General features: G+C 44.2%; 1 protein-coding gene and 1 non-coding gene across 3 annotated transcripts; one reads left to right on the top strand and one right to left on the bottom strand.

The window, feature by feature from the left end:
• The first annotated feature begins 50241 nt into the window (after nucleotides 1–50241).
• LOC106565754 (semaphorin-3F) lies at nucleotides 50242–140125 on the top strand. Of its 2 annotated transcripts, XM_014133235.3 has the most exons (19): nucleotides 50242–50636; nucleotides 54335–54490; nucleotides 108158–108318; nucleotides 108754–108816; nucleotides 109315–109434; nucleotides 111005–111094; nucleotides 113133–113226; nucleotides 115406–115522; nucleotides 115689–115828; nucleotides 119634–119748; nucleotides 127233–127302; nucleotides 127452–127596; nucleotides 127860–128082; nucleotides 129188–129276; nucleotides 129817–129858; nucleotides 130464–130621; nucleotides 132925–132992; nucleotides 133659–133792; nucleotides 137483–140125. In XM_014133235.3, exons 2-19 carry the CDS (start codon nucleotides 54373–54375, stop codon nucleotides 137888–137890), a joined length of 2355 nt encoding a protein of 784 aa, XP_013988710.1. In that variant the 5' UTR covers nucleotides 50242–50636; nucleotides 54335–54372; the 3' UTR covers nucleotides 137891–140125. The 2 variants fall into 2 exon arrangements, with proteins under 2 accessions (XP_013988710.1, XP_013988712.1); XM_014133237.3 differs by lacking the exon at nucleotides 111005–111094.
• Nucleotides 69979–70051, bottom strand: trnar-acg (transfer RNA arginine (anticodon ACG)). Its single transcript has one exon. It is a non-coding gene; the product is annotated as a tRNA-Arg (tRNA).
• Nucleotides 140126–144179: the final 4054 nt, after the last annotated feature.

The raw sequence follows: 144179 nt of genomic DNA, 5'->3' as shown, positions 1-144179 counted from the left end.
AATCTGGGTTTGTCGGATACCAGAAGAACGCTACCTGCCCGAATACATAATGCCATCTGTAAAGTCTGCTGGAGGAGGAATAATGGTCTGGGGCTATTTTTCATGGTTCGTTCTAGGCCCCTTAGTTCCAGTGAAGGAAAATCTTAACGCTACAGCAAACAATGACATTCTAGACAATTCTGTGCTTCCAACTTTGTGGCAACAGTTTGAGAAGGACCTTTCCTGTTTCAGCATGACAAACCAAAAACGGTTTGCCGAGATCGGTCTGTAAGAACTTGACAGGCCTGCACAGAGCCCTGACCTCAACCCCATCGAACACCTTTGGAATGAATTGGAACACCGACTGTGAGCCTAATTGCCCAACATCAGTGCCAAACCTCAACCTCAGAATAAATCTTGTGGCTGAATGGAAGCAAGTCCCAGCAGCAATGTTCCAACATCTAGAGGAAAGCCTTCCCAGAAGAGTGGAGGCTGTTATAGCATTAAAGAGGGGACCTACTCCATATTAATGCCCATGATTTTGGAGTTAGATTTTTTGAAAAGTAGATGGCCATGTAGTGTATTTGTTTTGTCAGCATAGGCCTATACTTTGTCTCCACTAAATGCCTTGTAAAGTTATGAACTGATAAACATAACATTCTGCTCCAACCTCTTCACATGTGCAGCTTTCACACGCTATAAATTGGCCAATGATACACACTTAGAGAGGACTCCTGGATCATGGCCCCTGCTGTCCCTGTGCCAGGGAAAGGTCATGTGTCAACACTGCTGCATCTCTATATCCTCTCTTTAATGACAACTTCCAATACTCAATAAGTCATGGACAAACATGTCCTTTAGCCCTTCTCCCCGTTGTGGACTGGAGAGAGTTGTGGGAAGGATGGAAGTGGGGCCAGGGGTACTGGGGGTGCTGCTCAGCTGTCAAAGAGAGGGAAACTGGCTTTGAAGAGATTATGACTGGACCCTGCTGTGCCTCATCTAAACTTATCCTGAAATGTTGTCACACAGAGAAGCAGAATAAACACAGCACTGAGTGCTAGAGTAGAAACACTCCCTTTCCCCAACACTGCTTGACGTTATCCTCCTCTCCTCAACAACTGTAGTGTTGATACTTGAGTATCTCTCTTTGGATATCTATTTTGCACTTTCTTTGCTTGATGAATGTGATTTCATTGTGACAGCATACTGTCCCCGTAACACTACTCATTAACATTCCAAGGTGTAAATTCTCTTTGTCTACACATCAGTGACATCAATTACTTTTGTTAATTTGAATAGAACCACAAATTCCCCCAAATAAACACTCACAAATCAATCCATCTTTGAGAAAAATGTGTGAGTAAACTCAGAGTTTTACCTGAAATGGCTCTGTCGAGTGCAAAAATGGTTTAGTAGTTATGACCAACATACCTCCAGTAGGGGCAGACCTAAAGAAAATAACATTACTCACCAATGTGCGGAAGAGATTTTGATAGATGTAGATTTGACTTTATCTTGCCTTCTTAAAAGGTTGAGACCCTGAGAGGGCCAAATTGCTTGGTGAAACCGAAAAAAATCTTTAAATCTAACAATGGAGTGCACACATTCTCGTGTCTCCAGAGGACATTGGGTATGTATTGCAGCACAGAATGGCACAAACCAATCAAATGAGTGCATTGTGTTCTTCCGGTAGAGCTAGCACAATGTTTAATTGCAGCCAGGAATACGGGTAAGCAGGATTAAGAGCTAGATTCAGCCTGTACCCACCATGCCGCCACACAAAGAGTTGAGATGACATCAGCTTGATCATTTTAATTATCCTGTAATCCGCTTTTCCTTGAATGAGTTTCTCATTAAGCCATGCTGTAATGTGCCTGTCATAAGAGAAAGCACTGTAGGTTTAGGATTGTTTTGGAATCAAGGATCTGATGAAATGCTAAGTATGGCTGAACTTTTTGGGGAAAGATGGGTGGTCGAAGCAGTAAGTGGTTTTCCACTCATAGTGCCTCTTATAATTCTGGCTGAGAGTTTTTGGTGTGATGTCACAGACGGCATGACCTCCACTACGCCTGCACCTGGAACATTTCCTACTCAGATATATCGCAAGTCATGTTTAACTACCTCTGTAACGGTCTGGGTGTAGCTGGTGCAGAGGAATCAGGCGCAGGACAGCAGTGATGAGTAATAAAAGTAACTTTACTCAATAATATACATTCCATGTAGTAAATACCAAGCCCACACAAAAGGACCGAAATACATAAAACAAACACGCACAAAAACCATGGGGAAAACAGAGGGTTAAATAATGAACATGTAATTGGGGAATTGAAATCAGGTGTGTAAAACAAAGACAAAACAAATGGAAAATGAAAAGTGGATCGGCGATGGCTAGAAAGCCGGTGACGTCGACCGCCGAATGCCGCCCGAACAAGGAGAGGGACCGACTTCGGAGGAAGTCGTGACAACCTCCCGTTCATTGTGCAGTAGTACTATTTTACTACAGTTGTGTGTGAGAGGGTAACGATAGAAGTATATCTTAGCGTGACGCAACTTTAATTAATGAGAATTTATAGGGCCTTGTAGTGACCACAGTTTCCAGTGGAGGCCTGACCCACTTTGCTTCCACTAACATAAACATGCAGGGGCATAACAATCTTGGCCTAAGACCATAGCCCCCATACCAATAGGCCTACACGTACCACCATCCACTGTATGAATCAACCTTCTACTGTTTCAAAACTTCTCTCTCCCATTCTCCAACCTGGCAGTTGCTCTGTTCCAACAGTAAAGTATGTTATGACCAGTCACAGCATCTCTATACTTTAAACTGCATTGGCCACAGTGCTGCCTGGAAACGGACATTGATGCCAACTAGGGCACATTCACCCAATGGCTTACAACTTAGAATGTGGATTTAGCTAATCGCTCCACTGCTGCAGTAGAGCCAGTTGAAAAGCACAGTTTAGTGGTATATAATTACTGCTTTGATTAAAGAGACAGTAGCGTGATGATCCTTAGCATTCCAAACATGATTAATGGCTGTTTGGATTTAGTTGACTGACTTAAAATGTCTGTTTAACCTCCAAGAGGTCTGATGTGAAAATGAACCAGTCATATTTAATGAAAAACCAGGAGAAACAAGTTACATCCCCATGAACCCTCGGTCCTTCAGGAATTTGACCCTTTTTCGAGGGGTTTAGTTCAAGTGATATTGCAACAGCTGTACTTCTCTTTCTAGTTGGGAAAATGGTATAAACTTGAGAAGGGTGCTTTCCTTTGAAGTATGAAGGGCAGGGCCTGTCAGTCAATCTGTGGAAGACTAAGTAATTACAGAGAGGCCAAGTGAGAAAGGCCAGAGGGTGCGGGGTGGGGCCGAGCTGTGTGTCTTTGGACTTTTGAGAAATATTGTCAAACCATGGTCCAAAGGATTGTTTACACTTGCAAAACACTTTGAGTTAAACAGTTGAAGAAAGTCTTCCACAAAGCTTTCCAAGGCTTTGACATTCTACAATAACCAAAACAACCAAGCGATACCGTGCTCCAGGAAAACAAATCCTTCAGTATGCAAAATAATAAACAATTCTTTAATCAGATAAGGGCAAAGATATATGGAGGCCCCAGTGAGCCAGCTAGTGATGCATTTATACAAATAATGAGTTTCCATTTAGGCTGTTTTGAAAATCTTCATGCCCCTCGGGTGATTCATGAAGTTTTGTGCCGATTTGTATCACGTTGTCAGAGTCAGTCATTCATAATGTGACAAATCTGGGACAACGTCAACTTGAAAATGGGTCATGATGCGGGATACCTCGCTAAAGGCAAATTATGTCATATATTTTGTTTATTAGTGCATGTTATGCTTTCATTATAGATTATGTGCCTACAGTGGTTTGAATGAATTGATGGATGTATGAATGAATAACCCCTATTTGCATTGATCAATGTCACTCTTGCTATGTGTTGTGTAAGCCTGTCAATACTGGAGTCACTCTAGAGGTAGAAATATGGCGCTCAGGTCGATGGACAGCTAAAGGCCATTGTTAAGAGCAGTTCATAAATGAGGAGCGCTCAACACCCAGACCCGGGTTGGGAGGTCACATCCTCTCTGGTGGTTTGGTTTGATGCCATTGACTGACAGAGCCAGACTGATATTTCACTGCCTGCCTGCCCAGAGTGTTTGGGCTCAGGGACCTTGGATCCAGTGGCTGACAGGGAGAAATGCAATTACATCAATTAATACCTTCACATCCAAACACAGCTTAGAGACATCTTAAAGACAAGATGGTTTAGAGTCCACTTGTTGATAATTACGTCCATTTTTTATGCAGTCGTTGAAGGTATAAATGTTTTGTATGTTCCTGTTTCTTTCAATGTAATCCTTAGTACTGTACTTCACCACAAAAGGAATGAAACTGAAAATTGAGTAGCCTAAATGAAATGTAAATCAGTCAGGCTTGATTGAGAGGTGGAGGTGTAAGTTCATTTCCGCCTGGCCCTGGTGTTATTTATGGTCAGCTCATTGGTGTGTAGGGGCTGGTGATTTGTCATGTAGCTGGGTTAGGGCTGGGCCATTCTGAGTGTGACTGAGATGCTGGCCCACAGCTGTCCTCTGGCTTCAAGTGACTCTGACAAAGCACTGTAATGAATGTGCCCAGTGTAGAACCAGGGCGTGGGAAAACATGTCACGGTGTGCGTGTGTGGCATGCTCTTAGAGCGACAAGACTTTGCAGCAGGGGCTAACCCCCTGTGCCATGATGGCTGTGTGTGTGCTCCCTTTGATTGATACTTTTCCATAGAGCAGCAGAAGAAGGCATCCCACCCCTACCCTCTTAGAAAGAATAGGTGCTATCTAGAACCTAAAAGGGTTATTCAGCTGTCCTTATTAGAGAACACTTTGAAGAACCCTTTTGCGTTCCATGTAGAACCCTTTTTGGTTCCAGGTAGAACTATTTTGGTTCCAGGTAGAACTATTTTGGTTCCAGGTAGAACTTCACTGCTCAAAAAAATAAAGGGAACACTTAAACAACACAATGAAACTCCAAGTCAATCACACTTCTGTGAAATCAAACTGTCCACTTAGGAAGCAACACTGATTGACAATAAATGTCACATGCTGTTGTGCAAATGCAATAGACAACAGGTGGAAATTATAGGCAATTGGCAAGACACCCCCAATAAAGGAGTGGTTCTACAGGTGGTGACCACAGACCACTTCTCAGTTCCTATGCTTCCTGGCTGATGTTTTGGTCACTTTTGAATGCTGGCGGTGCTTTCACTCTAGTGGTAGCATGAGACGGAGTCTACAACCCACACAAGTGGCTCAGGTAGTGCAGCTCATCCAGGATGGCACATCAATGCGAGCTGTGGCAAGAAGGTTTGCTGTGTCTGTCAGCGTAGTCTCCAGAGCATGGAGGCGCTACCAGGAGACAGGCCAGTACATCAGGAGACGTGGAGGAGGCCGTAGGAGGGCAACAACCCAGCAGCAGGACCGCTACCTCCGCCTTTGTGCAAGGAGGAGCAGGAGGAACACTGCCAGAGCCCTGCAAAATGACCTCCAGCAGGCCACAAATGTGCATGTGTCTGCTCAAACGGTCAGAAACAGACTCCATGAGGGTGGTATGAGGGCCCGACGTCCACAGGTGGGGGTTGTGCTTACAGCCCAACACCGTGCAGGGCGTTTGGCATTTGCCAGAGAACACCAAGATTGGCAAATTCGCCACTGGCGCCCTGTGCTCTTCACAGATGAAAGCAGGTTCACACTGAGCACATGTGACACACGTGACAGAGTCTGGAGACGCCGTGGAGAACGTTCTGCTGCCTGCAACATCCTCCAGCATGACTGGTTTGGCGGTGGGTCAGTCATGGTGTGGGGTGGCATTTCTTTGGGGGGCCGCACAGCCCTCCATGTGCTCGCCAGAGGTAGCCTGACTGCCATTAGGTACCGAGATGAGATCCTCAGACCCCTTGTGAGACCATATGCTGGTGTGGTTGGCCCTGGGTTCCTCCTAATGCAAGACAATGCTAGACCTCATGTGGCTGGAGTGTGTCAGCAGTTCCTGCAAGAGGAAGACATTGATGCTATGGACTGGCCCGCCCGTTCCCCAGACCTGAATCCAATTGAGCACATCTGGGACATCATGTCTCGCTCCATCCACCAACGCCACGTTGCACCACAGACTGTCCAGGAGTTGGCGGATGCTTTAGTCCAGGTCTGGGAGGAGATCCCTCAGGAGACCATCCGCCACCTCATCAGGAGCATGCCCAGGCGTTGTAGGGAGGTCATACAGGCACGTGGAGTCAACACACACTACTGAGCCTCATTCTGACTTGTTTTAAGGACATTACATCAAAGTTGGATCAGCCTGTAGTATGGTTTTCCACTTTAATTTTGAGTGTGACTCCAAATCCAGACCTCCATGGGTTGATAAATTTGATTTCCATTGATTATTTTTGTGTGATTTTGTTGTCAGCACATTCAACTATGTAAAGAAAAAAGTATTTAATAAGATTATTTCTTTCATTCAGATCTAGGATGTGTTGTTTAAGTGTTCCCTTTATTTTTTGGAGCAGTATATTTTGGGTTCCATGTAGGGTTCTACCTGGAACCAAAAAGGGTTCTTCCTGGAAGCAAAAAGGTTTATCCTATGGGGATAGCCAAAGAACCCTTTGGAACCCTTTTTTCTAAGAGCATAACACAGAGATGGAGGCTATGCCTCTTTTGTGGGCAGGCCACTCAGGCTTGTGAGGAAACAAATGTTTTATATATTTTTTGCCTTCCACAGCCATCTTGGAACTGGTGTCTCTGGTTTTATGTACTGTAACTCTACCAGGTAAGAGAAGAAATGTGAGGAGTGACATATTTCGTGTGAGGGGATACTTATTTGATCAAGATGGGGAAACAAAACACCCTAGTATTAATAGAGACATATTCCTGTCAGGGACTTCTTTAATGGAGTCTTCTTCTCTCAACATCCATCAGATCATTAGACCATCAACACAGATTACATTTCCCAATGATATCACATACAGACATATCCCCAGGGACAAGCGGAGGTGAAATCATGGCACCTCGCAAAATGTACTTGAGAGAAGTGAAAAGGTGACTGATACTTTTTAATCCAGGTTGCCATGCAGCTCAGATACCTCATATCATAAGAAAGCATTGCAAACACAGGAGGAATCCACATCAATTGTGTTGTTTCTAAGAAGGTATTTTTTCCAATAGCCCCGCCAATGATACACTGTGGTAGAACAACATCTGTCATCTCAGACTGGGCGAGGCAGGTAGGACAGAAAGACGACATATGTTGTCACTGGTGCCTTGCTGATCAATCTCTCATTTTTTGGAGCCCTTTTTCACATGTGACCTGGTCACATGAAAGGGAGCGGCCTTCACAGATGAAGAGGGACGTCACTCACCTTCCCCAACAAGCCTGCCCAGCTGTAGCTGCCCTGAATACCTTCTAACCAGATAGCTAATGAGATATCATGTCAGAGTAGCTAGATTAGGAGCCGCTAAGGGGTACAGATACAGTACCAGACCCTAGCTCTCTGTTCTGTTATCTTCTGCTATAGAGCAGTGGCCAGGTCATTGATACAGGACAATGACGGGATTATCTGTCACCCTCTAATGCTGCCAAATACCAGCACTGTGTTGTTGATTGACCTCCTATCTACTTTCATGCTCCATTGCTCTGGGGAACAGGTGGTCATTTCTAATGAGTGCCCAGAGGTCCTAGTGCCCAGTCCTTTATATACTGTTGTTTGTCTCAGATACTGTAGATCTTTAGATACTCGCTTTCCACATCTGTTCTTATTTTTGTATCCTTTCTCTTGCAACTAACATTGTTAGTCTTTAAAACTAAACTTGCACTTGGCTTAAAAAAAATAATATATATATATATATATCTATCTATATATCATTATCCATTCAAGTCTTTGTTAGCATTTTAAAATGTCTTCCGAGCTGATGATTCTCCAAAACAAATGTTATATAACACATTCTTATGTAATGGGCTCCTGAGTGGAGCAGTGGTCTAAGGCACTGTATCTCAGTGATAGAGGTGTCACTACAGACCCTGGTTTGAATCCAGGCTGTATCACAACTGCTGTGATTGGGAGTCCCATAGGTCAGCACACAATTGGCCCAGTGTTGTTAGGGTTTGGCTGGGGTAGGCTGTCACTGTAAATAAGAATTTGTTCTAAACTGGCTTGCCTAGTTTAATAAAATAACATGTAAATGATGTAACAACAGTTTCATGTCAACATTTAAAATGATTTAAAATTACCCCAACTGGTCTGAACTGTGCTCCATATACTCAGTGGACCTTCTCTTCAACACTATATGCAGTACATTCAGATCAGAATCACCTTTATTCGCCAAGTACATTTAAACATACCAAGAATTTGTCTTAGTGTGATATCATGTTTCCTCTGCTGTATGGGAATCTATGTCAGCATATACCATGGTGCCTGAACACAAACACACAGACTAAAACACACACTTTTGGACATGTCCGCTCATGGTCAGGGGAGTGTTAGGCAGCTCCTAAGATGACAGAACCATGAATAATGGCAGTTATTCAGCAGAAAAAAATCACCTCCAACTCAAGAGGCTGTAAATTTGAAAGATTTGAAGTGAGGAAAGCCACAGCGGAACTCCGCTGGGTTGTGATGAGGTGCTAAGAGTGTGATTTTATTTTATTTTTATTGGACAAGTAAAAAAGAATTCTGTATAGTGAAAATATAATTTCACATTAATAAGGAACCATTAACTTTTATTTAAAGTTCAATTGCGTGTAAATGATTTACTTGAGAGCATCTGTTGGCATGCTTTATCACAGACATCTGCAATGAACAGGTTTATTTACACAATATGAATCCTCTCTCTAACCGTATCAATTAACATTTAGTGAGAGATGCTAGCTATGCTTGTACCTTGTCAGTCCAGAGTTTCCAAAATAAGAATGTAATTCTCACATCAGGCATTGCATTGACTCTCCAGGCATTTTGCTGCTGTGGCTTCTGGCATCAGGTGATAGAGACTGAATGTAGTGGCTTCTGTAGTGACTCGGCATCCCAAGCTCCCAAGGTCCTTAGGGACAACACGTTTCCCATTTTGGTGGCAGGTAATAATTCAAAGCAGCTGCTCTCTAATTGGAGCTCAGTGGTCTAATAGGTTGGACACGCAGAACAAGCATTCCAAATCAATCATTCCCTCATTTGCTCCTGTAATTTTGTTCCTTCTAAAGATAAAAACAAAAACATCAGCAGGTTTATGGCTCTGCTCCATGAAGCACTATTCTCTGTTGCTGTACTGTAGATAGCCAACAGTGTTTTACTGTATCACCAGGTTGCTATGGATACTTCTGTTAGAGCTGGGCTAAGCTGGGCAGTGCTAATACTGGTGTCAGAAATGTTAGCATGCTCCTAGTCAAGCGCATGAAGGGGACAACCCCAAAGCCTTGCCTTGGATTTCACCCAGAACTAGATGCTTACTTAGTCTAGACAAACAACTCTCACTGAGGTTCCCTCTCTCCCACATGGTATGGTCTCCATGGAGATAGACCCCTATGCCCTGCCTTCCTCTTACTCCCATAATGTTGTCTGTCATGCCTTACAGATGTAGAATCTTAATTTGATCACCATGTTGCATGAGAACTTAAAACTGTAAGGTTTAAAAAGGCTGCGTAAGTTTCTAATTTCCACTTGGAAATTTCTGACTTGATTTTCCCTTATGAAAAATGGATCAACCCCTACAACAATTTCCATTAAATATAATCCACATAATAATTCAAATGTCCTGTTGCTGCAGGATTTTCCTGCAGTAGCAAACTGGCTCAAATTAAGATCTTTATGAGAGTCCACTGGCCAGTCCCTTGATGGGCACTCAGTAGTTCAACCAGGATGAGGTTGGGATCTTTTACTGGTTTGATATTCCAAAGTGTTTTGTTTATTCTTACTGTGTGTTGTTAGCAGGAGGGATATTCTGACTGGCAGCATAGGGGAGTTGAAGGGGTCATCAGTGGTGTGTTCATAATCACAACATTCTAGGACCACTTTCATGTGTACTAGCATTCTGGAGAGAAGGAGCATTCAAGGTTAACATTCAACACACAAGCAAACGCACAGACATAAAGTACATACATACATACACCATACACACATGCACACACACACTGGCATACACCACACACACAACCCGAAACAGACTGAAATCACACCAAAGCCTTAATAATTTACACCCTGTTTCTCTCTGTTTTAACATTTTATCAACTATTATTTTGCTGGCCCATTCTCAAGAGAGAGACAGAGAAAGACTTAAGAGCCTTATGTGTTTTATTCATTTTTTCCTCAAGCTCCTTGTCAGTTTGGATCAAATGATGGCTTCTCCTCAGCTCACACTCTCAAAGCATGACATGTCCAAAGTTCAAGTAATTCAAGGAGTTTGTAGTTCATTTTGGAAAGTGGGAAGTAAGATTGTAGCTTGGACTTTGAAAATATGTCAGGTATTTGTTGGCAATTGAGCTTATCCAAACAATGGCTCCTCTGTGCAAAACTGCCAACATTATTTCCATTCCCCTACTAATTTATTTCCAAGAAAGAGGCCTGCATGTCTTATTAGTGTCAATCCATTATTAGTGCTGGAGATAACATAACTTGGTCACAATGAAGAGGGCTTTGTATGTCAACAGGGAAAAGGAGGAGAAGGCTCTTTATGATGTTCCATAAAGGTGAGTGGAGTAGCAGGCCCACTGTAATAGTAGCACAGAGGGGCAGTCTGTATGTTAGCAGGTCACAGGGTCATTGTAGACAACACAATAGATTTGATGTGGACAACCATTACATTCCATTCTCAGTGTAAGCTGTCAGATCCCCAGGGCTCTGCTGGATGACATGCCCTCAAGGCTGGCTGACTATATGATGATACACTCCTCATAAAGACAAACTTTAAAAGATCTCTGTGTGAAGGTGTCAATGATACACCATCTCCTGGTGACTTGTGTTGCCTACATTTCCCCGTCAATAGACCACCTGTGTTCTCAAGGTGCTTGTGATGCAAATACCAACAACACTGGGATATGATACCTTTAGTTTTTTAAGGGCCTATAGAAGTCTGTTATTTTATGCTAAGAATATGACTCTCTGTTATGTGTGTGTTTGGGCTCTATTTTAATCAACATAACGTAGTGACAGTAGCGCTATAGGTTCCGGGGGGTGTCAGAAATATTTTTGCTATTTTCACAACCAACATGTTTTGGGCGCAGTGCTGACAGTGGCTTTTGATGAATAAACCAGTTGTGGGTGTGTTGAGACTTGGCCCCTCAGTGGCCAATCAGAACGTGCACCATGGCGAAATATGTGGTTGCTTCAAATTATGTATTTACAGTCGTTTATGTATTACCTTGGAATCAACTCCAAATCCAATGTTAGTCAGATTCCAATGTTAGTCCATTATAGTTTGTTAATAAACAGCTTACAGAAACAGAATAGCAAAATGTAGACCTAATCCATCTTTGCTAAATATGTTAACTTGAACCTGTTAGCAGTCAACATTGGTCAAAGTAAAAGCATGGCTTCGATGTGGAAATATATACATAGCATTCACACTGACATAGGCCTACTGTAAATTGCATTATGGTTGAGCATGGACATGCCAAACGTTGTTGATAAACAAGACAAAATGCATAATTGCTAAGGCCTAAAAAGAGAGTGAATAATTCTAATCAAATTGTAAACAACTAAACAAGTTGTTTTAAACAGGCTATCTCTAAATACACTTACAAGCACCATAATTGCTCCCCTTGGGTATATAATATAAAAACAAAATAGACAATGGAGGGGTTTCACGCACATCCAAACTTTTCACAGTAGCTGGACAAAGATCCAATATAAAGAAAAAGGGAGAATGTCCACTCCGTTAAACTGCTCCCAAATATAATGTTTATATACAGTTGAATTCGGAAGTTTACATACACTTAGGTTGGAGTCATTAAAACTCGTTTTTCAACCACTCCAGAAATTATTTTTAACAAACTATAGTTTTGGCAAGTCGGTTAGGACATCTACTTTGTGCATAACACAAGTCATTTTTCCAACAATTGTTTACAGACAGATTATTTAACATATAATTGTAACGGGCGTCGTAATGATTGGACCAAGGTGCAGCGGAAACGTGTATACTCATCTTCTTTAATTGGTTAAAAGAAGGAAAAACAAACAAAACATGTACACAAACACAACGAATGACACTAACAGTCCTGTCAGGTGCTCAGACACTAAACAAGGAGACAACTACCCACAAATCCCATGACAAAACACCCCTCTTAAATAAGACCCTCAATTAGAAGCAATGAAGAGCAGTTGCTTCCAATTGAAGGTCAACCCCATCAACTAAACATAGAAATAGAAAGACTAAACTAAAACATAGAAATATACTAACATAGAACATTAACCAAACCCCGGAACACTCTAAACAAACACCCCTCTACAAAAACACATAGCCCAACAAACCCCGAACCACATAAAACAAACACCCCCTGCCACGTCCTGACCCAACGACAATAACAAATAACCCCTTTACTGGTCAGAACGTGACAATAATTCACTTCATCACAATTCCAGTGGGTCAGAAGTTTACATACACTAAGTTGACTGTGCCTATAAACATCTTGGAAAATTCCAGAAAATTATGTCATGGCTTTAAAAGCTTCTGATAGGCTAATTGACATCATTTGAGTCAATTGGAGTTGTACCTGTGGATGTATTTCAAGGCCTACCTTTAAACTCAGTGCCTCTTTGCTTGACATCATGGGAAAATCTAAAGAAATCAGCCAAGACCTCAGAAAAAAATTGTAGACCTCCACAAGCCTGATTCATCCTTGGGAGCAATTTCCACACGCCTGCAGGTACCACATTCATCTGTACAAACAATAGTAGGCAAGTATAAACACCATGGGACCACGCAGCCGTCATACCACACAGGAAGGATATGTGTTCTGTCTCCTAGAGATGAACGTACTTTGGTGCGAAAAGTGCAAATCAATCCCAGAACAACAGCAAAGGACCTTGTGAAGATGCTGGGGGAAACAGGTACAAAAGTATCTATATCCACAGTAAAACGAGTCCTATATCGACATAACCTCAAAGGCCGCTCAGCAACGAAGAAGCCACTGCACCAAAACCGCCATAAAAAAGCCCGACTACGGTTTGCAACTGCACATGGGGACAAAGATCGTACTTTTTGGAGAAATGTCCTCTGGTCTGATGAAACAAAAATAGAACGGTTTGGCAATAATGACCATCTTTATGTTTGGAGGAAAAAGGGGGAGGCTTGCAAGCCAAAGAACACTATCCCAAACGTGAAGTACGGGGGTGGCAGCATCATGTTGTGGGGGTGCTTTGCTGCAGGAGGGACTGGTGCACTTCACAAAATAGATGGAACCATGAGGTAGGAAAATGATGTGTATATATTGAAGCAACACCTCAAGACATCAGTCAGGAAGTTAAAACTTGGTCGCAAATGGGTCTTCCAAATTAACAATGACCCCAAGCATACTTCCAAAATTGTGGCAAAATGGCTTAAGGACAAAAAAGTCAAGGTATTGGAGTGGCCATCACAAAGCCCTGACCTCAATACATTAGAACATTTGTGGGCAGAACTGAAAAAGCATGTGCTAGCAAGGAGGCCTACAAACCTGACTCAGTTACACCAGCTCTGTCAGGAGGAATGGGCCAAAATTCACCCAACTTATTGTGGGAAGCTTGTGGAAGGCTACCCGAAACGTTTGACAACAAGATAAACAATTTAAAGGCAATGCTACCAAATACTAATTGAGTGTATGTAAACTTCTGACCCACTGGGAATGTGATGAAAGAAATAAAAGCTGAAATAAATCATTCTCTCTACCATTATTCTGATGTTTCACATTCTTAAAATAAAGTTGTGATCCTAACTGACCTAAGACAGGGAATTTTTACTCGGATTAAATGTCAGGAATTGTGAAAAACTGAGTTTAAATGTATTTGGCTAAGGTGATATATAAACTTCCGACTTCAACTGTACATATTTGAACTATCTTACAGCTCGCATTCACACTTCTCCAGAAGTTGCATGTGCACCAAGGATGTTCACACCATAAACCCAGGACAGGACTCCTAGAAACAGTAATTGATGTTGCTTATCCTGCTTCACTGCACATAACTGTAAGCAGTATCAGGTAGGCCGTCATTGTAAATAAGAATTTGTTCTTAACTGAATTGCCTAGTTAAATGAAGGTTACATTTTTTTAAATATGTAACAACATCTGCAGTTAGTTTTTCTGGTATCATACCAGGAAGCAGGTTATAATGATGTCATACTAGAGTGTGTGTGTGTGTGTGGGGGGGGGTGTGTATGTGTGGGGGGTGTATGTGTGTGGGTGGGGGGGTGTATGTGTGTGGGTGGGGTGTGTGTATGTGTGTGGGGGGGAGGTTGACACACCAGCCTACTTGGGGGGGGGGGGTGTATGTGTGTGGGTGGGGGGGTGTATGTGTGTGGGTGGGGTGTGTGTATGTGTGTGGGGGGGAGGGTGACACACCAGCCTACTTGGGGGGGGGGGGGGGGTGTATGTGTGTGGGGGGTGTATGTGTGTGGGTGGGGGGGTGTATGTGTGTGGGTGGGGGGGTGTGTGTATGTGTGGGGGGGGAGGGTGACACACCAGCCTACTTGGGGGAGAGGGCGAGGTCTAGTAAATAACAAATAATTCAGCCACCATGCCTCTCCCTCTCACAGTACCAACACAGAGAACATCTCAAAGGCGTGCTTAACATGCCAAACTAAGGCCCGTGTCTCTCTCTCAACCTTTTGTTATGAGACATTATCGTGTCTCTCGGTGTTATCTCCGGCTCACTTATCTGCTCTGAGTGGGCTCTATGTCACTGTCCAGACCTCCATCTTCTAATGCCTGAGTACTGGGCTCTGGGCTGTATGGCTGCTGTGTGGGATAGTGGATTTAACACCAATATTCTGGCTCCAGGAGAATGGGGCGACAGACAGCTACAGGTGGTGTTGATCAGTTGCCTCCCTCGTTCCGTCTTTACCCTCTCTCGCCTAAAATCACTCTTTCTCACCTCCTCTTTACCCTCTCTTACCTAAAATCACTCTTTCTCACCTCCTCTTAATTGAGATGTCCCTCCAATTAAAAAATCTCATCAAATTCAAATAAAATTGTATTTGTCACATGCTTTGTAAACAACACGTGTAGACTAACAGTGAAACGCTTACTTACAGGCCCTTCCCAACAATGCAGAGAGAAAATTATATAAATATAATGACACAAGGATAAATGCACATTGAGTAAAGATAACATGGATATTTACACGGGGTACCAGTACCAAGTCTATGTGCAGGGGTACGAGGTAATTGAGGTAGATACTGTATGTGCATATAGGTGGGGGTAAAGTCACTAGGCAACAGGATAGATAAGCAGCAGCGTATGTGATGAGTCAAAACATTTAGAGCAAAGAGGGTCAATGCAGATTGTCCAGGTAGCTATTTGGTTAACTATTTAGTAGTCTTATGGCTTGGGGTAGAAGGTGTTCAAGGTCCTGTTGGTTCCAAAGTTCGATAACACTTGCCGTGCGGTAGCAGAGAGAACAGTCTATGACTTGGGTGGCTGGAGTCTTTTCCCATTTTTAGGGCCTTCCTCTGTCACTGCCTGGTATATACGTCCTGGATGGCAGGGAGCTCGGCACCAGTGATGTACTGGGCTGTACGCACCTCCCTCTGTAGCATCTTGCTGTCGGATGCCAAGCAGTTGCCATAACATGCGGTGATGCAGCCAGTCAAGATGCTCTCAATGGTGCAGCTGTATAACTTTTTGATGATCTGAGGGCCCATGCTAAATCTTTTCAGGCTCCTGAGGGGGAAGAGGCATTGTTGTGCCTTCTGCATGATTGTTTTGGTGTGTGTGGACCATGTTAATTCCTTAGTGAAGTGGACCGAGGGACTTGAAACTCTTGACCCACTCCACTACAGCCCCATCGATGTGGATGGGGGCGTGCTCAGCCCTCTGTTTCCTGTAGTTCACGATCAGCTCCTTTGTCTTGCTGATGTTGAGGGAGAGGTTGTTGAGTCATGTCACCACACTGCCTACCACCGTCGTGTCGTCAGCAAACTTAATGATGGTGTTGGAGTCATGCCTGGCTACGCAATTCCCAGGCTATTGAAGGTCATTTAGGTCCAGTGAGTCAATACTAAGACCTCGATATTGTACTTGTCCCTCCAGGTGCTTTGTTTTTATGGAGGACAGTTCTGTGGAAGGACCTATTACTAAGTGAGCAGCAATAAATAGTAGTTAGCCAATCAGAATTGTTACCTATGTTTCCCCCTTCAATAATGATGACAAAGGGCCCTTTCATCTTTTCTTATTGGGAAGGAAACAGTCTGTGCACCGCAGGCGTTAACATACCCCCACATACCTGTGGTGAGGCCTTTCCTATTGCTGCACCTTTACGAGCTAACCAATAAACTCTGGTGGGTTCTCAGAGAGTTGGAAGGTCAGGTGACTGTAGTTACTGTTACTGTAGGACATTTACAGTGGTGGAGTCCCCTGTTATACTGAAGTTTCACTGGTGAAGTCAAGTGTCTCTGTTTGACATGCAATGCCAACACACCACTGCCAATTACAACATTTTAAATAAATCACAGCGGGATGAAATAACAAGTTCATGTCAATTATAGGAAGGTATCATTACTGCACAGTTTAGTTATTGCCACACTGTGCTCTTCGTCTGGCAGAGGTATAGCCCGGGCTTGCCGTTTGCCAGAAAACAAATATGAATCCCAGGATAAATCACATCCAAATGACCTGTCTGTGTTGGTTGGACACTTGTGTGTGATTCCTCTAAGCTGTATAAAGATACAACATGTTAGATGTTCTAATCCTAGAGAATCAGCTAATGTTTATTTGAATTAGAACCAGAAACCAACACAGAGGCCTCTACTGTCTGTGGGTGACCAGTGATTGGCCAATGAGTCAAAGTCCTGGGATGATGATAATAAATCAAAATTATGCATTTATTTTATATACTGCGTTTCATTACAAACAAAAATCTCTAAGTCGCTTTGAAAACAAAAACAAATGTATGGATCTGTCAGTTCATGGTTGAAGGTCTTCCACAGCTTCAGAGATCTAGGCAGTTGGGATAGGCAGTCAGTTGGGATAGGCAGTCATTTGGAATAGGCAGTCAGTTGAGATAGGCAGTCAGTTGGGATAGGCAGTTGGGATAGGCAGTCAGTTGCAGTAGCTTGATCGGAGACAGAAACTGGTAGACAGGCCCTGAGTCCAGTCCTGAGATAGGTGCTCTGCGAGGAAGGACCAATCCTTCAGCCATGGAGCACAAAGCACTCAAACAAACATGATCATCTACTTCTGAAAACCAGGCCAAAATACTTAACCATTGGCTCTGGTCAGCACTGTGTACTGTAAGCCTACTCTCCGTCAGTCACATAATTAGTCAAACCTGGGATGATGACACATCTCTCTCTAGAGCAAAGGCAATGTTTCCAAAATGAAAGGCTTTCTTCTCCTGTCATGCAGAGTTTCTCGATACAGAAATATCGCCTGAGGAGAACAAATAGAAATGGATCCGCCCTTGGAAGTGAGAGAAAGTCGTGTTTATGGGTGCATTCCATCTGTGGCCTATTTAATGATTTGGCATGTGCACGATTGCACAAAATATAAATGCAACATGTAAAGTGTTGGCCCGTGTTTCATGAGCTGAAATAAAAGATCCCAGAAAATGTCCATGAACACAAAAAGTTTATTTCTCTAAAATGTTGTGCACAAATGTGACCGACCGGCTTGATTCGGTCTTATGTAGCAACATTTGAAGTGGTGCTTTTTACATTGGATAAAAGTTAAGAAAATGGTATATAATACACTACAGTTGAGGAACAATGGGAAAGTAATTCTGCTTTGAAAGTTGATCAACTTTTGAGAAAATGGCCCTTGAATGTTTTGGTTAACCAACTGGAGAGCTCTTCTTTGTCTACAGCCATTCAGAATTGTTCACACCTTCTTAACCTGTTGGGGGTAGGGGGCAGTATTTACACGGCCGGATAAAAAACGTACCCGATTTAATCTGGTTATTACTACTGCCCAGAAACTAGAATATGCATATAATTATTGGCTTTGGATAGAAAACACCCCAAAGTTTCTAAAACTGTTTGAACGGTGTCTGTGAGTATAACAGAACTCATATGGCAGGCAAAAACCTGAGAAGATTCTGTACAGGAAGTGCCCTCTCTGACCATTCCTTGAGCTTCTTGACTCTGTTTATTGAAGACTGAGGATGTTTGCTGTAACGTGACACTTCCTACGGCTCCCATAGGCTCTCAGAAGGCGGAAAAAGCTGAATGATGTAATTCCAGCCCCAGGCTGAAACACATTAGCGCTTTTGGCAAGTGCTCTATCAGAGGACAATGGGCTGAGGCGCGTGCACGAGTCGACCCCATGTTTTTATTTTCTTTCGTCTTTGAACCTAAACACAGATTCCCGGTCGGAATATTATCGCTTTTTTACGAGAAAAATGGCATAAAAATTTATTTTAAACAGCGGTTGACATGCTTCGAAGTACGGTAATGGAATATTTAGAATTTTTTTGTCACGAAATGCGTTGTGCGCGTCACCCTTCTTTACCATTCGGATAGTGTCTTGAACGCACAAACAAAACAGAGGATATTTGAACATAACTATGGATTATTTTGAACCAAACCAACATTTGTTATTGAAGTAGAAGTCCTGGGAGTGCATTCTGACGAAGACAGCAAAGGTAATAACATTTTTCTTATAGTAAATCTGATTTTGGTGAGTGCTAAACTTGGTGGGTGTCTAAATAGTTAGCCCTGTGATGCCGGGCTATCTACTGAGAATATTGCAAAATGTGCTTTCACCGAAAAGCTATTTTAAAATCGGACATAGTGAGTGCATAGAGGAGTTCTGTATCTATAATTCTTAAAATAATTATGTTTTTTGTGAACGTTTATCGTGAGTAATTTAGTAAATTCACCGGAAGTTTGCGGGGGGTATGCTAGTTCTGAACGTCACATGCTAATGTAAAAAGCTGTTTTTTGATATAAATATGAACTTGATTGAACAAAACATGCATGTATTGTATAACATAATGTCCTAGGGTTGTCATCTGATGAAGATCATCAAAGGTTAGTGCTGCATTTAGCTGTGGTTTGGGTTTATGTGACATTATATGCTAGCTTGAAAAATGGGTGTCTGATTATTTCTGGCTGGGTACTCTCCTGACATAATCTAATGTTTTGCTTTCGTTGTAAAGCCGTTTTGAAATCGGACAGTGTGGTTAGATTAACGAGAGTCTTGTCTTTAAAATGGTGTAAAATAGTCATATGTTTGAGAAATTGAAGTAATAGCATTTCTAAGGTATTTGAATAACGCGCCACGGGATTCAACTGGCTGTTGAGTAGGTGGGACAATTTCGTCCCGCCGACCCTAGAGAGGTTAAGCCTCAGCCCCACCCATCTCTTAAATTATTCACATGTGAGGCCATGTGCTAAACAAACAACGATTTCTGGACTAAAGGCTGGATTATACTACCGTCAGTTGTCGTAGTGACATCATGAACATTCTATTGTCATCCGACATCAAACTTGTCATTGTCATTATGAAAAAGTATAAACACAAAAACAACAGGTTTCATGGCATCAGCAGCCTGGTGGTCCAAAATAGCATAACTAGTGTATTTTAACACCAAAAAACACACCCGTTTAAACATTTATTTAGTATATGTCAATCTATAGTAGCAAACCAGGCAACTAAAATCTACTTTCTAAATAACATTTTGGTTAGTTTCTAGCTTGTTAGCTGGCTAGTCAGTTCAAATAATGACCATATCATACAGCTGACAATGTCTGCACTTTAGCTAATTTGTCTTCATTATTACAGGAAAATAAACTCACAACAAGATCATTATTTACAAGGTAATGGTGAGCCAATTACAGAAAATGGTTTAGCTAGCTAGCTAGCATTACTACCCAGCATGCATCTGCAGGTGGCTAACCAACCAGTTTCACTGTTAGCTAGCTAACATTAGGCTATAACTAGCCATGCAAATGGCTCTGAGATACAAATAATATTACTACACAGATCATACACGTAATGTTAGCTTGCGAGCCAGCCAGCTAATGTTAGCTAGCTCGCTTAGAGTACACTTTAACTTGAAATGAAAATGACTTTCTGACAAAATTAGACATGTATAATATTTGAAAATGTAGCTAGGTAGATTATCTTACCTGTATACAAGGATGGACGGTTCTCCCTCTCTGTCATGGATGCTATCGTTGCCCTTAGTTTGAAGATGTAATCCGGAGACAGGTGTTTATACAACAGCCTTCTGTGTGTTCTCTTTTCGACTGCCTCTGCATATTTGCAATCAAATGCCAGAATTTTCTCCATTACCTTAGCTACCATACTCTAATTCCACCGGGCATTCCACTGATTTCAAAACTCGGTCCTACAGAAAGTGGAACGCAACACTTTTGCATTTCTACTGTGTGATATCTTTTTTTTTAAAGCAGCGTTGGAAAGGATTGCCTACACAAACTGACCAGCTCCTGTTATAGACCATTCCGAACTCATCTCTCGGCATGTCCAGCCCAAACATTATCTCAGCCAATCATGATAGCGGGAAGGTTCCTGGCTTTTTCCATGGCTAAACCAACTAGGCTCGTAAGTTAACAATTGTATTAGCATTTACAGATGGCATACAAATGTGTTATTAAGGCACATGAAAGTTCACAGGTTCCAGATGGCATTTCTGCCAAAATACACATTTTGATCCTAAAAAAAAGTTTACATTCAAATGTCTCTCCTGTGAAGAAGTGAATCGCGACATACGCATAGCTTCCTGAAACGAGGCATGCATTTGTTTACATCTCTGCTATTGAGCATTTCTGCTTTGCTAAGATAATCCATCCACCAGTCAGTATCTAGTGTCAGTCAATTGAAATAAATTCATTAGGCCATAGGTGGGCCTTGGAGGTTATAGCCCCACGCACTTGGCAGCCAGGCCCACCCACTGGGGAGCAAGGCTCAGCAAATCAGAATGATCACACACACACACACGCAGGTGAAGAAGCCAGATGTGTAGGTGCTGGGGCTGGCGTGGTCACACGTGGTCCCTCATCTGTGGTATTGTGTTGTGGGACAAAACTGCACATTTTAAAGTGTCTTTTCATTGTCCCTAGCACAAGGTGCCCCTGTGTAATGATCATGCTGTTTAATCAGCTTCCTGATATGCCACACCTGTCAGGTTGATGGATTATCTTGGCAAAGGAGAAATTCTCACTAACAGGAATTTAAACAAATTTCAGCACAACATTTTAGAGAAATAAGCTTTTTGTGCGTATGGAACACTTCTGGGATTTTTTTGTTTCAGTTCATGAAACATGGGACCAACACTTTACGTTTATGTTTTTGTTCAGTGTATATAATGTATATGTACTGTCACGGCTGTTCAAAAGATCGGACCAACGCGCAGCATGGTTGTAGTTCCACATATTTATTTATTCCGTGAAACGTTTGCAACACACCAAAATACTTGTAACAACAAAACAACAAACCGTGACGCAGAGAAAATAACACTACTCAAAAATTAACAACCCACAAACACAAGTGGAAAAACCCCCTACATAAATATGATCTCCAATTAGTAACAACGAGAACCGGCTGCCTCTAATTGGAGATCATCCCAACAACCCCAACATAGAAATAGAAACCTAGAAAAACAACATAGAAACAGATAACAAGAAAAAAAAACACCCCCTGTCACGCCCTGACCTACTCTACTATAGAAAATTACATCTTACAAGGGTCAGGATGTGACAGGTACCCTCAGCAGCCAGTTAATTAGGTACACCCATGTAGTACCGGGTCGAACCCCCTTTGGCTCCAGAACAGCCTGAATTGTTCAGGGCATTCTACAAGATTTCAGAAATGTTCCACCGGGATGTTGGTCCATGCTGACTTGATGGTGTCACGCAGTTGCTACAGATTGGATGGTAGTACATTCATGCTGCAAACAGCCCGATCCATCTCATTCCAAAGATCCTCTATTGCCAACTCGCTATCATGTTCCAGGTAATGTTTTTCCACTCATCAATTGTGCTGTGTTGGTGATCGGTTGCCCACTGGAGCCGCTTCATCTTGTATTTAGCTGAAGTAGAACCTGGTGTGGTCGTAAACAATATATACTGCTCAAAAAAATAAAGGGAACACTTAAACAACACAATGTAACTCCAAGTTAATCACACTTCTGTGAAATCAAACTGTCCACTTAGGAAGCAACACTGATTGCCAAGAAATGTCACATGCTGTTGTGCAAATGGAATAGACAACAGGTGGAAATTATAGGCAATAAGCAAGACACCCCCAATAAAGGAGTGGTTCTGCAGGTGGAGACCACAGACCACTTCTCAGTTCCTATGCTTCCTGGCTGATGTTTTGGTCACTTTTGAATGCTGGCGGTGCTTTCACTCTAGTGGTAGCATGAGACGGAGTCTACAACCCACACAAGTGGCTCAGGTAGTGCAGCTCATCCAGGATGGCACATCAATGCGAGCTGTGGCAAGAAGGTTTGCTGTGTCTGTCAGCGTAGTGTCCAGAGCATGGAGGCGCTACCAGGAGACAGGCCAGTACATCAGGAGACGTGGAGGAGGCCGTAGGAGGGCAACAACCTAGCAGCAGGACCGCTACCTCCGCCTTTGTGCAAGGAGGAGCAGGAGGAGCACTGCCAGAGTCCTGCAAAATGACCTCCAGCAGGCCACAAATGTGCATGTGTCTGCTCAAACGGTCAGAAACAGACTCCATGAGGGTGGTATGAGGGCCCGACGTCCACAGGTGGGGGTTGTGCTTACAGTCCAACACCGTGCAGGACGTTTGGCATTTGCCAGAGAACACCAAGATTGGCAAATTCGCCACTGGCGCCCTGTGCTCTTCACAGATGAAAGCAGGTTCACATTGAGCACGTGACAGACGTGACAGAGTCTGGAGACGCCGTGGAGAACGTTCTGCTGCCTGCAACATCCTCCAGCATGACCGGTTTGGCGGTGGGTCAGTCATGGTGTTGGGTGGCATTTCTTTGGGGGGCCGCACAGCCCTCCATGTGCTCACCAGAGGTAGCCTGACTGCCATTAGGTACCGAGATGAGATCCTTAGACCCCTTGTGAGACCATATGCTGGTGCGGTTGGCCTGGGTTCCTCCTAATGCAAGACAATGCTAGACCTCATGTGGCTGGAGTGTGTCAGCAGTTCCTGCAAGAGGAAGGCATTGATGCTATGGACTGGCCCGCCCGTTCCCCAGACCTGAATCCAATTGAGCACATCTGGGACATCATGTCTCGCTCCATCCACCAACGCCACGTTGCACCACAGACTGTCCAGGAGTTGGCGGATGCTTTAGTCCAGGTCTGGGAGGAGATCCCTCAGGAGACCATCCGCCACCTCATCAGGAGCATGCCCAGGCATTGTAGGGAGGTCATACAGGCACGTGGAGGCCACACACACTACTGAGCCTCATTTTGACTTGTTTTAAGGACATTACATCAAAGTTGGATCAGCCTGTAGTGTGGTTTTCCACTTTAATTTTGAGTGTGACTCCAAATCCAGACCTCCATGGGTTGATAAATTGGATTTCCATTGATTATTTTTGTGTGATTTTGTTGTCAGCACATTCAACTATGTAAAGAAAAAAGTATTTAATAAGATTATTTCTTTCATTCAAATCTAGGATGTGTTGTTTAAGTGTTCCCTTTATTTTTTTTAGCAGTGTATATTGTTTGTAGTTTTTCTGGGGGGGGGGGTGTTTTGGGCTTCGACCCCTGGTATCATATAAACAAACAGATGACATATCATATAAACAAACAGATGAAATAGCAGGAAATGTGCTTTAAAACAGAAAAAAAAGTATCTCCCCCATGCAAAATGTGTAGATTTGCGAGAAATTAGCATTAAAACGTAAAGAACGTCAAGAAAAGGGGTGTGAACAGTTTGGTGTTGCATGGATTGCGAGGTGGGGGTTTGTTACTACGCTGATAAATGACAATATCCATCTGGACCTTTGCCATCTAGGAAATTAGTGTGACCAGACCTTTTCAAATATTACTTGAGTACCCCTGCAATAGGGCATAATGGAGAAAACATGAGGGTTCAGGGTAGGCCATAAATCCAGCTGGAGCTAAAATCAAGCTGTGAAATCTATGTTTTAATAGTTTGATGGTAGCTGAATTGATACTCAGTTCAAACATATCATTGGACTTTAGCGACAGTCTCAGGGGAATTGTACAGGGTCCAGTTGGCAAACATCTATACTTAAACAGGTCATAAATCGTCTGAGTTTAAAGGGTGTCGGCCATGGCACTCAGCACTCCTAGTCATTAGCCGTACATGAGACCTAATGAGTTTGTCACCTGGAGTCTAGAGCCCTGGAGCTCTAGAGAGAACCTATGGTTTAACACCTCTACTGGGTGAGCTGGGATGGGTAGAACCTGTGGTTTACACCTCTACTGGGTGAGCTGGGCTGGGTAGAACCTCTGGTTTAACACCTCTACTGGGTGAGCTGGGCTGGGTAGAACCTCTGGTTTAACACCTCTACTGGGTGAGCTGGGCTGAGTAGAACCTGTGGTTTAACCATCTCTACTGGGTGAGCTGGGCTGGGTAGAACCTGTGGTTTAACACCTCTACTGGGTGAGCTGGGCTGGGTAGAACCTGTGGTTTAACACCTCTACTGTGTGAGCTGGGCTGGGTAGAACCTGTGGTTTAACCATCTCTACTGGGTGAGCTGGGCTGAGTAGAACCTGTGGTTTAACCATCTCTACTGGGTGAGCTGGGCTGAGTAGAACCTGTGGTTTAACACTTCTACTGGGTGAGCTGGGCTGGGTAGAACCTGTGGTTTAACCATCTCTACTGGGTGAGCTGGGCTGAGTAGAACCTGTGGTTTAACACTTCTACTGGGTGAGCTGGGCTGGGTAGAACCTGTGGTTTAACACCTCTACTGTGTGAGCTGGGCTGAGTAGAACCTGTGATTTAACACCTCTACTGGGTGAGCTGGGCTGAGTAGAACCTGTGGTTTAACACCTCTGCTGGGTGAGCTGGGCTGAGTAGAACCTGTGGTTTAACACCTCTACTGTGTGAGCTGGGCTGAGTAGAACCTGTGGTTTAACCATCTCTACTGGGTGGGCTGGGCTGAGTAGAACCTGTGGTTTAACCATCTCTACTGGGTGAGCTGGGCTGAGTAGAACCTGTGGTTTAACACCTCTACTGGGTGAGCTGGGCTGAGTACAACCTGTGGTTTAACACCTCTACTGTGTGAGCTGGGCTGAGTAGAACCTGTGGTTTAACCATCTCTACTGGGTGGGCTGGGCTGAGTAGAACCTGTGGTTTAACCATCTCTACTGGGTGAGCTGGGCTGGGTAGAACCTGTGATTTAACACCTCTACTGGGTGAGCTTGGCTGGCCAGAACCTGTGGTTTAACCACCTTTACTGGGTGAACTTGGCTGGGTAGAACCTGTGGTTTAACCACCTTTACTGGGTGAACTTGGCTGGGTAGAACCTGTGGTTTACACCTCTACTGGGTGAGCTTGGCTGGGTAGAACCTGTGGTTTAACACCTCTACTGGGTGAGCTGGGATGGGTAGAACCTGTGGTTTACACCTCTACTGGGTGTGCTGGGCTGGGTAGAACCTGTGGTTTAACCATCTCTACTGGGTGAGCTGAGCTGGGTAGAACCTGTGATTTACACCTCTACTGGGTGAGCTGGGCTGGGTAGAACCTGTGGTTTAACACCTCTACTGGGTGAGCTGGGCTGAGTAGAACCTGTGGTTTAACCATTTCTACTGGGTGAGCTGGGCTGAGTAGAACCTGTGGTTTAACACCTCTATTGGGTGAGCTGGGCTGAGTAGAACCTGTGGTTTAACACCTCTACTGGGTGAGCTGGGCTGAGTAGAACCTGTGGTTTAACCATCTCTACTGGGTGAGCTGGGCTGAGTAGAACCTGTGGTTTAACCATCTCTACTGGGTGAGCTGGGCTGAGTAGAACCTGTGGTTTAACACCTCTACTGGGTGAGCTGGGATGGGTAGAACCTGTGGTTTAACCATCTCTACTGGGTGAGCTGGGCTGGGTAGAACCTGTGGTTTAACCACCTTTACTGGGTGAACTTGGCTGGGTAGAACCTGTGGTTTAACCACCTTTACTGGGTGAACTTGGCTGGGTAGAGCCTGTTGTTTAACCACCTCTACTGGGTGAGCTGTGCTGACCCTCCTGGGATCTCTGCCTGTCTGGGATGACATTAAACATTACAACCTATTCAGTCTGTCTACACACAGGCTCTCAAAGTGCTTGATAGGAAGCCCAATAGCCATCATCACTGTTACATCCTCAGAAAGCATGAGCTCCTGAGTTGGGAAAATCTTGTGCAATACACCAACGCATGTCTTGTATTCAAGATCCTAAATGGTCTGGCTCCCACTCCAGTCAGTATTTTTGTTAAACAGAATACCCAAACATATGGCAGCAGATCCACAAGGTCTGCCATGAGAGGTGACTGGATAGTTCCCTTAAGGAAAAGCACCTTTAGTAAATCCACTTTCTCTGTGAGAGCTTCCCATATCTGGAATACACTGCCACCAGACACACATAACTGCACCACCTATCACACTTTCACAAAAAACATGAAGACATGGCTAAAGGTCAATTAGATTTGTGAACATAATCCCTAGCTGTGTATTGCCGCTTTCCATGTTGTCTGTTGTCTGTAGCTTGTGAGGTGTGGAAACACTTTGTTGCTTTTATGGATTTTCTCTTGTTGCTTTTTGTTCTATGTTGTTCTGTCTGTATGCTATGTCTTGCTTGTCCTATGTTGCTCTGCGTGTGCTCACTGCTGAATTATTGTCTATATTGTAATTGTTTTTAATAACCTGCCCAGGGACTGCGGTTGAAAATTAGCCGGCTGGCTAAAACTGACACTTTTACTGAAACGTTGATTAATGTGCACTGTCCCTGTAAAAATAAAATAAACTCAAACTCAAACATTTGAGCTGGATGTGTTTTCCACCTGTGAGGTTTAAAGGCACCAGGGTTCCAAACAATCCTTAATCAGTTATGTCATCGACACAAGATCACAGGATGACCTCTCAACCTCTGTTTGGTAGACTGATCAACAGCCTGACAAGTTAAGAGGTGTGCCACACCTGTGATTTACTAAGGAGAGTCTCATCCAAAGAACATGCTCTGCTGGGGATTTGTCTGTTTGTTTCCACCCAACAGGAAATACAGTGCCGGGTTCTAGTGGCATAGAGAGGGTGGCAGAGTGGTCTGGTCTGCTCTGGTCTCCTATCGCCGCATCATGTCAATTCGGCGCTGTGTTCTGTAGGTATGAGAATGATTTATTGCGTCAGACATGGTCTTGATTTCACTGGAATTAGAGTTTAAAGCACATAAATCATTCAGCAATCCCATGACTGACTTCCTGGCACTGCGTGGCATCAGTGTGTGTTTATAGCAGGGAGTGAGGGAGTTATTGAAAACATCCAGCACTGAGCCTAGAAATGAAGTTTATGTTAGGAACCCCTCCCTTGACATAATTCACTCGCTCAAACGTGATCCTGGCAAAAGACGACAAAATAATAAAACAATTTTAACATCTGATTTCTGTCAGTGAGGATTTAGAAACAAAGAGATAGCTTGGCAAGGCATTTAAGTTACGTATAGCAACCAATGCCGCACTGTGTTTTAAGAAAACCTTTTCAGTGACCGGCAGAAAAAATGGCTAAAGCGTTAGAGGTGTTCTATGGGGTTTGCGTAGTAGTCTACACAGAGAAGCAGAGGAGCCCAGACGTGCAGGTCCCTCAGCCCCTCCAGCTCTATGGCAGACAAGACAAGTGCCTCTAATAGCATCAAAGGCTTCTCCCCTTCCTAAACACACCTAAACACAATTTCACTAAGTGTCTAGCTGTCTGTCACCTAGAGAACTATCGTGTGTGTGTGTGTGTGTGTGTGTGTGTGTGTGTGTGTGTGTGTGTGTGTGTGTGTGTGTGTGTGTGTGTGTGTGTGTGTGTGTGTGTGTGTGTGTGTGTGTGTGTGTGTGTGTGTGTGTGTGTGTGTAGCCATGTATGTTGTCTATCCAACCCAACTAGCCTCTGGCGCTGAGGGGTAATTATCCTGAAGCACCTTTCACCACTCAGTCTTCTTCCTCCCCTCCCAACATCAAAGAGCTGATTCACCAAGAAAACAAGTGCTGTGGAGTTGTTCTGGGGGATGTTTTCAGAGTGGACAAGCTACTCATTTCACTGCCTCTGTGGGTCATTTGCACTGGTAGGTGCTGGACAGGACACATTTATCCTGAGAATAGCTGAAGTACGTAAACGCTTGTTCTGACAGCCCATTTTCTGACAGCTTTTGTCAATCTTCCTATTAAACACCTTCGTCATACATCATGACTCTGCAGAAACAGCATGATTCAGTGCTGGCTCCAGTTGGTTGGAAGGAAGCAGGTGGTTTCACGATGCAAAATCATGACTGCTGATCTTTCCTGTGAAAGATATTAGAGTGAGTTTCCAGAACTTTTTGGTGGTGTGCATGTGAGAGTTGTCATAGAATGACATTTGGAGAGCACGCCCTGGGCTTTGCCTGGCTTCCTGTGGGCTGGCACAGGGGAAACAGGCAAGCTTCAGCAGGAAAAGGAAAGAGCAACTACATGAGGGCAGGTTTCCTTTACTATGGAATGACGTGATGAGGAGTGTGACACTGTCATGAATGACTGTCAAACACACACCCTTTCCACAAAATCCTTACGGTAAAACACAGACACTTGTACTGTATGTTCCTTACACATTACCCATACAAATCCCCATGGCAATGTGTTTAATGAGGTTGTGAACATCAGGGATACTCCCCCATCAGTGGTGTAGTATATGAATCAGATAAGGGACTGTTAATACATTCCTCTCATAGGTCTAATGAATTCTCCAACCAGCATCCGCAGACAGAGCAGCCAAAGTATCAACACAGCACACCTCATTTGCAGTGTGAATAATGTCAGTTGTTTTATTCTGGTGTGGGACAACAGCCTACACAGCAGTCGTGTCTAATGTCTCCCAAGTCTACTCTCTGCTCACTCGTTGGGGGTTTCACCTCATCAATGAGAGGAAGGGAGTGCTCTGATAGGACAGCCAGTGAGATCCTCTCAGGCTTGGTTCCCATGGACCCTTCTAGATAACCCTTCACCTCTGGCAACCCTTACAAGCCCATCTCATAGTGACAAGACTGGATATGAAGACATATTCAGCAAAACAGTCGACCCATTCCATTACTATCATGACTGCACAGTATGCAGGAGAGGTTTGCATTGAGAGAATTGTAAACTTGTGAATACATTAGTTTGAACATATTTCATAGACTCCTGTCATAGTCTTTGAAATGTAGATATTATGCTGTAAGAAACTTCATTAATGTGTTCTGTGAATTCAAAGCTTTCTCTTCTCATGCAGACAAAATAGGAATGCTTCAAGTACCAAACACTGAGCTCTTTGTTCATTCTCCTTTCAAACAGCCTAATTATGCGTGCTTAATCATGCAACTTAACCACCAATTTGTGACTCACAGCTATTAAATGTTTCATTTTTTTTCTAATGTTCTTCGATGAACAATTAGAAGTTGTTTTTCTATTCTCTCTAAATTATTTTTTTATTCCTTTTCTGTGTCTTTCCTCGTCATATCTGTCATTAATCCCTGTCGTGTGGTATTTACAATAGAGCATTGGGATGCAGTATTCTTGAACTAAGCCTATCCATCCCAGCAGAGGTTCTGATGTCGTCTCTGCCTTCTGGCACAGCAACTAGTGCCAGAAGTGCCTAGTGACGGAGGAAAAAACACATACAGTTACACATCAGGATATTCTTTTTGATAATATATCGTATCGTTTTGACAATATTGCAGTATTATTTTTGCTCTTGTTGGCTGTGCCTGCACTAAAAACTCCATATTCTTTTTAAACAGGGAGCCAATTTGTTTTCAGCACATTTATTTATATTACTGATCAAAACTCAATTTCTCATGGCTCTCTCTTGTCCCTGTGCAACAGACATATGCTGAGCAATATGTTTGGAACATCGAAACGCAAAACAATCACACTATCGAATTGCAAGACATATAGATCTTGAGAATCGCAATATATATCGTATTGGCACCTAAGTATCGTGATAATATCATATTGTGAGGTCCCTGGCAATTTCCAACCCTAGTTAGTGCCCTTGTAGGATGTGAGTGTCATGGAGACTGAGGTCATAACCCAACTGCCCAGTAGCAAGGCAGGAAGTAGATGAACACATAGAGGAACTGGTGCGCTCTTACCCAGTAGGAGCCTGCTGCCTTCCCACAATATCCTCAGGAAGTATCAATGGGCTGGGCAATGCCAAGCCTACAGCACAATAGACCACTTGGGGAGAGAGGCCGCTGACATCCTTTTGCTCAAGAGATGGATTAAGTAAAAGATGATACTAAACTTCAGAGTTATTATTTCATATTTTCTGTCAAATCAAATGAAGTAAACAGATAACTGGTAAAATACAGAGGGTAGAAGAAAGACATCATACAGGTAGGGATATACAGCAGTAAGTGATTGTGTTGAGGACAAAGTGGAGGGAAAAGACTCCAGTAAAGCCTCATCTAACATTTAAGCAGATGGTGGTGAGGAGTTAACATGCACTCTACCCGACAGAGTACCTGCATGGTCTCAGTGACCTCTCTGACCTGACCGCCACAGCCACCTGCTCCATGGGCCTGTCAGCCCCAGTGATGACAGACACCCACTCCCAGGGAGAGGAGGGGAAAGGGGACAGCAGAGGGGTGAGGTGGGCTGGGCATGCAGAGTTTACAATATTCAATAATACTGATGTTTATCTTTTTGTAATGGTATGCAATCATACAGGGTGATATGACAACACTAATAATTTCTGTCCTCGTTGAATAGAGAGCTTGGTGTAGAGAATAGCCCAGCATTCCTCTTGGGGAGATGCAGTGGTTTCCACACAATAACCACAGTAGCTGGCAGTGAGACAGCGTGGCATTGGCAAAGTGGTGGGCCAGCAGCGTTGAGAGACAGCTGCTAATCTGTTTTTAAACATACCCATACCTTTCAGTGCCCTTGTACATTCTCTGTCTGTCTGATAGACAAGGGCACCACAATGTGTAGTGCAGCAATACGGTACAATACAATAAAATTGTATTGTCCAATGTAACATCTTGATTGGTGGTTTTCTTCGTTGGGGGCATTAGCAAATAAAAAACGGCTGGTGATATCACAATAAGATATCAATGTATGGTGATATACTCTTATTTAAATTCAGTTGTTGTAAATAGGCACTCCCAATGATGCCGTCCTGCCAATAACAATGCAGTAGTGACACAATAGAGTTTTTTTTTACTGTACCCTAAGGTACTACCAGCCAGCACAATGCACAGTCCCTACTTGCTGTTACTTCCCTGAAACGTCCCTTTAAATTGCATCAAAGCATGACGCATACTGTACATGAATCATAAACGACCCACCTTCTAATTGTGCTTATTTCCTTTTCCGCAGATTGAAATCACCACTCAAAGTTTGGAAGATGGATTCTTTTTACAAAGTTCTGCCCCTTGACTTGACTTTAGCAGTCAAGAAGGACCACAGAATTTGAGCAACATTGAGTTAGTGGACACTGAGATATTCTCCACCTTAGCACTGTAGAGTTGTGATTTTGTTGAATTACAGACTATTTACCTTAGACATATTTCAGCATTGATGTAGGGCGGTTGTGGGTAAAAATGAACTCACCTTTTCCTCCATGCACACACACACACACACACACACACACACACACACACACACACACACACACACACACACACACACACACACACACACACACACACACACACACACACACACACACACACACACACATACATCATGGGCAGTGGTCCAGTGGTCTCACTGGGATACTGGTTTATTTGTGCAGCTTGGAAGAGAGAAGTTTACAGTACTCCTTCCCTTCCCTATTTGATGTGTGAAAGGTGGAAGGAAATCAAAGTCATTTCCTTAAAATGGCCTCAGATTCTGGCCACAGTGTGTTGTGGCTCCTCTGAGATACCGGCAATAAGGAAACGTAGGGGGCTGCAGTTAAAGTCTGGGAGGGAGCAAGGGAGGGAAGGAGGGAGGTGTGCTTCGTGAAAAGCTCAACATGCTGCCAAAAACAACAGGGAAACTGTGGCTCAATCACTCCAACCACAGGTACGGGGAAAGGTGGTCCTGTAACATTAGTGTTCTTGTGAGGACCATGCTATTAAGAGCATTCAGAAAACATTATCGATCCATACAATCTTTGAAATTAGATTTTTGGCACTGTTCGAGCTGAGGGGACAGTTGTCAAAAAGGCATGGTTATGTGGTGAGAGCTGCAGAGGGTTGTGGTCCGTTGCTAAAGGGGCCATCACACAGCCAGTTGCCTTGTTCATCACTGCTGCCAGGCCACACTTACTCCCTCGCATAGCCATTCACTCGCTTGCTGGCTTTCTTGCTAGCTCGCTTACTCACTCACTCTCCAACTCTCTATCTCACGCACTCTCTAACTCACTCTCTAACTCATTCACTCACTGACTCACTAACTCTCTAACTCACTCACTCACTCACTCTCTAACTCACTCACTCACTCACTCACTCACTCCCTAACTCACTCTCTAACTCATTCACTCTCTCACTCATTCACTCTCTAACTCACTCACTCACTCACTCACTCACTCACTCACTCACTCACTCTTTAACTCACTCTCTAACTCACTCACTCACTCTCTAACTCACTCACTCTCTCTACAGCACTCACTCACTCTCTAACTAACTAACTAACTAACTAACTAACTAACTAACTCACTCACTCACTCATTCATTTTTTTAACTCACTCATTCATTCTTTAACTCACTATCTAACTCACTCATTCTCAATTTCACGCACTCATTATATAACTCACTCTCTAACTCATTCACTCTCTAACTCACTCACTCACTCACTCACTCACTCACTCACTCACTCACTCACTCACTCACTCACTCACTCACTCACTCTCTAACTCACTCACTCTCTCTACAGCACTCACTCACTCTCTAACTAACTAACTAACTAACTCACTCATTCATTTTTTAACTCACTCACCATCTAACTCACTCATTCATTCTTTAACTCACTCACTATCTAACTCACTCATTCTCGATTTCACTCACTCATTATATAACTCACTCTTTAACTAATGCACTCACTCACTCTCTAACTAACTCACTCACTAACTCACTCTAACTAACACACTCACTCACTCACTCGTAACTCATCTCACTCACTCTCTAACTCACTAGCTCACTCCCTAAGTCACTCAATCCCCTTCTAACTCACACACTATCTATCTAACTCACTCACTCACTCACTCTCTAACTCATTCACTCACTCACTCACTATCTCTCTCTCACTCACTCACTCACTCACTCACTCACTCACTCACTCACTCACTCACTCACTCACTCACTCACTCTCTAAGTCACTCACTCACTCTCTAATTCACTCACTCACTCACTCACTCACTCACTCACTCACTCACTCACTCACTCACTGAGTGAGGTGGACTATAACTACTTACCGCAGGTGGACTATAACTACTTACCAATGAAAAAATACAAATCCTAAAAAACTCTAGACCCTATTCTAGTCTTTTCTGTAAGCAGTATAGGAGAAAGATTATTCCATGATCAAGGTGAGATGCTGTCTACTGCAATAACCTATTTTTCCATTTAAATACTAATAACACTGATAACATCGACTTCACACCAGAATTTTTTTGTCATATCTTGTCACACCATAAGAATACAGCTTTTCTACTGAAGTTGAAAGATTACTACATGTGCAGACCTTAAACTCAACAGGGTTGTGTGTGTGTGTGTGTGTGGGTGTGTGTGCGTGTGTGTGCGTAGTTATGAGTTTCAGGTTGGAAGGTGCAATGCTAAACACATTAAACATGGTCAAAGACCAATGACCTAACACCCATATGTAGAGCCAACCTTTTTTCCTCGTCATTATTCCTCCCTTGGTGATGTGTTTGTGATTATGCTTTACCTTTAGGCTTATTGACAAGGACTTCAAACTCTCAAGAGGTTACATGATGTCATATTTTTTAGTTGCCAAGCAATGAGGTAGATGTCCTGAAACAGAGTGTTTTGAAATGGCAACACAGCATGTGAAGACCGTAATACCTATTTCCAGGATGAACAAGACACCTCATGTGTTTCCCACAAAATTACTAAAACAATTCCCACAACTTGCCTGAAACATCCAGACAGAGACAGTTCAGTGCTGACAACTACACCTTTCAGCTCAGCAGCACCGACACCAGGTGGATTCTGAAACCTGCATTGTTCATCTGAATGACAGCAGCACTGTAAAGCATGCAGTCACAAAGAGTGGAGAACCAGACACGCACCAGGGTTGTTACATCTCCCTACACAATGGGACTGTGAAGATGAACACAATGTGGATGACCCCTGGGTGTCACGCCTACTCCCGCTCCCCTCTTTGGCGCTCGAGGGTGCCAGGCTGCCCATCATTACGCACACCTGTCACCATCATTACGCGGATCAGTGCTCATTGGATTCACCTGGAATCCTTCACTTTGTTGATTGCCCCTCTATATCTGTCTGTTCCTCAGTTGGTTCCCTGTGTCAGCATTATTTTCGTAATGTCGTTTTGTTCCCCCTGTCCAGACGCTGTTCTTGTTTTGTTATATGTCCGTTGTTTCATTAAATGTTCACTCCCTGTAATTGCTTCTTGTCTCCACTATCTGTCCTTACAGAATGCTGACACCACTATTTGAAGCATCAGGGAGTTCGTGTTTTTTGGTATTGGTGGTGACGTCGGGTCCGGGTGCCACCGCCGATGGAACAAGGGGTGCCTCAGCTGGCTCGTTGAGCTTCCACGCCTTTTTAAAATTTGTATTTCACCTTTATTTAACCAGGTAGGCTAGTTGAGAACAAGTTCTCATTTGCAACTGCGACCTGGCCAAGATAAAGCAAAACAGTTTGACACATACAACAACACAGAGTTACACATGGAATAAACAAACAATACAGTAGAAAAAAGTCTATATACAGTATGTGCAAATGAGGTAGGATAAGGGAGGTAAGGCAATAAATAGGTCATGGTGGCGAATTAATTACAATATAGCAATTAAACACTGAAATGGTAGATGTGCAGAAGATGAATGTGCAAGTAGAGATACTGGGGTGCAAGGGAGTAAGTTCAATAAATAAACACAGTATGGGGATGAGGTAGTTGGATGGGCTATTTACAGATGGGCGATGTACAGGTGCAGTGATCTGTGAGCTGCTCTGACAGCTGGTGCTTAAAGCTAGTGAGGGAGATATGAGTCTCCAGCTTCAGTGATTATTGCAGTTCGTTCCAGTCATTAGCAGCAGAGAACTGGAAGGAAAGGCGGACAAAGGAAAAATTGGCTTTGGGGGTGACCAGTGAGATATACCTGCTGGAGCTCGTGCTATGGGTGGGTGCTGCTATGGTGACCAGTGAGCTGAGATAAGGTGTGGCTTTACCTAGCAGAGACTTGTAGATGACCTGGAGCCAGTGGGTTTGGCGACGAGCATGAAGCGAGGGCAAGCCAATGAGAGCGTACAGGTCGCAGTAGTGGGTCAAATATGGGGCTTTGGTGACAAAACGGATGGCACAGTGATAGACTGCATCCAATTTGTTTAGTAGACTGTTGGAGGGTATTTTGTAAATGACATCGCTGAAGCCAAGGATCGGTAGGATGGTCAGTTTTACGAATTTATGTTTGGCAGCATGAGTGAAGGATGCTTTGTTGCAAAATAGGAAGCTGATTCAAGATTTTATTTTGGATTGGAGATGCTTAATGTGAGTCTGGAAGGAGAGTGTACAGTCTAACCAGACACCTAGGTATTTGTAGTAGTCCACATATTCTAAGTCAGAATGCATTTAGTTTTACTTGCATTTAAGAGCAGTTGGAGGCCACGGAAGGAGAGTTGTATGTCATTGAAGCTCGTCTGGAGGTTAGTTAACACAGTGTCCAAAGAAGGGCCAGAGGTATACAGAATGGTGTCGTCTGCATAGAGGTGGATCAGAGTATCACCAGCAGCAAGAGCGACATCATGGATGTATACAGAGAAGAGAGTCGGCCCGAGATTTTAACCTTGTGGCACCCCCATAGAGACTGCCAGAGGTCCGGACAACAGGCCCTCCGATTTGACACACTGAACTCTATCAGAGAAGTAGTTGGTGAACCAGGCGAGGCAATCATTTGAGAAACCAAGGCTGTTGAGTCTGCCTATAAGAATGTGGTGATTGACAGAGTCGAATGCCTTGGCCAGGTCGATGAATACAGCTGCACAGTAATGTCTCTTATCGATGGCGGTTATGATATCATTTAGGACCTTGAGCGTGGCTGAGGTTCACCCATGACCAGCTCTGAAACGAGATAGCATTCCGGAGAAGGTACGGTGGGATTCGAAATGGTTGGAAATCTGTTTGTTAACTTGGCTTTCGAAGACCTTAGAACGGCAGGGCAGGATAGATATAGGTCTGTAGCAGTTTGGGTCTAGAGTGTCTCCCCCTTTGAAGAGGGGGATGACCACGGCAGCTTTCCAATCTTTGGGAATCTCAGATGATATGGAAGAGAGATTGAACAGGCTAGTATTAGGGGTTGCAACAATTTCGGCAGATCATTTAAGAGAGGGTCCAGATTGTCTAGCCCGGCTGATTTGTAGGTTTCCATATTTTGCAGCTCTTTCAGAACATCAGCTATTTGGATTTGGGTGAAGGAGAAATCGGGGAGACTTGGGCGAGTTGCTGTGGGGGGTGGAGGGCTGTTGATCAGGGTAGGGGTAGCCAGGTGGAAAGCATGGCCAGCCGTAGAAAAATGCTTATTTAAATTCTCAATTATTGTGGATTTATCGGTGGTGACAGTGTTTCCTAGACTTAGTGCAGTGGGCAGCTGGGAGGAGCTGCTCTTATTCTCCATTTCTTGAGTTTGTGCTTCAGGATGCACATTTCTGTTTGAAAAGCTAGCCTTATCTTTCCTAACTGCCTGTATATATTGGTTCCTAACTTCCCTGAAAAGTTGGCTCGGCTCATCAGGCTCCCATCCCACATCATGCCTCAGCCGGCTCGTCAGGCTCCCACACCTCAGCGGGATCGTCCCACTCTCTGGCACTCGAGCGTGCCAGGCTGCCCATCATTACAATCCACTTTTTAATATTTTTTATTTTTATTTAACCTTTATTTAACTAGGCAAGTCAGTTGAGAACAAGTTCTTATTTACAGTGAAGGCCTACCAAAAGGCAAAATGCCTCCTGTGGGGACGGGGCTGGGATTAAAAATAAATGAAATAAAGAATACAGGAAAAAACACACATCACAACAAGAGAGACAACACAACACTACATAAAGAGAGACTTAAGACAACAACATAGCATGGCAGCAACACATGACAGCACAGCATGGTAGCAACACAACATGACAACAACATTGTAGCAACACAACTGTCACGACTTCCTCCGAAGTCGGTCCCTCTCCTTGTTCGGGCGATGTTCGGCGGTCGACGTCACCGGTCTTCTAGCCATCGCTGATCCACCTTTCATTTTCCATTTGTTTTGTCTTTCCACACACCTGGTTCCAATTCCATTCATTACATGTTGTGTATTTAGCCCTCTGTTCCCCCCATGTCCTTGTCCGGAATTGTTTATTGTAGTGCTTGTGCACGTTATGCTGGTGTGTGACGAGTTTTACCCACAGATTTATTTGTATGGTTTAGGGTGGTATTATTTATTAAACTACACCATTGTAAATCAGTTTTGCTCTCCTGCGCCTGACTTCTCTGCCGCCAGTACGCACCCCTTACAGAATTCCGGACCCAACTTATGGAGTCAGCAGGAGCGGGTACCCCGGGTATAGGGGTGGAGAAGCGCGTCCGGGAGCAAGCAGCAATGCTCCACCATCTTGGCACCCGCATGGACTGCATTGTCCAGACAATGGACCGCTGGGAGGGACAGGGAGTTCTCCCAGCGCCTCCACCAGCACAGCCGGGGTCTCCACTACGCGCCCCTCCTTCTCCTGGTCCCTGTAGGATTCGTCTCTCCTTTCCCCAGGAATATGATGGGATGGCTGCGACCTGCCAGGGGTTCCTCTTGCAGCTGGACTTATACCTGGCAAACGTCCACCCGGCTCCTTCGGCCCGTGAGAGGGTGTCCGCCCTCGTCTTGTGCCTCACCGGGAAAGCCCTGGAGTGGGCCAACACCGTGTGGAGAGAGGGAGATGCGGCGTTGGACCAGTTTGAGGAGTTCATCCGCCGTTTCCAGGCAGTCTTCGACCACTCGCCCGAGGGTAGAGCGGCGGGTGAACGCCTCTTCCATCTGAGGCTGGGGACGAGGAGCGCCCAGGAGTTCGCCCTGGAGTTTCGGACACTGGCTGCCAGCGTGGGATGGAAAGACAGGGCCCTGATCGACCATTATCGCTGCAGTCTGCGCGAGGACGTACGTCGGGAGTTGGCCTGCAGAGACACCACCCTCACTTTCGACCAGCTGGTGGACCTGTCCATCTGGCTGGATAACCTGCTGGCTACCCGTGGACGTTCAGATCGGGGTCTGTTGGTTCCATCCCCTCGCACCCCCTCTCCTATACCAATGGAGCTGGGAGGGGCGGTGCGCAGGGAGACCGGAGGGGGTTCCTGCTCGTTCACCATCTGTGGCCGCAGAGGTCACACTGCCGGTTGGTGCCGGGTTGGTTCCTCTGGGTATCGAGGCAGCAGGCAGGGCGCTCTGGCGTCACCCCAGGTGAGCCCTCTGTTGCACATATGTTTGTGTATGTCACTTTTCCTGAGTTTTCCCGCATTCCCAGCATAAGGCGCTCGTCGATTCAGGCACGGCTGGGAATTTTATAGAGAGATCGTTCACCCATAGTTTAGGGATCCCCATTGTTCCCGTGGCTGTGCCCTTCCCCGTTCACGCCTTAGATAGTCGACCATTAGGGTCAGGGTTGATTAGGGAGGCCACCGCTCCTCTGAGCATGGTGACGCAGGGGGGTCACAAGGAGAGAATTAGTCTCTTCCTTACTGACTCTCCTGCGTTTCACGTGGTTCTAGGCCTACACTGGTTAGCTTGTCATGACCCTACTGTTTCTTGGCCACAGAGGGCTCTCACGGGGTGGTCACGAGAGTGCTCGGGAGGTGTTTAGGGGTTTCCGTTGGTGCTACTACGGTGGAAAGTCCAGACCAGGTCTCCACCGTGCGCATTCCCCCTGAATATGCTGATTTGGCTCTCGCCTTCTCCAAAAAGAAGGTGACTCAATTACCACCCCATCGACGGGGCGATTGCATGATAAATCTCCTGGTAGGCACTGCACTTCCCAGGAGTCACGTGTATCCCCTGTCACAGGCGGAGACGGAGGCTATGGAAACTTATGTCTCTGAATCCCTGGGGCAGGGGTACATTCGGTCCTCCACTTCACCCGCTTCTTCGAGTTTCTTTTTAGTGAAGAAGAAGGAGGGAGGTCTGTGCCCGTGTATTGACTATCGGGGTCTGAACCAGATCACTGTGAGGTATAGTTACCCACTACCGCTCATAGCCACAGCGATTGAGTCAATGCACGGGGAGCGCTTCTTCAGCAAACTAGATCTCAGGAGCGCTTACAACCTGGTGCGTATCCGGGAGGGAGATGAGTGGAAGACGGCTTTCAGTACCACCTCAGGGCACTATGAGTACCTCGTCATGCCGTACAGGTTGATGACTGCACCATCAATCTTCCAGGCCTTTGTACACGAGATTTTCAAGGACCTGCATGGGCAGGGTGTAGTTGTGTTTATTGATGACATTCTGATATACTCCGCTACACGCGCCGAGCATGTGTCCCTGGTGCGCAGGGTGCTTGGTCGCCTGTTGGAGCATGACCTGTACGTCAAGGCTGAGAAGTGCCTGTTCTTCCAGCAGTCCGTCTCCTTCCTAGGGTACCGCATTTCCACTTTAGGGGTGGAGATGGAGAGTGACCCCATTTCAGCCGTGCGTAATTGGCCGACTCCCACCACGGTAAAGGAGGTGCAGCAGTTCTTAGGGTTTGCCAACTACTACTGGAGATTTATCTGGGGTTTTGGTCAGGTAGCAGCTCCCATTACCTCACTGCTGAAGGGGGGCCCGGTGCGTTTGCAGTGGTTGGCTGAGGCAGACAGGGCTTTTGGTCACCTGAGGGCTCTGTTTACCTCGGCTCCCGTGCTGGCCCAACCGGATCCCTCTTTGGCGTTCATAGTGGAGGTGGACGCGTCCGAGGCTGGGATAGGAGCTGTGCTCTCTCACCGCTTGGGTACGCCACCGAAGCTCCGCCCCTGTACCTACTTCTCGAAGAAGCTCAGCTCGGCGGAGCGAAAATATGATGTGGGGGACCGGGAGCTGTTGGCTGTCGTCAAGGCTCAGAAGGCGTGGAGACATTGGCTTGAGGGGGCTAAACACCCTTTCCCCTTCTGGACTGACAACCGCAATCTGGAGTACATCCGGGCAGCGAGGAGATTGAACCCTCGCCAGGCAAGGTGGGCCATGTTTTTCACCCACTTTGTGTTTACCCTTTCTTACAGGCCAGGCTCCCAGAATGTGAAGGCAGACGCATTGTCCCGGCGGTATGACACAGAGGAGCGGCCCATGGATCCCATTCCCATACTCCCCGCCTGGTGGCGGCGGTAGTGTGGGAGCTGGGCGCGGACATTGAGCAGGCGTTACCTGCAGAGCCCGCTCCCGTCCAATGTCCCGCTGGGCGTCTGTACGTCCCGTCTGTTGTTCGTGACCGGTTAATCTATTGGGCCCACACGTCACCCTCCTCTGGTCATCCTGGGATCGGTCGGACAGTGCGCTGTTTGAGCGGGAGGTACTGGTGGCCTACCTTGGCTAAGGACGTGAGGGTTTATGTTTCCTCCTGCTCGGTGTACATCCAGTGTAAGGCTCCTAGGCACGTGCCCAGAGGGAAGCTACACCCCTTACCCGTTCCTCAATGGCCTTAGTCGCACCTGTCGGTGGATTTTCTAACCGATCTCCCCCCTCACAGGGTAACTCCATGATCCTGGTCGTTGTGGATCGGTTTTCGAAGTCCTGTCGTCTCCTTCCTCTGCCTGGTCTCCCTACGGCGCTACAGACTGTGGAGGCCTTGTTTATGCACGTCCTCCGGCACTACGGGGTGCCTGAGGATATAGTGTCTGATCGAGATCCCCAATTCATGTCTAGGCTCTGGAAGGCGTTCATGGAACGTCTGGGGGTCTCGATCAGCCTTACTTCAGGGTTTCACCCCGAGAGTAATGGGCAGGTGGAGAGAGTAAACCAGGATGTGAGCAGATTTCTGCGGTCCTATTGCCAGGACCGGCCGGGGGAGTGGGCGGCGTTCCTGCCCTGGGCCGAGATGGCACAGAACTCGCTTCGCCACTCCTCCACTAACCTCTCTCCCTTCCAATGCGTACTGGGGTACCAGCCAGTTCTGGCGCCTTGGCATCAGAGTCAGACCGAGGCTCCTGGTTTAGGCACGCGGAGGAGATATGGGAAGCTGTCCGTGTTTACCTTCAGCGGGCCGTGCTGCGCTCTCGACCCGAAACCTGCCCCTCCGCCTGCCCTGCCGGAAGCTGGGTCCGTGGTTTGTGGGGCCATTTAAAGTCCTGAGGAGAGTGAACGAGGTTTGTTACAGGTTACAGCTCCCCCCGATTACCGTATTAACCCCTCATTCCATGTGTCTCTCCTCAGGCCGGTGGTGGCTGGCCTGCTCCAGGAGTCTGAGGTGGGGGAGGTTCCTCCACCCCCTCTGGACATCGAAGGGGCCCCGGCGTACTCCGTTCGCTCCATACTGGATTCGAGGCGTCGGGCAAGGGGCCTTCAGTATCTCGTGGAGTGGGAGGGGTACGTTGCGGAGGAAAGGTGCAGGGTTACGGTCGAGGACGTGTTGGACCCTTTAATGCTGCAGGAGTTCCATCGTCTTCGTCCAGATCGCCCTGCGCCTCGCCCTCCAGGTCGTCCTCGAGGCCGGTGTCGACACGCGGCTGGAGCCGACTTCCTCCGAAGTCGGTCCCTCTCCTTGTTCGGCCACGTTCGGCGGTCGATGTCACCGGTCTTCTAACCATCGCCGATCCACCTTTCATTTTCCTTTTGTTTTGTCTTTCCACACACCTGGTTCCAATTCCATTCATTACATGTTGTGTATTTAACCCTCTGTTCCCCCCATGTCCTTGTCCGGAATTGTTTATTGTAGTGCTTGTGCACGTTATGCTGGTGTGTGACGGGTTTTACCTATTGATTTATTTGTACTGTTTACGGTGGTTTTATTTGTTAAACAATGACGTTGGAAATCAGTTTTGCTCTCCTGCGCCTGACTTCTCTGCCGCCAGTATGCACACCTTACAACAACATGGCAGCAGCACAACATGGTAGCAGCACAAAACAGGGTACAAACATTATTGGGAACAGACAACAACACAAAGGACAAGAAGGTAGAGACAACAATACATCACGCAAAGCAGACACAACTGTCAGCAAGAGTGTCCATGATTGAGTCTTTGAATGAGGAGATTGAGATAGAATTGTCCAGTTTGAGTATTTGTTGCATCTTGTTCCAGTCGCTACCTGCAGCAAACTGAAAACACGAGCGACCCAGGGATGTGTGTGCTTTGGGGACATTTAACAGAATGTGACTGGCAGAACGGGTGTTGTATGTTGAGGATGAGGGCTGCAGTAGATATCTCAGATGTGGGGAGTGAGGCCTAAGAGGGTTTTATATACAAGCATCAACCAGTGGGCCTTGCGACGGGTATACAGAGATGACCAGTTTACAGAGGAGTACAGAGTGCAGTGATGTGTCCTATAAGGAGCATTAGTGGCAAATCTGATGACCGAATGGTAGAGTACATCTAGCCGCTCAAGAGCACCCTTTCCTGCCAATCTATAAATTACGTCCCCGTAATCTAGCATGGGTAGGATGGTCATCTGAATCAGAGTTAGTTTGGCAGCTTGGGTGAAAGAGGAGCGACTACGATACAGGAAACCAAGTCTAGATTTAACTTTAGCCTGCAGCTTTGATATGTGCTGAGAGAAGGACAGTGTACCGTCTAGTCATACTCCCAAGTACTTTTATGAGGTGACTACCTCAAGCTCTAAACCCTCAGAGGTAGTAATCACACCTGTGGGGAAAGGGGCATTCTTCCTACCAAACCACATAACCTTTGTTTTGGAGGTGTTCAGAACAAGGTTAAGGGCACAGAAAACTTGTTGGGCACTAAGAAGCTTTGTTGTAGAGCGTTTAACACAAAATCCGGGGAGGGGCCAGCTGAGTATAAAACTGTATCATCTGCATATAAATGGATGAGAGAGCTTCCTACTGCCTGAGCTATGTTGTTGATGTAAATTCAGAAGAGCGTGGGACCTAGGATCGAGCCTTGGGGTACACCATTGGTGACAGGCTGTGGCTGAGACAGCAGATGTTCGACTTTATACACTGCACTCTTTGAGAGAGGTAGTTAGCAAACCAGGCCAAAGACCCCTCAGAGACACCAATACTCAGTTGTGGAAAAAGTACCCAATTGTCATACTTGTGTAAAAGCATAGATACCTTAATAGAAAGTTACTCAAGTAAAAGTGAAAGTCACCCAGTAAAATACTACTCACATAAAAGTCTAAAAGTATTTGCTTTTAAATATACTTAAGTATCAAAATTACATTTAATTGCTAAAATATACTTAAATATCAAATGTAAAAGTATAAATCATTTCAAAGTCCTTATATTAAGCAAACCAGATGGCACCATTTTCTTGTTTTTAAAATATATGGATAGCCAGGGTCACACTCCAACACTCAGACATTTTTTACAAAAAATGCATTTGTGTGAGTCCACCAGAACATAAGGCAGTAGGGATGACCACGTGTTCTCTTGATAAGTCTGTGAGTTTTACAATTTTCCTGTTCTGCTAAGCATTCAAAATGTAACGAGTAATTTTGGGTGTCAGGGAAAATGTATGGAGTAAAAAGTACAATATTTTCTTTAGGAATGCAGTGAAGTAAAAGTAAAAGTTGTCAAAAATATAAATAGTAAAGTACAGATACACCCAAAAATGACTTAAGTAGTGCTTTAAATATTTTTACTTAAGTACTTTATACTACTGCCAGTACTCCTTAGCTGGCTGTAACGGCTGTCGGGAGAGAGAGTAGACCAAGGCGCAGCGGAGTTAGTGTTCATCATGATTTTAATTAACGTAAGAACACTATACAAAACGGAACAAAAACACGACAGCAAAACAGTCCTGTTAGGAAATAATCTAACAGAAACAATCCCCCACAAAAACCCAAAGGAAAAACAGGCTCCTTATGTGTGACTCCCAATCAGCAACAACGAACAACAGCTGTGCCTGATTGGGAGCCACACACGGCCCAACACAAAGAAATACAAAACTATAGAAAAATGAACATAGAACGCCCACCCAATGTAACACCCTGGCCTAACCAAAAATAAAGAACAAAAACCCCTCTCTATGGCCAGGGCGTTACACCGGCCCACAAGAATGGAATGGTCTACCGTATCAAAAGCTTTGGCCAAGTCAATAAAAATAGCAGCACAACATTGCTCAGAATTAAGGGCAATGGTGACATCACTGAGGACGTTTAAGGTTGCAGTGACATCCATAACCTGAGCGGAAACCAGATTGCATACCAGAGAGAATACTACAGACATCAAGAAAGCCAGTCAGTTGATTATTGACACGTTTTTCCAACACTTTTGATAAACAGGGCAAAATAGAAATATGCCTATAACACCATATGATGTGAAATGTATCTTACTGGGAGAATTTCAGTATTTTGAAAGTTACATATCTTGAAAACTAGATTTTTGGGGTGGAATTTTCCTTTATTGAATCATGCAGGGTGACACCCAATGCTTGCCATCCATCCCAGCCCCACAGGCAGGCAATGACCCTGAGCAGGTTCTTCACTCTCCCTTTGGAATGCAGTGTATTCTGCAGAACACTAAAAACAATGTCATACTGTCACGCCCTGACCTTAGAGTGCCGCTTTATTTCTCTATTTGGTTAGGTCAGGGTGTGATGTGGGGTGGGCATTCTATGTTATCTATTTCTTTGTTTAGGCCGAGTAGGGTTCCCAATCAGAGGCAGCTGTCTATTGTTGTCTCTGATTGGGAATCATACTTAGGCAGCCTTTTCCCACCTGTGTTTGTGGGTAGTTGTTTTCTGTTTTGTTATTCTGTACCTGACTGAACTGTGCACTTTCGTTTTTCCCTTATTTTGTTTGAGTGTTTTTTGATAATAAAAATCATGAACACTTACTACGCTACGCTTTGGTCCACTCCTTCCGACAAAACCCGTTACACATACACCACTTAGATGTTAACAGCATCATTAAATCACCTCCTGGCAAGATTTTATCCCAAATATTATAGTTCAGGCCCACTTAAAAACAGAAAGTCCTTTTGGCTGCAAAATGTCCACAACTCATCTTGCATTTTCATCAAGCAGAAAAGCACAACTCACACGTGTGGGACTAGTTCTGACACCCCAAATGTTCTTCTTTCAGCAGAATGGATGGGATGAGGAATGTAGAGATGGCTTTACAGGACTCTCAGGCCCATTTCTCATCTCAGACAGCAAATCCATTCTGCCCTCATTTCTCAGACCCTGCCTGTAGAGCTGAAGAGGAAGAAGTCAGTTGAAATCATCAGAGAGATCTTTTCCATTTGACCTCTACCAAGTCACTTTGTAAAAGGACCTTTATGGAAGGCCAGAGTACATTGGAGATTGAGGAGTATAGATTGAATTTCATGGCTTTTTATGTGTGAACTTGAGATACTTTATACAGTTTATTTTGACTCCATTGATTCAACTCCAGTATATCTAGCTAACTTCCCTAACTCATTGGCATGCTTAATTGGGAAATTAATGCATGACATTTAAAGGGATGAGATTGAAGAAGAAAATGATAAAGCAGGTAGGAAAAGACAGTGAAAATAATGAGTCTCCTTTTTGAAAATTAACAGCAATAACTTAATGAATGCATTGGATTCTATCAGTTTGAATGGAGGGGGAAATTAACCATTTTAATGGTAATTTTCCAAGCTCTGTAAAATAAATGACATCAGTTGCCGTCTGACAATTATTCAAATTCAAATTATTATTCAAATTATCATCATAAGTACATGACGAAGATAACATTGTTTTTTTGGACATTTGTAATGGGGTTATTAATCAGCACCTGTTAAAGTGTTCTTTGTGCTCGGTCATATTAGTGGAAGTGAAAGTCAAACATTAATTGGAGAGCGATGTGAATGATGTTTAATGGCTTTAAGGTCAACTTAGTATGTGGTCTCACAGTCTTCATGGCCATAGAGTTGGCCAACTGAACATATACAACATGTGCATTACCAGTGATTTGCAATAGGTATTCATTTGTCGGTTTCTTCTTGCATAAAGTTCCAATAATAAAAAATAAAAAAACGTATACTTTTTCGCGCTTGTGGATTGATCAAGTATTTAAATCCGTAGGAATATAGAACACATATTATTGACAAGTGTGTAATGTATTCCTCAGCCAAATCCTGTTGAATATTATCCTTCCACACGTTATGTGAGGGTGGCAGATGGTAAGTCTCTGGCTGTCGTTGGGAAATGGAAATAATACAAGCAGTTGACTAAAAGCGAACAAACACCCTCTAAATAGTGAGAGTCAAATATAGTGATATACAGTGAGCTCCAAAAGTGTTGTGACAATGACACATTTTTTGTTGTTTTGGCTCTGTTCTCCAAAACTTTGAAGTTGAAATGATACAATGACTATGAGGTTAAAGTGCAGACTGTCAGCTTTAATTTGAGTGTATTTTTTTCCATATCGGTTGAAACAGTTTAGAAATTACAGCACTTTCTGTACATAGTCCCCCTATTTTAGGGGACCAAAAGTATTGGGACAAATTCACTTATACAGTATGGGTATTCAAGTAGTAGGTGCCTGGCGCACCGGTTCGAGTGTCAGGAACTGCAACACTGCTAGGTTTTTCACACTCAACTGTTTCCTTTTTGTATCAAAAATGGTCCACCACACTAAGGACATCCAGCCAACTTGACACAACTGTGGGAAGGATTGGAGACAACGGGGGGAGGGGGGGGGGGGGGGTTCAACTAAATATTAGGAATACTCAGTGTAGATCATCTGCCAAAAGTCTGGCGTTTGCAAAAATATCCTTTTACCTGTATTTTATCTTTATTGTTGTTGATGTACAGTATGGCATGGTGTATGCCTTCCTACTATTTAGTTAGTGGTTGTCTGTCTTCATTTGTGACCATATACCACATTCCAACATCAAAGAAAGTGTTCAGGAAAACAGAGACCAAGACTGTTTTGCAGTCAGTCAGTCAGTCAGGTACAGTATGTTCCAACATACAGTAAGAAAGTACGGATCGGTGACCCCCCCACGGGACGGTTGAGCTAACGTGCGCTAATGTGATTAGCATGAGGTTGTATGTAACAATAACATTTCCCAGGACATAGACATATGATATGGTCAGAATGCTTAAATTCTTGTTAATCTAACTGAACTGTCCAATTTACAGTAGCTATTACAGTTACATGCTATTGTTTGAGGAGAGTGCACAGTTATGAACTTGAAAATGTATCAATAAACCAATTAGGCACATTTGGGCAGACTTGATACAACATTTTGAACAGAAATGCAATGGTTCATTGGATAAGTCTAAAACTTTGCACATACACTGCTAAATTGCACCTAAACTGAAATAATATATTGTGGCCTTTCTCTTGCATTTCAAAGATGATGGAACAAAACAACAACAACAAAAAATGCATGTTTTTTTTATTTGTATTATCTTTTACCAGATCTAATGTGTTATATTCTCCTAGATTCATTTCACATTTACACAAACTTCAAAGTGTTTCCTTTCAAATGGTATCAAGAATACGCATATCCTTGCTTCAGGTCCTGAGCTACAGGAAGTTAGATTTGGGTATTTCATTTTAGGCAAAAATTGAAAAGAAATTTGATCAGGTTAACCTAACAGGTTAAGAGGTTAAATCGCTGATATTTTCTTATTATATCGTTATCCTAAGGACTAGGCAGTCAGCCCTGTGGGCAGGTAAGGTCTACCAGGTATGGTCTACACCTAGGCCCATACAATGTGTAGGCTACAGCACTGTAATTACAGTAGCTGACTAGCTGCTTATATAGGATAACATAAGGTTATATGATATACAGTGCATTCGGAAAGTATTCAGACCCCTTCCCTTTTTCCACATTTTGTTACATTACAGCCTTATTCTAAAATTGATAAAATATTATTCATTAATTTACACACAATACCCCATAATGACAAAGAAAAAACAGGTTTTTAGAAAATGTTGCTTATTTATTAAATATAAAAAACTGAAATACCTCACATACATAAGTATTCAGACCCTTTGCTATGAGACTTGCAATTGAGCTCAGGTGCATCCAGTTTCCATTGATCATCCATGAGATGTTTCTACAACTTGATTGGAGGCCACCTGTGGTAAATTCAATTGGTTGGACATGATTTGGAAAGGCACACACCTGTCCATATAAGGTCCCACAGTGACAGTGCATGTCAGAGCAAAAACCAAGCCATGAGATTGAAGGAATTGTCTGTAGAGCTCTGAGACAGGATTGTGTTGAGGCACAGATCTGGGGAAGGGTACCAAAAAATGTCTGCAGCATTGAAGGTCCTCAAGAACACAGTGGCCTCCATCATTCTTAAATGGCAGACGTTTGGAACCACCAAGACTCTTCCTAGAGCTGGCCGCCCGGCCAAACTGAGCAATAGGGGGAGAAGAGCCTTGGTCAGGCAGGTGACCAAGAACCCGATGGACAGAGCTTCAGAGTTCCTCTGTGGCGATGGGAGAACCTTCCAGAAGGACAACCATCTCTGCAGCACTCCACCAATCAGATCTTTATGTTAGAGTGGCCAGATGGCAGCCACTCCTCAGTAAAAGGTGCATGACAGCCCTCTTGGAGTTTGCCAAAAGGCACCTAAAGGATTCTCAGACAATGAGAAACAAGATTCTCTGGTCTGATGAAACCAAGATTGAACTCTTTGGTCCGAATGCCAATTGCCACATCTGGAGGAAACCTGGCACCATCCCTACGGTGAAGCATGGTGGTGGCAGCATCATGCTGTTGGGATGTTTTTCAGCGGCAGGGACTGGGAGAATAGTCAGGATTGAGGGAAAGATAAATGGCGCAAAGTACAGAGATCCTTGATGAAAACCTGCTCCAGAGCACTCAGGACCTCAGACTGGGGAGAAGGTTCACCTTCCAACAGGACAATGACCCTAAGCACACAGCCAAGACAACGCAGGAGTGGCTTTGAGACAAGTCTCTGAATGTCCTTGAGTGCTCCAGCCAGAGCCCGGACTTGAACCGGAACGAACATCTCTGTGGAGATCTGAAAATAGTTGTGCAGTGACACTCCCCATCCATCTGACAGAGCTTGAGAGGATCTGCAGAGAAGAATGGGAGAAACTCCCCAAATACAGGTGTGCAAAGCTAGTAATGTCATACTAAAGAAGACTATTTAAAATATATACATATATTTGACCTTTATTTAACTAGGCAAGTCAATTAAGAACAAATTCTTATTTACAATGACAGCTGTAATCGCTGCAAAACGTGCTTAAACAAAGTACTGAGTAAAGGGTCTGAATACTTATGTAAATGTGATATTTTCGTTTATAATTTTCTAAAAGTTTTCAAAAATTTCTAAAAACCTGTTTTCATTAATGGAATTGTGTGTAGATTGAAAAAACGATTCAATGCATTATAGAATAAGGCTGTTACATAACGAACTGTGGAAAAAAGTCAAGGGGTCTGAATACTTTCCGAATGTGGGAACAAATTATCAAAGCCCAAAGCGTTAATTGTGTGTGTGTTTTTCATAAATGTGGAGTCAATCTGGTTTGAGGGATACTGACACTGTTGACCAATGAATCACCACAATAGTCCGGTCTGTTCTATCAGACTGATTATCTAGAGGCGGGAGGAATGGGCGGCGGCAGCCAAGGTACTTCCCGCCCCGTGGGTGTGTTTAACGCAAGTGTAGGCATTGCATCCACCTGCCAGCGCGTTTCCTCAGCAGTCAGGAGCGAATGCACTTTTACCAGGAACACTTTCTGCGTGTGAAGACGACTTTCAGACAAAGAGGAATACTTAAAATTGTCGGTTTTCCGGGATCTGTCACATTGGACCTGTCACAACTCGTCATTAAACTTTCACGAAATTGATCTGGAGAGACGTTTTCAGCTGCTCCTCATGAGCATTGTACTGGGCAGCAATAAACACACCGGGCTCAGGTGTAACTCTAAAGACTGTCCTGCAACGGCACCCGGATCTTATACATTTTAAACTTGGAGACGAGAGGCGAACGATTTCGTGGAATTCTGTTAGTTTTTTCGATGACTTGTAAGGTTGGACTTGGTCTCAAAGTTATTTGTGGAGAGTAAAGTGACAATCAGGTAATTATTCATAACGTTACCCTTACGAAAAAAGATTGCAGTCTGAGTGCGTTATAACTGCAGTTAGAGTGAATCATTACTGCAGTATCCTGCAAATACTGTGTCCAAAATAAAAAATGTTTACTCTAGTGTACTACAGTTATAACTGCAGTGTAACTGTAGTTAGAGAGCAATATAACTGCAGTTCAGCTGCGTCCAAAATACCACAGTCGACTGCAGTTACTGCACTTTTACTGCAGTTTAAAAACTGCAGTACTTTTTTGTAAGGGTAAAGCTTTGCGTTCAAACAGCCTACAATTTGCACACAGCACTGACATTATTTACTGGTGGGTTACATTGAACATGTTGTTGCTCCAAAACAGCTGTGACAAAATGGGTCTAATAAGTTCTGTACTTACATTACAACTGTTACATTTTTGTTGTTGTTGATTAGGCTTAGCCTGTATGAAAAACAGCTTAATGTGGCTAGTTAAATTAGGCTTTAATAATGTACATTTCAATTTAAGTGTGACAGCCAATGCTGGGCACTTCGACTTTGTTATAAACGTGTATGACATGCCATGTCAGTGAGTTTTACCATTTAGAAAATATTTTTTATTTAACCTTTATTTAACTAGGCATGTCAGTCTTATTTTCAATTACGGCCTACCCCGGCCAAACCCGGACGACGCTGGGCCAATTGTGCTCAGCCCTATGGGACTCCCAATCACGGCCGGATGTGATACATCCTGGAATCGAACCAGGGACTGTAGTGACACCTTTTGCACTTAGACCACTGCGCCACTCGGGAGCCGTGCCACGCTTTAAAGGAGTTTTCTTTTTTTCCCCCTGTGCACTCATGTGCTGGAACAACTAACGTTACCAGCTGCAGATCTACCTGACAAATTAGTAGCTTTATGTCGCACAACTCAACACAGGTAGTATTGATAATGAGTGTCTCCAGTTTTCAATATAGCATAATATTTCAACGATTGTTCACATTGATTCTGCAATAGCCTAGGTGTTTTCTTTTTAGAATAAAAATACGTACGGGATTTAGTCATCCACAAAGGTTATTTTGTCTCTGGTAAAAGTGCACAAATCATTAGAAGCGCACACCTCTCTAAGAAAGCAATGTAGCATACCCACACCCGAAAGAATGCAGAAAGTATGAAATCCTACTTTTAGTATACGATCCCAATAGCCCGCTGAATTTTCAAGCGCGGCTGCCGCTGGACCAAGCAGAGGGTGAGTGGCTAAAAGCGAGTTTTAATAGTGGTCTTTACCGTCTTTCGGCCGGTAAATCATGCTCAACGTGGTAATTGTCTTGATTCGCGATACAGCAATAAGTAATGTTTGCTGTCAAAAACACATGCAAGAACTGAGAACAGACAATTAGGCAACACCTCTGATAAAATGCATTAGCGAGGAACCGTACAAAATGATATATTATTATAGGTTAGTCTGTCGACATTTGAACAAAAAATACTTACCTAATGTAAAAGGGATGACATGCCAATGAACCGATGGGGTGGGTGGGGGATGAGATGCCTTAATGTAGGTGTCATGTTTATTCTACATTTTAATCCTTTGATGAGAACCATGCCAAGGCTACTGAGCTTCATTCCTATATTTAGCTCTAACGAATTTATGTTTATGTTTTCAAGTGTAGGCCCACGCTATTACACTGCTATTACACTTGTTGCACTTCAAGAACATAAAGAACATAAAGAGGAAGACATTGGGTCTGGACCTGTTAGATCATTTAATCAAATTAGAATTCCTAGGATATTGTACAAATGGAAAATCATGCACGTCTGTGTGTAACAGTGTGTGTGTGTGTGTGTGTGTGCTCCTGCGTGTGTTGATGTCTGTCTGTGTGGTGTGTGTGTCTGTTGAAATGTTATTTGTAAATAGTTGATTGTTTAATTTAATTTGCTTGTGTGAAGGAATCAGCCCCTGACTCAGAATAAACAGCTGCCCGGTTAACAAATTGTCCACAAATAGCTGAGGTTTGAACAGCTGGTTATACTCATAAATCCACCCTAACCAACCCGTTTGGTTAAAGGACCTCTTTTGAGCTGTAGGCTCTGGCCCAGCTCTCTAGCAGTCTGCATGTTGTGTTTGTGGTCGAAGTGCCCTTTACACTTGCAATCACATGCAGAGTGGTTGTATAGCCATCAAAATGTAAACGTTGTACATTGATGATGTGTACTCACTGAATCCAAGGTACATGTGATGTCATAGCACCCTGGGCTATGGGACACAGAAACTGCCTGTTATAGCTGAAGTAATAGCGCTATAGCTCCTTGACTGTGGGAATCAGGATAATGTGAAGGTTGACAGTGTCCATAAGAGCAGGACACTGTATCTAGTAGATGGCATGAGCCTGTTGGCCAAGCCTGAACATCCATGGATCCGTGCTTTATTATGGTGCACATAACCACAGTGGCATCTGCCCTACACTGTTAAAGCCATGAAATAAGACTAATAATAAGACTTACCCTAGATTTGAGTTTGGCAGTTTTTTTGTTGTTGTATCAAGTCTAGGCAACACCGTACTACCCTTAAAGGGGCAGTGCAGTCGAAACTTGATTTTCCTGCGTTTTATATGTATTTCCACACTGAGGTTTGGAATAATACTGTGAATTTGTGAAAAAGATCATAATTCCCTTTTAGTGTAAGAGTTGTTTGAAAAGACCACCAAACATTTCAGCTTGTTTGCATGGGTGTTTTTTTGGTATAAGTTAATAGGCCAATAACAAAGAGAGTTTGCCCTCCTCTCTGCCAATAACAGCCAGGTTTCAGGTTACATATCCCTCCCATTAGGCTCGTCCAATTAGACCCCTCACTCAGGCCACGCCCAGACATTTCTAGCAAAATTCTTGCTTGAAAAATAGCTTTTTGCTAAGAAGCTATTTTGGATTATTTTTTACCATTTAATTGAAAACAATCACAGTACATAATTGTTACCCAGAAATGATTTGATATTGAGATAAAAATGGCTGCATTGGACCATTAATAAAGCATGCAGTATTCTGCTTACCCTTTATAACTTGAGTGTATTGCCCATTCCTTTTAGGTATGGCTCCATTGCTACATTTTATCAATATGTTATTACAGTTTCAATCAACAATCCCAGTGGTTCTGGTAAGACTCTGGTTGATTTTATCTTCAATACTGTATTCTATTTTGTAGAGGTGCGATTACACCAGTGACAAGATTTTTTTCACTCTGGATTGTGTGAAGACAAGGTATAACCTTACATTATATGACTACATAATTACAGAGAAGTGCACAGGGTTTGTGATCTTGAAAGAGGAATGTGTTTGGTGGGACTAGAAGATAACAGCATATTCTTGCACAAGAGGCAGGGAACAATGGAGGAGACCAGCTTGATTTTCCCATCATTTTGTCACGAAAACATAAAGGTCAAAGGAATATCATAAGGTGAATGCACCAATTTGTAAGTCGCTCTGGATAAGAGCGTCTGCTAAATGACGTAAATGTAAATGTCAAATACGACCCTGGCCAAATGGAATTGGATTCTCTACTTTGGAAAGGTCCAATGGTCTGGGTGTAATCCCTAAACATCAGTGATGGAACATCAGATGTTCACAGCTCTCACAAAGAAGCTATCATCGTAAATACCACTGTGTAATACTTTTAGCAGCTAACGTTTTTCAAATGTTTAATTGTTGACCTCTTCTTTCCTCCAGTGTTCTGTGATTGTTCTTTACCTGGAGGTTGGTTCACCATGCTGTTGGCAGGTCTGTGGAAGGTCCACATGCTCCTGGCCCTGGTTGTCGGGGCTCTGTGCAATCACAACATCAACGACCCTCATGCTTCACCCCGCGTCTTCATCTCCTTCAAAGGTAAGAGGCAAACATCTCTGGTCTACCCCCTAGTGGTTTCTATCTGGAGTCTTGAATTCATGTAGTTCTCTCCTCTAATAGCTTCCTCCCGTTGTGTGGCATCATTAAAAGAATCACCGCATTTTCTGTTTTCTACTGCTCTGCACTGTGTGTGCACCCTTTGTGTGACTGATGATATGATAATCAGATAAATGGGACGATTCTGGCCTTGATAAGTGCTCTAGATTCCATAGGAAGAACTTCCAGCATGGTCATGAGTCATGTTGCACCGCAGATCCGTCATAGTGACCACTAACAAATCATGCGATTCTAATTTGCTTCCTCTCTTAAACATTCTGGCAGGGTCATTCTCAGCAACTGCTTCCACTTTACTATATTGAACAAATAATTAAAAACATAAACAAAGGAGAAAAAAAGCTTCAAATTGAGGTTAACAAAGACAACAGTGTATTTTTTAGAACATTTTTCCCTCTGATACAGAATGCTAGTTACGTGTCCTTGAATCAACATGATTAGATTCTCTGATGTTTTTGTAATGGAGAAGAACCAATCTAAAGGTGAAAGTGATGCATTAAAAAGACTTTGCCTGCAGCATATTAGCATGTAATGATAACACTATCATGGTCATTATCAGATCAGGGGTCCCTCTACAGAATGACACATCTCAGAGCTTTGTTCATGCACTTCAGTGGCCATGTAGATGAGGTGGGGTAGGGCTTGGGGGTTGTGGGGTTTGGAGGGAGCGTGTAGCGGGTATTACTGAGATCAAATTGCCTGGTTCAACCAAGCAGAGCGCTGTTTGTCCCTAAGGTCTGTCCCTCTCTCCAATCTAGCCTGCGATTAGCAGCCGTAGCAGCGCTAAGGGACTGAGCAGTGCCCCTGTTTGCTTTGGCTTCCATTTCCCAGGACTCCTGGGCTGGCACAGTTCAATATTAAAGGTTCTTTCCCTCTTTAATCAAGTCAGATTTAACACATCACTGAACACGTATCCAGAGCTCAGCATTTCTTTCATTCTTTTTTATCCAAATATCAATATACCCAGTTCTCTAGTTGAATATCTTCAAATATATTACTTTTACTCAACTGCATCAACAAAGTTGGTCTTTTCGTTTTTCGGTTGATTGTTTTTCTTAGAATGGATACATGATTATTATTTTTTTAAATTCTCAGAAGTGTGTCGTTTGAAATTGTGGCCCGCTCTTTATTCACCTGCAATACTTTTTTGGCAAATCCAGCAGTATTGTTTGCTGATGAGCAGACACAGAGGAGAACCTGGCTCTCTTGCTTACCTGTTTGTTTTGCTACCCAGTCATGATGCATTTCACAGTCTACTGACTCTGCTTTTCTCCTAAGCTCTGGAGAGAGCCTTTTCCCCCTTCAATATTGTGATTCACCCACTTAATTGCTTTTCTAGTACCTTCTAAACCCCACATTGACAAAGCAGCTGCACTTTCCACCTTGCATTAAAGTGTTTTAATTATTCACTACAGTTTCAGGGATCCATTTACTATTGACTGGCGATGTAGGTTATTTTTATAGATCGTACTTACTAACTAGATTTTTAGCAACAAGTTTGAGATTTCTCTTTATGGCACCCTTTGATGTTTTGGCTATGGGCTTTGACACGGCATAACATTTATATTGCAGTGGAGGCTCCTCAGAGGAGGAAGGGGAGGACCAACCTCCTCAGTGAATTTCATAAAAAAATACTTAAACATAAAAAAAGTTATCCTTTTTAGATAAAACTAAACAAAATATATTCACGTCACCAAATAATGGATTAAAACACACTTTTTGCAATGAAGGTCTAGAGTAGCCTCAGCAGCAGTCTGTATGGTAGAACAACGGTCTAGCCGGAGAACAGATCGCTTTCGTCCTCCTATGGGTACATTGAGTTCAATACAAAACCTAGGAGGCTCATGGTTCTCACCCCCTTTCATAGACTTACACAGTAATTATGACAACTTCCGGAGGACGTCCTCCAATCTATCAGATCTCTTGCAGTATGAACTGACATGTTGTCCACCCAATCAAAGGATCAGAGAATTAATCTAGTACTGAAAGCATAAGCTACAGCTAGCTAGCACTACAGTGCATAAAATGTGGTGAGTAGTTGACTCAAAGAGAAAGACAATAGTTGAACAGTTTTGAACAAATTCATTTCTTCCAAAATGAAGGAGAAGCAAGAGAGAGAGATTTCATAATTTTGTTTCACTATCAGTTTCAAATCAAATCAAAGTTTATTTGTCACGTGTGCTGAGTACAACAGGTATAGACCTTACAGTGAAATGTTTACTTACAGGCTCTAACCAATAGTGCAAAAAAGGTATTAGGTGAACAATAGGTAAGTAAAAAAATAAAACAACAGTAAAAAGACAGGCTATATACGGTAGCGAGGCTATAAAAGTAGCGAGGCTACATACAGACACCGGTTAGTCAGGCTGATTGAGGTAGTATCTATATGTAGATATGGTTAAAGTGACTATGAATATATGATAAACAGAGAGTAGCAGTAGCGTAATTAGAGGGGTTGGCGGGTAGTGGGTGGTGGGAACCAATGCCGATAGCCCGGTTAGCCAAGTTGCGGGAGCACTGGTTGGTCGGCACAATTGAGCTAGTATGTACATGAATGTATAGTTAAAGTGGCTATGCATATATGATAAACAGAGAGTAGCAGTAGCGTAAAAGAGGGGTTGGGGGGGGCACACAATGCAAATAGTCCGGGTAGTCATTTGATTACCTGTTCAGGAGTCTTATGGCTTGGGGGTAAAAACTGTTAAGAAGCCTTTTTGTCCTTGACTTGGCACTCCAGTACCGCTTGCCATGCGGTAGTAGAGAGAACAGTCTATGACTGGGGAGGCTGGGGTCTTTGACAATTTTTAGGGCCTTCCTCTGACACTGCATGGTGTAGAGGTCCTGGATGGCAGGAAGCTTGGCCCCAGTGATGTACTGGGCCGTACGCACTACCCTCTGTAGTGCCTTGTGGTCAGAGGCCGAGCAATTGCCATACCAGGCAGTGATGCAACCAGTCAGGATGCTCTCGATGTTGCAGCTGTAGAACCTTTTGAGGATCTCAGGACCCATGCCAAATCTTTTTAGTTTCCTGAGGGGGAATAGGCTTTGTCGTGCCCTCTTCACGACTGTCTTAGTGTGTTTGGACCATTCTAGTTTGTTGTTGATGTGGACACCAAGGAACTTGAAGCTCTCAACCTGCTCCACTACAGCCCTGTTGGTGAGAATGGGGACGTGCTCGTTCCTCCTTTTCCTGTAGTCCACAATCATCTCCTTTGTCTTGGTTACGTTGAGGGATAGGTTGTTATTCTGGCACCACCTGGCCAGGTCTCTGACCTTCTCCCTATAGGCTGTCTCGTCGTTGTCGGTGATCAGGCCTACCACTGTTGTGTCATCTGCAAACTTATTGATGGTGTTGGAGTCGTGCCTGGCTATGCAGTCGTGGGTTCACTTACTTATCTAGCAAATGCAGCTAGCTAGTTTAGCCTACTCAAACACCCTGCTCAAACAGAGGGATGCTATGTTAGCTAGCTGGCTATGACTATCAAACACAACACTGAAACTCTTCCAAGTCAAGGTAAGATTTTGGTTTGACTAATTTATTGCCACCGGGCCCCGCTGGTGTATGTGCTAAACTGCTTACTGACTGTACACTGTAACGTTACTGCATGATTCTAGCGGGTTTACTAATGCATTAATTATATTAGCTATGTTGAGTATGACGTTAGCTAATATGGTGATAATGATGTAGGCTGTGTGTAGCGGTTATGATATGGTTTGGCTTGGAAAGGTTTTTTCTCCTGGTCACATACAGCTGATGTGTTGTGCATTGAAGTTCACAAGCAAAGGGTAAGGTGAGAGGAGTAGAGCGCATTGATGCGAGAAGGAATACAACGTGGCTGCTATGAAAGTGAACTGTGTTTACGCGTGATCAGGGGTGTATTTATTCTGCCGGTTCTGTTAAAAAACTTTCTTAAACTGAAGCAAGCTGAACGAAACTGGAATAAACATACCTGAATTTGTCCAATAGAAACTCTTGTTTGCAACTGTTGGACTAATGATTACACCCTAGATCAGTTAGATGCAGGCAAGAGTGTGCAAGGCGGTACTGAATGTGTGCACCTACGTTTTAAACTTTAATTCATAGGCTAGGTTGTAGCAACCTCATCATGGTTGTAGGAAAATTGTAATATCTTGTAGTAGCCTAAACCTATCGCTGTTACATTGAACTGTGTGAATGGAATATAAATTACAGTCATCCAATATGTCGTCCTCCCTCATCTTAAACGGCATCGACTGCCGCTGTTATATTGATATATTTTTATGTATGATATGCTCATTATGAAAGTGCCGTATAATGGTGCCGTATCATATTAAACATATCCCAAATTAAAAACTTTAAGCTGACATCCCTTCTTGGTTATTTAATGGTCTGGTCTCTAACTATTGTGAGGTTGGTTGCTTGCCAAAACCTGCTTACTCTGCTGCTCCCGAGAAGCGCTAAGGACCGTGACCTCTTACACAAGAGGCCCTCACTTGCCCATTAAACAGGTCGTACCTACGTGGAGAGTAAATCAAGAACCTCTTAATTGTTTTTTTCTTTCTACTTTGGTGAAATGCTTCCCCAGAGAACTTCACCTACAGATGCAAGCTCTTCATTTGATCACTCTTTTGTTGCTGAGAATTTTCCTCCACTTAAGGAAATGCAGATGAGCTTTGTGATTTACATAAATTCCCAGAAAACCAGCACTAACACACGGTTTATTAACATGATTGCACTTTTCATGTAGCTTATTTTTATCCAGCTAATCGCTTAACCACCCATCAAGCAACATTATGGACTACATGTTCAAATTCTGTTGCTGCAGGATTATTTCGCTACGACAATACTGGTGGAATTAAGATCCTACATCTCTATGATGCAGTCTGGTCTGGCCTACTGACTGAGTGTCAATTATATGAAGCCAAATGTGGAGCATGAAGCTCTGCTTTTGTAAATGAGAAAATGTTCAGCATTAGTATGTCTCAAGATATTCACTCTCAAGCTTGAATGTTAGAAAGGTTTACATATTGCACAAACAGGTATGTTTTGGAGCTAAATGTTTTGAACCACAATAGTGAGGATATTGCAAGTCTAGCCATCATCTGTAGCCAGTGAAAGCATGAGGTAAGAGCCCTGAAAGGGTAGACTTCGGTCAGGCTTATCACTGTCTCCTGCCCTGCACGATCACAGACAGGGTGAAGGACTTTGATAGCCAGAGCTGTGAAGTCCGCTTCAGTTAGGAAAGCTAATAGGAATCTGTGTAATCAATACCTCACAGCTCATTTAAATGGCCAACCTAACTTAGGCATAAAGAGAAGTGAGTCGCCATAGATAATCAATTGCACTCTATGGGGGTAGCTCAGACAAGACTGCTGTCGCCAACAATCCCCAAGAGGGTAATGTCTCCACCCGTCTACCGCCATAAGTCAGACTCTACCTGGAAAACTGGAGAATACAGTGAATTATACTGAACAAAAATATAAATCCACTGTGTAAAGTGTTCATGAGCTAAAATAAAATATCTCAGAAATGTTCCATATGCACAAAATTATTATTTCTCTCAAATTTTGTGCACAAATTGGTTTACATCCCTGTTAGTAAGCATTGCTTCTTTGCCAAGATAATCAATCCACCTGACAGGTGTGGCATATCAATAAGCTGATTAAACAGCGTGATCATTAAATCAAATCAAATCAAATTTTATTTGTCACATACACATAAAATCAAATCAAATGTATTTATAAAGCCATTCTTACATCAGCTGATATCTCAAAGTGCTGTACAGAAACCCAGCCTAAAATCCCAAACAGCAAGCAATGCAGGTGTAGAAGCACGGTGGCTAGGAAAAACTCCCTAGAAAGGCCAGAACCTAGGAAGAAACCTAGAGAGGAACCAGGCTATGAGGGGTGGCCAGTCCTCTTCTGGCTGTGCCGGGTGGAGATTATAACAGAACATGGCCAAGATGTTCAAATGTTCATAGATGACCAACATGGTCAAATAATAATAATAATCACAGTGGTTGTCGAGGGTGCAACACATGGTTAGCAGATGTTAATGCGAGTGTAGCGAAATGCTTGTGCTTCTAGTTACGACCATGCAGTAATATCTCACAAGTAATCTAACAATTTCACAACAACTACCTTATACACACAAGTGTAAAGGAATGAATAAGAATATGTACATAAAGATATATGAATGAACGATGGCCGAACGGCATAGGCAAGATGCAGTAGATGGTATAGAGTACAGTATGAGATGAGTAATGAGATGAGATGAGTAATGTAGGGTATGTAAACATTATATAAAGCGGCATTGTTTAAAGTGACTAGTGATACATTTATTACATCCAATTTTGAATTATTAAAGTGGCTAGAGATTTGAGTCAGTATGTTGGCAGCAGCCACTCAATGTTAGTGATGGCTGTTTAACAGTCTGATGTCCTTGAGATAGAAGCTGTTTTTCAGTCTCTCGGTCCCTGCTTTGATGCACCTGTACTGACCTCGCCTTCTGGATGATAGCGGGGTAACAGGCAGTGGCTCGGGTGGTTGTTGTCCTTGATGATCTTTTTGGCCTTCCTGTGACATCGGGTGGTGTAGGTGTCCTGGAGGGCAGGTAGTTTGCCCCCAGTGATGCGTTGTGCAGACCTCACTTCCCTCTGGAGAGCCTTACGGTTGTGGGTGGAGCAGTTGCCGTACCAGGCAGTGATGCAGCCCGACAGGATGCTCCCGATTGTGCATCTGTAAAAGTTTGTGAGTGTCTTTGGTGACAAGCCGAATTTCTTCAGCCTCCTGAGGTTGAAGAGGCGCTGCTGTGCCTTCTTCACCACACTGTCAGTTTGTCCGTGATGTGTACGCCGAGGAACTTAAAACTTTCCACCTTCTCCACTACTGTCCCGTCGATGTGGATAGTGGGCTGCTCCCTCTGCTGTTTCCTGAAGTCCACGATCATCTCCTTTGTTTTGTCTCTAAACAGGTGCACCTTGTGCTGGGGAGAATAAAAGGCCATACTAAAATGTTCAGTTTTGTCATACAACCCAATGCCACAGATATCTAAAATGTTGAGGGAGCATGCAATTGGCAGGCTGACTGCAGGAATGTCCACCAGAGCTGTTGCCAGAGAATTTAATATTAATTTCTGTACCAACGTTGTTTTAGATAATTTGACAGTACGTCCAACCAGCCTCACAACCGCAGACCATGTGTATGGCATCGTGTGAGGGCGAGCGGTTTGCTGATGTCAACTTATGAATTGAGTGCCCCATGGTGGCGGTGGGGTTATGGTATGGGCAGGCATAAGCTACAGACAACAAACACAATTGCACAGAGATACTGTAAGGAGATTCTGAGGCCCATTGTCGTGCCATTCATCTGCCGCCATCACCTAATGTTTCAGCATGATAATGCACGCCCCCATGTCGCAAGGATCTATATACAATTCCTGGAAGCTGAACATTTCCCAGTTCTTCCATGACCTGCATACTCACCAGACATGTCACCCATTGAGCATGTTTGGGATGCTCTGGATCGATATGTACGAGAGCGTGTTCCAGTTCATACCAATATCCAGCATCTTATCACAGCCATTGAAGAGGAGTGGGACAGCAGACCACAAACAACAGCCTGATCAACTCCATGCGAAGGAGATGTCGCGCTGCATGAGGCAAATGGTGGTAACACCAGAGACAGACTGGTTTTCTTATACACGACCCTACTTTAAAAAAAAAGTATCTGTGACCAACAGATGCATATTTGTATTCCCAGTCCTGTGATATCCATAGATTAGGGCCTAATTTATTTATTTAAATTGACTGATTTCCTAATATGAATTGGCACTAAATAAAATCTTAGAAATTGTTGGATGACCTCTTGACTTTTTTCACATTTTGTTATGTTACAGCCTTATTCGACAATGGATAAATGCAAATACAAATCGCTTCAATCTACACACAGTACCCCATAATGACAAAGCGAAAACAGGTTTTTAGATATTTTTTTTGTCCCCAAAAAATGAAAAAAACATATCTTATTTACATAAGTATTCAGACCCTTTGCTATGAGACTCGAAATTGATCTCAGGTTTATCCTGTTTCCATTGATCATCCTTGAGATGTTTCTACAATCTGGATTGGAGTCCACCTGTGGTAAATTCTATTGACTGGACATGATTTGGAAAGGCACACACCTATATATACAGTTGACAGTGCATTTCAAAGCAAAAACCAAGCCATGAGGTCGACGGAATTGTCCGTAAAGCTCTGAGACAGGATTGTGTCGAGGCACAGATTTGGGGAAGGGTACCAAAAAATGTCTGCAGCATTGAAGGTCCCCAGGAACACAGAGGCCTCCATCATTCTTAAATGGAAGAAGTTTGGACCCACCAAGAATCTTCCTAGAGCTGGCCCCTCGGCCAATTTGAGCAATCGGGGAAGAAGGGTCTTGGACAGGGATGTGACCAAGAACCCGATGGTCACTCTCACAGAGCTCCAGAGTTCCTCTGTGGTGATGGGAGAACCTTCCAGAAGGACAACCATCTCTGCAGCACTCCACCAATCAGGCCTTTATGGTAGAGTGGCCAGACTCCTCATTAAAAGTCACATGACAGCCCGCTTGGAGTTTGCCAAAAGGCACCTAAAGGACTCTCAGACCATAAGAAACAAGATTCTCTGGTCTGATGAAACCTAGATTGAACACTTTGGCCTGAATGCCAAGTGTCATGTCTGGAGGAAACTGGCACCATCCCTACGGTGATGCATGGTGGTGGTATCATCATGCTGTCAGTATGTTTTTCAGTGGCAGGGAATGTAGGATGGAGGCAAAGATGAACGGAGCAAAGTACAGAGATCCTTAATCAAAACCTGCTCCAGAGCACTCAGGACCTCAGACTGGGACTAAGGTTCACCTTCCAACAGGACAATGACCCGAAGCACACAGCCAAGACAACACAGGAGTGGTTTCAGGACAAATCTCTGAATGTCCTTGAGTGGTCTAGCCAGACCCCGGACTTGAACCTGATCGAACATTGCTGGAGAGACCTGAAAATAGCTGTGCAGTGACGCTCCCCATCCAACCTGACAGAGCTTGAGAGGATCTGCAGAGAAGAATTGGAGAAACTCCAAGAAGACTCGAGGCTGTAATCACTGCCAAAGGTGCTTCAATAAAGTACTGAGTAAATGGTCTGAAATCTTATGTAAATGTGATATTTTATTTTTATAAATTTGCTAAAGAATCAAAATGTCTTTTTTTTTGCTTTGTCATTATGGGGTATTGTGTGTAGATTGATGAGGAAAAAACTGTTTAATCAATTTTAGAATAAGGCTGTAACGTAACAAAATGTGTAAGACGTCAAGGGGTCTGAATACTTTCCGAATGCACGGTATGTAATACATTCAGTGTAAAGGCATTATTCCAGGTTTGGGTTTATTGGAGAAAGTTAAGATAAACCAAAGCCCTCCACTACTAAAGTGATAGCCAATGAATTACCATGCAAAAGTATTGTTTGAGAGAATACAGGCCTCCAACATGACAACTAATAAGTGATTGTTTACATGTAAGGCTCCTTGTAAATCCATTTACAGCAGATTACAACAGATTTAACCCTATCTGTGTTGTTTCACAGATTACCAGTGTTGTATTGCAGTTTGACAATACACATGGAGAATGACAAATCATTTTTACGAACAAATGCACTGATAGGCATTGCTCCAGGGACGCTTCTCCATTATGTTTTGGTATAGAATTCCCCTGCATGACAGATGAGCATAACCCTACTTTGTTGGCTCATATCCCCCCTCTGACATAATATGATAATAACAATGATGACACTAGTAGTAATATATGCTGTTTAGCAGACACTTTTATCCAAAGAGTCATGCATGCATCCATTTTTTTTAGGTATGGGTGGTCGCTGGAATTGAACCCGCTATCCTGGCGTTGCATCCGCCATGCTATACCAACTGAGCTACAGAGACATGTTATTGTTCATCCATTATGGGTGATCCTTGCTTATGGCTCAGCCTTTTGAGGTTTTAAACCACACATGAACCCTGGCTACAGCTGTGCTGTTTAATACGTAGCTTACTATGACTCACTAAATACTCATTGTTTGTCAAATAGAACGTCAGCTTTTGTTTATTGTTATTGTGAAACCATTGCAGATGCTGTATGCATATGTTTACAGAAAGTGTGAGTTGTGAATAAAAGCCATTAGTGTCTATATTATCCCAGCAAGGCCTCTAGGACACAGGCTCTTTACATTTGTCTGCTAAGATAAGGAGGCAAAGTAAACTTAAGGTGAGAATTAACAAAGGCACAGGGTCAAGAGGTACCACAGTTGTAAATAACATGACAGGACCAGGCTAGGTGGCGGTGACATAGCCCTCCCCCGCTGTGAGATGTGCTGACAAGACCATGGTGCACACTGGTATGTATATTCACATACGTATCATTGGTTGTGTTTGCTGTTTCTAGCTTCTAACTGCAATATTTTTGAAGTTATCTACCTCTACACACGGTCTCCCTCTCACCTTTTCCCTGGCGGGGTTAATGGAATTTGAAACAGTTGTTCTCAAGTGTAGTAGGAATTATGGGGTATGGTGGGAATGCTTGGGAATGCTGTGACATCACATGGGATTACTCCCTTTTTGGCATCCAGGACCAAATCCACGAAGAGGAGCAGGAATGTTGGTCACTGTGACCACCGTGGTTGGGATCGGGAATTCCATTGGTCGGTGTCTTAGAGCAGGAGGAAGCTTCACTGACTGACCACCGTGGTTGGGATCGGGAATTCCATTGGTCGGTGTCTTAGAGCAGGAGGAAGCTTCACTGACTGACCACCGTGGTTGGGATCGGGAATTCCATTGGTCGGTGTCTTAGAGCAGGAGGAAGCTTCACTGACTGACCACCGTGGTTGGGATCGGGAATTCCATTGGTAGGTGTTTTAGAGTAGGAGGAAGCTACACTGACTGACTGCCCCCGTCTTTCATTCACACTTCTCCTCTGCACCGTCCTCGTCCAGCCTCGAAGGTAACAGCAGGCTTCTATTTTTACTCTCTGGCTCCGTCTTTCTGTCTATTTCGGGTGCTGCCGGGGTTATAAACTTCCCTTCAGGGTTTAAAGCCCTGCACTCAGGACTTTCAATGCCCTTGAAGTCCAGTAGTGTTGTATCTGTAATGTAAAGTGTTAGTTGCCAGTGGGTTAACGCCGCAGAACCTGAACAACAACAGAGGAGGATTAGAAGCAGCTTAATACTGTCCATGCTGTTTACCAGTACTGTAATTTCCGGACTATTAAGCGCACCTGAATATAAGCCGCACCCACTGAATTAAAAAATAAATAATATTTTGAACATAAATAAGCCGCACATGTCTATAAGCCGCAGTTGCCTACCGGTACATTGAAACAAATTAACTTTACACAGGCTTTAACGAAACACGGCTTGTAACAAAAATAAATATGCTTTAACGAAACACGGCTTGTAACAAAAATAAATAGGCTTTAACGAAACACGGCTTGTAACAAAAAATTTAAAATTAGCAGTAAGCTTTAGTTGTCTTTTTGCACTGAGTCAATTCCTCACGCTGCTGTTTCCAACGTCTTATCATCGACTCATTAAGACCAAGCTCCCGTGCAGCAGCTCTATTTCCTTTTCCAACAGCCAGATCAATCGCCTTCAACTTGAAAGCTGCATCATATGCATTTCTCCGTGTCTTTGCCATGATGAGGGTGACAAAATGACTACCGTAATCAGAATGATGGGAAGTTTGAGAGCGCTCGATTTAATCTAAACAGTAAACAAAAAAGTTGTTTGACCTTAACCCGTTCGGCAATTTCATTGGTCTAATGAAAGCTTCATGCCGCCAAAAAACTGAGCACGTCACAGAATGTGTTTTTTTGGATAAAAAAAAAATTGAAAGCTGGAAAAATCCATATATTAGCCGCGCCATTGTTTAAGCCGCGAGGTTCAAAGCCTGGGAAAAAAGTTGCGGCTTATAGTCCCGAATTTACGGTAGTTGTTTTCCTTTTTATAAATGTGGGTGTCAGTTCTTCTTCCAGCTGATCCTCCAGTGGTTCCCTCTCACCGCCTCCACTAGTCAATGTTTACACCATTACAACATTCATACAGAATCCAGACAGCAGCCCCATTGTTCATTTAGGAATACGTTAGAGGACAGAGTTTGCTCATCCTGAACTCCTATTATCACTGCTGACCTGATTATAAATGACAGCATGTTACTGCTGTGGGAGGTTTTCTTTATTATCACTGGTGCCAGCATCTGTGATAGCAGAGCCTATTGGCTGTGTGTATGAGGCTAATGCAACATGATCTACTCTACTCCAGGCAGTCATTGCTAGCAGCTCCATGGACAGCTTCCAGTACATACCTGTCTCTCCCTGTTGCCCTGATTGTCATGGCACCTCAAGGGTTCACTTACAGCCACACCTTCACACTGGCTGACTGTGTCTTATCACTCCAATGGACCACAAGACATGTTGTTGATCCTATGAAACCAAACCACATTCCCTTGCATCTGGCACAGATGAAAACGTTTGGCTATATTGTCTAATTACATTTAGCAGGCCTTCCTGGTCCCTGTTGCAGTGGTAGAGAGGTAATGACTGACAAAGCATTAAAAAACGCTATTACTTTGGCCCTGACCCAGACCTCAGTTTCCCCCCACAGCAGCTATACTTATTGAGAAATACTGTGCTCCACTAAATGTCAGGCACATAGAGACCATCTGTAATACAATGGTTAACCATTGAACAGCGGCCGCTGGAGGCCAGTGGTTATGTGGAAACACTTCCTGGTCTTTCCCTTCTCTCTGGGCTGTAGGTTCGGATTCATAATACACTCATCAAGAGTGTCACTTCTGTCAGGAAAGCAAGTCTCACTGTGTCAGATGCATATTGTGTGTATACAAAAATGTGTGTGTGCGTGTGTGTATGAGAGGCGGAGAGAGAGAGTGTTGAAGCTCTATGTCTCTAGGTCAGTAGATTGAGCTCTTGTGTTCCAAAACCAGTGTTAATCCTCCACTGTGGTCCACATTACCCACAGGAGGGAGGGGTGGGTGGCATGAGTCCCCCCCTACACCTGCTCCCTGACCTCACCCCCTTACCCCCTCACCCCCTTATCTCCTCAGCCCTCCCCCCGCCCACGTCAGGTGGTAGAGGGGTTTGTGATGCCAACAGGGTCACACGTGGGGGAGTGGTTCTGCACACACTGTCCTTAAATCCAGTTGTAATATTGTGTCGGGGAATGATGATGCCACTTTCTCTCTCAAAATAAAACATCACAGTGGTCACCATGTCATTTCATATCTGTGCCAGCCAGACATTAGTACTGCACCCTTACTATCAGCTTCTGACTCCTCTGGATTTGGCAAATCTGTTCTGTTCACTCATCTTCATGTGTTGCTCATTAAAAGCACATTGTAGTTTTTATGACTGTCCATGAATTGCGGTCATTGAAGTGCAGGGTTATAGAATTGCTTTTATAGAATCTTGCTGGCTGGCACTTGAGTCTGCAAGTAGCTTACCTAAGTCCACATGGCCATGTAGTTTTTAAGAGAATATCTATCCGAATTCACTTACTTAAGTGGTCCACCTTTTTTTATGCTGATAAAGTGTTGGAGCTTCCCTCTGGAATATATTGGGGTTAAATAAGAGTTAGCAGCGTTGCTCAATGCGTGAACATCTGGGCCAAACTTCAGAATGATAGATGCTGATAAAGTCTCTTGTTGACACTTTCTGTCGCGTTGTGTAATCTCTTAGGTGTCTGTGCACATGCACACGTGTGTGAGTGAGTGAGTGTGTGTGTGTGTGGTGTGTGTGTTTTTCATTAAGTATGTAAACAGATTCTATGGAGGAACAGGAGACGCAGGCAGAGTCAATCCCCACTGTGCTCGGCATGGAACTTAACTTGTAGCGAAAGGATTATTCTGGGGAGGGAAACTGAAGGTGACAGTGTATCGTCTAAATATAGTCCAGCCTGTCTCTGGGGTTCAGTTTCCTGGTGCCCTGCCCTCTCTCCTTCTCCCACTCCCTATCTTCTTCTCCCACTCCCTCTCTCTTCCATTGACAAGTGAACAGCAGTAAATGCAAAGGGAGTGGAGTGTTTGGAATTCCTGGAGTAGCAATGGTGCTCTCTTTTAGCACACAGGGGAACTGAGCTGCAGTGTGTGTGGTGTTCCCTCCCTGGTGAGGCTTTCACCTGTGGACATCCGCTGGGCTCGGGTTCCTGATTCTGTCAGAGCCCTGTCTTGATTGAAACCGAGGCCCAATGTTGTCTGTCTGTCTGTCTGTCTGTCTGTCTGTCTGTCTGTCTGTCTGTCTGTCTGTCTGTCTGTCTGTCTGTCTGTCTGTCTGTCTAGCTCCTCTTTCACGGCCATGCTGTTTGCTGTTGCATCTGTTGCTCCCTCGCCGTGTTGGAAAATACCATCAATCCAGATAATATGAATTACTTTTTCCCTATGGTACCAGACCAGTGGGGCCTGTACACCTTTGTTTTTAATTTTAAAATACGCACTCACACAGTTTCACTCTTTATTCAACTAGAATAACAGAAAAGCAGAACCAGACCATCAATTAAAAGCAAAGCAGAAACAATGTTAGCCTTTGATATTGTGAAGATTACACTGAGCCTCTTACAGAGAAAATACACAGACATGTGAAGGGTAAATGATGGCACATGTTCCAAATGAATGCTATTAAGACTGTACCTCATTGTTTCCTTTCATCAAAATGGTTGCTATGGTTCTCTTCAGTGGATACAGTTTTCTCAGAGCTGAAATCCAAGCAGTCTGCTAGCTAAGTCAGTCTACAGTACCCAGTGATGGCTTGTATGTAGACAGACTTGCTTAGAGAGCAAGTGATTTTATTCTCACCAAAAATACAATACAGAAATTGATAGATAATTTATTGTTTCCAGAAACTACCTTTCTTTCAGCACCAGCTTGTTGGGTTAAACTTAAGCAATGAGACTAAACTGTCTAACAGACCCACAGGGTTTCACCCTTGAAGGTCACTCTTTTCTAGGTGGCATAATTGGCACTTCCTGTGGGATTTGGTGGCTTTTCTCACCAGTGAAAACAGGTGAGGATAAACAGGTCTAGAAATCCTGTATGGCTTTGTCCCGTTGTACACAATGCTCTGTTCTCAGATTGAGATCCAAACCACGGTGTATTCTTACATTTACATTTTAGTCATTTAGAAGACGCTCTTATCCAGAGCGACTTACAGTAGTGAATGCATACATTTCATTTCATGCATTTTTTGTTGTTGTTGTGCTGGCCCCCCTTTGGGAATCGAACCCACAACCCTGGCGTTGCACACACCATTCTGGCGTTGCAAACACCATGCTGTACCAACTGAGCCACAGGGAAGCAAAAGTAAAGAGTATTTTTCCAAGCTTGATTTTGGTCAACTAACTATATTTTCGAGCCAGCCAGGAGTCAAACCTAGAATCTTCTGATCCGTAGTCAGACACGTTATCCATTGCGCCACTGGCCCCGTCTTGGATGTGGCGCTGCCCCTGTGGAAGATAAGATTTAGATGTCAGCGAGAATAATAGTACAGAGGGATTAGTTGTCTAATAATTCCCCCTAAACCTGAGCTGAGGCTGGAAGGCTACTTGAAAACAGAATCCCGGTGCAAGTGAGGCTATTATAACAGGATCATCTCAAAGTGCTCAGGTTTACTGGAATGGTCGGAAAAATAGAGAATGAGGGAGGGACAGACAGACAGGGAGAGTGAGAGAGACAGAGTGAGAGAGCCTGTATGCAGTGACCCAGACAGAGATCAAGTGCAGCTTGACTGAGCCATGACCTTCACAGGCTTCTTTGTCTTGTCATTTGGATACAGGGAGAATGCAGCTCCAGCTCTAATCCAACTCAAATTACCACAATGGCTCATGACAGCAGTCTAGTGCTTCCTTAGATCAAGAGGCCGCCGTCTCACTGTACTGCACACTGGACACTGTACTGAGCACTGGAGCATTGGAGGGGAGATGGCAATGCACTGGGAAAAGTGTGAGGCGGCAATGACTGTAGTGTTGGGGACAATATTCATGACATGGTGATGGTGATACATTTTTATCCTCCAACTGCTCAAGGGAATCTCTCTCTAACTGGTTCATTTCAGGGTGAGAAGAAGATTGTTGCATATCGCTCCTGGCTTTCATGGTAGCTACTTCTGTTGTTTTTACCAGTTAGTAATTGACTAAATCTCAAACTTCTCTCTCTCTCTCTCTCTCTCCTCTCTCTCTCTCTCTCTCTCTCTCCTCTCTCTCTCTCTCCTCTCTCTCCTCTCTCTCTCTCTCTCTCTCTCTCTCCTCTCTCTCTCTCTCTCTCTCTCTCTCAGCAGTATGGGGAGCACGTTAAGGGCCAAAAACATCCTCTGAAAATGTGTCCAGCTGGATTATCCATTTATTAGTTGATGTTTGTCATTATATTTCAGGAGTTATGCCACGTAACATGGGGTATGGACTTACCCCATACCCTATCTGTCGTAAACAAATAGGATGGTACAGCCCTCTTACATACATGTACACAACTCCTTTCTCCCAGAGGTCAGCTACAGTGAGGGAAAAAAGTATTTGATCCCCTGCTGATTTTGTACGTTTGCCCACTGACAAAGAAATGATCAGTCTATAATTTTAATGGTAGGTTTATTTGAACAGTGAGAGACAGAATAACAACCAAAAAAATCCAGAAATACGCATGTCAAAAATTTTATAAATTGATTTGCATTTTAATGAGGGAAATAAGTATTTGACCCCCTCTCAATCAGAAAGATATCTGGCTCCCAGGTGTCTTTTATACAGGTAACGAGCTGAGATTAGGAGCACACTCTTAAAGGGAGTGCTCCTAATCTCAGTTTGTTACCTGTATAAAAGACACCTGTCCACAGAAGCAATCAATCAATCAGATTCCAAACTCTCCACCATGGCAAAGACCAAAGAGCTCTCCAAGGATGTCAGGGACAAGATTGTAGACCTACACAAGGCTGGAATGGGCTACAAGACCATCGCCAAGCAGCTTGGTGAGCAGGTGACAACAGTTGGTGCGATTATTCACAAATGGAAGAAACACAAAAGAACTGTCAATCTCCCTCGGCCTGGGGCTCCATGCAAGATCTCACCTCGTGGAGTTGCAATGATCATGAGAATGGTGAGGAATCAGCCCAGAACTACACGGGAGGATCTTGTCAATGATCTCAAGGCAGCTGGGACCATAGTCACCAAGAAAACAATTGGTAACACACTACGCCGTGAAGGACTGAAATCCTGCAGCACCCGCAAGGTCCCCCTGCTCAAGAAAGCACATATACATGCCCGTCTGAAGTTTGCCAATGAACATCTGAATGATTCAGAGGACAACTGGGTGAAAGTGTTGTGGTCAGATGAGACCAAAATGGAGCTCTTTGGCATCAACTCAACTCACCGTGTTTGGAGGAGGAGGATTGCTGCCAATGACCCCAAGAATACCATCCCCACCGTCAAACATGGAGGTGGAAACATTATGCTTTGGGGGTGTTTTTCTGATAAGGGGACAGGACAACTTCACCGCATCAAAGGGACGATGGACGGGGCCATGTACCGTCAAATCTTGGGTGAGAACCTCCTTCCCTCAGCCAGGGCATTGAAAATGGGTCGTGGATGGGTATTCCAGCATGACAATGACCCAAAACACACGGCCAAAGCAACAAAGAAGTGGCTCAAGAAGAAGCACATTAAGGTCCTGGAGTGGCCTAGCCAGTCTCCAGACCTTAATCCCATAGAAAATATGTGGAGGGAGCTGAAGGTTCGAGTTGCAAAACGTCAGCCTCGAAACCTTAATGACTTGGAGAAGATCTGCAAAGAGGAGTGGGACAAAATCCCTCCTGAGATGTGTGCAAACCTGGTGGCCAACTACAAGAAACATCTGACCTCTGTGATTGCCAGCAAGGGTTTTGCCACCAAGCATAAAGTCATGTTTTGCAGAGGGGTCAAATACTTATTTCCCTCATTAAAATGCAAATCAATTTATATGACATGCGTTTTTCTGGATTTTTTTGTTATTCTGTCTCTCACTGTTCAAATAAACTTCCCATTAAAATTATAGACTGATCATTTCTTTGTCACTGGGCAAACGTACAAAATCAGCAGGGGATCAAATACTTTTTTCCCTCACTGTATGTGGGAGTTCCTCAGAAATGTCATACCAGAGGACCTGAACCTGACTGAGGAGGTCAAGGGTCGCTCTTCCTCTCCTCTTCTGTCGGTGGGAGATTCTGTTACTGTTCTCTCTCTTGTTCTCTCTATCTATCTCTCTCTTTCTCTCTCACCCCCTCTCTCTCTCTGGGCTGAGACTGGGAACACCATACAATGTAGTCACCAAGCTGAGTTATGAGAGTGGGAGACTATAGTTTAGATTTGAACCAAATGGACTCAACTGAGTTTACCTCAGGAACTAAAGTTCAGATTAGTTGGCCATAGTACAGTGTTGCAAACCGACTGCTAAAAGAGAAGACTCCATGTCTCATGTCTAAATGTACATGTCTGTGCATAGGGAGTAAGTAGGGAGTAGGTAGGGATTAGGTAGGTAGAGAGTACATAAGGAGTAGGTAGGGAGTAGGTAGGGAGTAGGTTGGTAGGGAGTAAATAGGGAGTAGGTTGGTAGGGAGTAGGTAGGTAGTGAGTATATAGGGAGTAGGTAGGGAGTAGGTAGGTTGGGAGTAGAAAGGTAGGTAGTACATAGGGAGTAGGTAGGGAGTAGGTAGGTAGGGAGTACATAGGGAGCAGGTAGGGAGTAGGTAGATAGGGAGTAGGTAGGGAGTAGGGTAGGTAGTGAGTATGTAAGGAGTAGGTAGGGAGTACATAGGGAGTAGGTAGGGAGTAGGTTGGGAGTAGGTAGGGAGTAGGTAGGTAGGGAGTACATAGGGAGCAGGTAGGGAGTAGGTAGATAGGGAGTACATCGGGAGTAGCTAGGGAGTAGGTAGGTAGGTAGTAGGTAGGTAGGGAGTACATAGGGAGTAGGTAAGTAGGGAGAAGGTAGGTAGTGAGTATATAGGGAGTAGGTAGGGAGTAGGTAGGTAGGGAGTACATAGGGAGCAGGTAGGGAGTAGGTAGATAGGGAGTACATCGGGAGTAGCTAGGGAGTAGGTAGGTAGGTAGTAGGTAGGTAGGGAGTACATAGGGAGTAGGTAAGTAGGGAGAAGGTAGGTAGTGAGTATATAGGGAGTAGGTAGGGAGTAGGTAGGTAGGGAGTACATAGGGAGCAGGTAGGGAGTAGGTAGATAGGGAGTACATAGGGAGGACCTAGGGAGTAGGTAGGTAGGTAGTATGTAGGTAGGTAGGTAGGGAGTACATAGGGAGAAGGTAGGGAGTAGGTAGGGAGTAGGTAGGTAGGGAGTACATAAGGAGTAGGTAGGGAGTAGGTAGGGGTAGGTAGGTAGGGAGTACATAGGGAGTAGGTAGGTAGGGAGTAGTTAGGGAGTAGGTAGGTAGGGAGTAGATAGGTAGTACAGTAGGTAGGTAGGGAGAATATATGTAGTAGATAGGTAGGGAGTAGGTAGGTAGTAGATAGGTAGGGAGTAGGTAAGGAGTAGGTAGGTAGGAAGGGAGTTGGTAGGTAGTAGTAGATAGGGTGTAGGTAGGGAGTAGGTCGGGAGTAGGTAGAGAGTTGGTAGGTAGGGAGTAGATAGAGAGTAGGTAGGTAGAGAGTAGGTAGGTAGGGAGTACATAGGGAGTAGGGAGAGTGTAGGTAGGTAGTAGGTAGGTAGGGAGTAGGTAGAGAGTAGGTAGGTAAGTAGTAGGTAGGGAGTAGGTAGGTAAGTAGTAGGTAGGGAGTAGGTAGGTAGTAAGTAGGGAGTAGATAGGTAAGTAGTAGGTAGTGAGTAGGTAGAGAGTAGGTAGGAAGTAAGTAGGGAGTAGGTAGGTAAGTAGTAGGTAGGGAGTAGGTAGGTAGGGAGTAGGTAGGTAGTAAGTAGGGAGTAGGTAGGTAAGTAGTAGGTAGGGAGTAGGTAGGTAGGGAGTAGGTAGGTAATAAGTAGGGAGTAGGTAGGTAGTAAGTAGGGAGTAGGTAGGTAAGTAGTAGGTAGGTAGTAGGTAGGTAGGGAGTAGGTAGGTAAGTAGTAGGTAGGGAGTAGGTAGAGAGTAGGTAGGTAAGTAGTAGATAGGGAGTAGGTAGGTAAGTAGTAGGTAGGGAGTAGGTAGATAGTAGGTAGGTAAGTAGTAGGTAGTTAGAAAGGAGGTAGGTAAGTAGTAGGTAGGGAGTAGGTTGGTTGTAAGTAGGGGGTAAGTAGGTAAGTAGTAGGTAGGGAGAAGGTAGACAGTTGGTAGGTAGGGAGTAGATAGGTAGAGAGTAGGTAGGTAAGTAGTAGGTAGAGAGTAGGTTGGCAGTAGGTATGTCTAAGTAGGGTGTAGGTAGGTAAGTAGGGAGTAGGTAGAGGGTAGGTAGGTAAGTAGTAGGTAGGGAGTAAGTAGAGAGTAGATAGGTAACTAGTAGGTAAGGAATAGGTAGAGAGTAGGTAGGTAGTAAGTAGGGAGTAGGTAGGTAAGTAGTAGGTAGGGACTAGGTAGAGAGTAGATAGATAAGTGGTAGGTAGGGAGTCAGTAGGTAGAGAGTTAGGGAGTAGGTAGGTAGAGAGTAGATAGGTAAGTAGTAGATAGGGAGTAGGTAGGTAGAGAGTAGGTAGGTAAGTAGTAGATGGGGAGTAGGTAGGTAGAGAGTAGGTAGGTAAGTAGTAGGTAGGGAGTAGGTATGTAGGTAGGTAGGTAGGTAGGTAGGTAGGTAGGTAGGTAGGTAGGTAGATAGGTAGGTAGGTAGGTAGGTAGGGAGTAAGTAGGTAGGTAGGTAGGTAGTAAGTAGGGTGTAGGTAGGTAAATGGTAGGTAGGGAGTAGGTAGGTAAGTAGTGGTTAGGGAGTAGGTAGAGAGTAGGTAGGTAAGTAGTAGGTAAGGAGTAGGTAGGTAGGTAGGTAGGTAGGTAGGTAGGTAGGTAGGTAGGTAGGTAGGTAGGTAGGTAGGTAGGTAGGTAGGTAGGTAGGTAGGTAGGTAGGTAGGTAGGTAAGTAATTTCCGGACTATAAGCCGCAACTTTTTTCCCACGCTTTGAACCTCGCGGCTTAAACAATGACACGGCTAATATATGGATTTTTCCCACTTTAAATATTTTTGCCCCCAAAAAACACATTCTGTGACGTGCTCAGTTTTTTGGCGGCATGAAGCTTTCATTAGACCAATGAAATTGCCGAACGGGTTAAGGTCAAACAACTTTTTTGTTTACTGTTTAGATTAAATCGAGTGCTCTCAAACTTCCCATCATTCTGATTACGGTAGTCATTTTGTCACCCTCATCATGGCAAAGACACGGAGAAATGCATATGATGCAGCTTTCAAGTTGAAGGCGATTGATCTGGCTGTTGGAAAAGGAAATAGAGCTGCTGCACGGGAGCTTGGTCTTAATGAGTCGATGATAAGACGTTGGAAACAGCAGCGTGAGGTATTGACTCAGTGCAAAAAGACAACTAAAGCTTACTGCTAATTTTTTATTTTTTGTTACAAGCCGTGTTTCGTTAAAGCATATTTATTTTTGTTACAAGCCGTGTTTCGTTAAAGCCTATTTATTTTTGTTACAAGCCGTGTTTTGTTAAAGCCTGTGTAAAGTTAATTTGTTTCAATGTACTGGTAGGCACCTGCGGCTTATAGACATGTGCGGCTTATTTATGTTCAAAATAATACTTTTTTTTTTAATTCAGTGGGTACGGCTTATATTCAGGTGTGCTCAATAGTCTGGAAATTACGGTAGTAGGTAGGGAGTAAGTAGGTAATAAGTAGGGAGTAGGTAGGTAAGTGGTAGGTAGGGAGTAGGTAGGTAAGTAGGAGGTAAGGAGTAGGTAGGTAGGTAGCTGTTAATTGTTACGTGAGGAGTTTGAGACCAGGCCAGGGCAGCTCTTACCCCATCCGGTTTTGTTTTTGTTTGTGGCCCATCTTATCAAGCACCCCTGTGATGGTGCCTCCTCTCCATTGGTGGGGGAGAGAAAAGGGGGACCCCGGGTTGCAATCCCCTTGTTGTTGTTCTGTGTCGCCCACACACTCTTCCCCCTGTGAAGGTCCTGCAGGCCTCTCGAGCCACAGCGGCGTTTGTGTAGGTCTGCCTCCCATTCACAGAACTCCATTCACATTCTGGGAGACCTGGGGGTGGGTGTCAAACTGGCAGCAGGCCTTTTTGTCAATGAATGCCCTGCACACCATCCCACAGGCCTCTCTCTGTGCTGCCTATACATTCTATAGGCCAGGCCCAGGACTGCATTTTGATAAATGGATGGACATGGGGGTGCTTGGTGATGATTTGATGGAAGTAGTGAGTATGTAGTGTGAAGTGAAAAGATAATGTTTTTAAATGCTTTGGCATAGTGCTCCACTTAACCCCAGGAGATTTCACTCATCTGTTAGATCCAGCTCTGGAGTTTTCTCCATTCTCTTACCCCCTCAGGTGCACCCCAAACCTGAGCTCATCAAAGGCTTCCCATTGTTTTACAGTTAGAAACTTGGGGGAGTTTACAATGTTAAGTCTCTGTTCGAGAACTTAACTCGGCTGCTTGTTTCCCCCACTTCCCTCTGAATGGGGGTTAATGAATACTTTATTGCCACTTTACTGTGTGTATCTCAGTGAGCGTATTCCTCCCCCCCCCCCGCCCCCAAGAGATGTCCCGTAGAGTTTCCCAGAGTATCACGACAGCCTCTTTTGCATTTCCTTTCTGTGTGATACAAACGGATCCAGAGTCCGAGAAAAAACACTCACCCATACGCTGAGAGAGATAGAGAGAGAACATCCCTGGTCATTCCCAACTCCTCTGATCTGGTGGATTCACTAAACACAGATGCTTTTTTTTTTTTTTTTTACGAATTCTAAGTGTTGGAGTGTTACCCTGGCTAAATTAAGAAAATTGTGCCGTCTAGTTTGCTTAATATAAGGTATTTGAAATTATTTATACTTTTAACGCTTAAGTATATATTAGCAATTACATTTACTTTTGATACTTAAGTATATTTAAAACCACGTACTTTTAGACTTTTACTCAAGTAACATTTTATTGGGTGACTTTCACTTTTACTTGAGTAATTTTCTATTAAGGTATCTTTACTTTTACTCAAGTATGACAATTGAGTACTTTTTCCACCACTGGAGAGAGAGTGTAAGAATAACACTCTCCCAGTCCCTCTCAGTCAGTGTTGGTTCACAGACTCGCTCTCTCTCTTGATACAGTATGGATAACATTTAATCCACAGTTGTACTTTTACACTTGCCCAGTTTAGACATGTTTATGCTGTATCTTACAGGATATGACTAGAGAGAAATAGTGAGAGAACAGGATGAGAGACAGAGAGTGTAAACGATTGGAGGAGGATAGGGATGGAGTGAATAAGCTGTTTGGGAGCAGAGAATTGGGAGTACTGATTGCATTGGGATTCAACTGTTGCCTTGTCTGTAAGTGTACATAGTGGGGCCATGGCTGCATGCAGTCACTTCCCTGGAGTTGATGTGAAATCAGGCAGGAGTCCATGTGTTTCTCACCATTCAGGTTTTATTTCTGCTGCCTTTAGTGCCAGTATTAACAAACTACTGTCGGTTTACAGATATCATCACCCACTTTGTAATGTTGCTTTTTCTTCTCTGCCCCCATTGAGAAAAATACAGCTTAAGTTAAATGACATTTCACGGCTGTAAGGATGACCTTTGACTATTTTAATCAATGTTATTAACTAAATGCACCTCGTCATTTTCCGTTATGGGGAGGAGGGTGTGTGACCATGCAGAGGAAGGTGCCCGGGTGGACTCTGTCCATGTCTTTTAAATGCAACCCGTCCTCTCAGCAGAAATAAGGCCGAGTTGAGCTAGTGAAGCCCAGTGTTTCCCCTATATATAAATTGTGACTGCCACTGAAAAAAAATAACATTTTATATACGGTACCAGAGGAAAGTTTAGACACACCTACTCATTCAAGGGTTTTTCTTTATTTTCTACATTGTATAATAATAGTGAAGACATCAAAACTATGAAGTAACACATATGGAATCACGTAGTAACCAAAAAGGTGTTAAACAAATCAAAATATATTTTATATTTGAGATTCTTCAAAGTAGCCACCCTTTACCTTGTCACCTTGTCACAACACAACTGATTGGCTCAAATGCATTAAGAATGAAATCATTTCCACAAATTAACTTTTAACAAGGCACACCTGTTAATTGAAATGCATTCCAGGTGACTACCTCATGAAGCAGGATGAGAGAATGCCAAGAGTGTGCAAAGCTCTCATCAAAACAAAGGGTGGCTATTTTGAAGAATCTCAAATATAAAATACACTTTTTTGGTTACTACATGATTCCATGTGTGTTATTTCATAGTGTTGATGTCTTCACTATTATTCTACTAATAATAGTGAACAAAAGTGAAGATTATTCACCCCCCCATACCCAAAAGCCTTTCCCAAAACGTTTTTGTTGGAAATAAAATTGCTATTTAATGCTGTCTCCAGAAGAGGGTTTACCAGAATTAGGGTTTGTATCAGCTCTAGGGAGCAGTAGTGACCTTGAGGAGTCCTGTTGGGTTAATTTGGTGTGACTCTATCTCTCTCTCTCTCTATTTCTCTATTTCTCTCTCTACTCCACTTGGCTCCTGTTGTCTTTACTAATCAGCACTACACATGGATGTGTTGCCATGGTGAGAGCGAGAGAGGTTGTGGATCTGCTGTTCCAACCCCATGCCAGTCCCTATACCAGCCAGGTCTCTCCATGCCAGTCCCTATACCAGCCAGGTCTCTCCATGCCAGTCCCTATACCAGCCAGCTCTCTCCATGCCAGTCCCTATACCAGCCAGGTCTCTCCATGCCAGTCCCTATACCAGCCAGCTCTCTCCATGCCAGTCCCTATACAAGCCAGCTCTCTCCATGCCAGTCCCTATACCAGCCAGGTCTCTCCATGCCAGTCCCTATACCAGCCAGGTCTCTCCATGCCAGTCCCTATACCAGCCAGGTCTCTCCATGCCAGTCCCTATACCAGCCAGCTCTCTCCATGCCAGTCCCTATACCAGCCAGCTCTCTCCATGCCAGTCCCTATACCAGCCAGGTCTCTCCGTGCCAGTCCCTATACCAGCCAGGTCTCTCCATGCCAGTCCCTATACCAGCCAGCTCTCTCCGTGCCAGTCCCTATACCAGCCAGCTCTCTCCATGTCACACGTCCGTTGTCATTGCCAGGAACGCCCAGGTCTGGTTCAGACTAAGAGCTGGAAAAAATAACGGGCCATTATGAAAAGAAAGTCTGGCAGGTTTGCGAAATCTCCCAAACAACTCAGAAATAACTTTATTATGGTTCAACTTGTTATGATTTATGTGGTGTTATTAGAAAAGAGAAAGAGTATCTTGTTGTGGAAGCCAATGGCAGCTGAGACTTCAGCCCAGTGGTTTTAGTGTCATGAAGGCAATAGCAATGGGAAATGTTTTAACATACAGTAATTACATTCAAAAAGCTATGAGAGACATATACAGTAAATCAATAGAGGATCTTAGTAGTGCTCTCTGGGGCTTTCATGACCTCCTTTCAAATATAACTTCGTAAGATGTTTTGCCATTTACTTTAGAGTTGTAGTACAGTGAAATGGTTAATGGTCAACTGAAGGCTTTGTGTTAAAATATGATGGCCTACTTTTTCTCTCTATTTTCTCATTGTCTCCAAAGGTGTATTCTGTCAACCCCTTAGCTTAGTGTTTTTAGGTCCAGAGTGAAACTGAGAGTTGGTTTTGGATCACATGTTGAGTCCTTTCACAGTCGTGCTTCTGGCTCAGTGGAGCTCAGTTATTGTCCGCTGTTCAACAGAACCCCGATTCTCACTCTCAGTAACATGCTTAAGTTACCTGCCAATGGCTGCCATTTGAGATGGAGAGGAGATTCACTTCATCAGATTATTCAGAGAGACAGCTGAAACACATTTTTTAAAAGAGCTGTCATGACCTCTGGACAACCTGTCATTGAGTTTTATACTTTCCTGTATCACACACGATAAGGCTTTCCAGCTGTTTGTGACAGATACTTTCACATTGGATTAAGAACATATTGATCTGCATCAGTCTGACCTTGGTTGATGTGACAACCAGAAGACCCATGGGCACTGTTGGACTGTTTTCCTCTGTGCCCTAGGAGGCTGGCACAAATGTGCACCACAATCCCATTTGATTAACTAAACAACCTTTCATCCATTCAACAAGATTCTAAGTAGAGAAAGTATTTCCTTGTGTTATCAAAATGCCTCTCTGTCTGTGTGCAACCACACATTGTTTGTGGTTTGTGTAATGGGAATCTGCAGGACAGCATATCTGAATCTTATGAATGGAGGTGTAAGGCAGTGGGTCCGCGGAGGTACTGCAGATCTATATATATAAAGAAAACATTTCATTTTTATTTTATGAATATTTCTAACAACAACAGATGAAACATATTTTGGCTAAGGGATCCGTGGAATATGTTTATAGGTGTAATACAATACAATGTCATCATATTAAAGGAACTATATGTAATATTTTTGCAATGTAATGTCCTTAATATATCCACAGTAATAGTGGAATGATAGTGTTTCACAATATTTCTTCCCCAAAAATGTTATTGTGTCACAAAAGGTGCCGTGTTGAATTGACCAAACTGCAGCGGGAATGTGGATACTCATTCTTTTAATGAAATACGTAAAGCATCCACAGAAAAAACAAACAATAAACGATACTCACGACCAAACCGTGTGGCAGGCTAAACAAGCAGTGCTCACAAACAATTACCCACAAACACACCCTACTAATATAGGACTCCCAATCAAAGGCAACTCAACACACCTGCCTTCAATTGGGAGTCCAATCCCAATTAACTCTACATAGAAAACAAACCTAGAACCTATACCCACAACTAACTAACTACACCTAGAAATACATAAACACAGAGCAGTGCCCAAAACCCCCAGAATACATAAATAAAACACCCTACTACCTACACCACCACCCCAAACCATATAAAATAAATACCCTCTGCCACATCCTGACCAAACTCCAACAACAAATAACCCTTAACTGGTCAGGACGTGACAGTACCCCCCCCCCCCCCCCCTAAAGGTGCAGACCCCGGAATGCACCTAAAAGAAAAAACAAACCCCCCAAACAAAAAATATCCCCCTAAACAATAAGGGAGGGAAGGGAGGGTGGCTGCCATCAACGACGGCACTGTGCTACACCCTCCCTCCCCAACCCACCTATCCTGGAGGTGGCTCAGGTGCAGGACGTGGACCTCGCTCCACCTTCGGCGTCGCCCACTTCGGTGGCGCCGATAGCTGCGCCGGGCAGACGGGCCACTCGGGCTGGGCCGGAGGACAGGCGGGCCACTCGGGCTGGGCCGGAGGGCAGGCGGGCCACTCGGGCTGGGCTGGGCCGGAGGGCAGGCGGGCCACTCGGGCTGGGCCGGAGGGCAGGCGGGCCACTCGGGCTGGGCCGGAGGGCAGGCGGGCCACTCGGGCTGGGCCGGAGGGCAGTCGGGCCACTCGGGCTGGGCCGGAGGGCAGTCGGGCCACTCGGGCTGGGCCGGAGGGCAGTCGGGCCACTCGGGCAGACCCGGGCAGTCGGGTCACTCGGGCAGACCCGGGCAGTCGGGCCACTCTGGCAGACCCGGGCAGTCGGGCCACTCTGGCTGACGCACTAGATGCCTGATGCGTGGGGCTGGTATTGGATGTGCCAGTCTGGGCACACGCATCTTCGGGCTAGTGCGGGGAGCGGGAACAGGCTGAACAGGACTAGGCTGACTACTGGGAAGCTTGGTCCAGGTTGCTGGTGTTGGTCGTGCCAGACTGGAGGTACTCACTTCCGGGAAAGCACGTGATCGCACCGCCTGCACAACCCGTCCTGGCTGGATGGAACTAGTAGCCCTGCACGAGCGGGGTGATGGTGCAGGGCTGTGCGTGCGTGTAGGCGAGATAGCGTCGTGTTTCGCTGAGGTGCGCACTCTCACCTCCCTACGCATCTCCACATACTCACGGGTAGCTGGCTTATGGCTCTTCCTAGACCTAGCCAAACTACCCATGTGCCCCCCCCTAAAAAAATCTCGGGGGTGCCTCTCCGGCTTCCTCGCCAGCACGTTCATGGCTTCAAAACGCCGCCTCTCAGCCTTCGCTTCCTCGATCTCCTCCCGTGGGCGACGGTATTCCCCAGCCTGATGCCAAGGTCCAGCCCCATCCAAAATCTCCTTCCAAGTCCATCTCTCCCCATAGTCCATATACTTAGCGTGCTCCTCCTCTCTCCGCTGCTTGGTCTTGGTTTGGTGGGTAATTCTGTCACAAGATTCGTAGTGGAGAGAAGACCAAGGCGCAGCGGGAATGTGGATACTCATTCTTTTAATGAAATACGTAAAGCATCCACAGAAAAAACAAACAATAAACGATACTCACGACCAAACCGTGTGGCAGGCTAAACAAGCAGTGCTCACAAACAATTACCCACAAACACACAGACAAACACACCCTACTAATATAGGACTCCCAATCAAAGGCAACTCAACACACCTGCCTTCAATTGGGAGTCCAATCCCAATTAACTCTACATAGAAAACAAACCTAGAACCTATACCCACAACTAACTAACTAAACCTAGAAATACATAAACACAGAGCAGTGCCCAAAACCCCCGGAATACATAAATAAAACACCCTACTACCTACACCACCACCCCAAACCATATAAAATAAATACCCTCTGCCACATCCTGACCAAACTCCAACAACAAATAACCCTTAACTGGTCAGGACGTGACATATTGGGCACACAAAAAATTCTATTCTAATGGTGCAGCCTTCTTATTGGTCAACAAAAGATAGACCATCTCCTGTTGTCAAATTGACATAAATGCACTGTAATTCAAGCTTTAAAACAGTGTTTTGTTTTCTCTCTGCCTTATGGCAAAATGTGTAGAATGTCTGGATTTTGGCTTTAAAGCTGCAGCAACAAAAAGTATCTCTGCCCCATGACAGAATGTTTAGAATTGCAGGAAATTAGCTGGAAAAGTCAAACATTTTGCAAAATGTTTTCCTTCCCAGGGCCCGAGACGGTTCATCCGGCCATGCACTGCCAAAGTCATAGTTAATCTCTTTGTATGCAATTTTTTTCTCACTTCTCACAATAAATCTATTTATTTTTCTCCACACAGCAGTTGTCCCACATCAAATCATAGCTGTGTTGGGCCAGTAACCAAAAGGTTGCTAGATCGAATCTGTCATTCTGCCCCTGAACAAGGCAGTTAACCCACTGTTCCTAGGCTGTCATTGTAAATAAGAATTTGTTCTTAACTGATTTGCCTAGTTAAATAAAGGTTAAATAAACAAAATAAGGGAGTCCCTGATGAATTTGCTATCACAATCACAAAAGGGGTCCCTGACCTCAAAATGTTTGAGAAACCCTGGTGTAAGGTACTCAGTTTCAGAGTAACTTAAACGCAAGTTCTCACTTCATTATTTAGAAGCATGTGAGGAAATAGAAACGGTCTGGAGGTCAATGGTAGTAGACATCGTCTGTATAAGCAGTTTTCACAGGTAATGTATCAATGTCAACACAGTCTGGTTTAGAGTGGATGGATAATCCAGGTTGTTCTCTCTCCATTCTCAGCTTTACAGTAAACCAACACTATCTGCACACTGGATAAAAACAGATAGGTTTGAATGCTGTCAAAGTCGTGTTCTATCACAACTTGAAACTTAATAATGAAATTCCCCACATATATATGTATATTAACTCAATTTCTGAATGACATAAAAGAACATTCCAATAAATCTATTTTTTTTTCTCCACACAGCAGTTGCCCCACGTCAAATCATAGCTGAGACCATGTGGGTTTAGTGCATAAAGCATCAGACAAAATCAATTAAGTACGTTATTTGTACTGCAGTTCAATTCACATCATCCCACAACCCAAATATTTTCCCTTGAGAGCACTTTCTCTGGCATTGATGTAAGCCATAGATCTCCGACTGATATTCTGCATCCTCTCAGAGCATTCTGTGGAAGAGAAACTTGCCTGGGGAATCAGATTAACTTCTATCTCACAAAGAGCTTCCACAAGAGCTCTGTTTTGACTTGTCTTGCTTAATTGCCGTGGCAAACAGTTTTTCTGAAAACATCATGGGTGTGGGATAGGGGCCAGGGAAATCGCTGAAAGGTACATGTCGATCTCGTTCACAGCTGTGCAACGTCTCTAGTGTAGCTACTGTAGAGAAGAAAAGCTGGCAAGCAGAAACAAACAATGGTCCAAGAATCATGTCTGTAGTCCCAGTCCAAATCAGATGATCATATAACTGAGATTGCAGTAAGGGAGAGGCACCTCCTTTATCATGATATACATATGAGGGGTGGTTCTCCCTGGAGCTCCTGGGATATCATCTGCCTGGACCTGATATCATCTGCCTGGCCCTCTGCAGATGGGAGAGGAGTGGACCTTGGTTGGCAGTCGTGGTAAGAGATAAAAAAAATATGATTTATTATGTCATGCTGAGCAAATATTCATTGCAGATGGTATCACCCCCTGACTCTCTTTATTTGACCTTTACACACGGAAATGCTGAGACTGAGACCAACTGAAAATGTATGTGAATAAAGAGCAATTAGGTAGACGTGGCAAATTATAAACAAGAGAGAATTAAACCAAATGAGAAATACCATAACTAGATAACAACTTTGCTGCTGTGGTAATCACACACACTTAAAACATTTTGTTTTCATCTGCTTCTATGACACAGCAGTGCAGCCAAAGACAGAGCCACTGATCCTGGACAGAACACCCGGTAGGCCGGTACCCTCTCACCATTCACTCCAGCCTCTTCCTCCTTTGTCTATTGTTAGCTCTTCATTTATGCTATCTGGTTTGAAAGTCATGGTTCCTTCCACACACCACAGACATTACATTTGTGGAACACCCTTTACATACCACATGTTTTACTGTATCAGATGAAATCTGTTCATGTTAAAAATCCTTTTCACAAAGTCCCTTTACTATATATTTTTTGATAACTCATACTAAGTGAATTGTAACTCATAAAATGACTCTGGGGACCCTCATTGTGAATGATGTGACTATTAGAGACGTGCCTTTCAGTGTATCCATGTTTCCTTGCGTGAATGGGGCCAACAATAAGGTGCTATATTAATTGCTTACACACTGGGATTGGGTTTTGTTCCATTTGGCGCAGTACGGAGAATCCATTAATCTCTTCCCTCAAACCAGGGGTAGTCTCTATCCACAGTTTCATTCCCAGTTGATGGTAAATTGCTGGAGACCTGGAGGGCCACAAAGGAGTGCGAGAAAGACGGAGTTCCATCTATACTGGAGCATGCTGGGCCTTTTACACAGGGCCAGGCATGACAGAGTTCTCAGCTCCAAAGAGCAGTTTGGGTGCATCAAAGCATAACACTGCTGAGGAAATGCTGCAATAACCCCAATTATAGACAGACCAAAAGAACTTAGTCGCTGGTTTCCATGGTGCTTGTTCCTTTACTTCTCTCTTCCACTCTTCCTCCCTCATCCCTTTTTACTTTATATTTTCAGTTTCTCCCTCTGTCTTTATCCATCTGTTTTGTTTCTCCCTGGATACACCAACATTCACTGCGACCAGGTGTGAGGTCTCTCAAATGGGATTTGCAGTGACATTAAGAGAGAGCACCTTCTCATTGAGCTTGTCTTAGGTCATGTTACCTCATCCCAACCAAACCCATGCCTTTCTTGCTATATAGAAATTCACTGAGAAAAGCTGTCTTTCAAACAAGTTGAAATCTACACTTTCGACCCCGCCCACTGCCAAAATTCCTGGTGGGCTACAAGGTCATGGGATAGGATGTCAATCAAACATTATGACTGTCAGTTTTGACTGCAGTTAAAGATTTAGTTCCTTGGGGAGAGTCTGGCTGGTCAGTCAGAGCTGGGGTAGAGACTGGCTGGTCAGTCAGAGCTGGGGGAGAGACTGGCTGGTCAGTCAGAGCTGGGGGAGAGACTGGCTGGTCAGTCAGACCTGGGGGAGAGACTGGCTGGTCAGTCAGAGCTGGGGGAGAGACTGGCTGGTCAGTCAGACCTGGGGGAGAGACTGGCTGGTCAGTCAGAGCTGGGGGAGAGACTGGCTGGTCAGTCAGAGCTGGGGGAGAGACTGGCTGGTCAGTCAGAGCTGGGGGAGAGACTGGCTGGTCAGTCAGAGCTGGGGGAGAGACTGGCTGGTCAGTCAGAGCTGGGTGAGAGACTGGCTGGTCAGTCAGAGCTGAGGGAGAGACTGGCTGGTCAGTCAGAGCTGGGGGAGAGACTGGCTGGTCAGTCAGAGCTGGGGGAGAGACTGGCTGGTCAGTCAGAGCTGGGGGAGAGACTGGCTGGTCACTCAGAGCTGGGGGAGAGGAAGAGTTTTGATTTCACTCTTTTTCTTGAGTTGTCTACCTGTCTGTTACGAGTGTAGATCACATCCCAGACATGGGTAGGAAAACAGCGAGAGACCTCAGCTTTGGTGGATGGGGGTTATAGCTGACAGGAGATGACTGGTTCAGTCATCTCTGTTGGGAGATGGGAGTTTTCTCTGCTCTGCGGGGAGGGAGTTGACTCTCCTTAGACATTCTCAGGCCTCTGGCCTTACCCCTCAGGGCTCATATGGGATTAATGTTAAGGCCTCTGGACGCTAGCTGACTGCAAAGTGCTTAAGAATGCTTTCTTCCCTTCTCTAAGAGTGCACCCCGGGATTTAGAGTTTCTGGAGTGGATGACCAATAGGATTTAGAGTGGCTGGAGTGGTTGACCAATAGGCTAGCTGGTATTTGACAGACCTAATGTGTGTTCCCTGTGGCTCAGTTGGTAGAGCATGATGTTTGCAACGCCAGCATGGTGTGTGCAACGCCAGGGTTGTAGGTTTGATTCCCATGGGGGGCCAGTGCAAAAAAAAATGCATGAAATGTATGTATTCACTACTGTAAGTCGCTCTGGATAAGAGTGTCTGCTTAATGACTAAAATGTAAAAAATGTGTTAGAACACAACACTAAGACCTTGATTAATGGACTTGGTCCAGACCAATAGAAAATCTGTCAAGGGTTGTGTTTTTTTATTCCATTCCAGTTGAACTGCCAGGAAACAGCGCTCTTCATGTTAGTATATAATCCACACAGGAGTTAATAAAGGATTGTTTTTGGAATCATGCTGTACAGTATCAGACTTTGAACTTTACCCATTACGTCTCATTGTCAGTGGTTTGCCAAGTGAGATGGAGAGTAGGCTCAGGGAATCAGAACCTTTCAGAGGGAAGTATTGTATTTGTAGTTGAGTGCACTGCTCTTTCTTTTTCTACCAGGTTTTCTTTACTCACAGTCTCCCCCTCCCATCCCACTCTCTACCTGCTGCTTTCTGTTGTCATGCCAGTCCCAAAAGTTATATTTGAATGGAAATGTGTGAGCCTGCCATGGGTGTGCAAAGGGAGTCCCATTGTGAATTTCAAATGTTTGGGGTCATTATGAGAGAAGAGCAATGGATGTCACATGGTGTGAGATGCCAGTTTAGTGTTTGAGATGATAAAGGAATGTACAGATAACTGGCAAAATAAAGGAAACCCCAACATAAAGCCTCTTAATACATTTACTCAAGAGTTGCCTTTATTTTGGCAGTTACCTGTATGTTACCACTCTTCCACTGGAAGTCGAAAAGAATGGATGAGATAAAGGGAGAGGGGAACTCCTCTAATCAGTGGGGATGTACATTCCATCCAGAGAGATGGATGGTTCTTTTCTTCTAACCCCAGACTGAGTGCTCTGCTACAGAAAGCAGCCTCAGCGCCGCTGCTGAACTCTAAATGCACTTAGCAGCATGAGAGATTCCGAGCTTGGCCCATTAGCTCAGATAAACCCAGCAGGGATTGAGAAGCTAAGATCAATTTTGGGTAGTCTATGGCTGAAGTTCTGTGCCAATGTACAGAGCGGGATGCTATTGGTCAGCCCAGCAATCCTCTCCAACCCCCTCCAACCCCCTCCCAGCCTGCAGTCAGGGCATCTTGGTTCAACAACACAGCAGGATCCCTCTGGGATTTACCACATATTCTATGTCAAATATACTCTCCAGGAATAATGAGCAAAGGTTTCAGCATTTTAACCTGACACTTTACAGGATACAACACTGAATTAGTTTGATAACCCGAGGTGCATTGTGTATATTTCCATTTATGGTCCCAAGTTTTCTATGGCATGCTCTGGTGTAGGACTTTCTGCATCTACCTCAGACCATTTACTGAACACAAACAGACCCAGGGCTCAGGTAGCTCTGCACTGGGATATAACACAAACAGACCCAGGGCTCAGGTAGCTCTGCACTGGGATATAACACAAACAGACCCAGGGCTCAGGTAGCTCTGCACTGGGATATAACACAAACAGACCCAGGGCTCAGGTAGCTCTGCACTGGGATATAACACAAACAGACCCAGGGCTCAGGTAGCTCTGCACTGGGATATAACACAAACAGACCCAGGGCTCAGGTAGCTCTGCACTGGGATATAACACAAACAGACCCAGGGCTCAGGTAGCTCTGCACTGGGATATAACACAAAAAGACCCAGGGCTCAGGTAGCTCTGCACTGGGATATAACACAAACAGACCCAGGGCTCAGGTAGCTCTGCACTGGGATATAACACAAACAGACCCAGGGCTCAGGTAGCTCTGCACTGGGATATAACACAAACAGACCCAGGGCTCAGGTAGCTCTGCACTGGGATATTATACAAACAGACCCAGGGCTCAGGTAGCTCTGCACTGGGATATAACACAAACAGACCCAGGGCTCAGGTAGCTCTGCACTGGGATATAACACAAACAGACCCAGGGCTCAGGTAGCTCTGCACTGGGATATAACACAAACAGACCCAGGGCTCAGGTAGCTCTGCACTGGGATATAACACAAACAGACCCAGGGCTCAGGTAGCTCTGCACTGGGATATAACACAAACAGACCCAGGGCTCAGGTAGCTCTGCACTGGGATATAACACAAACAGACCCAGGGCTCAGGTAGCTCTGCACTGGGATATAACACAAACAGACTCAGGGCTCAGGTAGCTCTGCACTGGGATATAGCCCTCGTAGTAGGATTAAAGTTCCTGCTCATATAGGAACATTGAAACCTGCTCAGATGAAGAGCGCTGTTCTTTCGGTGCTTGTCTTCTCAGGCCTGATGCATAAACTGTTACTGATTCAGTGGACGCATGTCTGTGATCCCATTGCTAATGTAGGAATGTGTTTGTTTAGTACGGAGGACTTGTTGTCTCTGACATTAATAGGCTTTTCTCCCCTTGCTCTGTGGCAGTGATTACATTTTCATAACCAGCGCATAAACTGTACTGTGGCAGTGGCTCTATTTTCATAGAGAAGAATGTGTAGAGATGGCTGGATCTGTTGTTTAATCCCTCTAAAGGAGCAATTATATGCATTATATTACCATAAAAGGGGATGTTTCATAACATTATGCTTGATTAAGAGTGTTGAGAATAATGCTTGTTGGTGCCCACATCCAGTGAAAGGGAGGATCCAGTTTTCCTGGTGATGTCATTGTGTGAAAGGACAGTGGCCTTTTGTTTGTATTTATCATGCGTGTCCAATGACATTAACGTCAAAAGCTGGCCTGGCCTGGCCTGCTATGTCACTGTATTGGCACAAGCTTGGTTGAGAGGTTAACCCCTCTTTCATACACAGGGGTCAAGTGTAGGTGGGTTGGATGTAGGAACTGTTGAAGAATGTATAAGTGGGGTTTGGTAGATTTTGATCACATGCCTGCCATTCTGATCAACAAACAACTCCATACTGCACCAGTTGCATTAACTATCTCTCTCTCTCTCTCTCTCTCTCTCTCTCTCTCTCTCTCTCTCTCTCTCTCTCTCTCATTCTCTCAACTAATTGCCCCTGTCCCCCCCTGGCCCAACGTCCTCTTAATATACCTGCCTCAGTGGGTTTCTGTCTGTGTTTTGGCTGATTGATCAATGTTGAAAGGGGACCCCTTAAGTGAAAGTGTAAAAACTATCTGCAATCAATGATTGACAGTTTGGTTTTCCTCTATCAAGGTCACATAGCCAATTTTAGCCTGTCAGAGCCGTAGGCCAATCAAGTGGTGAGTGGAAATGAAGCTTTGTTTTGTCTCTTCAGATTCTCTAGTACCAGAGGCAAGGAGAGAGGTGGGGGCTGCAGTAAATCAGACTAGGATTTAAAGCTATGAGCAGGACAGAACAGAACCGAGAGAGAAGAACTGGAGAATGAGTTTCTGTGTTTCTGTCATCTCTACTCCCTACAAATGCAATTTAGCTGCAGTGTTTTTGTTTAATCTGCCATAGATCTGATAGATTAGCTGGTAAATATACAGCTACATGTGGTCAAATAGGAATATATCCAGTCAGTATGAGTAAATCCTAGTGCTACAGTATGTTATGTTTTGTGAAACGTATGCACATTATTGGACAGTGCTCAGACGACACCATTCTGTATACATCTGGCCCTTCTTTGGACACTGTGTTAACTAACCTCCAAACGAGCTTCAATGCCATACAACACTCCTTCCGTGGCCTCCAACTGCTCTTAAATGTTAGTAAAACCAAATTCATGCTTTTCAACCGTTCGCTGCCTGCACCCGCCCGCCTGACTAGCATCACTACTCTGGACGGTTCTTACTTAGAATATGTGGACAACTACAAACACCTAGGTGTCTGGTTAGACTGTAAACTCTCCTTCCAGACTCATATTAAGCATCTCCAATCCAAAATTAAATCTAGAATCGGCTTCCTGTTTCGCAACAAAGCATCCTTAACTCACGCTGCCAAACATACCCTCGTAAAACTGACTATCCTACCGATCCTTGACTTCGGCGATGTCATTTACATAATAGCTTCCAATACTCTACTCAGCAAACTGGATGCAGTCTATCACAGTGTCATCCATTTTGTCACCAAAGCCCCTTATACCACCCACCACTGCAACCTGTATGCTCTAGTCGGCTGGCCCTCGCTACATATTCGTCGCCAGACCCACTGGCTCCAGGTCATCTATAAGTCTATGCTAGGTAAAGCTCCGCCTTATCTCAGCTCACTGGTCACGATAACAACACCCACCCGTAGCACGCGCTCCAGCAGGTATATCTCACTGGTCATCCCCAAAGCAACACCTCCTTTGGCTGCCTTTCCTTCCAGTTCTCTGCTGCCAATTACTGGAACGAATTGCAAAAATTGCTGAAGCTGGAGACTTATATTTCCCTCACTAACTTTAAACATCAGCTATCTGAGCAGCTAACCGATCGCTGCAGCTGTAAATTGCCCATCTGTAAATAGCCCACTCAATCTACCTACCTCATCCCCATATTGTTTTTATTTACTTTTCTGCTCTTTTGCACACCAGTATTTCTACTTGCACATCATCATCTGCTCATCTATCACTCCAGTGTTAATTTGCTAAACTGTAATTACTTCGCTACTATGGACTATTTATTGCCTTACATCCTCCCGCCATTTGCACACACTGTATATAGACTTTTTTTTTTAAATGGTGTTATTGACTGTACGCTTGTTTATTCCATGTGTAACTCTGTGTTGTTGTTTGTGTCGCACTGCTTTGCTTTATCTTGGCCAGGTCGCAGTTGTAAATGAGAACTTGTTCTCAACTGACCTACCTGGTTAAATAAAGGTGAAATAAAAATAATTTATAGACCCCTGGGTTCGCATGAAAACACGCAAAGGTGCACTTTTTCTCTTAAAAGCTACTGCACATCACAGCTAAAACTGCAGTCGGTAAATGCATTTTGACATAATAAACTTTTATTTTAGTGAAAGTGAGGAAATTCATCTGGGTGTTCCAGATGAGGACCTGTTGGCCTGTCATGGCTGTGATGAAATGTAAGAGCACGCTTGCCACTCACACATGACCTCTTTATTGAGAATAATATCCCTTGTTTTCCCTGGGCCAGAGGAGACTTGGCTGTGGTTGGCCCGGCTCACTGGGAGTCAGAATGGAGACGTGTTCACATTGACCCCCATCTCTCTCTCACTCTGGAATGGAGATTGAGGCTTTTAAAAAAGAAAGCACATTGTCGGGGGTCACGGTAAGAAGAGGGGTGTACGGCGTGGCGATGGGGGGTGTTGGGAGGTCATGTTGGGGCGATTAAGGGAAGGGAATGAGGGATACTTTTGCATGGTAGCTAGCTGTGAGGTCCTAGGACTCGGGCCGGCACAACCAAACTAAACACTATTCCACCTCGGGGGAACCGTCCTGATACGCACGTTGCCTCATTCACACACTTCTTGCTTTACTCTCTTTCTGACCTCATTCTGGTCTTTGATTACCTCAGTCTTTCAATGTTCAATCCTTGCTCTCTTTGCACTTTAAGCTGTTAAGAAACATGAGGAATGGTTGGGATAATTTGTTGTGGATGAGTGTGTGTGTGTGTGTGTCACGGATTTCTTCGTCGTCAGACGATATAGCGAAATCATCGTCGGAGAAAGTGGACCAATACGCAGCGGGTTGCGTGTTCAACATCACAATTTATTAAATGAATGAGAACACGTGAAAACAAGAAAACAAGAACAACGAATGACAGTTTCGCAGGCTATACCTAGCAGTGCAAAAAACAACTACCCACAAAACACAAAGACAAACACACCCTATTATATAGGACTCCCAATCAAAGGCAACTCAACACACCTGCCTTCAATTGGGAGTCCAACCCCAATTAACTATACATAGAAAAACAAACCTAGAACCTATACCAACAACTAACACCCCACTACACCACACACAAAACCCCGAAATACAAAACAAATATACCTCTGCCACGTCCTGACCAAAATATAATACAAATAATACCTAAATATTGGTCAGGACGTGACAGTGTGTGTGTATGTGTCAGAGAGGGAGAGTTGAAATCAGAGATAGCATGTCATCATCAGCTTGGAGAACTTTTCACCCACTGTCTCTTAATAGTCCTGTTAGCTGCAGAGAGATTACCAGTGACAAACTGGGAGGACTAAATCGTCTTGGCAAACTCCAACTCACTGACCCGGGCTCCCATTCCTCTTCTCCTGTATCTTCTCAACACCACCACCTCACATGGACTGGGAGTAGAGCAGGACTGCAGGAATCCATCTGAACAATTTGTGACACCAAATTTGATAAGACAAAGAGCACATTTTTATGTACGGACTTGTGAAAATTATTCTGTCAAATCCTTACAGTGAAGTAGAATCATTGTCAATGCCTTAGAAATTCAGTCAGTTTTGTTATGAATTATTGTAATTTCTTTATGGACAATGAGTATTGTACAGTATGTACATCACTGTCCAATGTGTGTAGGGACAAGAGCTTTGACACAAAAATGTTGAATGGACAGAGAGGCTCTCTGACCAAATGGAATAGTAGTGTCTTAAGGGATCGTATTGTCTCCTGGCTTCTGAAGCGGATCAGACATCTCAAGCCTGGGAAGGCCCTTTAAAACGGCCATGCAGGTTTAAAGGACGGACATTAGGCTTACAGTCACAAACCACCATGGTACTAGCTCAGTGCTCTCTGTCCCTTGGTCTGTCACTGGGTTGTGCTGGAAGGGTTAACCCTGTGGCCTCTCATTCCCATGGGAGCATGTGTTGGGGATGTAGGGCACTTCAGCACACTGCTTGGTGAGGGGCCCGGAGAGGAGGCAACGGACAAAAACACCATGCTGTTTGTGAAGGGCTAATCGCTTTTATTTCAGATGAGCGCCCTCTCAAAAGAGAAAGAAAATTATGAGGCAAAATGCATGACCCTGCTGACATAAGCGTGGGAAAACACCCGCTTTGACTCCTAATCCCATTTCCTGTCCTTCCGGCCTGGGTAACAGGGCACTTGCCTGTGGACTGATCCGTGCCCGCTGCTATTGGTGGGGCCCCAACTCCCATAACCAACCCTCAACTCCCCTAACCAAACACCATGTCAGGGTTTCAGGCTGCAGCTCTTGGATACTTCTCCCTGACAAGGTAGGGGACAAATGGGTAGGGAATGGTTATAAAGCAACCAGTGTATCCTTCCTCAATCCTCTATCCCTAAAAACAGAAATAATCACACAAAGGGCCAAACACTCTCACCACCTCCCTCCTGTGGGTCAGGAAGATAAGCGCTGTGCTGTAGAGGCCCAAAGTGAAGCAGCAGCAGGAGGTGGCTGGTGGGAGGAAGAGCCTTGTCACAATGGCCTCTGTCACATTCTGTCTGCTTTTCCTGTCCTATACAGGATGAGGAGGAACAATAATGCTCTCCTACACTGTGACCCCACACTGCTAAACAAATAGGACCTTTACATATAGGGGTCATCATATGGGGTCACATTAGTTTACCATCCTGTATCTTCTGGGTTCTAAATCAACTGCAGACATAAGGATACACCTGAAAAGTTTAAAGGAGAGAGATATGTACCGTTATCTTCCAATGGTCTTCCTAAACTCTGCACATTGTCTCCCGAATGGCCCTCATTCTCTTACTCAGTTGAAGCCCCCTGCCTCTTCTTACTTTCCTTTTGATTCACAGTGTTTTTCAAAGTATTGTTTGATGGTGTATAAAGGGGAGGCAGTTGCTGTATTTCACACAAATAAAACTGTCAATTGTTCTCTTTTGAATTTTCTTTGTCAAAAGCAGAGGATTCTCCACTCAGTATCTCCTGGTTTACCCTTCCTGTGTTCTGGGACTTTCTGAGAGTTTCCAACTTACAGCATAGCACAAGACCAATGGGGGACCTCCTGATACAATAATATAATTTAGATAGACCACAAATTACCTTGACTAAAGTTGTAAAAAAAAACATTGTATCCATTGAGGTTTAGTTTTGTGTCCGTTTTGGCTTTGGTTTGGCAGTTTCATTTAAGATGTTATCTATAATTTCAGCAATATCATAATAGGCACTTTTTAATGATATTCATTAGGTTAAATGTGGTCCAGCATGGAATAAAAAGCCCCTCTTCATTGAAGCTCCTGTCCAATTCACACAGAGCTGAGTGATTCAGCAGAGATAGGGTTATTGAAGCTCCTGTCCAATTCACACAGAGCTGAGTGATTCAGCAGAGATAGGGTTATTGAAGCTCCTGTCCAATTCACACAGAGCTGACTGATTCAGCAGAGATAGGGTTATTGAAGCTCCTGTCCAATTCACACAGAGCTGACTGATTCGGCAGAGATAGGGTTAATGAAATACCTGTCCAATTCACACAGAGCTGAGTGATTCAACAGAGATAGGGTTATTGAAGCTCCTGTCCAATTCACACAGAGCTGAGTGATTCAACAGAGATAGGGTTATTGAAGCTCCTGTCTAATTCACACAGAGCTGAGTGATTCAACAGAGATAGGGTTATTGAAGCTCCTGTCCAATTCACACAGAGCTGACTGATTCAGCAGAGATAGGGTTATTGAAGCACCTGTCCAATTCACACAGAGCTGACTGATTCAACAGAGATCGGGTTATTGAAGCACCTGACCAATTCACACAGAGCTGACTGATTCAACAGAGATAGGGTTATTGAATCTCCTGTCCAATTCACACAGAGCTGAGTGATTCAACAGAGATAGGGTTATTGAAGCACCTGTCCAATTCACACAGTGCTAACTGATTCAACAGAGACAGGGTTATTGAAGCACCTGTCCAATTCACACAGAGCTGACTGATTCAACAGAGATAGGGTTATTGAAGCACCTGTCCAATTCACACAGAGCTGACTGATTCAACAGAGATAGGGTTATTGAAGCACCTGTCCAATTCACACAGAGCTGACTGATTCAACAGAGATAGGGTTATTGAAGCTCCTGTCCAATTCACACAGAGCTGAGTGATTCAACAGAGATAGGGTTATTGAAGCTCCTGTCCAATTCACACAGAGCTGACTGATTCAACAGAGATAGGGTTATTGAAACACAGACAATTGCTCTGTGGGTGAAATATGACGACTGATCATTTTTGACTTGTGAAAACAGGATATTGTCCCTTTATGATATGACTGTTTTTCAGCCGTATTCACTTCAATTAAATCAATTTAAGTGCCAGAGTTTGATGGTGCCTTTGATGTGCAAATCTTGTTCCTATGGTGATGAAGTGTTTGTGAAGACCCCATTAATGAGAGGAGAGATTGAACTCCAGGCTTTTTTAACTTAGTTCTGTACATGTTGTTGAGACAAGCCAGTTTGACATAGATACCAATGAACATTTTACTCTTTTACATGCTTTGTTCCGAAGGCTTTGCTGCTTCTTTAAATTCCTACCAATAATCATTGGTCTTAGTTGTCAATACATGTTGATTACACAAATTCATTTTGCACAATTGGAGAAGTATGGTTAGGATATTAAAAATGGTTGGTTACTGTAGCCTATATAATTTAGTTTTCATACGTCTCTCGACTTTCATGGTACCAGACTGCGATGTCTTCAGGACACCGGAAGGTATGCTCAATATGTCTAGACACATTATGCATATTATTAATGGGTTCACATGGCATAGTAATTCATAGACATACATAGTGCGCATTGTCTTCCAGTAAGATTGATCTTACGGCGGGGAGTGTTTCAGAGTGATGGCAGGGTGTCACGACCCTAGGCTCAGTGAAACATGGAGGTCACTCTTTCTGCCCGTTCGTCTCTGTGTGTCTGGACTCTGCGTCTCTCTCTGATGAACAGAGAACACAGGCTCATTGGGATTATTTTCAGACGGCCAGTAATGCCACTTTACCCCAGGACAATCCCTGTTTCCTGATTCCTGTCAGGCCGGGGCGAGATAACCCTTACCCTGGGCTAATCCCAGATTATAATGGAGCATGGCCAGACGTTGCTGACCTCTGCTGACCATCCACCTCTCGGTCTCAGAGCCGATACTGAACCGTGCTCAGCACTGCTCAGCACTGCTGACCAGCACTCATAACACCGGGAGATGGAAAGTGCTATCTAAGCAGGTTGGCCAGAGACACAAGCCATGTCATCTCTCAGAGAAGTAAAAATGCACTGAAGTGCCTCTCAAGCTATGAGTGCCTAAGACACAGACACGGGAGTGTGGGTGCAATAATCAGGTTAAATTTGTTTTGAAATCTACTGAGAGAGATACAGGGGAGGAATGCAACTGATTTACAGCAGGCTCTGGTTTAGACACAGTGTCTGGGGTCGCAGTGGGAGGAGGGAGATGTGGGGAGGGGACTTGTGGGATATGAGCAGGGTTTAGATTTGTCACTGTTGAGAAGGAGATTGTTCATAAAACACATGGCCACAGAAAGAGACGTGTTTTTGCAGATTTGTGTGATTAGATGAAGCCTCCATAGAGATGATCTCCTTCCCTCTCCTCTTTCTCTTTCTCCTTCCCTCTCCTTCTCCTTCTCTTTCTCCTTCCCTCTCCTTCTCCTTCTCTTTCTCCTTCCCTCTCCTTCTCCTTCTCTTTCTCCTTCCCTCTCCTTCTCCTTCTCTTTCTCCTTCCCTCTCCTTCTCCTTCTCTTTCTCCTTCCCTCTCCTTCTCTTTCTCTTTCTCCTTCCCTCTCCTTCTCCTTCTCTTTCTCCTTCCCTCTCCTTCTCTTTCTCCTCCTCTTTCTCCTTCCCTCTCATTCTCCTTCACTTTCTCCTTCTCTTTCTCTTTCTCCTTCCCTCTCCTACTCTTTCTCCTTCCCTCTCCTCTTTCTTCTTCCCTCTCCTTTTCTTTCTCCTTCCCTTTCCTTCTCTTTCTCCTTCTCATTCTCCTTCTCTTTCTCCTTCTCTTTCTCCTTTCCTTTCCTCTCCTCTCCTTCCCTCTCCTTCTCTTTCTCTTTCTCCTTCCCTTCTCCTTCTCTTTCTCCTTCCCTCGCCTACTCTTTCTCCTTCCATCTCTTACTTTCTCCTTCCCTCTCCTACTCTTTCTCCTTCCCTCTCCTTCTCATTCTCCTTCCCTCTCCTTCTCTTTCTCCTTCTCATTCTTCCTATTTCATCCCTTTCTTCAGATGTTTCTCTTTTTGAGAGATTCTGGGACTCAAGTACTCAAGTACTTTGACAAAACAAAGCAATTCCTCCCCATTTCTGTTTGTTCAAAACATAATGTTGTCATTTCATTTAGCCTCCTACCTTCTGAACAAGATGAAACCATGAAAGAGGACAGAGTCTCTTCTTCACAGTATGAGGAACAACTCCCTCAGAGATCCCTCATCTCCTCTCCTCCATGTTGTTAGCCTGATACTGAAGTATGGCACATCTTTCTGCAACATTTAGGATGATGATTCCATACACACCCTCCCAGACCCAGACATGTCTCCCCCATACACACCCTCCCAGACCCAGTCATGCCTCCCCCATACACACCTTCCCAGACCCAGACATGTCTCCCCCATACACACCCTCCCAGACCCAGTCATGTCTCCCCCATACACACCTTCCCAGACCCAAACATGTCTCCCCCATACACACCTTCCCAGACCCAGTCATGCCTCCCCCATACACACCCTCCCAGACCCAGTCATGCCTCCCCATACACACCCTCCCAGACCCAGTCATGTCTCCCCCATACACACCCTCCCAGACCCAGTCATGCCTCCCCCATACACACCCTCCCAGACCCAGACATGTCTCCCCCATACACACCCTCCCAGACCCAGTCATGCCTCCCCCATACACACCCTCCCAGACCCAGTCATGCCTCCCCCATACACACCCTCCCAGACCCAGTCATGCCTCCCCCATACACACCCTCCCAGACCCAGTCATGCCTCCCCCATACACACCCTCCCAGACCTAGACATGCCTCTCCCAGCCAGCCTGTCTCCTCTCTCCCCTAGCCTGTCGAAGAGGAGAGGGCTTAGGTGACAGGAGCCAGAGGCCCCCAGTGATAAGGGCCATATCTCCGCATGAGAGCCCATCAGAGCTAACAGTGTATACAAATTGATGCCATTAGCAAAGAGTGGGCGAGAGGGGGGTGGAGGGGGGGAAGCCATTAATTGGTTGTAATTATAGAGCAGGTGGGCCCCGGGGTCGGGGGTGATAACAAGCTGGCGATGGTGGTGAATCAGAGGCAGTGGGTGACATCACAGCACATGATCCTCTACATTCTGTGGGGTCAGACCTGTACACTAATGATCTTCATCTAGTAACACATGTGCATGCATGTGACACACACACACACACACACACCACACACACACACACACACACACACACACACACACACACACACACACACACACACACACACACACACACACACACACACACACACACCATGGTTTGAGACATTCTTGAGCAGTGCTGGGACACACCTATTTCATAATAAGGGAGCTTACCGCAAGGGACTATCAACAGCATGTCGTGAATACCTGGGCAGGTATGCTTTATTGTAAGCCAGCAGATGGGGTGGACTGGATGGGGTGGGCTGATAGTAGGTAACCTGTGAAGTTGCAAAATCCAAGACACCTGAGGATTTGCTTATAGGGGTCTCTTTTTCTAGCATGTCTTTCTTGCTGAATATACAGGTATGTTTCCCTCAGGATACTCTATAAAGGAAGACGAGCATTGCTATCCATGTAGGCTACTACAGTAATAATATTTTAAGCTTGGAAGATGAAATCACAAAGTTTATGATAGTGGCTGTACGTGTAAGAGGTAGCAGTTAGGTAACACACACAGGGTACAGGGTACAGCCCCCCCCCCCCCCCCCCCTCGGCATCAAGGCGTTGGGCTGTCTCTACACTAAGACATGCAGGGAAGCGTAACCACTCCACTGAGAGATAAATATGCCACGTTACCACCCCCCTCCATGGAGCGCGTAGGCATCTCTAAGGAAGTCTGATCATATCTCCTCGTTATAACCGTGAAGCCGTGCTCTTGTATTTCTCTTATCTGGTGATTCATATTTGCTATCTGATCTGACACCGCCAGCCCCTCTGACCCTGTCCATTTTTCTTTACCCCTCAGTGTTGTTCTAGAAGCACTAGGTAAGTAAGCAGCAGGTGCTGTTTTTCCATGCTCCATGCCCTCATCATTCATTTTCATGAAATGCAGCTGCACAGCTACTCGTACATACTGTACTCTACAGGACCAACCTCCAGCAATCACACAGGCATTCTTTTAACATTGTGTCACCTCTCCTCGGGCTTTGATGCGTGCAGCCAACGCAAATCCAAACAACTCCTGTTAATCTTTGACATGAAGACAAATCGTGTTGAAAGGAGCTGTTGAAGGTAAATCAAAGAGGACGCTAGCTGTAGGAAGCTGGTCGCTCCGGGCTGCTGATTAGAAGACGCTCTCCCCTGTGCAAGCTGGGACTGAGGGGATGTCAGTGGTGGTGTCAGGCATAACCTTGTACCAGTGTGCTGGAGATCCACGTCAGTGGAGCAGCTAGCTCTAGTACAGGGGACTGTATAGAACGAGGACCCTACAACTGTGTAGGGGCAGTGGGGACACATCCAGTTCATGTCACCTGTCATACTGCTCAGTTACAGTCACACCATCTGGCCCTTATCTTCCCACTACAGGAAGTCACCATTGTAAAAGCTGTGTCAGATTTTCAGAGCCGAGAAATAACAACCTGTCTAAGACATGCAGGTATCTGGAGATGGGCCTTATCTGTGGAACTATACTGGATTCCCCACCGGTCTGGTTATGGTGACAACACACCCTGCTAGGACCAGGTTGCATACACTACTCAGAGAGCCCTCTCAGAGTAACTTTGTGGTGTCTTTCAGAGTGTGTACTGTGCAGTGTGCACATGTGCTTTTGCTGCTTTGTCCTGACACTAATTGCAAGGTGCAAATTCATTCACGCCCAACCGCTAAATATCACACTGCATTTCTAAAGTTTAACACAAGCTGGGCCACTAACAGCTGATTAGCTCTTCTGGAAAAACTCTGATTAGATACAAAGCTTCTCTCACATTATTTTACTGTCTATAGGGATTAGGTACATCTATCACTAGATGATAAATCAACCAAAACACTGGAGGCAGCATTTAATCATATGTGTCCGCAAACTAGTTGAAGCATGTTTACAGTAGTATCATGGAGGAGAACAAGACGAGGACAGAATGACAGTGAATGATTGTAGCTCTGATTTCCAGATAGCAGAGCCTGAGCTCTGAGCCCATTCCCAGCTCCATCATACCACTGGCAGGTCTAACCAACCAATGATATTGAGTCTGCCTAAGAACAAATTAGCCTTTCTTACTGTGTTCAGGGTACAGGCAGCAGACACTTCTTAAATATGGCAGGTAGAAAAGAGTAAGACAGGCGTTAATGAGAATGTCTGATTTAGACTTCCATGAGGTATTGGATGACGGGCAAAGCTTTTAAACCAGTGGCACCGTTGCCAGGTTGACACATTACTGCACCTCGTAAAAAGGGGATGGAACTGCCAACATCATTCTGTCCTCCTATTGGTGCTAAGTTTTTCCTTAGGTCCTAAATCTATAGGGTTTGAGATCCCATCACTGGTGTTGAAACGGAGTGGGCGTAGGGGAGTAATGCTGACCACTCTGACATTTTTCTTCACTACGTTGACAGCTTTCAAAATAGTAGGCCCGGGTTTCTGACATGCACTTCCTTTCATGTGGGTGAGCATGCCATTTCTCCCAGCCCCTCTTTAACACCGTCATTATCACTCCTGCCACTCCAGTGTGTGTGAGCTCACACACCTAGCTTTGCCTCGCTCCGAGGAGCTCTGGTCGTAATAGTAGGCTACAGGCTCTTTGTGATCACCCATAACAAGCTCACAGAATATTTGTCTCTATACTTTATTGCTTAGCCATAAAGCATTGGCATGTGTGAGTTTATCCAAACCACATTGTTTGCTTTGCAATAAATACGCCCCAGTCAATGTAACAGGATAAACTGATGGCACTGCTTGTATTCTTGTCTTCACTACAACTCTAATGATGAAAACATTATAAAAGAGAAACCACAGACAGAATCTAGTTGGCTCAGGTGGTTTAGAGCCAAACCTCTTTGCAATTTCTGCCCAAGTCTCAAATAGACAAATTTAATGTAACTATTCAGCCCCTCAACCCATGACCCCTCCTCCCTCCTCTTTCTCCAGGCCCCGCAGGGACACAGTCAGGATTCATGCAGTAACATGCTATGCTCCATCTTTCTTTGGCAGAGCCCACACTTTTAATGTACCCAATTTAAAACCAGAGAAATATGTAGCCGGGTAGAACACCCACATCAGGCTGATGTAGCTAATGTGAGCTGCATAGTCAGGTTCCTGGAGTATTTTTTCCCCCTTTGTTATGTTTAAACATACGAAAGTTTTCCATTATTCAGTCATTCGCCTTATTCGACTTGTAGATTCGCCAGGAAAGTTAATATGGGTTGAGCCGTGTACACTTAAATCACGCAGTAATCTTTCCTTAATGAGAGGAAGTGCTCATGTTTCTGAGCCCACCACAAAACATGATTCATTAATACAGTCTACAATACAAATCTACAAAATCCTGCTTCCTTTAGTTATTTCATACTACAGTGGATTGTGCATTATTTTATATAAGACAACATTAACCTATGTTAATAATTTTTGCATTGAAATATAGATGTGCAGTATACCCAGGGGATATCAAGAATATACACCCTTGAACTCAACATTATCATGCTCAAACATACATTTTCAAAGTAAACTGGACCCATGGGCAGTTCATTGAAGACTGGGAGATATGTTGTAACATGTGTGCCTGCAGCCATGGGAGATCATCGTCAGTTGCCAAGTATTCTCTCAGGACGTGGAATGGATGGCCTGGTTTGACTGTCAGGCTTCTGAGATCTGCCTTTGATTTGTGCCTTCCTCCCCTAGCCAGCAGAAACTTGGCTCCGCGGGCTCTCTGGCGGTTTTCACTAAATACCACAGCCACAAAGTCAAAATTGGCTAAAGAAAATAGCTTTTTCGTCTTAATTTAACGCCAGGGTTAGGCATACGTTTAGCAGTGTGGTTAAGGTGGGATTTGGAGCATCTGCCAGAGAATATGCCATTAAGAAACAGTGGGTTTGGGCGTCTTCTTACATGACTCCAAGCCACATCCGCTAACATTTTATGCTAATAGAATGGAATGTTCAGTTATAGAAAGTGGCACGGGCTCTGTAAGCCAGCACTAGCTAGAGATATCCGGACGGAGTATGGAGAGGATTGTCCATGCTCAGTAGACTGGAGAGAATGGACAGGACCGCCACCAATGACTTTACTGAGAGTTCAAGCGACAGTGGTTTCACCTACCTCTCTGCGCACCATTACTCAGGGCAGTAACGTCTGTTTGCGCTCGTTGCGTGCATGTGTGTGTATGTGTTTGAGTGATCAGGAGTACATGGATCAGGTTCCCTCAGTGGCAATAGGCAGTCTCACTTTTCCCACTAATAGAGGCATTGCCATTCCACGGGGGAACTGTTCCGCTCCCTCTGTGTCCTACAGACCCCCCAGAGTCAGCTACACCTAATAATGGACTACTTTAAGAGTTGATCTGGCTCTAATAGACTGAACCAGGTCTCCAAATCTCCAGGCTAAGTCTATGTGGTGAGAATGCTGTCATGCCCTAATGCGGCTGGCAAACAGCACTCAGAGTTCATCCTGGGAGGCCCTTTATGTAGTAAAGCTCCCTGGCTTGGCCTGCGCAGAGGCCTAGTTCCAGCTGCTTCACTCCCTCTGCTGTCGGAGATCATGCACCTGTCCTGTATTATAGAGAGAACCTGCACAAGCATATCTTGTAATAGGCCTGACATTGGCTATAGATAGAAGCAGATCTTTAAGAAAATGTTCACTACAAGCCTGACCAAAACTCATTCTCCTTCTTCTTGCCAAATGGTGTGACATCTAATGAAGTAGCCCGGTCAAAAGGATGGGAGAGGGGAGGAGAGGATGTGAGGAGAGGAGAGGAGAGGAGGGGAGAGGGGGTGAGGATGAAAGGGCAGAAGGGGAGGGGAGAGGGGGATAATGTACAGTGGCTGGCGTGCTTTTCCTTCCACATTTCCTCCTCTTTCTTTTCTTTTTTTTTTACCCCCGACGAGACACCAGGAAGTTCAATTTCTCTGAATGATACAACAAGAAGCCCTAGTGGCACGTTGGGTTTACAATGAGCTCAATGCCAAACCCCCAGGAGAAAGGCCTCTAATGCTGGTATAGAAACAGTAGATTCCTCCTCTTAGTAACGCTTCAATTCAGTGCTACAGTAGGAGCATTAGGGGGAGACTAAAGAGAGAGTTGGTGCTTTCTGATCCATTCTTTAACCAGAACAGATGAGAACTGATGGAATATAATTTTTTACACAGCCTGGTAAGCCTGGTTCTGTATTTGTTTAGAGAACTGTTTTTCACTGACTAAAGGAGCAGTGTTATTATCTAAATATGCATATCTAATGCATAACAGTATTAAAAGTGTTATAGATATTTAATGTGTTATGTTATAGCTTTGGTGAAGAAATGGGTCATATGTTTGGTGTGGCAGTGTTTGTTGCCACCCTTTGGTGTACATTATCACTCCATTATCCGTACATTATCAGGTGATTATGCTTTTGGATTACATATGTTTTGGAGCTGGATATGGAGTGTTCTATAGGGTGTATTGTTGCTCTGTAGCTCTCTGAGTCCCTCCTCACCTAACAGATGGTCACATCTAGCTAGCCTCTGAAAACAAACATACGCTGAGGAGTTGCTGACAGGCTGGTTCAGAAAGGGCTTGAACTGCCCTGGAATGTGTCTGTGTTAAACTTCCTGTTCAGTAGCACATCGCCAGTGATATACAGTGTCATGAAAAAGTATTTGCCCACTTTGACTTTCTACATTTTTTTTGCATATTTTTGATACTGAATGTTATCAGATCTTTAACCAAAACCTAATATTAGATAAAGGGAACCTAAGTTTACAAATGACAAAAAAAAATGGATACTTATTTTATTTATTTAATTAACAAAGTTATGTAAGACCCAGTTCCATAAAGGCCTGATTGGTGGAATGCTGCAGAAATGGTTGTCCTTCTGGCAGGTTCTCCCATCTCCACAGAGGAACTCTGGAGCTCTGTCAGAGTGACAAAGGCCCTTCTCCTCCGGTTGCTCAGTTTGTCCGGGCGGCCAGCTCTAGGAAGAGTCTTGGGGGTTCCAAACGTCTTCCATTTAAGAATGATGGAGGCCACTGTGTTCCTGGGGACCTTCAATGCTGCAAACATTTTTTGGTACCCTTCCCCAGATCTGTGCATCGACACAATTCTGTCTCTGAGCTCTACTGACAATTCCTTTGGCCTCATGGCTTGGTTTTTGCTCTGACCTTCACTGTCAACTGTGGGACCTTTATATAGACAGGTGTGTGCCTTTCCAAATCATGTCCAATCAATTGAATTTACCACAGGTGGACTTCAATCAAGTTGTAGAAACATCTCAAGGATGATCAATGGAAACAGGATGCACCTGAGCTCAATTTCGAGTCTCATAGCAAAGGGTCTGAATACTTATATAAATCAGGTATTTCTGTTTTTCAAAAGAACAGTTTTTTCGCTTTGTAATTATGGGGTATTATGTGTAGATTGCTGAGAAAAAAAGAATAGTTAATCCCTTTTAGAATAAGGTTGTAATGTGGAAAAAGTCAAAGGGTCTGAATACTTTCCAAGGACACTGTAGGTCCCCGACAGATGTGAATCACACAGATGACCTATTAACAGATGCTTGGCTGACACACGTATTAAATCAAACTTTATTAATATAGCAAATGTAATGCTATTTATCGTTGATTATTGACGTAACCCAGAGTTATATTTAGATCCTGTATGAAAGACTGGTAATATCAGATTCAGTGGTGAGTATGTTGAGAAATGTGTGTGGATAGAGTTTATTTTAAGGTCCTGTGGTTTGATGGAGGACATGGGCATGACTCCCGCCTTGTCTTGGTATTCAGACAACTTCCTGAGAGACAGTCAGACAGTTACATAGGAATGTAGTTTTCACTATGTTCAACAGAGGGACTTGAATGTAAACCAGCACTTGCCTGCTTTGGCTTTAGACAGGCATACCAGAGTAGAGTTACCGGTTTAGAAACAGGTCCTGCATAAACATGGATATTAATAAACTGCTTTTTACACTTTTGAAATAGCAGATACATTTGATTTATTTTTACTATGCTGTGTTGTTTTCACTTTGAAGCTGTGATACACCAGGACAATTTTGTTTGAAGTTGACATAACAATATTAATAATAATAATAATTATTATTATCATTTTTAGGTGGCTGCTCATATTTGTCCTATTTCACACATGTATTAATATGAATATGCGAATTTGAAATGTGTTTTTTGCATATCCCACTCTCCTGTAACGTCCGTCGTTAGAGTGAGACCAAGGCGCAGCGTGGGTTGGGTTCATCATATTTTAATATAAACGGTGAACCAGCAAAAACAATAAACAAGAAGTAACACAACGAACGAACAGTTTCGCAGGCTACTAACAGCAGTGCAAAATCAACTTCCCACAAAAGACAGGTGGAAAAAGGGCTACCTAAGTATGGCTCCCAATCAGCGACAACGATGTACAGCTGTCCCTGACTGAGAGCCATACCAGGCCAAAACAAAGAAATACAACACATAGATAAGGAACATAGAATGAACATAGAAATAGAAAACATACATCAAAACCCCGAAACACACAAAACGAACACCCCCCTGCCACGCCCTGACCAAACTACAATAACAAATAACCCCTTTTACTGGTCAGGACGTGACATCTCCCTATAACACCCTCGGAGAGTGGGGACATGGCCAGACATCTTCCTCTGATTATGTACATCTTCGTTCTGTTAGCGTGTAAACAGTGGAAGACTTTAATTAGACCTACATGCTTCCTGTACTGTTTTTTATCTCCACAATTGAACAACTAAAAGTAACATACAGTACATGAACATGTGGTATTGTAGAGCTGTTGTTTTTTGGTGGTCTCCTGACATTTTTTAAGTAGAATAAAGGTAAACATTTAACAGGATCTTCCAGCTTATTTAGTGAAACCTCAATGTTTGTCAAGCAGCAGTATATGAATACCATCCTGCTAAGCCCTACCCTGTAGGGTCCCACAGAGTGTTTGTGTTTGGTGGAGGGCCCAAGCAGTGGAGAGACGGCGGGCCTCTCAAACAGCACTGCCCTGTCTGTAAATGGCTGCTGAACCGTGGAGAAGAAATCAAACAAACACTCCAGTCTCACATGGAAGGTTCTGAAGGAAGCGTCCTGTTACTGTTTCCTTGGGAATGTCTGTCAAATGCATTCTTAATTTCGTCAGAGCTCAGACCGTCAGATGACCAGAGAAAAGCATCCTTGGTGGATGTCCATGGCGGTATTTGCAGAGATGTGGAGGAAAGACAATGATAGATATACTTTTCTTAGAAGGAGCATCTCTTAGACAGTATTAAGATGTCAACAACACAATGAGACCCTCTCTAGCACTTGTCACTGATCTGCTGTGTTGGGTTTCAACAGTGTTAGTGGAAACCATCATATAAACCCCACATCGGTATGCCTAACAGGGGTGGTTTGTGAAATGTGTCAGTTGAGCGTGCATGTGTGTGTTACTGTGTTTGTGTACAGCAATTTTCTGTCCCAAATGGATACATTGCTCTCTTGTTCCCCCTCTCTCTCTGCAGAGCTGAGGTCCACTGGCACTGCCCAGCACTTTGCCTACCTGCTGAACACGTCCGACTACCGTATCCTGCGTATGGACGAGGACCACGACCGCATGTACGTGGGCAGCAAGGACCACATCCTGTCCCTGGACCTGCATGACATCAATAAGGAGCCGCTCATTGTAAGACCTTACAGTCACTAACGCTTCACCTCTTCACCTTCCCTTACCTCCTGTCACCCCCCATCACCACTTCCTCCCTTCCCTCCCATCTCCTCTCCTCTCCAGGGCTCTATAAACCCGGGTGAGGCTAACCCTTTACCTCAGCTCTCAGAAACGGCCCCCGAGGGTCATATGTCCCGTTCCGCTGCCCTGTGTTGGATGTTTTGATTAGCTCACCTCTAGTTTGTATTTGACTGCACAATTCTGGCGATGAGGGTTGTAAAACTACAAAAACTAAATCTAGATATGACCATTCCTAGTCGGCTAATAGTACCGTGGGTGGATATCCCTGTGGCAGGTTTAGCCCCACAGCTATAAGTCCAGTGATGTTGAACGGGTTGTGCAATGGGTTGGGTTATTGCTATAAAATGACCTCTGTTTCCCCCCTGCCTTCAGCTCCACTGGCCTGTCTCCCAGCAGAGGAAGACTGAGTGTCTTCTAAGTGGAAAGGACACCAATGTAAGTATTTCTGTTGACTCTCCATTTCCACACAACTAATTCAGCATTTATGTTTCAGGTCAGGTGATTTGTGCCACCTGTAACTTGAAGTCATGTATTTTCTTTATATATTGAACATCTATAAAGTATATATTTTTTTACTCACTTCTATTTGTGTGCCTGTATTACTAGGTGTATATAGCCTAAGTATTTATTTGAGTTTTTAGCTCACTGAAAAAGGGGTCAAGCGAAACCATTCTAGTGGCACACACCTGTGTGGATTTCATTTGGCCCTGTAAAAGCCTGGTTCCCCTCTGTCTGGCCAGACAGACAGGGCAGGACTGGAACTGAACAGCTCATAGGAGACCAACCAGCCTCACTGTCTCCTTTCGGCCAGTGTAGGGTGTGGATAAATAGATGACTGTTATACTGGTATATTGACATTCTGTACCTTGTTCTATCTGGGTATCATTCAAATTGATAATCCATTCTTGTTTGTCTATGTTTGTCCCCATGCAGGGCGAGTGTGGGAACTTCATCCGTCTGATTGAGCCGTGGAACAGGACCCACCTGTATGTCTGTGGGACTGGAGCCTACAACCCCGTCTGTACCTACGTCAACCGCGGACACAAAGCACAGGTTAGAGCTCCGTGCCTTTTGGAATACACTAAGTGTGTGTTCCCTAAGCTAAAGTACACAGTGAAGAGGTGAAGGAGGGAGACTACGGCTCTGACATTTAGTCTCCGTCCCACACCTCTAACCCAGCCTTCCTCCCTTCCATCTTTCTCTCGCTCTCTCTTTCCATCCCCACACCTCTCTTTCTCTCTCTACCTTTCTCTCAATCCTACTTTCATTCATACCTTCACAAACCTCTACCCCTCCTGATATCCACAGCTTTATCTCCTGCCCCCATGCCTAGGCAACCATTGGAGTCTCAGCCTGCACACAGCTGTCGTCCCCAGCGCACTGTTGCTGTTAGCGTTACTGTTACGGTGCTGTCTGTTTAGTCTCACTCCTTAATTGGAAGTCTTGAGTTTCCTGGAGCCGGGCATCACCACCACAGAGTACTTCCCTGTTTTATTGCCCCTCCAATACCCCCAACCCTGCTGCTTTTAATTCAATACTTGTTCCTTAACGATGGTCCTGGGGCATTTAAGAAGGAATAAATAAAAGTTGTGGATAGATAATATTTCCCTGTTTCCTCCTCTCTGAGGACACAGTTAGACCTCTTCACACCCCTCTGCTATTTCATATGGATCCATATGACCCTTACTAACAAAGGGCATCCATCCATCCATCCATCCACTCATAGCTCTAGCAGCCCTGTGCCTCTCAGTTGGCCTGCTCCCTCTTTGCTCCCTCAGCCTCTAGTCCTCACCATGTGAGGAGTTGGGTAATTGGCCATGGCAGCTCCCATTATGGGGTGCCAGTGGAATGTTCTAGTTATAGTACATTAATGAGATGGCTTTTATTTTCCCTTCACATTGAACAGACAGGTCAGACTCTTCCCGTGAGCCCTCTCTCTCTCTCTCTCTCTCTCTGGAGTTAAGTATGGGAGCAGAGATGTAAAATGGTACAACCATACACACACACAGCTTTTTCAGACAGGAAACCATGAGAAGGCGAAACGCTGCTCAATGCCAGAAATTGGCTCATTTTCTAATGTGGATGTATACACACACACGGACACTCCTTCTCATACTTCAGGAACCTTCTTTTGTACCTGAAGACATGCAGATCAATTGTTAACAACTTGCCAGATTTCAGAATTCTTTCTTTTTCAGTTAAGCCATTATTCAGGCGTGATTTCCTTTTTACAAACCTAAAGGATAGTAGCCTACATGGGGCTATGATAGCTAGTATTGTCTGTAAAAGCCAAATATTGGTTCTTGGCAGTGGCTCAGGCCAGAGTTGAGTGGATATACCATACTGTGAGAGACTGTATTGACTCAACGACAGGGTATAGAACGGATATTGCTGATGTTCGTGCCATCTGGTGAAGTTAAGCTACACAAACATTCATCGCACAGAGAATGTTACAGAATGAGAAATGCATACATTTTCCTCACAAGCTGTCCGAATGACATTATTTAAACAGTCATGCAGTCACATCAGTCCAAGACCAGTTTACAGAGTTACTGAGCTCACGTCAGGTCCTGCCTACTGCAGGTGCGTAACGTCCCAAATGTGTCGCTGTCTCCTGTTTTAGGCCGCCATGCACCTGCAGATGCCCCAGACCGGAGCGAGGGCTAACCGCGCGGCCGAACCCAGCGCTGTGTTCGAGACACTGGGACTAAAGGTGGGACGTGGGTCAGGTGCCCGTCACTAGCCTGGGCGGTTCTGCCTGTCTGCCCCTGAACCTTGCCCCTATGGCTGGGGAGTGCACTGGCGACCCACTCTGGGCCTCAGCTTGCATGCCATGCGCACTCTGTCTCCCCCCTCTCTCCCTCTCTCTCTTTAGGGGGGGGGGGGCTGTGCATGTCTTCTGACCCCTCTGTTCTCTCTGTGCTCATTCTGTGTCTTGAAGCACTTCTGTCATCATCAGTTGAATTGTCCCACTGCGTTGGGTCTCGAGTGTAGTTGACCGCTTATCTCCTCACTGCTAAGCATGTCTTCTCTAGACCCTGTCCATTTGGAGAAAATAAATTGGTCATTCAAATGTTTGTCTGTTTTTGTTTCCTCCGTCATATTTCTGTTGTGCTTTTCTCTCGTTGGTCATTTGTCAATTTTTGTGTATGCCCCATCATTTGAGCACTCTCTCTTTCTCATGCTCACTCACTCACTCACTCACTCACTCACTCACTCACTCACTCACTCACTCACTCACTCACTCACTCACTCACTCACTCACTCACTCACTCACTCACACTCTCTCTCTCTTTCTCTCTCTCTCTCTCTCTCTCTCTCAAACACTCTCTGTCGGTGTGTGTGCTGTTGAACTGATTCTCCAGTATTTGTGTCGCCTGCTTCTTATGCATGAGAGAGATGAAAGTCCAGCACTTTGTGATTTTCTAGACAAGGTCAGACAACATGTTAATACACTACACAATCAAATATAGATCTTTCATTGAGGGTTAATACAGTATAACACTGACACCATCAATGACTGATGTATGACAGTGTTTCTAACTAATAAGCCCATTTGTGGTACATAAATTCATCTCTTTCCTCTCCTCCTTACATTGTCCTTTCACTTGTGTTACAGGACACAGAACACCCCACCCTCCAGTCCTTCACCCCCCACCCCACCCCACCACCCTCTCCCTCTGTAGGAATGTGGGCCAACCTCTCCCACAGGTCTCACACGATTAACGTCTGACCCACTCTCACTGCAGACCTGTTGGTTCAGGACAAACACAAACTGCTAAAGCAGAAAGGAAATAATAGATCCACATAGCTGAGTAACACCATTCACAGTACAGGAAGGAAGTCTTAACCCTTAGAAGGACAGGACCATTATGTTTGAATGGGTTGCATGCAACACTTAGTCCTCTGTCGGGTAACATCTTTCATAAAGGGTTTAAAAACATGTTCAGAGAATATCCCTTTGGCACATGTGACCACATGTTCATTAACATCTGGCATCTCTTGCAGGGAGCTGCCAACACCTTCAGATTTACATGTGTGGTTGATTTTAATCAAAGGTGAGAGGGAATATCATAAGGGTGCACGTAGGAGCCAGTGGAGAATAACGTTGGCAAGCGCCTCACTTTCTCCTGCTCGGGTGTTGACGGACAAAGGTGTCTTCGTCTCTCTGCTCCCCTCAGTCCTCGATTGGAGAGTGAGGGATTAGGGGATTTTACTTGTTCTGGTTTGTGGCAAGGCTACAGGGCATGTCATCGCATGCCATTGGCTGTTTCTATCCGCGACTCCAAATACCTGACAATTACCTTTCAGTGCTGTGTATAGAGACGCCAGGAGTCATGAGCATCAGTCATCCAGCCTCCATCCCAGGCATGTTTTTGCTGAGCAGAAGTACAGGTCTCAGCAGCAGTAGGGCTACATATACAGATTTAACCAAGAGAGGATAAGAGACTTTTGGCATATGAGAGATTGTTGTGCAGAGAGAACAGCCCTTGACGCATTATACCCTCAGTCATTCTAGTGCACTAGAGAGGCATTAAAAGAGTTGGATTGAGATCCTGTTTTTTTCTGAATGCAGGCACTCTCATTAGTCTATGTTTCATCCTTTACAAACCACAATGCCTTATAGGCCCCAGAGGACCTACTAGAAGAATATTGAACTGCCTCAGTTTTCCCTCCACCAGGGAATCACACTGACATGATGAAGACCACTATGAATTTATTGCTTCTTTCTTATGATTTTTCCATTTCAGGAATACATATGGCATTTGGAGCCAGGAAAAGTGGAGTCTGGGAAGGGAAAGTGCTCCTATGACCCAAAGCTCAACAGCGTCTCGGCTTTGATCAGTGAGTATCATCATCCAGGCCACACTTGGCCACATGGCTGGAGATGTCCCAGTCCAGTCCAGTTCACCCAGTTTGTCCCCGTGGCTCTCTCAGTGACTCTGACGGTCCCTGAGGCCATATCCCCTGTGTATGCCTCCTTTTATCTCCCACTACTATAAATAGCAACCTTTATCCCCAATCTTTTGGGGGGCAACTTTGTTAAAAATGTTTGTATTGCCTAAAATCTGTCCAGGCAGACAAATTATCCTTTTTCATTCTGTGCCTATTTCCCATGAGATGGATAGCAGAGCAATGCTGATCTCATCTCTGATGATAAAATCAGAAGGCATCATACCTTGTTAAGAATCGGATTTAATGTAATGCGTCTGTGTGTAGCTGGTGTAGATGAGTCAGGCGCAGGACAGCAGATATGAGTAATGTACGCAATTTTACTCAGCAATAATCACAATACACGTCAAAACAAATCCAAGGCCACAATAACGGACCGCAATACAATAAACAATCACTCACAAACAAACATGGGGGAACAGAGGGTTAAATAATGAACAAGTAATTGGGGGATTGAAACCATCTTGATATTTAATGAAAAATGGAGAACACTATACAAAAATAAACCAAAGACAGCAAAACAGTCCTGTCAGGAAAAACTCTCAAAAGAAAGCACTAGACAGAAACAATCACCCATAAAAACCCAAAGGAAAAACAGGCTACTTATGTGTGACTCCCAATCAGCAACAACAAACTACAGCTGTGCCTAATTGGAAGCCACACGGCCAAAATCAACGAAACAAACCAACCTAGAAAAAAGAACATAGAACGCCCACCCAATGTAACACCCTGGCCTAACCAAAATAAAGAACAAAAACCCCTCTCTATGGCCAGGGCGTTACAGGAAGCAGGGAACCAGGACAAATTAACCCCCGTCTCCACCAGTTAACATCAGCTATGGGTGACTAATGGCGGGGAATAAGAACTGGATACTACTTTGACCCCTAAAAGGTCACACATGTAGGTCTACCCCCTCACCCCTACCCCTAGATATCATACACACTCTATACTGTAGATCAGGGCCTGTGTTGACTCTACTTAGTAAAGACCTGTAGTAGTATAGTTGTATAGTTGTTGCTGCCTTTGCCCTGGGCCCCTGTTGTCCCATTAACCCCACCCCTGAGAACTCCCCGTAGCTACTAAATGCATGCTGGGACACCTGCTCTCATATGAGACCCAACCAGCAACTGGAGGACCAACATTCAGTCTCCCCACTGATTAACAAGACTCTGGTCCTTCTACCCTGTGTGTGCCTTATTCACATAACTTTAAAAAGCCTGGGTAGTGGCTAGTCCCTTTGGCCAAACAGCATGATCTTTATTATGTGTGTATTATGATGTATGCTGTTCATCTGTCTTTGTCCACACTGTGTGCTAAAGATGTCTTTGACATTGACACCCTGGTGATGACAGTCTAAAGATATTTTGCTGGACGTAGGTAAGGGAATGCCCTCACCAAAGTCGTTGACTGTTCTCTCTGCTCCTGCACAGCAAGCGGTACCGGAGCGCCAAGTCTAGGACAGAAAGGCTCCTTAACTACCCCAAGCCATAAGACTGCTGAACAATTAATCAAATGGCCACCCGGACTATTTACATTCCCCCCCCCCCCCCCCCATTTGTTTTTACACTGCTGCTACTCGCTGTTTATTATCTATGCATAGTCACTTCACCCCTACCCCCATGTACAAATGACCTCGACTAACCCGTACCCCCGCACATTGACTCGGTACCGGTACCCCCTGTATATAGCCTCGTTATTGTTATTTTATTGTGTTACTTTTTACTTTAGTTTATCTGGTAAATATTTTCTTAACTCTTCTTGAACTGCACTGTCGGTTAAGGGCTTGTAAGTAAGCATTTCACTGTAAGGTCTACACCTGTTGTATTCGGCGCATGTGACAAATTAAGTTTGATTTGATTTTGATTTTAAAGTATTGGGCACTAGGGTCCGCGAGGGGGTCTTGCCAGGAACAGAAGGTTTAATTTGGGTAGTGGGGGTTTCTGTGTAAGGAGAGCCTCAGTACTTTATGCCAAGGGTGTGGCTGGCTTTATATCAAAGAATCAAAGTATTTGGCTAAGCGGATTAATCTCTTTCCCTCTCATTCTGTCCTTCCCTCTCCCCTCTCTCTCAGATGGTGAACTCTATGCTGGGGTCTACATTGACTTCATGGGAACAGACTCTGCCATCTTCCGTACTGGGAAACAGACCGCCATGCGTACAGACCAGTATAACTCCAGATGGTTAAATGGTAAATAAATGTCTTCTTTAATAATATTTAATGTTTACAAAATCCTCAACTCTCCCCTTTAATAAACAGGAAATGCAAACAGTTTGTAAATGATATCAACCAGATGTTCAGTGATCTTCATATCCTCCTATGCATCTTTCTCTCCTTCTCGCTCTCCTTCTCCCAGACCCTTCCTTCATCCATGTGCAGCTCATCCCTGACAGTGCAGAGAGGAATGACGACAAGCTTTACTTCTTCTTTCGTGAGAAGTCTGCTGAGATGGGCCAGAGTCCTGTGACCCAGGCCCGCATCGGTCGGATCTGCCTGGTGAGCACAGCCTCAGAATGGATTGTACTAATAATGAGACCACATTCACAAATAACAATGCATGTGACATGCACAGCAAATATACCCCAGTTTCATTAAAAAAGGGAAAGGAACCAGTCTGGGTCTATAGAACTAATGTTTGTCTAACACTGACTCGCTGAAATCCATGTGTATTTAACCTCCATGTGTATTTAACCTCCATGTGTGTCTAACCTCCATGTGTATTTAACCTCCATGTGTATCTAACCTCCATGTGTATTTAACCTCCATGTGTATTTAACCTCCATGTGTATTTAACCTCCATGTGTATTTAACCTCCATGTGTATCTAACCTCCATGTGTATTTAACCTCCATGTGTATTTAACCTCCATGTGTATTTAACCTCCATGTGTATTTAACCTCCATGTGTATTTAACCTCCATGTGTATTTAACCTCCATGTGTATTTAACCTCCATGTGTATTTAACCTCCATGTGTATCTAACCTCCATGTGTATTTAACCTCCATGTGTATCTAACCTCCATGTGTATTTAACCTCCATGTGTATTTAACCTCCATGTGTATCTAACCTCCATGTGTATTTAACCTCCATGTGTATCTAACCTCCATGTGTATTTAACCTCTATGTGTATTTAACCTCCATGTGTATCTAACCTCCATGTGTATTTAACCTCCATGTGTATCTAACCTCCATGTGTATTTAACCTCCATGTGTATCTAACCTCCATGTGTATTTAACCTCCATGTGTATTTAACCTCCATGTGTGTCTAACCTCCATGTGTATTTAACCTCCATGTGTATCTAACCTCCATGTGTATTTAACCTCCATGTGTATCTAACCTCCATGTGTATTTAACCTCCATGTGTATTTAACCTCCATGTGTATTTAACCTCTGTGTATTTAACCTCCATGTGTATCTAACCTCCATGTGTATTTAACCTCCATGTGTATTTAACCTCCATGTGTATTTAACCTCCATGTGTATTTAACCTCCATGTGTATCTAACCTCCATGTGTATTTAACCTCCATGTGTACAATACATGTCTCTATCCTTCAGATGTGACCCTGACATCTGACCCTATGATCCTCTGACCTCCCGACTGGTAGTCTTAAAACTTATTAAAGGATGTAGTATATTAGCTATTCAGGTAACAGAACAGCATGGTAAAAGCCAGATCCCCTAAACCAGTCCAGCAGCCCTTCCTTCTACAGCAGTATCCTCTAGTTACAGGGGTATTCAACTCTTACCCTATGAGGTCCAGAGCCTGCTGGTTTAATGTTCTACCTAATCATTAATTGCACACACCTGGTATCCCAGGTCTAAATCAGTCCCTGATTAGAGGGAAACAATGAAAAAACGCAGTGGATCTAGCTTTGAGGTCCAGAGTTGAGTTTGAGACAGCGTGTGGTAATTTCCCTGACCTTCTCCCCCAGAGCTGCAAATTGAGACGATCAGCAAAAATAAATAACAGGGAATGTGTTTGTCCCTGTAGGGTCAACTTGGAGTTTAGGATGCATCTTTCTGGGCTTTGCTTACAAACATGGAGAGCATAGTGTTTATTCAGTTAGTCACCGTGGGTGTGTGCTTGCATGTGCGCGCATGTGTCAGATCTTTAGCTGCTCACAACTGTTTATTTGAGTGGATCAGGTAGTGACCCTGCACACAAACACCCATCCCTCTCTCAGTGGGTTGTACACTCTATACTGTTCTATCATTCACTGGTCCCCAGTGATACTGTTCTGTCATTCACTGGTCCCCAGTGATACTGTTCTATAATTCACTGGCCCCCAGTGATACTGTTCTGTCATTCACTGGTCCCCAGTGATACTGTTCTATCATTCACTGGCCCCCAGTGATACTGTTCTATCATTCACTGGTCCCCAGTGATACTGTTCTATCATTCACTGGCCCCCAGTGATACTGTTCTATCATTCACTGGTCCCCAGTGATACTGTTCTATCATTCATTGGTCCCCAGTGATACTGTTCTATCATTCACTGGTCCCCAGTGATACTGTTCTATCATTCACTGGTCCCCAGTGATACTGTTCTATAATTCACTGGCCCCCAGTGATACTGTTATATCATTCACTGGTCCCCAGTGATGCTGTTCTGTCATTCACTGGCCCCCAGTGATACTGTTCTATCATTCACTGGTCCCCAGTGATACTGTTCTATCATTCACTGGTCCCCAGTGATACTGTTCTATCATTCATTGGTCCCCAGTGATACTGTTCTATCATTCATTGGTCCCCAGTGATACTGTTCTATAATTCACTGGCCCCCAGTGATACTGTTCTATCATTCACTGGCCCCCAGTGATACTGTTCTATCATTCACTGGTCCCCAGTGATACTGTTCTATCATTCACTGGTCCCCAGTGATACTGTTCTATCATTCGCTGGTCCCCAGTGATACTGTTATATCATTCACTGGTCCCCAGTGATACTGTACTATCATTCACTGGTCCCCAGTGATACTGTTCTATCATTCATTGGTCCCCAGTGATACTGTTCTATCATTCATTGGTCCCCAGTGATACTGTTATATCATTCACTGGTCCCTAGTGATACTGTTCTGTCATTCACTGGTCCCCTCTTTTTCACTTCTATACATATCTGGATACTCTTAAGGCTGTTCGATTTATTGTCTCTACACACTCCTAGTACCCAAATATATGAACAAATGTACAGCGTAATTGCTCAAAAAATTTAACACAAAATATATGAATACAATTTCAAATCCCAGTTTGGGACTTATTACACATAAATATGTGTAGACTGTTGTGTGCAGTATGTACAGGCCTACAACCATCATGTGGGCATTACAATGATATATGTGGTGAAAACAATTTGTTAGAGCAATATTTATTTATATATGACCTGGCAGTGTAGTTTCCCCATAAAAGTGGAATGTGCTTTAAGGAGAATGTGTTGGTTAAGGAGGAGAAAGCCTCTAAATCACATCTACTGGGTTTGGCTCTCCCTTACTGGGCTACAATTTGGCTCTAAATAAAAGGAGACAGTGTTTACCATCTCATCTCCTCACAACTAACCAGTTGTCAACGATTCGCCAGCTCGCTTTCCAAACCGGGCTGCTTTTTTAAATATGTACAATGTGTGTGGGAGACTCCACCTGTGTTTATTTTTGGTGGAAGGATGTGAGTGTGTGTGTGACGAAGACCATGTTTTGTCCCTCTCTCTCCCCCTCTCTCTCCCTCCGCTTCTCCCACTCTCTCCCCTTCTCCCTCCCTCTCTCTCTCTCCCTCCACTTCTCCCTCTCTCTCTCCCTCCACTTCTCCCTCTCCCTTCACTTCTCCCTCATTATCTCCCTTCGCTTCTCCCTCTCCCTCTGCTTCTCCCTCTCTCTCCCTCCTCTTCTCCCTCTCTCTCCCCTTATCCCTCTCTCTCCACTTCTTCCTCTCTTTCCCCCTCTCTCTCCCGCTGCTTCTCCCTCTCTCTCCCCCTCTCTCTCTCACTCCGCTTCTCCCTCTCTCTCTCCCTCCGCTTCTCCCTCCCTCTCTCTCCCCCTCTTCCTCTATCTCCGCTTCTCCCTCTCTCCCCTCCCCCCTCTCTCCCGCTGATTCTCCCTCTCTCTATCCCGCTCCCTCCGCTTCTCCCTCTCTCCCCCTCTCCCTCCGCTTCTCGTCCTCTCCCCCTCTTTCTATCCCTCTGCTTCTCCCTCTCTCTCCCGCTGCTTCTCCCTCTCTCCCTCTTTCCCTCTCCCTCCTCTTATCCGTCTCTCTCCCCCTCCCCCTCCCCGTCTCGCTCCCTTTCCCTCTCCCTCTTCTTCTCCCTGCAGAATGATGACGGTGGACACTGCTGTCTGGTCAACAAGTGGAGCACTTTCCTGAAGGCTCGGCTCATCTGTTCAGTGCCGGGGGCCGACGGGATCGAGACACACTTCGACGAGCTCCGTGAGTTCTCCTCCCTTCCCTTGCTATGGTGTCACCCGTTATCCACATTAACGTGAGGCGCGAGGAACCAGACAGCCTGTGGCATGTCTTGAGGTTTCCCATTGGTATTAATACTGTGTCAAATAGAGACCACAAATTATGATGGAACTGACTCCAGACCAGCTAGAGGAACTAGTTGGTGTTGCCTGTCCTTTATAATCCTGCTTGCACTATCCACCCAGCCTGATCTCAGACCAGTTTTATCTCTGCATACCACCACCTGCCCAGGGCCTGACGGCACTGCACACAGCCCAGTCCCTGTCCCATATGGCAGCCTCTTCCATTACACTCGATCCTCCTGTGGCCCATATGGCATGCTGTAATGGGAATTGCACACACTCCGGTAGTGTACTTATTATTTTCCTTCAAGATGTCTCAAACAAAAGGCTTCTTTTTCCTGGCTGTGCATTAAGAGGTGCTCTCCCCTCCTGTAATTTACTGGATATGAGGGGCTTGCTGCCTCGTGGCAGACAGATCAGGTAGCCAGGCAGGAATGTCAGGTCCATTACCATGTCTTTCTCTCTCTCTGTCTCACTGCTTCCAAATAGAGCGTTGGAATGATGAGGGTTCTGATGGTTCTGTGACGGAGTCTACAGTTACTCAAGCCCTAACCTCAGCAATAAAAAGCTTCTGTGACTTTCTATTTGACCTCTGCTTTTAGGTTATGGTTGAGTAATTCTGCTCGCGTGTGCATTAGTCTTGGACTTACCTGAACACTATGGCACAATGGTAAGGCTTTTTTTTGTTAATGGTAACCATTTCACCCAAGTAAATGAAAGGATATCCAAACCGCAAGCACCGTACTCACTCTGCGGTTATAAATGACTTTGTGTCTTTATTTATTGACATAGACATGCCGTGCACACTGGGTTTAGGGGAGAGTGGAGAGCTGGCGCTGGTTCACCTGCACGGTTCAGGATATTGCTTTAATAAAGGTGGACGTGTGTAAAGGCACAGGCTGCTGCAGTCTCCTAACGAACAAGAGACACTTAGCTCAGCTGTCATTACAGTACATCCATACATCCCATACTTCAGACAAACCTGATGCCAGTGGGCACAGCTCACCCCTGGCAGGTACTGTACCCCCAGAAAGGGCATGTGTTAACTGGGTATAGGTGAGCTCCATGCCAAGGTTCCAGTTTACTGCTGGTTTATAATGGCTGGTCTAAATTTGTCCTCAGGTTGTGGTGTAGACAGGGGAGAATAAGGATGGTAGGATTACTCCAGTATTACAAGACAACAAGATCTATGTACCTTCTAGATAATATGCACTCTGAGTATCTCTAAAACGTACATGCCACCGAAGTATTTGGGTTTAGCCTACCTTGATGTAAGAAGAACTTTGCAGCAAGCCGGGACTGGTTGCAAAAGTACCTGGATAAAGAGAACAGATGAACTTACATTAACCCTCTCTCTATTAGTGTTGTAGTAAAGTAAAGAGGACATTGGGGTCATTATTGAAAACGGTGATGAGCCTTCCAGCCCAGCTTTAGGTCTTGTTGTTTGGGAGCAGTATTATGTGTGACTGCTGTTAGTGAGGGACGCCAGAGACTCAGAGGGTTTTTACAGTTGGAAAGAGAGCGATATCAGGCAAAGCTCCAGCAGAAATACATTCTTTCTGAGGAAACAAAAAATGTGTAGACTGAGTTTTTATTGCCTTAGAAAAGAGGAAAGGGCAGTTTCAGTTCCATTCGTAGCTCTGATTAAAGAGATGCTCCAGAAATGTGGCTACTACTAACTATTTTTTAAACCTCTTGATTTGGGCTTCGTGTGTCAATGTGTAGTTCATACATAAATAACCTATGAGCAGAATTACTGTCTTACCTCAATTAGCCACGGAATCCCGAGTTTGAAAGCAACTGTTTTTCTAGAACCTGCGCCATTTTCCCTACACTTTCCCCCACGTTGGTTAGCCCCCTAGCAATTCGAGTTCAGCCAATGAGCTTTAGCCTCTCTCCATATGAGTGACAGCTAGCAAGAGGCACATCATGCACCCACACCAGACCGAAAAGAGAGCAATGACGTGGTGCACATATCTGTACGTACACTATGTAGACATCCCTTCAAATTAGTGTATTTGGCTATTGCAGCCACACCCGTTGCTAACAAGTATATAAAATCGAGCACACAGCCATGCAATCTCCATAGACAAATATTGGCTGAAGAGCTCAGTGACTTTCAATGTGGCACCATCATAGGATGTCACCTTTCCAACAAGTCAGTTTTTGTCAAATTTCTGCCCTGCTAGAGCTGCCCCGTTCCACTGTAAGTGCTGTTATTGTGAAGTGGAAAGGTCTAGACAAAAATGGCTCAGCTGCGAAGTGGTAGGCCACACAAGCTCACAGAACGTGTGCTGAAGCGCGTAGTGCGTAAAAATCATCTGTCCTCAGTTACAACTCTAACTACCGAGTTCCAAACTGCCTTTGGAAGCAACATCAGCACAATAACTGTTTGTCGGGAGCTTCATGAAATGGATGTCTATGGCCCAACAGCTGCACACAAGCCTAAGATCACCATGCGCAACGCCAAGCGTTGGCTAAAGTGGTGTAAAGCGCGCCGCCATTGGACTCTGGAGCAGTGGAAACGCGTTTTCTGGAGTGATGAATCACGAATCTGGGTTTGGCACATGCCAGGAGAACGCTACCTGCCCGCATGCATAGTTCCAACTGTAAAGTTTGGTGGAAGACAAATAATGGTCTGGGGCTGTTTTTCATTGTTCGGGTTAGGCCCCTCAGTGAATTGAAATCTTAATGCTACAGCATACAATAACATTCTAGACGAGTCTGTGCTTACAAGTTTGTGGCAACAGTTTGGGGAAGGCCCTTTCCCGTTTCAGCATGACAATGCCCTTGTGAACAAAGTAAGGTCCATACAGAAATGGTATGTCGAGATCGGCCTGCAACGGAGCCCTGACCTCAACCCCATCGAAAACACCTTTGGGATGAATTGGAACGCCGTCTGCAAGATAGGCCTAATCGCCCAATATCAGTGCCCGACCTCACTAATGCTCTTGATGCTGAATGGAAGCAAGTCCCCGTAGCAATGTTCTAACATCTAGTGGAAAGCCTTCCCAGAAGATTGGAGGCTGTTATATCAGCAAAGGGGGGACCAACTCCATATTAATGCACATGATTTTGCAATGAGATGTTCGATGAGAAGGTGCCCACATACTTTTGGCCATGTAGTGACGATGTACGCAATTTTCAGGGACTACTTTCAAAAGTATACAAATGTACCGGAGAATCCCTTCAACAAGCTTTCCTGTTGCAAACTCTTCTCTGCCTTGTCAGAATATTTATATTTCCAATCAAGTAGCTTTTCCCCTTTATGATAATAATATTTTGGGGGGCAACCGACTGCTGTACATGTATTGAGCTAATGATAGCTCCTGTTGTCTGTCTGTTTGTGACTGCCATGTAGTTTATCTGATTCATCCCTTTCTGTACTGGATCAGCTGTGTGTCTTGGTGGGGCTCATCTGTTATATGACAACCCTGACAGCCCTTCTCTCTGTGTCTGTAGTAACCCATGACCGTTCCGCTATTCTGCCTTGAGCAGCTGTGGGCTCTGGAGGAGGGTGTGTGTGTGTGTGTGTGTGTGTGTGTGTGTGTGTGTGTGTGTGTGTGTGTGTGTGTGTGTGTGTGTGTGTGTGTGTGTGTGTGTGTGTGTGTGTGTGTGTGTGTGTGTGTGTGTGTGTGTGCTTGCGTATGTGTGTCTGTGCATACGTATGTGTATGCATGTGTGTGTCTAGAGATTAAAGGTGGTTAAGGAGGAATAAGGACCATATGCTCTGTTTCAGTCCCTCTCCTTATCCTCTGCTATGGGAATGAAATCATAACCTCAGATTCTCCCCTGAGAGAGCCTTGAATGACACTCAGAGCGTACACATACAACTGGACTCACCAGGCCTGCAACACCATTCTGTCATTCAACTGGACTCACCAGGCCTGCTCACCTCTACTGTCATTCAACTGGACTCACCAGGCCTGCTCACCTCTACTGTCATTCAACTGGACTCACCAGGCCTGCTCACCTCTACTGTCATTCAACTGGACTCACCAGGCCTGCTCACCTCTACTGTCATTCAACTGGACTCACCAGGCCTGCTCACCTCTACTGTCATTCAACTGGACTCACCAGGCCTGCTCACCTCTACTGTCATACAACTGGACTCACCAGGCCTGCTCACCTCTACTGTCATTCAACTGGACTCACCAGGCCTGCTCACCTCTACTGTCATTCAACTGGACTCACCAGGCCTGCTCACCTCTACTGTCATTCTGTTGTGTACATACAATTAGAACTATGTCAACCGGACAACTATTGTTTTTAGTATGTCCCATTGCAAATACTAGTGAATAAAAATGTGCCCAGTCTACGCAAAAGGAATAATTTGTGACTATAAGACTTGTAGAATGTATTATACGTCAGATCATTGTCCATTGAATGCCATATACTGCTTTCAATTCAAGTTGTAGAGTTCTCACAGGTTCTTGACAGCGTGGTATGTGTAGACATTAGAGGTCAACCGATTATGATTTTTCAACACCGGTGCCGATTATTGGAGGACCCGAAAAAAGCCGATACCGATTAATCGGCCGGGTTTTATTTTTATTTTTTATTTGTAATAATGACAATACAACAATACTGAATGAACACTTATTTTAACTTAATATAATACATCAATAAAATCAATTTAGCCTCAAATAAATAATGAAACATGTTCAATTTGGTTTAAATAATGCAAAAACAATGTGTTGGAGAAGAAAGTAAAAGTGCAATATGTGCCATATAAAAAAGCTAACGTTTAAGTTCCTTGCTCAGAACATGAGAACATATGAAAGCTGGTGGTTCCTTTTAAGTATATTGAGTCTTCAATATTCCCAGGTAAGAAGTTTTAGGTTGTAGTTATTATAAGAATTATAGGACTATTTCTCTCTATACGATTTGTATTTCATATACCTTTGACTATTGGATGTTCTTATAGGCACTTTAGTATTGCCAGTGTAACAGTATAGCTTCCGTCCCTCTCCATGCTCCTACCTGGGCTCGAACCAGGAACACATCGACAACAGCCACCCTCGAAGCAGCGTTACCCATGCAGAGCAAGGGGAAAAACTACTCCAAGTCTCAGAGCGAGTGACGTTTGAAACGCTATTAGCGTGCACCCGCTAACTAGCTAGCCATTTCACATCGGTTACACCAGCCAAATCTTGGGAGTTGACAGGCTTGAAGTCATAAACAGCGCAATGCATTGCGAAGGGCTGCTGGCAAACGCACGAAAGTGCTGTTTGAATGAATGCTTACGAGCCTGCTGCTGCCTACCATCGCTCAGCCAGACTGCTCTATCAAATCATAGACTTAATTATAACATAATAACACACAGAAATACGAGCCTTAGGTCATTAATATGGTCGAATCCGCAAACTATCATCTCGAAAACAAAAAGTTTTTCCTGTCAATGAAATACGGAACTGTTCCGTATTTTATCTAACGGGTATCATCCCTAAGTCTAAATATTCCTGTTACATTGCACAACCTTCAATGTTATGTCATAATTACGTAAAATTCTGGCAAATTAGTTCGCAACGAGCCAGGCGGCCCAAACTGTTGCATATACTCTGACTCTGCGTGCAATGAACGCAAAATTACACAATTTCACCTGGTTAATATTGCCTGCTAACCTGGATTTCTTTTAGCTAAATATGCCGGTTTAAAAATATATACTTCTGTGTATTGATTTTAAGAAAGGCATTGATGTTTATGGTTAGGTACAGTCGTGCAACGATTGTGCTTTTTTTCGCAAATGCGCTTTTGTTAAATCATCCCCCGTTTGGCGAAGTCGGCTGTCTTTGTTAGGAAGAAATAGTCTTCACAGTTCGCAACGAGCCAGACGGCCCAAACTGCTGCATATACCCTGACTCTGTTTGCAAGAGAAGTGACACATTTTCCCTAGTTAAAAGAAATTCATGTTAGCAAGCAATATTAACTAAATATGCAGGTTTAAAAATATATACTTGTGTATTGATTTTAAGAAAGGCATTGATGTATAAGGTTGGAGCAACATGTACAGAAGCGATTATATGCAACTCAGGACAGGCTAGATAAACTAGTAATATCATCAACCATGTGTAGTTAACTAGTGATTATGATTGATTGATTGTTTTTTATAAGATACGTTTAATGCTAGCTAGCAACTTACCTTGGCTTCTTACTGCATTCACGTAACAGGCAGGCTCCTCGTGGGGTGCAATGTAAAGCAGGTGGTTAGAGCGTTGGACTAGTTAACGGTAAGGTTGCAAGATTGAATCCCCGAGCTGACAAGGTAAAAATCTGTCGTTCTGCCCCTGAACAAGGCAGTTAACCCACCGTTCCTAGGCCGTCATTGAAAATAAGAATGTGTTCTTAACTGACTTGCCTAGTTAAATAAAAAATAAAAAAACGGCCAAATCGGCATCCAAAAATACCCATTTCCGATTGTTATGAAAACTTGGAATCGGCCCAAATTAATCGGCCATTCCGATTAATCGGTCGACCTCTAGTAGACATGCAGTGTCTTTATCCTCTGGTCAATGGCCATTCCCCTACTACACACTGGCAGGCTGGCCACTTACTCATGAATTCTGTTTTGTGAGGTAGATGGGCCTCCTGAGAGGAGAATGTGGGCCAGTCAGAGAGCAGGCCAGCAGGGAGAGACAAACTGCCCAAATCTTAGGTAGAGTTCTCGCTGGGACCCCCAGAGGCTTGTGAGGTATGATTCCGTCTTCCTCTAGGGGTTAGAATCCGCTCATGGATAGAATGGTTACTTTCCAAAGGTGTGGTCTCTGAAGCTCTTGGTCTTTTCTTTGTGTGTTTTACTATATTGTGTATGTACAGACAGTACTGCATCCTTCACCTTGGCCTACTAGTCCTTCCTGTGGAGATGTCTCTCAGTTCATTTCCTGTTGCTCTATAGAGATGTGCCATGGGCTTACACCTCCTGTTTCCGACAGCAGGATACTGGAATTCAGTAGTACAACCCTGGAGGAGGAGGCTAGCCACATCTTCTCCTTTCATCTTGGCTTTGACCCCATCCTCACTGCTAGTCTCCAATTCCATCAAGCCACTGCATGACTGTGGTCCAGTCACACAACCTCTTTAAGCAACACAAAGCTTGACATGCCTCTGACCTGCAGTTTGAACGAGGAGAGGAGAGACGTGTACATTGGCGCATCCTGTTTGACACCTTTGGATCCCTAAGAGCAGAGCTGTTCTGCCTGTTCTGATGGGAGTTCAGGTTTTGTGAAAGGTGTGAAAGGCAAAGGGTGTTTCACAGAATAACTTTTGATGGAGTGACTGGAGCTCTGTAAATATTAGTGGTGATGAGGAGTGTGCTGTGGAACGTGACATTTCTTTAGTCTGTCCTCTTTGCACTGACTTGATTGTCTCTGTGTATCTGTCTTTTAGGAGATGTTTACATACAGCCGACGCAGGATACCAAGAATCCTGTTATATACGGAGTCTTCTCTGTCTCAGGGTGAGTGGCCAAACTTATGTTCAGATACTTTTATTAGAAAATATTAAGAATAATTATTGAAATATACTTTCATTGTCATATTATGTTCATTTTTGGTTTATTTCAGTTCTTTTCCCACTGAGCTGTCTATCTCATCCCTCTCCATACAGCTCAGTGTTCAAGGGCTCAGCAGTTTGTGTCTATTCCATGGCTGACATCCGCCAGGTCTTCAATGGACCCTTTGCCCACAAGGAGGGGCCCAACTACCAGTGGGTGGCCTACACTGGGAAGATCCCCTACCCTCGGCCTGGCACGGTGAGCCTCACCCTCCCATGACCCTGAGTGTTAATACCAAACCAAGCTGGCATAAAAGATACTTAGACATCAAATAGAAATCGTTTGTCTTTCAAGCAGGACACAAACATCAGCCTTCATACCCATCCACAGTCCTCCTGCTATAAGAGTCCTGAAATCTCTCATTTTGATGCTGTAATCTCCCTAGTAGTAATTTAAGTGGTTGTTAATGTTTCTGTGGTGGGAGGCAAATGTTTTAATGCTAGTTTCATTTTCAACAACAGTGTCCCGGTGGAACGTTCACCCCCAACATGAAGTCCACCAAAGACTACCCAGACGAGGTGATCAACTTCATGCGGAACCACCCCAATATGTACAACGCTGTGTACCCAATACACAAGCGCCCCCTGGTGGTCCGGACCAACGTGGAGTACGAGTTCACCACCATCACTGTGGACCAGGTGGCCGCGGCAGACGGGAACTATGAAGTGCTGTTCCTGGGAACTGGTGAGTCCTCACTAGTCTATATTCATGTGAAATATAGCAGGCCTACATCACTCTTTGTACAAGGTCCAAAGATGTCAAACAGATTTCCTTCTGAAAGTAAAACAAAGGAAAAATGTGTAAATAATCCCAAGGCAGTCTCGCCAGATGGACCTGCTGTCTTTCTCCCTATCATTTAACCCCAGGAGCAAAGCTTTTGAACGCCTTTTTGTCAAAATGGATGTTTCACCAATAAATAGGGTCATTCTTCTCATCATTCACTTTAAGTAAAAGCTTTTGGGTTCTCTAGGGCGGGGGGGGTGAGAGGAGAGGGAAAGGAGGAGGGGGGTTGCAGTAAGGAAATCCATCACACTAATCTCACCACCGGTACCGTGCAGCGGTAGGGATTTTTCTGTTTGTCTCCTTTCTTTGAACTTTTTAAAAGCTGAAGTGACATCACTCCCCTAGTGCATGCAGCCCATACATGCAGCACATTATCCCCTTTGTGTGTGTCTTTGTTCTGCTCTGCGTCTCTGGGAGACTAATGGCTTTTTATATGAGCACACCGTGCTCCACTATGCCCAGAGTCAGTGTAATGTGTAGGACAAAAGGTGAACACAGAGAGATCTGTCTGAAAGTGGTGAAGAGTACTGTAGTGTAGTGCTAAGGCCTGATGGAATGAGGAGTGAGAATTAACCTTTACATTAGCAGAGGAATGTAGCGAGGGCAGTTTGATTAACTGGCAGCAAGGCAGGGTAGTGTCGGGTTACAACTAATCTCCTTCCCAGACACTTCCGATCAAATGCGCGAAGAGTCTGATGGATCAATGCGTCAAACTTGGCCTTCTTTAGCCAATACAGAAAGACTGGGCGAAACTCCCGGCGCATTGGCTTAATCGGCTTAGTCTACTAACCAATCACGCTAGCGCAACACAAGCACTGAGTCACGCCTCGTAGTCGTGTGGTTCGCTAAAATTAAATGACGACAAATACTCAGTAAGATCACTCCCACTAAGACCAAAATTGAATCATTGATGTACCAGGCGTTTATGCGCAATAGTCTGGGGACAAGGTTAGGTTACAACAGGTATGTAGTAGTTTCAAGTCTCAGGTGTTTCCTTGGGCCACAGACAGGGGAACGGTTCAGAAGGTGATTGTGTTGCCCAGAGACGACCTGCAGACTGAAGAACTGGTCCTGGAGGAGGTAGAGGTGTTCAAGGTGAGCACTAACCGTCTTTCTTATTTTTCTATCCTCTCTCTCTCTCATTTTCTCTCTCTGTCTCTCTCTGTCGCTCTGTCTCTCTTTATGTCTCTGTGTCTATCTCTCATTTTCTCTCTCTGTCTCTCTCTGTCTCTCTGTCTCTCTCTCCCTGTCGCTCTCATGTCTCTCTTTATGTCTCTGTGTCTCTCTCTCTCTCTCTATGTCTCTCTCTTTCTTTCTCGTGTCTCTCTCTTTGCCTCTCTATGTCACTCTCTGTCTTTCTCTGTCTCTCTCTGTCTCTCTATGTCTTTCTCTCTGTCTCTCCCTGTCGCTCTCTTTCTCCCTCTGTCTTTCTCTTTCTCTCGCTCTCTCTTTCTATGACTCTCTCTATGTCTCGCTCTCTCTCTGTCTTTTTCTCTCTCCTCTCTCTCTCTCTCTCTGTCTCCCTCTCTCTCTCTCTCTCTCGCTCTCTCCCTCTCTCTCTCTCTCTCTGCTTATACCCATGTATATTTTCAATAACTTTATAAGACTGATCAATGCATTGTCTTCCCATTCCAGGTTCCTACTCCGATTATAACAATGAAGATCTCGTCCAAAAGGGTAAGCATGTCTGTATAAAACCTTACCTAATAGACCTATATATCTTTCCTGGGATAAAGAGCCAAGGAGCTGAATTAAATGAAGGGAAATGATTTAGGAATGCCATGAACTACATGTATACAGCTGTGGAACTAATGTGTCCCTTCATAATTTATAGAAGGCCTGCAGTCTGGTTTAGACAATGAAAAGACAAATATGGAAAATACATTCAACTTTAGTTTTGTCTTTCACTGTGATTAAAATAGTTGGCCATGGATACATGACATGACATCATTCTTAGAAAGGGTTGCAATTTTACAACAGCTGATCGTAAAAACTGAAGATTGCCTTAGAACAATGGAAATCTTAGTTATACAGAAAGGGTGAGCTCTCCCAATGTGCTCACAACTCTTCCAATAAGCAAATTATATTATCATGTTACATTGTTATGGCTTTGATGGATTCTTATCCCCTGTAAACCTCTGCACTGAAAAAATGGAGAGCCATCATAGAAGCCACTCTGCATCCTCTGTTCACTGATACTCTGTCTCTGTGATATTAGCTGGATATTCCCATACTTTATCCAGCTGTGATCTAACATCCTCCCTGGCTTCCTCCTCTAACAGCAACAGCTCTATGTGTCTTCTGAGCTTGGTGTTACCCACCTGGCCCTCCACCGCTGTGACGTGTACGGGGAAGCATGTGCTGACTGCTGCCTGGCCCGGGACCCCTACTGCGCCTGGGACGGAAAGTCCTGCTCCCGCTACTCCGCCTCGCAAAAGAGGTGAGCATCAGCATGAGCTGCTCAGAATGGATCTATGGATTGTTGACTGTCTCTATACATTGTTGACTGGCTCTGTACATTGTTGACTGGCTCTATACATTGTTGACTGGCTCTGTACATTGTTGACTGGCTCTATACATTGTTAACTGGCTCTATACATTATTGACTGGCTCTATAGGTTGTTGACTGGCTCTATAGATTGTTGACCGCTCTATAGGTTGTTGACCGCTCTATAGGTTGTTGACTGGCTCTATACATTATTGACTGGCTCTATAGATTGTTGACCGCTCTATAGGTTGTTGACCGCTCTATAGGTTGTTGACTGGCTCTATACATTGTTGACTGGCTCTATAGATTGTTGACCGCTCTATAGGTTGTTGACCGCTCTATAGGTTGTTGAATAGCTCTATAGGTTGTTGACTGGCTCTATAGGTTGTTGACTGGCTCTATACATTGGTGACTGGCTCTATAGATTGTTGACTGGCTCGATAGGTTGTTTACTGGCTCTATAGGTTGTTGACTGGCTCTATAGGTTGTTGACTGGCTCTATAGGTTGTTGACTGGCTCTATACATTATTGACTGGCTCTATAGATTGTTGATTAGCTCTATAGATTTTTGACTGGCTCTATAGGTTGTTTACTGGCTCTATAGGTTGTTGACTGACTCTATAGATTGTTGACTGGCTCTATAGGTTGTTGACTGGCTCTATACATTATTGACTGGCTCTATAGATTGTTGACCGCTCTATAGATTGTTGACTGGCTCTATAGGTTGTTGACTGGCTCTATACATTATTGACTGGCTCTATAGATTGTTGACCGCTCTATAGGTTGTTGACTGGCTCTATAGGTTGTTGACTGGCTCTATAGGTTGTTGACTGGCTCTATACATTATTGGCTGGCTCTATAGATTGTTGATTAGCTCTATAGATTTTTGACTGGCTCTATAGATTGTTGACTGGTTCTGTAGATTGTTGACTGGCTCTGTAGATTGTTGACTGGTTCTGTAGATTGTTGACTGGCTCTGTAGATTGTTGACTGGCTCCATTGATTGTTGATTGGCTCCATAGATTGTTGACTGGCTCCATTGACTGTTGACTGGCTCCATTGATTGTTGATTGGCTCCATAGATTGTTGACTGGCTCCATTGACTGTTGACTGACTCTATAGATTGTTGACTGGCTCTATAGATTGTTGACTGGCTCTATAGATTGTTGACTGACTCTATAGATTGTTGACTGGCTCTATAGATTGTTTACTGACTCTATAGATTGTTGACTGGCTCTATAGATTGTTGACTGGCTCTATAGGTTGTTGACTGGCTCTAAAGATTGTTTACTGGCTCTATAGGTTGTTGAATAGCTCTATAGATTGTTGAATGGCTATATAGGTTGTTGACTGGCTACATAGATTGTTGACTGGCTCTATAGATTGTTGACTGGCTCTATACATTGTTGACTGGCTCTATAGATTGTTGACTGGCTCTATAGATTGTTGACTGGCTCTATAGGTTGTTGACTGGCTCTATAGGTTGTTGACTGGCTCTATAGATTGTTGACTGGCTCTATACATTGTTGACTGGCTCTATAGATTGTTGACTGGCTCTATACATTGTTGACTGGCTCTATAGGTTGTTGACTGCTCTATACATTGGTGACTGGCTCTATAGATTGTTGACTGGCTCTATAGATTGTTGACTGGCTCTATAGATTGTTGACTGGCTCTATAGGTTGTTGACTGGCTCTATACATTGTTGACTGACTATAGATTGTTGATTGGCTCTATAGATTGTTGACTGGCTCTATAGATTGTTGACTGGCTCTATACATTGGTGACTGGCTTTATAGATTGTTGACTGGCTCTATAGATTGTTGACTGGCTCTATAGGTTGTTGACTGGCTCTATAGATTGTTGACTGGCTCTATACATTGTTGACTGACTCTATAGATTGTTGACTGGCTCTATACATTGTTGACTGGCTCTATAGGTTGTTGACTGGCTCTATAGGTTGTTGACTGGCTCTATAGATTGTTGACTGACTCTATAGATTGTTGACTGACTCTATAGATTGTTGAATGGCTCTATAGATTGTTGACTGACTCTATACATTGTTGACTGGCTCTATAGATTGTTGACTGACTCTATATGTTGTTAACTGGCTCTATAGGTTGTTGAATGAATATATGCAACGTTTTATGGCTGTATGGATTGTTGACTGGCTCTGTGGAATGTTGAATGGCTTTGCATTTGCTTGGTAATTTATTCTCTTCTCTTATTCGGGAATACTGGTCTGACCCCTTTAGACGCAGCCGGAGGCAGGACGTCAAGTACGGGAACCCCATCCGGCAGTGCAGGGGCTTCAACTCCAATGGTAAGATCAGTATTTGCCAGTACCAGTGGGTGGATGGGTTAGAGATTTTCAGTAGCGGTGAATTCATCTCATTCATTTTGAGAGGACTGACTTAATTTATGCCATCACGTGCCAGCATATAGTATAAAATTCTCCCCAATTTTGTGATATCCAATTGCGACCCAATTAAGATTTTGTCTCATCGCTGCAACTCCACAACGGGCTCGGTAGAGGTGAAGGTCGAGTCATGCATCCTCTGAAACATGACCCGCCAAAAGCTTCTTAACAGCTGTCCACTTAACCCGGAAGCCTGCTGCACCAATGTGTCGGAGGAAACACCGTTCAACTGACGACCTAAGTCAGCCTGCAGGCGCCCGGCCAGGCGCAAGGAGTCGCTAGAGCGCTATGAGCAAAGTAAAGCCCCCCCGGCCAAACCCTGCCCTAACCTGGATGATGCTGGGCCAATTGTGCACCGCCCTATGGGACTCCCGGTCACGGCCGTTTGTGACACAGCCTGGGATCGAACCTGGGTCTATAGAATACCTTAGACCGCTGCGCATCTCGGGAGGCTCCACATGCCAGCATTTTCTTCAAATACATATAAATAAAACATTGCTCTTTTGGATTTTTGGTCTTTGTGGGACTTGATACTGAATCTATGGTTGCCATGGTGTCTTTCTATCTCAGCTAATAAGAACACCCTGGAGATGGTGCAGTATGGGGTGGAGGGCAGCAGCACCTTCCTGGAGTGCCAGGCCCGTTCTCCTCACGCCGCCATCAAGTGGCACCTGCAAAGGGACAACAGTGACCGCCGTAAAGAGGTAAGCAGCCATCTATGACGCACACAATATCACTCAAACTAGTATTCTTCCCAAAACACTGTTGAGATCTACAGGTGTACTCTCTGCCCAATTGAACTTTATACTCAGATATATTAAGGGATACCATGAACTAAGGTAACTTGAACCATACATCACCTCTCTGACAGGGAGTTTATAGGTTTAGGAGTAAATCTCTCTAGAAGGACGTGATGTTCCTCGCTGTCGACAGCATTTCTCATTCTGTTACATAATGATGGTGAAGAGTCTTTGTCAGGCTGCTGTATGTTTCATCTGATAGCTGAAATCTATTGATGTATTACTGTTGTCAGTCTATTGATGTATTACTGTTGTCAGTCTATTGATGTATTACTGTTGTCAGTCTATTGATGTATTACTGTTGTCAGTCTATTGATGTATTACTGTTGTCAGTCTATTGATGTATTACTGTTGTCAGTCTATTGATGTATAACTTTTGTCAGTCTATTGATGTATTACTGTTGTCAGTCTATTGATGTATTACTGTTGTCCGTCTATTTATGTATTACTGTTGTCAGTCTATTGATGTATTACTGTTGTCTGTCTATGTATAACTGTTGTCAGTCTATTGATGTATTACTGTTGTCAGTCTATTGCTGTATTACTGTTGTCCGTCTATTTATGTATTACTGTTGTCAGTCTATTTATGTATTACTGTTGTCTGTCTATGTATAACTGTTGCCAGTCTATTGATGTATTACTGTTGTCAGTCTATTGCTGTATTACTGTTGTCCGTCTATTTATGTATAACTGTTGCCAGTCTATTGCTGTATTACTGTTGTCAGTCTATTGCTGTATTACTGTTGTCCGTCTATTGATGTATTACTGTTGCCAGTCTATTGATGTATTACTGTTGTCCGTCTATTTATGTATTACTGTTGTCAGTCTATTTATGTATTACTGTTGTCAGTCTATTGATGTATTACTGTGATAAAGAGACAACATCCATCCAGACATGACAACCAGGTGGTTGGTTTTCAACCTGATGTGGTAAAGCCCAAACTTTCCCAGTACCCAAAGGATGGGCCCATACATAAAACAACATAAGAGCAGCTCATGGTTTCTCACCCTGAGGCTTTTGTTAAAGTTTTATGGTGTAACTTCTGTTTTATTGGCTTTTCTGTTGGATTTTGCCTATCCCCATTGGCATGGCTCAGTTGGCAGGGCTGTTGCTCAGCACGTCTGATTCTGGGTAGAAAAGCTGTCAGCGGCTAATAACACTCTTGAATATGTATCAGGGTAAACATCAAGAGACAATGGAAAACATCACTAGAACACTTATTGAACTGCAGGTCAATGTTGATTGTGTTAGTCAAAGAATGTATCAAATCAAATCAAATCAAATGTATTTATATAGCCCTTCGTACATCAGCTGATATCTCAAAGTGCTTTACAGAAACCCAGCCTAAAACCCCAAACAGCAAGCAATGCATGTGAAAGAAGCACGGTGGCTAGGAAAAACTCCCTAGGAAAAACTCGCTAGAAAGGCCAAAAACCTAGGAAGAAACCTAGAGAGGAACCAGGCTATGAGGGGTGGCCAGTCCTCTTCTGGCTGTGCCGGGTGGATATTATAACAGAACATGGTCAAGATGTTAAAATGTTCATAAATGACCAGCATGGTCAAATAATAATAATCATAGTAGTTGTCGAGGGTGCAACAAGCACGTCCGGTGAACAGGTCAGGGTTCCATAGCCGCAGGCAGAACAGTTGAAACTGGAGCAGCAGCACGGCCAGGTGGACTGGGGACAGCAAGGAGTCATCATGCCAGGTAGTCCTGAGGCATGGTCCTAGGGCTCAGGTCCTCCGAGAGAAAGAAAGAAAGAGAGAAAGAGAGAATTAGAGAGAGCATATTTAAATTCACACAGGACACCGGATAAGACAAGATAAATACTCCAGATGTAACAGACTGACCCTAGCCCCACGACACATAAACTACTGCAGCATAAATACTGGAGGCTGAGACAGGAGGGATCAGAAGACACTGTGGCCCCATCCGATGATACCCCTGATAGGTAGTCATAACACTGATATAGTGGTGTAGTTGGTGGTTGCTGATGATGCTGTGCTGCCAACAAGAGCAGGAAATTAGCTGTCAGCTTGGCCTCTCCCCTGATGTTTCTACCCTGACTTTACATCATGCCTTATTTCTTCATAACTCTCTCTCCCTCTCTCACACACTTTCTATCTCTCTCTCTATCTCTCTCTCTCTCTGTGTGAAATAGATAATAAACAAAAGTGAAATAAACAATAAAAAATTCACAGTAAACATTACACTTACAAAGGTTCCAAAAGAATAAAGATATTTCAAATGTCATATTATTATATATACAGTGTTGTAATGATGTGCAAATAGTTGTGCAAATAAAAATACATAAATATAAAATATATTTACAATGGTGTTTGTACTTCACTGGTTGACCTTTTCTTGTGGCAACAGGTCACAAATCTTGCTGCTGTGATTGCACACTGAGGTATTTCACCCAATAGATATGGGAGTTTATCAAAATTGGATATGTTTTCAAATTCTTTGTGAGTCTGAGTAATCTGAGGGAAATATGTGTCTCTAATATGGTCATACATTTGGCAGGAGGTTAGGAAGTGCAGCTTAGTTTCCACCTCATTTTGTGAGTAGTATGCACATAGACTGTCTTCTCTTGAGAGCCAGGTCTGCCTTTGGCGGCCTTTCTCAATAGCAAGGCTCTGCTCACTGAGTCTGTACATAGTCAAAGATTTCCTTAATTTTGTGTCAGTCACGGTGGTCAGGTATTCTGCCACTGTGTACTCTCTGTTTAGGGCCAAATTGAATTCTAGTTTGCTCAGTTTTTTTGTAAATACTTTCCAATGTGTCAAGTAATTATATTTTTGTTTTCTCATGATTTGGTTTGGTCTAATTGTGTTGCTGTCCTGGGGCTCTGTGGGGTCTGTTTGTGTTTGTGAATAGAGCCCCAGGACCAGCTTGCTTAGGGGGCTCTTCTCCAGGTTAATTTCTCTGTAGGTGATGGCTTTGTTATGGAAGGTTTGGGAATCACTTCCTTTAAGGTGGTTATAGAATTTAACATCTCTTTTCTGGATTTTGATTATTAGCGGGTATCAGCCTATTTCCGCTTTGCATGCATTATTTGGTGTTTTACGTTGTTCACTGAGAGTATTTTTGAAGACTTCTGCATGCAGTCTCAATTTGGTGTTTGTCCCATTTTCTGAATTATTGGTTGGTAAGTGGACCCCAGACCTCACAACCATAAAGGGCAATGGGTTCCATAATTGATTCAAGTATTTTTTGCCAGATCCTAATTGGTATGTGGAATTTGATGTTCCTTTTGATGGCATAGAAGGCCCTTCTTGCCTTGTCTCTCAGATCATTCACAGCTTTGTGGAAGTTACCTGTGGCACTGATGTTTAGGCCGAGGTATGTACAGTTTTTTTGTGTGCTCTAGGGCAACGGTGTCTAGATGGAATTTGTATTTGTGGTCCTGGCAAGTAGAACTTTTTTTGGAACACTATTATTTTTGTCTTTCTGAGATTTACTGTCAGGGCCCAGGTCTGACAGAATCTGTGCAGAAGATGCTGCTGTAGGCCCTCCTTGGTTGGGGAGAGAAGCAAACAGTAGACATTTGACTTCAGATTCTCTCTCTCTCACTCTCTCACTCTCTCAGATGCGCTCTGACGGGCGGGTACTGAAGACAGAGCAGGGTCTGCTGCTGCGTTCTCTCCAGCCCTCAGACTCCGGGGTGTACCAGTGCACGGCCACAGAGAAGAACTTCAAACACACGCTGGTCAAGCTGCAGCTAGTGGTCCTGTCCGGCCGAGCCGTCAACAACCTCCTGGTGGAGGGAGGGGGGCTGGGGCCGTCTCCGCCCAGCGCGGGTCAGTACAAGGACCTGCTGACCATCCTGAGCCAGCCAGAGATGGGCCTGATCAACCAGTACTGTGAGGACTACTGGCAGCTGGGAGACCCAGTGATGGGAGCCATCAAGGGCAAAGACACGAAAGAACTTAAGGAGCAGAAGAAACCACGCAACCGCCGACATCACAGCGAGGGAGAGGAGGAGGTGGAGACATGAGGGGTCCCTTAACTCTCCCAAACCTCAACGGCACTCTACGGAAACTGGGAAAGACTCAACTTAAGAGAGTGACTAGGTGAAAGAAAATCAAAAACCACAAATAAAATACACAGAAGTGGTAAAAAACAAGAGGCATACAAACACACCCCACATCCCTTTGAACAATACAGTATATGATACACAGTATTTATTGTAGGTTGTATATAGAATCATTCTGTGGATTTCTTTGTACTTATAGAAAAATGCTCTTTGTGTATAGGTACCTTTTGGGCAAATGTTATTGTTATTATTGTTATTAATTGTATTATTGTTGTTACTGTCATTACAAAATTCTTCATCTTTCCATCTTTCGACATTGAAAGCTCTGTTTGGAATGTGTAAACTGGCATGTAAAGGCTGTTCATTGTGAACTGAAAGGTGTCATTGTAAACAGAGAAATGAACTGAGGGTTGGGGTAGATGGAGATATATCTATCTTGCTTGTTGTTTGCTTTGACAGAAATGCAATACTCATATTAAGGGCTCACCAGGAATTGTTTGAACATAGAGTAACCTCACCATCACTGCATAAGGACAAAGACTCCTCACTTTAAGTTTCAAGTTTTATGTACGGGATACACATGGTATACACCATCCAACAAAATGCTTACTTGCAGGTTCCTTCTCGACAGTGCAACACCATTAAGGAAATATTAAAGATAAGAATACGAACATAAAGTAAATGTCTCAGTAGAATAGAATAAACATTTTAGCATAAGTATAATACAGGAAGGCACAATTTATTGTCCAATGTTTACACATGTTTTAGTGAAGGGGGGATTCGGGGGCAAGTTCAATGGCAGAGGATGCACAAATTCCTCCACTCATTGGATAGCTATCCCTGTGAACCTGGTGTCTAAATGAGTATGTTGAATACCCTTGCTATTTTATTGGCTCCCCAAATAGGTTGATGGTTTTTATTTCTGGCTTCATTGGTTATTCCTCACTGTACAGTATATGCCTTTGTCTCAGGCAAACCAGTTGTTCTAAATGCTGTGTTGCTATGTATCCTACAGTATGCATGAAAACAGCTCTACATGGCCAGAATCAGGGAAGCTATCAATATATCAAATGTTTCCAAAGTAATTCATATTTGTGTGAGGGGGAAGGTTGACACTAAGATTGTTATTGAATGGCCAGGCCAATCGAATAGATATTTTAACAAAAGGATGAAAAAAGGATTCAAATCTTACCTTTGAGCCGCTCAATTGTGGTAAACTACGTTGTGAAAATGGTCAAGTAAAAGTCATCAAAAGAAACAAACACCATAGATACTTATCAAATAAACATTCTAAGGCTTTCTTTGGTTTATCTAAACATCCAGTGGGATTGAGTGTGAGGGACAGTAAAGAAAGGGTCAAGGTTTTGGAACAAAGGGCATTATTCTATTATCTTTAAAAGATTGACTTGAACCTTATGGAAGGTATTAGATATTCAAAACATTGGCCAGGGCCAAACCTAGCACACTTTGGCCAAATACATTTTATTTTGGTTGACAAAAACAAAAGCACAATTCAGCTTGAGATGGTGCGATGCCCAGATCCCTTTTACTAAGCAGCCATTTTGTTTCTGAGTTGGAGCCATCTATTTTCATTTATTGGTGAGTTTGGCTTTACATGTACAAAAATAAACACGTCCTTACAGAACAGAGCATTGAACAATGTTGTGACACTTACTAACCAAAATATTTGGGAAGCTGGCTTTTCATTGTGTGCATGAGTATGTATTTGTACTGTAATTATAAAACAAACAAAAAACTGTTGTAGTTTTTCTGTTCTTCCACTGTACAGTATGGTCAACGTCAGCCAAGGTCTGAGGGACAGCCTCAGTGCCACAGAGAAAAACAAAATGGATGAGAACTACTATGTATAATGTACCTACAGATATTGACATGCTCGCCCTTCCACACTTCACTATAGAATACTATTCATTCCCAGAATAAAACCAGACAGCCCCTGTTACTCTCCTCCAGTTGAAAACAGGATGTTACAGCAACAAAAAAAAAGTATTTTTAAGATGTGTCTTTAGTTTTGGAGTGTTTTTGTTTTGTTTTGCTTGGTTAAGACTTTTTGAAAAAAGATTAAATGCACAGACAAGAGCTGACATTATTGTAATGACTTGTGTAAATTACTTTTTCTTCCCTTTCCATTGTTGTTGCTGACTAATAAATTAAAGCTCTATATTTATAAAAATGGAATGGTCTACTTTTATTCTGATGTGTCCATATTATATTTGAAGTATCACTCAGACCTTTTGGGATTAAATGTTCCAAGATTCCTCAGAGAGAGTATGATGAGCTAGTAGCCATTTGTGGCAGACGAGGGCATCAGTGGCTTGACTGGCAGCTTGACTCTATTATTATCTAAGACAGAACCCTCGGAGGAAATACATTTACATTGTAGTAATTTAGCAGAGGGTCTTATCCAGAGCACCTTACAGTAGTGAGTGTATACATTGTTGTACTAGTCCCCCATGTCAATTGAACCCACAACCGTGGTGTTGCAAGTGCCATGCTCTATCAACTGAGCCATATGGGACCCAATAGATGAGGGGGGAGATGAGATGAACAGTGTAAGATGAATACTGAGGCTGTTCCCACTATCAGTTCGCTGTGTGCCTCTCTCGGATCAGCCCGACAGTAGTCTGACCCCCTGCTGTGGCTACCTGAATATGCACACTTACTGCTCTATTCAATCAAACCCGTATTGCAGTATTTACGCAGTAGCCTGATTTCCAATGGTCAAATTAACTCAGAGTGGTCTTGGGTACTGTATAAAAACATGCAACTACTACCAGGGTGTCCCCCATCACAGGTATGCTTTCCCTTTTCAGAATTAGAAGTGTGTGGGCACGGGATGAATATTGTAAATAAAGACACGGTGTAAACATTGCTATGGCGGGTTTGAATGAACTTCAGATTTAGGGCTCTATTCAATCTGTAGAGCTGAGGCCCCATTTATAAAACGGATTTACAATTTTTTGATCTTAAGTATGACTTACGCAGAAAACCACGTATAATAAGTTATTTATAAAACCTTACTTGACGTGGACATGATCTTATCTCTACGCAAAGTCTAGACTTGACGTAAGCGATTTTCCAGCTGGTTATGTAGGGTTATTGCAGTTTGGGAAGCATATGTGTCCAAGCCTGTTGTGAACTTTGCATTAGCTTTATGAACAATTTGTTAGGAATGATCAATTAAAGGTGTGAGGAATTAATTGCCAGACGCAAGGTATTTTGAATTAAAAACAGGGTGCATGTTCTGTAAATAGAGTGTCAAATTAGAAAAAAAAGTAACCATGGCTGTTCTTGCGTTATTGGAAGATATTGAAACCCGTGCTTTTAGAAGGGAGAGAGTTTTCAGAGACGTGAATGCCTTTTTTTGCGCATGATGATCGCTATCGTCTCCCAGGAAATGTTGTTAGATTTGTGCGTCGATTTAGCCCCTAGTCTGGAAAGGAAGACGCTGCAATCATGCCATAACCGTATCTGTCCAAGTAGCCTACTGTCCACTCTGGGATTCCTCGCAATTGGGACATTCCAGAGCGAAATTAGTGACAGGTTGGGTATATCTCAGCCGCATCCTGCCACAAGTGATCGAGGCGATTCTACACGTATTGTCCACGAGATACATTTGTTTCCCATTTACATTCGACGAACAGGCGCGCGTCAAAGGCAAGTTAGTCTGCTCATTTAATTTCCCAGGGGTCATAGGTGCAGTTGACTGCACGCATATTGCCTTACGTGCACAGTCTGTAGATGAACATGTATATGTTAACAGGATGAATTTCCGTTCATTGAACGTTCAGACCATCTGCGACGTCCGTATGCAACTACTCAATGTATGCTCAAAGTGGCCAGGGCGTACGCATGACTCATTCATTCTGCGCCACAGCAGAGTAGCCCTGCGTCTAGAAGCTGGTGAGAGTGAAGGCGGGTGGCTTCTCGACAAAATAATGCAACACAACGGTTTTACCCTATTAGGTGACCAGGGCTATCCACTGAAAACGTGGCTTCTCACTCCCTTTGCCGATTCCAGAGCAGCAGAAGAAATGCGCTACAATTTCACGCACGGCTGAAAAAGGTCGGTTGTGGAGCGCACCATCGGACTGTTGAAGGACAGGTGACTTCAATTTTAAATTAATTTGAGATTTATAGATTACAGGCTCTGTGATCTGGGCTCTGTGTAATAATGGCTGGAATGGAATAAATGGAACGGAGTCAAACGTGGTTTCCATGTGTCTGGTACCGTTCCGTTAATTCCATTCCAACCATTTCAATGAGCCTATCCTCCTATAGCTCCTCCCACCAGCCTCCACTGGTCTCCACTAAAGCAGAAACATTACCTTTAAATGTACATCATGCTGTCAAGCTGAACTGCGATGTGGATTAAATAGAGCCCTTAATAGGGATGAAGGAGGTAGCTAAATACAACATTTAAATAACTGTAGCAACAACCATGCAGAGGTAAAAACAATATGACACTTAAATAAATTGTTCATTTCATATCAAATCAAATTGTGTTAGTCACTTGCGCCGAATACAACAGGTGTAGACCTTAGAGTGAAATGATTACTTACAAGCCCCTAACTAACAATACAGTTTAAAAAATACAAATAAGAATAAGAAATACAAGTAACAAGTAGTTAAAGAGCAGCAGTAAAATAACAATAGAGAGACTATATACAGGAGGGTACCGGTACAGAGTCAACGTGCGCGGGCACCTGTTAGTCGAGATAATTGAGGTAGTATGTACACGTAGGTAGAGTTATTAAAGTGACTATGCACAGATAATAACAGAGAGTGGCAGCAGCGTAAAAGAGGGGGGGCAATGCAAATAGTCTGGGTAGCCATGATTATATGTTCAGGAGTCTTATGGCTTGGGGGTAGAAGTTGTTAAGAAGCCTCTTGGAACTAGACATGGCACTCCGGTACCGCTTGCCGTGCGGTAGCAGAGAGAACAGTCTATGACTAGGGTGACTGTAGTCTTTGACAAGGGCCTTCCTCTGACACCGCCTGGTATAGGGGTCCTGGATGGCAGGAAGTTTGGCCCCAGTGATGTATAGGGCCGTACGCACTACCCTCTGTAGTGCCTTGCAGTCGGAGTCCAAGCAGTTGCCATACCAGGCAGTTAAAAAATATATATTTCACCTTATTTAACCAGGTAGGCCAGTTGAGAGAACAAGATCTAATTTACAACTGCGACCTGGCCAAGATAAAGCAAAGCAGTGAGACAAAAACAACAACACAGAGTTACACATTGGACAAACAAACATACAGTCAATAACACAATAGAAAAAGTCTATGTACAGTGTGTGCAAATGTAAAAATATTAGGGAGGTACGGCAATAAATAGGCCATAGAGGCGAAATAATTACAATTTAGCATTAACACTGGAGTGATACACAAGTAGAGATACTGGGGTGCAAAAAAATAAAAAATATGGGGATGAGGTAGTTTGGTGTGCTATTTACAGATGGGCTGTGTACAGGTACAGTGATCGGTAAGCTGCTCTGACAGCTGATGCTTAATTAAAGTTAGAGAGGGAGATTTAAGTCTCCAGCTTCAGTGATCTTTGCAAATCGTTCCAGTCCTTGGCAGCAGAGAACTGGAAGGAAAGGCCACCTGAGTGCGGCCCGTCAGGAAGTCCAGGATGCAGTTGCATAGGGAGGTGTTTAGTCCCAGGATCCATAGCTTATTGATGAGCTTTGAGGGCACTATGGTGTTGAACGCTGAGCTGTGGTCACTGAATAGCATTCTCACATAGGTCTTACTTTTGTCCAGGTGGGAAAGGGCAGTGTGGAGTGCAATAGAGATTGCATCTTCTGTGGATCTGTTAGGGCGGTATGCAAATTGAAGTGGGTCTAGGTTTTCTGGGATAATGGTGTTGATGTGAGCCATGACTAGCCTTTCAAAGCACTTCATGGCTACAGATGTGAGTGCTACGGGTCGGTAGTTATTTAGGCAGGTTACCTTAGTGGTCTTGGGCACAGGGACTATGGTGGTCTGCTTAAAACATGTTGGTATTACAGACTCGGACAGGGAGAGGTTGAAATGTCAGTGAAGACACTTGCCAGTTGGTCAGTGCATGCCAACAGTACACGTCCTGGTAGTCCGTCTGGCCCTGCGGCCTTGTGAATGTCGACCTGTTTAAAAGTCTTACATCGGCTGCGTAGAGCATGATCACACAGTCATCTGGAACAGCTGGTGCTCTCATGCATGTTTCAGTGTGATTTGCCTCAAAGCGAGC

Source organism: Salmo salar, chromosome 12 (assembly GCF_965601325.2).
Source record: "Salmo salar chromosome 12, fSalSal1, whole genome shotgun sequence".
In the NCBI taxonomy this organism is placed as follows: Eukaryota; Metazoa; Chordata; class Actinopteri; order Salmoniformes; family Salmonidae; genus Salmo; species Salmo salar.
Note: the sequence above shows the minus strand (reverse complement) of the source record. Positions and strands in the feature narration are given on the sequence as shown.

Coding starts and splice junctions, on each gene's coding strand:
- LOC106565754 (XM_014133235.3), top strand. CDS start 54,373: ATGCTGTTGGCAGGTCTGTGGAAGGTCCACATGCTCCTGGCCCTGGTT. Junction 127,303..127,451: donor GGAGTCTTCTCTGTCTCAGG/GTGAGTGGCCAA, acceptor CTCTCCATACAG/CTCAGTGTTCAAGGGCTCAG. Junction 127,597..127,859: donor CCTACCCTCGGCCTGGCACG/GTGAGCCTCACC, acceptor TTTCAACAACAG/TGTCCCGGTGGAACGTTCAC.